At 35.3% G+C, this 144,179-nt stretch overlaps 4 protein-coding genes and 2 non-coding genes across 8 annotated transcripts; 2 read left to right on the top strand and 4 right to left on the bottom strand.

The window, feature by feature from the left end:
- Positions 1-12,947: 12,947 nt before the first annotated feature.
- LOC141663195 (small nucleolar RNA R71) lies at positions 12,948-13,054 on the bottom strand. The gene has a single exon (XR_012551277.1). It is a non-coding gene; the product is annotated as a small nucleolar RNA R71 (small nucleolar RNA).
- A 43,117-nt stretch (positions 13,055-56,171) lies between these two features.
- On the top strand, positions 56,172-58,043 carry LOC141659086 (uncharacterized). Of its 3 annotated transcripts, XM_074465820.1 has the most exons (6): positions 56,172-56,300; positions 56,417-56,827; positions 56,918-57,037; positions 57,222-57,314; positions 57,397-57,506; positions 57,662-58,043. In XM_074465820.1, the coding sequence occupies exons 2-6, from the start codon at positions 56,508-56,510 to the stop codon at positions 57,802-57,804; spliced, it is 786 nt and encodes a 261-aa protein (XP_074321921.1). In that variant the 5' UTR covers positions 56,172-56,300; positions 56,417-56,507; the 3' UTR covers positions 57,805-58,043. The 3 variants fall into 3 exon arrangements, with proteins under 3 accessions (XP_074321921.1, XP_074321922.1, XP_074321920.1); XM_074465821.1 differs by having other exon boundaries at positions 56,177-56,827; positions 57,688-58,043; XM_074465819.1 differs by having other exon boundaries at positions 56,179-56,827.
- Positions 58,044-58,410: 367 nt separating this feature from the next.
- On the bottom strand, positions 58,411-59,345 carry LOC141659087 (light-regulated protein, chloroplastic). The gene is made up of 3 exons (XM_074465822.1): positions 59,005-59,345; positions 58,735-58,896; positions 58,411-58,641 (listed from the first exon to the last, which is right to left on the bottom strand). The coding sequence occupies exons 1-3, from the start codon at positions 59,211-59,213 to the stop codon at positions 58,566-58,568; spliced, it is 447 nt and encodes a 148-aa protein (XP_074321923.1). The 5' UTR covers positions 59,214-59,345; the 3' UTR covers positions 58,411-58,565.
- Positions 59,346-65,256: 5,911 nt separating this feature from the next.
- Positions 65,257-68,744, bottom strand: LOC141659085 (inactive leucine-rich repeat receptor-like protein kinase CORYNE). Its single transcript, XM_074465817.1, has 3 exons — positions 68,559-68,744; positions 67,062-67,838; positions 65,257-66,006 (listed from the first exon to the last, which is right to left on the bottom strand). The coding sequence occupies exons 2-3, from the start codon at positions 67,799-67,801 to the stop codon at positions 65,694-65,696; spliced, it is 1,053 nt and encodes a 350-aa protein (XP_074321918.1). The 5' UTR covers positions 67,802-67,838; positions 68,559-68,744; the 3' UTR covers positions 65,257-65,693.
- Positions 68,745-76,852: 8,108 nt separating this feature from the next.
- LOC141660999 (uncharacterized) lies at positions 76,853-77,749 on the bottom strand. Its single transcript, XM_074467980.1, has one exon. It carries the CDS (start codon positions 77,747-77,749, stop codon positions 76,853-76,855), a length of 897 nt encoding a protein of 298 aa, XP_074324081.1.
- Positions 77,750-100,565: 22,816 nt separating this feature from the next.
- On the top strand, positions 100,566-100,672 carry LOC141663328 (small nucleolar RNA R71). The gene has a single exon (XR_012551407.1). It is a non-coding gene; the product is annotated as a small nucleolar RNA R71 (small nucleolar RNA).
- The last annotated feature ends 43,507 nt before the right edge of the window (positions 100,673-144,179 follow it).

Here is a 144,179-nt window from a genome sequence, read left to right as displayed (position 1 = left end):
GCAATTACTTATAACTTCACAGTGTTCTTCAAAGAAATCCACATGATAACCTCTGTCACAGATTTGACTTATACTCAACAGATTGTGTTTAAGTCCTGATAATAGAGCTACTGATTCAATGATGACATTCCCAAGATTGATATTCCCATATCCCAGAGCTTTTCAAATGTTGCCATCTCCATAAAAAACTCCTGGGCCAGCTTTCTCCACAAAGTTTGATAGCAGGGCTTTATTTCCAATCATATGTCCTGAACATCCACTATCCATAATTAGGATGTTCTTCATGTTGCCCTGCAATCACAAAGACCCCTAATGGTTAGTTTTAAGGACCCAGACTTTCTTGGATCCTTTGGCCTTATTAAGTTTGTTAACATTTGCAGCGGATTTAATATTAGAGTTTATGCTAACATTTTTCTTATCAGATTTTAAAGTATCAGACTTTGCATCATACTTTACACTAGAAGGAATTAAAGCAACTTTCTTCAAAGAAGGTTTTATCTGATAATAATCATGGTACAAACTATGATATTCCTTACAAGTATAAATGGAATGCCATATACTACCACAATGAAAACAAGGATTTTGTGGTTTAAACCTAACAGACTGACTCTTAACTCCTGACTTAGGAGGTAAAGAGTTTATATTCTTATTCTTCCTGCAAAAAGAAGCAAGATGGTTAGAGTTTCCACAGTTATAGCATTTCTTTCTAGGAGCATTAGGAACAGGCATATAATTGTTGCTTTTATTCACACCTTTCTTTCCATTCCTATTTTTCCTAGCTTCCTTTACCTTGTTCACACTGGTAATTTCTTTCAGCTTATGTTTAAGTTGCTTCTTTGTCATTAAGCCTATGTTAACTTCAGTTAGTTTATCATGTTCTAATTTGTCAGAAGTTGACTCTTCTATCACTTCTGTCTCAATATCTTTCGTCGTTTCAGAATCAGACTTTACAGTTTTAGCTACAAATTTAACAGGATTTACCTTTGGCTTAGTAGTCTGTATAACAATAATTGTCTTAACTTGTTCAGTTCCTTTTTCACTTTTATCATCTCCATAACCTAAGTATATCCTGAGTATATCCTGAGTTGTTCTACAAGAGTTAGTCCAAGTCCTGATAATCTCTCTCTCCTTTTCTAACTCAGTTTTTAGAGATTTATTCATTTTCAGCAATTCATCTCTAATATAAAAGGCATCATCTCTTTCTTTCTGAGTTTGATGGAACATGACTAACTCTTTTTCTAAATAATCATTCATCTTTTTAAAAGCAAGATTTTCAAAAGTTAATCTTTCACATGTTAAAGTTTGATCTTTGTTACTAATAAACATGGTTTTAAGATATAATCTCAACTCAGTAATATCATCAGTATGAAAGGCATAAGTTATTTGAGGTGCCTTTAACTCAGCAGCATCAGAACTGCAATCAGCATTTGCCATCAAGGCATAGTTCTCCTCATCTTCAGAATCTGAAGTTTCTGTCCAGCTTTTCTTTTTTTTTGAAAGAGCCTTACCTTTGCCACTCTTTCCTTTCTTGCAGTCAGGAGATATGTGGCCTTTCTCACCACAGTTGTAGCATTTGACATTTGAGTAATCTCCTCTGTTAGACTTTCCTCTTTTGCCTTCAGATTTTCTGAAGCCCTTCTTATCAGAACTTCTACCTTTCCTGGAAAACTTCTTTCCCCTTCTGAATTTCTTGTAGGCTATCTTTGTGATACCCTTCACCATAAGAGCACACAATTTCAGTTTCTACTTCAGAACTTGATCATCATCAGCATCTACTTCAGGTAGACTTTCAGTTTCTGAATCATCATCATCAGAACTTGATGATTCTGAATCAGATTTTATGATGAGAGCCTTTCCTTTGCCTTTTTTTAAGACAGCCACTTTGGGGGATTCCTCCTCGGCCTTAAGAGCAACTGTCCTTGACTTTCTCCCATGTCTCTTGCTTCTTTGATCCATCTCAAGTTCATAAGTCTTGAGCATACCATAAATTTCATCAAGAGTAGTTTCATCAAGAGCATAGTTTTCTCTTATAATAGTAGCTTTCAAATCCCAACTTTCAGGAAGAGATAAAAGGAATTTTAGATTTGAATCTTCAATATCATATTCCTTGTCCACCAGTGACAGATCATTCAAGAGTTTGACAAACCTGTCATATAAGTCAGTTAATGACTCATCACTTTTTGAGTCAAAGTGCTCATACTCTTGAGTAAGTATAGCCCTCTTGTTTTTCTTGATTGCATCAATTCCCTGACACCTTGTTTCCAAAGCATCCCATATCTCCTTTGCAGTCTTGCATTGAATTACCCTGTTTGACATGACATTATCAATGGCACTATGCAGCAAATGCCTTACCTTTGCATCCTTGGCAATAGATGAGATATCTTCAGTTGTGTATTCGCTTTTCTCCTTTGGTATGGTCTTTGCTGGATGATCTGCAACTACAACAAAGAGCTTGGTTGGCTTATGCGGTCCTTCATAAATTCTGTCAAGGTATTCTGGATCTGTAGCTTCCAGAAATATAGCCATCTTCACTTTCCATATGGGATACTCAGAAGGTCTCAGCATGGGAACCCTGATTGTCTCATATCAACTGTGGGTTTGAGTCTTTGGAGTTTCTTCAGTTTTGGAGGGATTGATGGGATTTTCTGCTTCTTCAGACATGATTGTTTTGGATCTTTACTGTATGTGTGTTAACAGATATCTCGGATACTTGTTAGGTCACACAACACTGTAGAAGGGGGTTAAATATAGTGTAGAATATAATCAAATCGATTAAAACACAAGTAACAAAAAACAGATATATTCGATATAATAAACTCTGTTACAATGGAACTGTTCTCTCTCAGTGATGAACAAATATCACGAAAGCTGCTAGGTTACAATGTATGATCTTCTCGATGATCGTAACACATATAGTGTAAACCTATGTCTGTGTTTATATAGACACACGGTTACAAGATAACTTCTAATTGATATGGAATATAATTCTGTCTCCTAAAATATATCAATCAGATATCTTATACAATTCTTCTAGTCCTCTAACTCTTTCCATGCATATCTTCTTCTGTATTAGTCTCGATCTTTTTTCCTGTAAATCAGCATCCTTCCTTAATTGTTAGTCCTCCAGTACCTAAGTTCTGATATCCATCTTCTGATATTATCTTCTGATAATCTAAGTCCTGATATCCTTAAGTCCTGACTTCCAGTAAGTCCTGATTCCAGTAAGAACTGATATTTCCTGTTTGTTAAGATCTGAAAACTAAACATGAAACATATTAGACATGACATCTTAAATATATTCAACATATTTGTAACCTCTACATGAAGTTATAATAATTACGACTTATATCTTATACCTATGTGATACTCTGGCCCACCTGAGACAAAGCTGTCAGGGATTCTCCCCATGACTGCAAGCGACTAAGTCCCACACTGACATACTGGTTATCTTTTGTGTTGTGGCATTTAAAAGAAAGCAAGAGTGAGCAATAATGCTCAGACATAATAGTCAACAATATGAAAAGACTGTTAAAGAAATTATAATAATCCGTATATGAATATGTATTTATTCAAAGTAGTTTTCTTGGTGATACACACCTCTTTTCAAAACAATTCTTTGATTGACTTATTAGTCTGCAAATACATTAATGGTAAACCCAACACCTAGGCTTGGGTTACGGTATTGCATCCCAATTCCAATTGGAAGAATAGGACATTCGCTGGAGCCACCGCATACGATGATCAGTCGTAATAGGAAAAATAGTAATATTTTCTACTAGTAGAAGGATGACACCTTCATATCCCGGTTATCACCCTTGTCGTATATGGGCTACGTGTCCCATTTTAGGTATACACATACTTCACAAGTTCCTGAGTACACAGAGTACCTTCGCCTGCAGTATCTTTGGTAGTCTCCCTAGTACACATAGTACTAGAGTCTACCCCTCCAAGTCCTTTGAAGAATCCTATCATATCTCGAGAACTCGAAGCACATCGAAGTTCCCCAAGCATTTTGTTTTTTGATAGAAACAACTCATCTCATATGTATATATATATATATGTACTTTCAAAAAATTTCGGAGCAAGTACTAAGGTAATGTGAGTTGACCATTGTCAACAGATAAATAAATAAGGGGGAGTTTCTTTTGAAACTATAGTCAAAATATATAAGGTATGTCGAGATAATATTCTTCGACGATCTGAAAGTATTAGTATGACTTTCTAGAAACTCGGAAAATATTTTAAAATAGGTTTTATGATTTTTAAATAATATTAAATCATTTAATAAATATTGAATAATTAAATAATAATTATTAAATAATTAAACCTCGAATAGTTCTTCTTTAAAAGAATATTTGAAATAATATTCCTCAACTAATTTATATTTAAGTAATTATATTAATCTTTAATATATATAATATAATTGGTTTTAAAATAAAATAAACGTTGGAGAATACTTCTCCCTTTTTTTAAATGAATATCTGAAATAATATTCATTGCTCGGGTAATTAAATAAAGTTAGGGAATACAATCATTAGAAATCATTTTTAAATAAAATTCAAGATACTTTAATATTTCGCAAGAGGACATCGAGTCCCTTGGCATAAAATAGCTACGGACTTTCAATCGTCCCAAAACATCTCCGGGATAATTCTGGAGTTTATACTTTATAAAAACTGACTGATACTCGGTCTTACAACATATACATTATGTTTTACTGTAGCGTTAATATTCTTAAATAAAACACCTCTGGAATACTCCCGAGTTTTCATCAAATTATACGGACTGATCCTCGGTCTAAAATATACACCTCATATGTACAACGCTACTCTCTAGCATTATTATTGAAATTCGGTAATATTCATATACCAAAATCATTAACATATCGTATGATATTAATAATCACAATTCGTAAAATATCATAATACAACATCATGTATATATAGCATTTATTTGAAAGTAAACATAACACACCAGTTTTAAAAGGTAGGGTTTGAAAACTTGACTGGAGTCCAAGATACGTTCTCCGACTTCCTCTCGTTCCAGGTTTTCTAATCAACAAATATAATAATCTTAATCAGTATTCCTAATCCCATCACCGACTTATATTTCTAATAAGTACAATAATTCATAATTTTCAATATCTGATCGACTCGAATTAAGAATCAATCCTTGGTCGAAACAGGCAGTCAAAGTGGTCTTCTAGAGTTGACTTTACCGAATATTACTATTATATGACTCGCACTCTAACATTTTTAATAAATCATAAAATTAATATTTTAATACGAAATCACCTCGAAGAGCTTCTTGAGTTCTTTTAATATTTATCATAAAAGTTTCATTTTGATAAAATGAATTTAATTAGGTGAAAAGTATTTCAAAAGTTCGGTCAACTACGGAGTTTTACTATTCAAACTGCTTTCACTAAAACGTTGATATCTCTCAAACCGTTAACTCAATTAATATACCGTTTTCGCGTGTGGAATCTAGACAAAATTTAGAACACATCATTTGAAAATGGTTTTCTGGTAACAGGGGTGAAAATCCCAAAGTGACAGTTTTCCAACAGTGGGTTGCGTTGGGTGTTTTTACTCCGCGCGACCTCGACTCCGACATATTTATAAAATTGAAAAATTAATATTTTTACTTGAAATTTTTATGGAAGTTAATAAAATCTACTTATTAATCTCTTTTAAAATTTCTTGATTTTTAAATATTTTTAAGTCAATCGTTTCTATTTATAAAATTCGTAATTTGTAGCAGTTTTTGTCGAGCAAATCATTTTTACTAGAACGGTCATAACTTTTGATCCGTAAATTGAAATCAAGCGATTCAAATTCCTAAACGATCCTCATAAAATTTTATATCATAATAAAGTTTACCTTTCAAGAAACTACAGTTTATACAGTCGAGAACATCTGCAGAAAACTTAAGTTGTGATTTGTTCATTTTAACGAGGTTACGATTACGATTCGAGTTTCATTTACGTCCTAAATCATTATGAAACCATCAACAACCACCATATCATCATCTCAAGAAAATAATTTTCTTGAGGCAACAAACATCAACCTTAATACTAATTAACTAAACATCAAGAAAATATTAAATTAATCATCAAAACCATACTTATATCCAAGATCCTTACTTTTCTTGAAACTTAAAACTTAAAAAAGTTTGGATGAATGTTTATACCTTCCTTGAAGCATGTTCATACTTAATAAAGTCCTAAGATCCTTGATGAAGCCTTGGTCTAGTTTAAGAGCCTTAAACTTTCATGAAAAATCAAGAAAACAAGTTAGTGATATTCGGAGTTACTATTCACCCTCAACTTCAAACATTTTTATAAATTTGGAAACACCATGGATGGGCTTGAAATTTTGTCTGTGACTTACCCATGATATGAAAGAGGTTTGGTAAAAATTTGGTGATTTTTGAATTAGTAGAACATGAGATATGAAATTTTCTTTCCATGATATTCTTGAAATCAGCATTGTGTTTTAAAGAGAGAGAGAGAGAGAGAGAGAGTTTTTGTGATTTTCTTGGATGCTTCTTGTGAAAGATTGTGATATATGATCTTGTATATATCCTAGTACTACTAAATCAATAGAAATATTTGCTAGCCATCCTAGTTTCCAAGCTATACTACTTAGTTTAGGTACTTGGTTACTATTTGCTAGCTTTTAGGTTATCATTCCTATTTAGCTAGGTTACTATTTGGGTACTTAACCATGGTTAGTTTCTCACTCTAGTTACCTTGTATAGTTAGCTTGGTTTGATACGTTTATTTATTCGTTTACGCTTTCGCGCGATCACTTATTCGTTTTCATAATAAACTCTCGTAAATGGTTCGCGGTGTAAATCCTTTCTTATACGTTCTTTACGTTTTGAATTATCGTATTTGGATTTGAATTTGTAGGATTTTAAATTTGTAATTATATTGTGTTTTTAGTAATCCTTGATGGTTCATAGATACGGTCGTTTTTCAAAGCTTATTTTCTTCGAAAACTAATAGCGTTTACATACACTCATTTAGTACGTATAATCACAATATCAACTCGGAATCTTAAATTAAAAACTCGTATATGGTGTGGTCATAAAAGTTTTTATTAAACCGTAAGGTTACTATTCATAAAGGTCTTTTATCGATGTCAAAAATTTGGATTCTTACAAACATACAGAGTGAAGATCATCAGAAGTGATAATGGAACTGAATTCAAGAATAGCTCTATGAAAGAGTTCTGCAAACTCAAGGAGATAAAACAAGAGTTTTTTGCTCCTGGAACTCCACAACAAAATGGAGTTGTTGAAAGAAAGAATAGAACTCTGATAGAAGCTGCAAGAACCATGTTGGAGGAAGCAAGATTGCCTACCTACTTCTGGGCTGAGGCTGTGCAAACTGCTTGTTTTACAAAAAATACAACATTGATCAACAAGCATGGAAAAAGACCATTTGAGATGGTGAAAGGAAAGAAGCCAAATTTGAAGTTCTTTCATATTTTTGGTTGTAAGTATTTTGTTCTCAAAACTCATCCGGAGCAGCTGACTAAGTTTGATCTGAAAGCTGATGAAGGAATATTTGTGGGTTATCCGTTGACTACAAAAGCCTTCAAAGTTTTCAATCTGAGCACAAGAACAGTCATGGAATATATACATGTATCTTTTGATGACAAGAAGATAACAGGTCTAGAAGATGCAGATGACCATGACAAATTGAGATTTGAAAATGAAGTACCTTATGCTGAACTTTTAGATCCTGACTCTGATATAGTAACACCTGATATCACTCAAAGCTCTGAGATTTCACAGGACAGTGGAAATTCTTCTGAAATTGAAGCATATGTTGATGGGGAGCAACATAACTCAAATCCAGAGACTACAACAAGTGATTTATCTCAAGAGACGTCAGTAGAAAGATCATCAGACTCATCTTCTTTAAATTCTGATGAGTCAAATATTGATAACAATGGGAACACTGATTCAGGGGGAGCATCAGGAAATAATAGTGGTACTAATGAAAGAAATAACAGAAAGTTCATGGATCAAGGGGGAGGTTCATCTTCAAAGAGTCAACTTCCATCTGCAAGAAAATGGTCAAAGTCACACACACCTGACTTAATCATTTGAAACCCTGACGGTGGTGTAAGAACAAGAAAATCCACTCAGAATGAATGTCTCTACCATTCTTTTCTATCTCAAACTGAACCTAAGAAGGTTGAAGAAGCTCTGCAAGATGCTGACTAGGACACAGCAATGGAAGAAGAGCTCAATGAATTTGAAAGGAACAAAGTCTGGACACTTGTGCCAAGACCAAAGAACAAATCTGTAGTTGGCACAAAGTGGGTGTTCAGAAACAAAACTGACAGTGAGGGAATAGTTTCAAGGAATAAAGCAAGACTAGATGCAAAGGGTTACTCACAAAAAGAAGGCATTGATTATGATGAGACATTTGCTCCAGTTGCAAGGCTAGAGGCAATAAGAATCTTTCTTGCCTATGCTGCTCACAAGAAGTTTAAGGTGTTCCAAATGGATGTGAACAGTGCATTCTTAAATGGAGAACTCGAAGAGGAAGTTAATGTTGAACAGCCTTCAGGGTTCATTGATCTAAAGTATTCAGATCATGTCTACTTACTGGATAAAGCACTCTATGGACTGAAGCAAGCTCCAAGGGCCTGATATGAAACACTAGCTCTATTTCTTATGCTAAATGTTGATGCCATGATAACATGCAAATTGTGCTAAATGATTTTATGTGAAAACTGCATGATGAACTACTGATTTTGCTTACATATTCTGTTATTAGTTAAACTTGCTCTAACTAATAGGTTCTGTCAGTAGTTGATAAGTCCTGATATTCGTAATTAAAATACTGATAATGATCAAAACTTGATTGATTGTTATACTTCATTGATTATTTTGAACTTTTTCGAAATAAATTATTAAGCAGTATTTTTAATTATACAGTGAGATAGTGGAATATCTTTTAATTTATTAAATGGGTTAGTTACTGATGCAAGTATCTTGTAATACTTGAGTATTTACATTGGGAATAGGGATCTGAAGAGAGAGGTTACTTTTTGTTTACCTAGATATGCATAATCGTGTATTTTCCTATATTTTTTTGGGTAAATGAGGTCTAAGCCTCGTAAATTATATAAAAAGAGAAAGAATGTATAAAGAGAAGACCTTTGAGTTTTAACTCTCGAAACAAGCTTCAAGAGAAAACAAAAAGGGAAAATAAAAAAACAACACTACAAGGCTAACAAGAGAACCCAGCAACAAGGCCCAAGAATTATGGTCAATAATTAGTTGGTTAATCAAAGAGTCTCTTCAGTTTCTGAACTTCTTTTCTATAAATATAAACTTCCACTCTCAAAACTTCTCACTGCCTTTTTCATACTCAACTCATCATCTTCTTAATACTCTATTCACAACCTTACTCGTCAAAAATGGCTCAATTCTAGTTTTACACACGCATCGGTGGATGTTATTTGCCGATCTTTAATCCTAGTGATAAAAATATGTACTTCGATCCATACGGATTTAAGGTTCGTAATAGTGGTGAAGTTTATCACCCAACTGAATTTCCAAATTCAGTCTATGATAATCTCTCTTAGGATGATCAGTTGGAACTACATTTCTTTACCGCAAAAGTTCTTCTTAAAGAAGAACTCGGTGCTGAACTGGCGGAATGTGCTCATCAAGCAGCTCTCGAACTGCAAGAGAATATCATCTCTTTTGCAGGCACAATGAGTAGAATTTATCACTGCCAAGCCATGAAGAAGCAAGAAGCTCTGAAGAAGTCTAAGATGGGATAGTTTCTAGGAATAGTTTCTAGCTTGTGTTAGGACTTTTTTATGATTCTGCTTTGTATTCATCCTCTTCATGTTTAATGAAAATCTTTAAGCTTCTTAGCTATCTTATTTGATTACTTTCTTGTTTGTGTGTGCTTAAATGCTTTTAAATGATATATCCAAATCTAATATTGCATGTTAAACTTCGAATGTTTTTAATAGTGCATGTGAATAAACTAATCTCTGTTTAAGTTCATATGATCGCTTCAATACGGATTGAGCATTCTGCAAGAGGTAACTGTTGTTAAAGAAGAAATTTATGGAAGATTTAATTCTTAGTCAATAAGGATTATTATCTTTGAGTGTTACATTCTATTCAAAATCTTTGAAACTTTTTTTTCTCATCAAGATAGTTATTCACACTCTTTTCTTAACACTAAATATCTTAAATTTTAAATTTCTTCTCACAATTAAAACACTTGAATTCTCTTCTCAAATGTTGCCAAAAATCAAGTGACATAATTTTTGAATTGTGTTCACCACTCAGAAACAACATTTAGTTGGTTAGAGAGTACAAGCTGAGGTAGATCTTAATGATACTAACAGAGACACAGTGGTTTCATCATTTTTTACTGAAGACTCTGTGATAGCTTTCAATAAACACATTCAAGTGTTAGTTCTTTGTAAGAAGAACAAGGTTTGAGATCATGGTACATGACAGTAACCTGATCAAATCCTCTCCAATTCAAATGGAGGTACTCATTATTGATGAACAATAACTGTCATAACCACAGTATCAACTGTGAGCTAAATTATGTATTCACAAGGTATAAATACTGTTATTACTTTATCAACATTTATTCTAAATTTTGATCTAGTTCTTTCAGCATTTATCACATTTTTATATATAAATCATGTTGGTATAATTACTCTTAGACCTTATTTAAGGACTACCTCTAGTTGTATGACCACAGATCACCCTTCTTTAGCCATCTCTTATTTCTGTAGGACAATCTTTTTTAGCCTAATTATGTGAGATGTTGTTAAGTGGCATTTATGACACTTATTTATGCTCTAATAAGCTTTGATTTGGTGTATTTGTACTCAAGTTATTTATGTTTTAACGCGTTTTCTAGTATTTTTGCATTCCAGGCTTTACTTCTTGAATCAGGTGAATTAGCATTGTTTTGATGCTAATATGGTGTTTAGGATGTGTTGGAATAAAAGCTTGAAAGTCTGGCTCGAAGCTGCAAGGAATAAAGAAAAGAAAAATAAAGTTTTTTGGCAGAAGGTCGGCGCGCCCGCGCTGCTGTTGCGCGCGGCCGCGCCAGGGAGCAGAATCTCAGCGCGCCCGCGCTGGTGAAGCGCGCGCCCGCGCTGGGTCGGGGATTAAAAATCCTGATTCTTTTATAATTCGATTTCTGGACTCATGGGAATGCATGGAATGCTATATATATTTATAACTTTAGGTCGTTTTTATAATGTAATCAAGATATCAAGGAAGGAGAAGAGGGCAAGAGACCTTTTGGCACAATTTAACAAAGGCGAAGATGATCTAGTTTATTCTTGTGAATCTTTATTTTGAGTTGTAATTTGGATGCGTGTTTGTTGTTTTGTTGAACCTATATTCTTGTGTGTACTTGGTTTTATTTATTCGTATAAATACTACGTTTGCTATATCATGTTTACATTGGAACCCATGTTGGCGATGAGTTCGATTATGGGCTAATCGTTATCGTGGGGTTCTAGCGGATTTATTTATGGATTTCTTTAGTTGATTTATTTAATGCCTTATTATGTGGTGATTGTTGATAACCTAGTTTTGGTTGTGCTTATTCGTCTTATGAGCGTCATGAACTTATAAGATAGCGTGTTAATTCTTAATGAAGCGAAAGTGAATTTAAGGATTTAGAACTTGCCATGCTAGCATAGGTTCATATATTGTTATGCATGATTAGTAGGTAATTTTAACCATCTTACTTGCCCTATGTAATCAAGATAGCTAAGTTGTGCTTAAACCGTTATGTTGTCAATATCTATAGACATATAGGGTCTCAATATAATTGGTGCCTATTTAGCTTCTATCTCTTTTATGGATGTCTAGTAAAATGGTATTCGCGCAACGAAAGTCAGCGTTTATCAGTTTCTGTTATCTGATTAGTGTCATCACCATTGCATGCTAAGGTTGAGAATAATCAGGCTATTGAATGAAGTACTTAATGAAGTTAGAATCCCATGTTTGTCATACATATATTAATCCAGTCTATTTTATTCTCGTAAGTTATAACTGTTAGCGTAATTCTTGGTTATAAACAATCTCAATTTGTTATAGTCTTAGCATTGAATAATAACCATACATTATTACTTAGGTGCATAATTTAGATAGTTAACCAATACAGTTTCTGTGGGATCGAATCTGATTTATATGTTATACTACTTGCGAACTCGTATACTTGCATGTAATATTAGCGCGTGTTTAGTGACTAACAAGTTTTTGGCGCCGCTACCGGGGACTGCAGTGTTAATTACTAGTTTATGTGCTTTCCATCAGTGGTCGTTAAAGTTCAGTGACTCGGATATTGTTACTTATTTGTTCCTTGTCTTGATCAGGTTATATAGCGAGGGTGTATGCATACGCGTTCGCGTACTCGTAAGAGAACACTGGATAAAGCCGAGGAAGAACTTGTGGTAATTCGCAGGGAAGTTTCGGAGGAAGAAAAGAAGGTAGAAGAAGAAGAGAAAGTTGAAGAGCCAATTGTAGTAGCTATGGGTGATCAAGCAGGAAATCTGAATGCTTTGATGGACTATTATAAGCCTAAGATTAATGACATTCAGTCCAGCATCATTCGACCAGCCATCGCGGCTAACACTTTCGAGATCAAGTCAAGCACGATCCAGATGATACAAAACTCAGTTCAGTTTGGTGGTTCTCCTACCGAAGATCCCAACATGCACATCAGGTATTTCATCGAGATATGTGATACTTTCAAGTTCAATGGTGTGACTGAAGATGCTATCAAGCTACGACTCTTTCCATTCGCTCTGAGGGACAAAGCTAAGTGCTAGTTACACCCTTTACCGGCAGGGTCTATCAAAACTTGGGAAGATCTTGCTCAAAAATTTATCACTAAATTCTTCCCCATAGCGAAGACAGTAGTAATCAGGAATGCTCTTACCCAGTTTGCACAGCAAACTGGAGAATCTCTGTGTGAGGCTTGGGACCGATATAAGGAAATGCTGAGGAAGTACCCACACCATGGCATGCCTGATTGGATGATTATCAATTGTTTCTACAATGGATTAAGTCCTACTTCTAGGCCCATGCTTGATGCAGCATCAGGAGGAGCCTTGTGGGCTAAGAGTTATAATGAAGCTTATAAACTTATTGAACAGATGGCTGCTAATAAGTACCAGAATCCTTCCCAGAGATTGACTAGGGGAAAAGTTACAGGAATTCGGGAGTTGGATGCAGCAACTGCTATCGTTGCCCAACTTAAGGCTTTGACAATGAAGGTGGACACTTTGGCTATTTATGGAGTTAATCAAATCACTAATGTCTGTGAGCTTTGTGCTGGTGCCCATGAGACTGATCAGCGCGCAATTTCTAATGAATCAGCTCAGTTCGTGAGCAACTTCCAGCGATCGCAGCAACCTATGCCAGCAACCTATCATTCAAACAATCACAACCATCCTAATATTAGTTGGAGCAATGCTCAGAACGTGGTTCAACAGCCTTATCATCAGTATTCAGCAAAGCAGTATAACCCCCCAGGTTTTCAGCAACTGCAGTATGCACCAAAACAACAACTCCAGCTGCAGTAAGCAAATGAAAAATCTGAATTGGAGGAGTTGAAGCTTATGTGCAAGAGACAAGTTGTTTCTATCAAGACCTTGGAAAATCAAATTGGGCAAATTTCCAATGCCTTGCTAAATCATCAACCTGGTACACTACCTAGTGACACTGAAGTTCCAAGGAAGAAGGAAGCTAAAGAGCAGGTAAAGGCAATCACTTTGAGGTCTGGGAAGGTTGCTAACCCCGAACAAACTCAAGAGTTGGCTGAAAAAGCTGGAGCTAAGAAAGAAGTAGAGCAGCAGGATGAAGAAGTGGAACCAAGGAAGACTACTATTGAACATACTCTGCCTGAGGGTAATACAGGGGAGAAACAGATCTATCCTCCACCGCCTTTTCCTAAGAGGCTGCAGAAAAAAAACCTAGACAAGCAATTCGAGAAGTTTCTGGAGGTGTTCAAGAAACTTCACATCAACATACCTTTCCCTGAGGCTCTCAAGCAGATGCCTAGTTATGCAAAGTTTATAAAAGGTATTCTCTCTCGAAAAGTGAAGTTAGATGATTTAGAGACTGTCGCTCTCACGGAGGAATGCAGTGATGTGTTACAACAGAAGTTGCCTCCAAAGCTTAAAGATCCAGGAAGCTTTACTATTCCATGTACTATTGGGAAAGTGTCTTTTGACAGATGCTTATGTGACTTGCGAGCTAGCATCAATCTGATGCCTTTGTCAATCTTCAAGCAATTGAACTTACCTGATCCTAAACCAACTTATATGACCTTGCAGTTGGCCGACCGTTCTATTACGTATCCGAGAGGTATTGTGGAAGATGTCTTGGTCAAGGTGGATGAACTCATGTTCCCTGCTGATTTTGTTATTCTTGATTTTGAGGAGGATAAGAAGATTCCCATTATCTTGGGGAGACCATTCTTGGCAACTGGCCGAACCTTGATTGATGTGTAGAAGGGTGAGCTTACAATGTTCGGCACATGAGAAAGGTTCAATCAATCAAGGTACACATTCTTTCGTACACATTGAAAGTCCCATCCTTCTACACATCAATCAAGGTGGTATCACTGTGGTAGCAAATAAGAAGAATGAGCTTATTCCTACAAGAACAGTTACGGGGTGGAGAGTTTGTATGGACTACAAGAAGCTAAACAAGGCCACTAGGAAGGATCACTTTCCATTTCCCTTCATTGATCAGATTGCTTGACAGGTTGGCTGGTCATGAGTACTATTGTCTTCTAGATGGTTATTCAGGTTATAATCAGATTTGTATTGCTCCAGAAGATCAAGAGAAAACTATCTTCACTTATTCATTCGGTACATTCGCCTTTAGACGAGTTTCTTTCGGTCTGTGTGGTGCACCAGCCACATTTCAGCGATGTATGATGGCCATTTTCTCTGACATGATTGGCCAAAATATGGAAGTGTTCATGGACGATTTCTCAGTCTTTGGCGATTCTTTTGATGAATGCTTGCAAAATCATGGACACGTCCTCAAGAGGTGCGTTGAGACCAATCTGGTTCTCAATTGGGAGAAATGTCACTTCATGGTGCGTCAAGGCATAATTCTCAGGCACAAGGTTTCTAATAAGGGTCTTGAAGTGGATAAAGCCAAGGTGGGGGTCATTGAGAATCTTCCACCTCCCATTTCTGTCAAGGGAATTCACAGTTTTCTTAGTCACGCGGGTTTCTATAGGCGTTTCATCAAAGACTTCTCAAAAATTTCAAAGCCATTGTGCAGTTTACTAGAGAAAGATGTCCCTTTCAAGTTTGATGACGAGTACCTTATAGAGTTTGAAATATTGAAGAAGAGTCTAATTACGGCACCGGTCATAATTACACCCGATTGGAATGAACTTTTTGAGATGATGTGTGATGTAAGTGATTATGCAGCTGGAGCAGTTCTTGGGCAGAGAAATAATAACATATTTCATGTGGTCTACTATGCTAGTAAGACCTTGAATGGCGCCCAACTGAATTATAATACTATGAAGAAAGAACTTTTGGCTATTGTTTACGATTTTAAGAAATTTTGATCTTATCTACTTGGAACTAAGGTGACAGTTTTCACTGATCACGCTGCAATTCGATATTTTGTCTCGAAGAAGGACTTGAAGCCTAGATTGATTCGACGGGTTCTTTTGCTCCAAGAATTTGAACTAGAGATCAAGGACAGAAAAGGAACTGAGAATCAAGTTGCTGATTATCTCTCACGATTAGAGAATCCTAATGCTACTTCATTGGATAAGACCTTGATAAATGAGTCTTTTCCCGACGAGCAGCTGTTTGGAGTGCACGAAGAAGAACCGTGGTTTGCAAACATTATGAACTACCTTGTGAGTAACATCATGCCTCCCGACTTATCTTATGCTCAAAGGAAGAATTTTCTATATGAAGTGAAGTGGTATATGTGGGATGAGTCATTTCTTTTTGCCAAAGAGCTGACCAAATCATCAGGAGATGTATTCTTTACAGCAAAACGGGGGGGATCTTGCGAGATTGCCACTCAATGGCTTATGGAGGACATTATGATGGAGAAAAGACAGCAGCTCATATTCTTCAAGCAGGTTTCTTTTGGCCGACATTGTTTAAAGATGCTCATCAGTTCGTTTTGAAATGTGACCGATGTCAACGTGTGGGTAATATGTCCAAGAGGGATGATATGCCTCTTAATGTGCTTCTCGAGGTTGAGGTCTTTGATGTTTGGGGAATTGACTTCATGGGGCCATTTGTGTCATCTTACAATAATCAGTATATCCTATTGGCAGTTGATTATGTGTCAAAATGGGTTGAAGTTAAGGCGCTGCCAACAAACGATGCGAAAGTGGTGCTTAATTTTCTTCACAAGCAGATATTCACAAGGTTTGGAACTCCAAGAGTCATAATCAGTGATGAGGGGTCGCATTTTTACAATTGCACGTTCACTACTATGATGAAAAGATACAATGTGAATCATCGCATTGCTACGGCTTATCATCCTCAGACGAATGGTCAAGCTGAGGTATCCAACAGAGAGATCAAGCGAATTTTAGAGAAAGTAGTGTGTCCATCAAGGAAAGATTGGTCTTTGAAACTTGATGAAGCTGTTTGGGCTTATAGAACAACATATAAGACTCCATTAGGAATATCGTCGTTTCAGTTGGTTTATGGTAAGGGGTGTCATTTTCCGGTAGAGCTCGAGCATAAAGCATATTGGGCTTTAAAGAAATTGAATTTGGACTTGAATGCAGCTAGAAAGAAAAGGATGCTTCAGTTGAATGAACTCGACGAATTTTGACTTCAAGCTTATGAGAATAACAAAATGTACAAGAAGAAAGTCAAGAGGTGGCAAGATCGGGGTCTAATGCTCAAGAAATTTGTATCGGGGTAACAAGTGCTTTTATTTAACTCGTGTCTCCGTCTTTTTCCAGGAAAGTTGAAGTCAAGATGGTCAGGTCCTTTCATAATCAAAACTGTGTTTCCACATGGAGTGGTGGAAATTTTTGAGAATGATCCGGGCTAAGCATTCAAGGTAAATGGTCAACGATTGAAGCATTATTATGGTAATATGGTAAACCGCGAGATGGTTAGTGTCGTTTTATTGTCCACTTGATTTCAAGGTTCTACGTCGAGCTAGCGACATAAAAGAAGCGCTTCTTGGGAGGCAACCCAAGTATCTTGTATATTAGTAGGTAGAGGAAGCAAGAAGAAAGGAGAAAAACACAGAAAAATTAGAAAAACAAAAAAATTCAGGGCCAAGTACAGAAGTTGGGCGCGCCCGCGCTGTTCTAGCGCGCGGCCGCGCCATTTTTCCAGTAGCAGAGCGCGCGGCCGCGCTGGTTTTCCAGAAGTAGAGCGCACCCGCGCTGTCTCAGCGCGTGTCCGCGCCGCGTCCCTATTCAGAAAAAATTAAGGCGGCAGTTTATAAGGTAAAATCGGGATTTTTATTCCAAAATCAATTCAAACCCGATTTTTACTCTTCCATACCCCATAATTGCCTCTCCTAATCAATTCCATTATTACCACGATTCCCATAATCAATCCCACTTCTATTTTTTATCAAATTCACACCCCTACACCTATAAATATATACACTTATACATAACTTCTCTCCACCAATTCTCAAACTCTCAAACACATATTCTCTCTAAACACTTAAGCTTTTATTCACTCTTTTTCAATCCGATGGCACCCAAAAGATAGAGAACTCAAGTTGGAAGTAGCACCACCGATTCATCATCTGTTGGTGGTGTGAGGCCTAGGTTTGCCACTCCTGAGGCTGAGGAGGAGTATACGAGGCTTCTCTCGAAGCCTATTACTAAGGAGAGAGGATTTCTGCCATCCGGGAAGGATGGTAAGCTGTTGGAGATGATTTTGGAGACGGGCTGGGTACCTTTTTGTGAGGCTCCCTATGTTGTGCCCATGAGTGTTGTGCGGGAGTTTTATGCCAATGCCAAGGCGGAGAAGAATGGTTTCACGATGGTGAGAGGGCTGACGGTTGAGTATAGTGCAGAGGCTATCAGGAGGGTGATTGAGCAGCCTGTGAGGAAGGTGGGTCAGGACACTTGAAACGATAAGACGCCGGAGGACTTTGATTTGGATCTGATCGTTGCTACTCTCTATGTACCTGAGACTCATTGGAAGTTCAAGAGGGGCACTACTGATTACTCCACGTTCCCTGCTTCATGCATGAACAGGTTTGCACGGGCATGGAACTCGTTTATTTATGTTAACATCATGCCATCTTCGCATGTGCATGAGATTACTATGGAGCGTGCTCATCTGCTTTGGAGTATACTGCAGGGCGATTACATTGATTTGGGGATGGTGATGTATCAGGGGATCTTGAGATTTTTGAGGGGGAGTACTACAGGTGATATTCTGTTTGTGTCCGTTGTGACAAAGTTGTGCGTGGCATTTGGTGTTCATTGGCCAGCACATGAGCAGCTGCAGCTTCCCAGTGCTCCTATTGACAGTTCTACGCTGCAAAGCATGGTTGAGTGGTATGGAGGGAAGCCCGATCATAAGGGGCTTGGTTACTCTTATGATCATCTGTCATGTGGTGTGCCTATGGAGGCAGCTACAACAGGAGGTTCTCAGCATACCCGGCGAGCAACTTGGAGGGCTCAGTATGGAGAGGAGGCTGGTTCATCGCAGCAGCAGCAGTGGCAGGATGAGGCAGCAGGAGTAGATAGAGGAGCAGATTTGAGTTCGATGCAGTATAGGCGTCTTGCAAGGAGGATGGATGCGATGCACGACATTCACAATCAGTTTGCACGCGATCTCACCCAGGCACTTCAGACTGCATTTAGAGCTACGGGAGTTAACATCCAGTGGCCAGTCTTTGGTGAGGATTCCGTGTATCCACCTCTGGACACACCTGACACTCCACCCGTTGAGGGTGAGGATTCTGATTCTGAGTAGGTATTCCTGATTCCTTACTATTACCTTCACAGAGGATAGTGAATATTTTAAGTTTGGGGGTGGTAGTTTAAGGAATATGTTCGTGTGAGTCTCATATAGTTTGCATGTTCAAGATAGTTTAATTCATATAGTTACATATATTTTGCCATGTAGTTTTTTTTATTAATTTTTTGTAGTTTTATGATGATTTATTCATGTAGTTTCATGCATTTGCATTATATTATGATTCCCTTAGATAATTTTTCCGATTAATTGGTGATATTGATGCTAGTGTAGTGATGTCATATTTAGTGATGTTGGGTATTATTGGATTGATTTGCATGCTAGAGACACTTGTATTTCACTAAGTCTTATAGGTTGCTAGAGTGCTAGATCATAATCATGATTTGTTGGTTTTTCGAGGTTTAATCGCTTGTTTATATTTAGAATTTAGGGTATTCTCTTAATAATAAAAGACATGGATATTTAAGAATTGGAGGAAATTGGATTTCATTGCTAATTGTGTGGCTAGGTGTCAATTGGCTAGTAGTCGGCTCATATGTTTATGAGTAGTCTAGGGTTGAATGAGATGGAGTGAAACGCACTCATTCAGAAATTGTTTTGAAAATAAAAAGAAAAAAAAGAAGTGTATTATGTATAATTGATCACGAATGGGCTCTTTAGTATTCGAGTTATTAAGTTCTTAGGAGATTTTGTGCCTAGTGACCTAAGGCTTTATAGTCTGGGATCCGCTAACCTAACGCTCGTTACATGGGTGTTATTTTATAAGTCTTTTGTGGACCTCACTCATTACACGATCAAATAAGCATATGCGTTTTGTTTGTTTGAATAAAAGCATGAATCCATGATTAACTCCGATATAAGAATTGAAGTGTTATAAGTTATTTTGAGTCTAGCTTTAATTCTGTTTATAAACTTGCGATTTTTTTGATAGGTAGTGAGTTATGGTTGTCGATCTAGTGGCAATAGTATATCTGTAAGCATTTGCACACACGCACGTCTCTGGTGTGTAGATTAATTGGTGAGATTTGATGGATTTTTATACGAATACTTGCATTTGCTAAGGTGTTGCTAGTTTATTGGCTTAGTTATTCTTTGGGGATCATTGCATTCATATTAGTTGCATTCATTCCTTTTTATTTCTTGTTCTTTGAGTCTGTTTATGCTTGAGGACAAGCATCGATTCAAGTTTGGGGGTGTGTTAAGTGGCATTTATGACACTTATTTATGCTCTAATAAGCTTTGAGTTGGTGTATTTGTACTCAAGTTATTTGTGTTTTAACGTGTTTTCTAGTGCTTTTGCATTTCAGGCTTTACTTCTTGAATCAGGCAAATTAGCATTGTTTTGATGCTAATATGGTGCTTAGGATGTGTTGGAATAAAAGCTTGAAAGTCTAGCTCGAAGCTGCAAGGAATAAAGAAAAGAAAAATAAAGTTTTTTGGCAGAAGGTCGGCGCGCCCGCGCTAATGTTGCCCGCGGCCGCGCCAGGGAGCAGAATGTCAGCACGCCTGCAATGGTGAAGCGTGCGGCCGCGCTGGGTCGGGAATTAAAAATCCTGATTCTTTTATAATTCGATTTCTGGACTCCTTCGAATGCATGGAATGCTATATATATATAACTTTAGGTCGTTTTTATAATGTAATCAAGATATAAAGGAAGGAGAAGACGACAAGAGACCTTTTGGCACAATTCAACAAAGGCAACGACGATCTAGTTTATTCTTGTGAATCTTTGTTTTGAGTTATAATTTGGATGCTTGTTTCTTATTTTTTTGAACCTATATTCTTGTGTGTACTTAGTTTTATTTATTCGTATAAAGACTACGTTTGCTATATCATATTTCATTGGAACCCACGTTGGCGATGAGTTCGATTATGGGCTAATCGTTATCGTGGGGTTCTAGCGGAATTATATATGGATTTCTTTAGTTGATTTATTTAATGCCTTATTGTGTGGTGATTCTTGTTAACCTAGTTTTGGTTGTGCTTATTCGTCTTATGAGCGTCGCGAACTTATAAGATAACGTGTTAATTCTTAATGAAGCGAAAGTGAATTTAAGGATTTAGAACTTGTCATGCTAGCATAGGTTCATATATTGTTATGCATGATTAGTAGATAATTTTAACCATCTTACTTGCCCTATGTAATCAAGATAGATAACTTGTGCTTAAACTGTTATGTTGTGAAATTCTATAGACATATAGGGTCTCAATATAATTGGTGCCTATTTAGCTTCTATCTCATTTGTGGATGTCTGGTAGAATGGTATTCGCGTAACGAAAGTTGGCGTTTATCAGTTTCGTGTTATCTGATTAGTGTCATCACCATTGCATGCTAAGGTTGAGAATAATGAGGCTATTGGATAAAGTACTTAATGAAGTTAGAATCCCATGTTTGTCATATATATATTAATCCAGTCTATTTTATTCTGATAACTTATAATTGTTAGCGTAATTCTTAGTTATAAACAATCTCAATTTGTTATAGTCTTAGCATTGAATAATAACCATACATTGTTACTTAGGTGCGTAATTTAGATAGTTAACCAATACAGTCTATGTGGGATCGAATCTGATTTATATCTTATACTACTTGCGAACTCGTATACTTGCGTGTAATATTAGCGTGTGTTTAGCGACTAACAGATGTGTGAAAAGATTGAAAGAAAAACAGAATTTAAGAGAGGCAGGATCCTTCCTGGAAAAAGGAGAGGTAGATGAGAGATAAGATTTAGTAATCCTTGTGAGGAAGCTCTGACTATTAAAAGTCATGAGATGTGTGGTGTGAGGAGTTGTGAGACTACTTTAAAAGAATAGAGAGATTAAGGTTTATTTGCTATATGTTTGCAGGTGCTCAGAGTCCTAAAGAAACAGATGTTGAACAGTAGTCTGTTGAACATCAAGAACACTCTGATACACCAAGGGCTATTAATCTCCCTGCAAGTCTAAGTACTGATACTTTCTTGCAGTCCATACATTTTTTCTATTCCACCACATAGTACAATCCCTATTTTTGTTGAAAAATAGTCCATTTACTTTACTTTACCATCACTTGAGGAAATCCCTGTTGTTGCTGAAGATGTAGTAGAACAACAGTTCATTCATAAAGTTTCATTCATTTCAGAATCACCACAGCATGTTACAGGAACTGAAGTTCTGGAAGTAAATCTCGAAGCTCCAATTCATTTATCTACAATACTTGAAGATGTGGAGTTAACTGCTGAAGATGTGGAAGCTTCTAAAGCTATTGGATCACATACTGCACAAATTTTTAATTCTATTCTATATGCTAAAGCTGATAATAAAGTTCAGCTATTAGTGTAAAATCTGGTTGCTGTTGAAGAATCTAATGATGGTAAAGAAGCTAATATTTCTAATTTTATTATAGATCCTGAGGATGATCTTTTCTTCCCTGAATATGTCTATGCATGTGAGACAACAGAAACCAAAAGTGTTAAATGCTACAAAAGAAAATGATTATTCTAATAATCTCTGGAATGCTCATTGGAAAGATAATACGTATTCTATTTCCAGAACATAAGTTGTTGTACATCTAGAAACACCAGAACAGAAGATTACAAATCATGATATGCTGAATCATCTGAAAGCATCAACTTTAGTTGTCAGATCCTTACACACAGGTCATGAAGCAACTACTACTCAAATCAATCAGATTAAAGAATCTTTGATTGTTTCAAAGCTGACTACTCATTAGGATATTCAGAAACAAATTTCACCAAAAGTTTCCAGAAAAACTACAATTGAAGCCAGTCAAGCGAGATTAGAAGCTAAACAAGATCAAATGTCTGCTCAACTTACAGAAGTACAGAATTCAATGGAGCTGATTCTTTCTCTACTGCTTGGTGATGATTCCAAAAAGGGTGAGAATATTATTAAATCTAAATGCAAACAGTTGTCATTGACAAGTACCGATGCTGAAAATTCTGATGGAGGTAATAAGGGGGACATAAGGATAGCAAAAGGAGAAAAATAAAAGAAGAGTTGAGGATTTGATTGTGACAACAAAATGCAAAAATCTTCTTAGCAAGTCACAACTATTGCTGATGAATACCAAGGTATTCTGGAGATAGAAGTTGGTGCTGAAGCAATTCAATTTCTTAAAACTCTGAAAGACAACTATGTTCTACAAGGATCCAAAGATTTAATTATTTGATTCTAAGGAGAGTAGAAGAATATGTGGAAAAGAAAATCCAAGAGTTGATCTTGAAGAGCTAAGGAAAATAGAGGAAGATTTCAAGAATTCCATGAAGATAGCAGATTCTGATATTGTTGTTATTTCTCAAGTACTTTATGAAGATGATCCTTCTAACAGACCAACCAGAGGTGTAGTTATAAGAGAAATTAGTCAAGCAGAAGATCTCAGATCACAATTTACAGTAATCGCTGACTTGAAGCTTAAAGGAAAAGAGAAGATAAGAGAGAAGTCAAAGTTTTCAAAGTCTAAAGCCAAAGATGCTGTTAAAAAGAAGATGGAAAAATTTCGAAGCATTCTGAGCTGAGGAAGTGGAATTAACCTCTGACATTGCTCAAGTTAAAGAAGAGGTTTAGGATGAAGAGTAAAGTCTGATATTCACTGAAGCAAGATTGAATATGCATACTTGATTCCTATATTTAGACAGTTTTGACATCATCAATTGGAACTTGTCCATATTTCCATTATGAACAAGTTGGGGGAGATTGTTAGAAGCAATTGATGATATCAAACAGAAACTATCAGAAGCATCGACGGATGATGACTACATCGACGGATGATAATGACATCGACGGATGATGACTACATCGATATATGATGATGACATTGACGGATAATGATATCAACGGATGATGATGTCAACGGATGATGAAATCAATACTTATCACATCGGTTGATCTTTGAGAAGGAAAAGGAAACAGGAACTCAAGGCGGTGAAGGATTTTTTGTCAGAAGTAATTGTATAGGTTTCCTTGTTATTAATAGAATAGGATTCCTTATACATTGGTAGTTGTGCTCTATATAAAGTACAGATTAGGTTCATGCTATAAGCATTGCGATATTGTTATATCTTTCGCATAACCTAGTAGCTCTCAAGGATATTTGTTCATCCTTTCGAGAGAGTGCGATTGTAATAAGTTTTTATCAGTCAATATAAAAACTGTTGATTATGTATTCACCCCCCCCCTATAGTTGATTAAGGGCCTAAGATATATAACAGACATCCGTTCCTGATTTGATATCTTCATGCTAACCACGTTATCTACATATCAATTCTTCTTTGCACGTAAATGTCCATCATTTATTGGCTTGCAATTATATTTGTACTCCACATGTAATTCCAGCTACTATACTGAATTATTTTATTTCGTTTAAAACCTTCAAAGAATAGACCTTACACAATAAGGGAATGTGTGTATATGATTCTGATTGAAAATCTTTTTAAGGAACAATAACAATCGGAAGGACTCATAAATTAATAAATTTATAGTTGGGAAGAAAGAATGAGTAATGATTTGGATATAACCGAGATAACCATATTTGTACTTAAGATGGCCAGTCTTTCGTACTATATGGCATACAACACATGATTAGGTGGCGTCCCACCATACTCTTTATCATTTCGACAAAACGTCACACCATAATACTGTTAGTCTCAATTAGAAGAAATATTTTGAAGAAAGAATAATTTGAAAAGGGATACAATAACCTCTTCTTCTTTGTTGCCTTATTGAACGGATTAATGAAAGAAATTTATACTTACTCAAGATTCAAGGAGAATATATGTTGTCGTCTTATAGAAAAGAATGATACTGTTGGTCACCATCCACGTTTCACTTATGTATACCTTCAGGGCTCATTCGAGTAACCAATTCCAAATCCAAGTCATATAATAACCTCGAAAAGCCCTCGAGAAATGCCTTCGTAAATTCTCCTAATATGCCAATTTCCTACTATTAAGTTTCGCATTTCTAGCATCGTGCCTCCACGTTCGATACTTTGACAATTCAAACATAATCACTTTCTTACGGGATTTACAATTATAATTTTTCGTTCACTCCACGCCACATAAGTCTATCATTAGACCCGCAAAATATCGGTTCCTTTGAACTTTAATAATTTCATTAATTGGATATATAATGTCCCCGCACGTTAACTCTGTTAGATATATTTGATAATGTCATATGTAATATGATTTGTGTTTAGTTTTCAGATCTTACTTAACAGGACAAATCAGTACTTAACTGGAAATCAGCATTTATACTGAAGACAGAGCTTAAGATATCAGAACTTAAGTTTACAGAACTTAAGTGATCAGAAGATATTTATCATGAGATAATATCAGGACTTAAGATGACTTTCAGATAAGATAGGCGGCTGATTGAAAGGAAAGAAGATCGAGACTAAGACAGAAAGAATTCTATGAAGAATAGAATACTTGGAAGAAAAAATAACTAGTTGATATATTTTAGGAAGCAGAATTATATTCCATATTAATTAGAATTTATCTTGTAACTGTGTAGTATATAAACAGAGGCATAGGGTTTACACTATAAGTGTTATCATTATCGAAGTTATTATTCCTTGTAACCCTAGCAGCTCTCGTGATAATTTGTTCATCACTGAGAGAGGATAGTTCCATATTGTAACAGAGTTTATTGTGTTGAATAAAATCTATTTTCTATTACTTGAGTTCTTATATTCAATTTGATTGTGCTAAATACTGTATTCAACCCCCTTCTGCAGTGTGTGTGACCTAATAAGTGGTATCGGAGCTATCTGTTAACACACAAATAGTTTAAGATCCAAAAATAATCATGTCTGAAGAAGAAACTCCAACGAAGCCCACCAAAACTGAAGAACCTCCAAAAACCATAACCCATAGTCGATATGAGACTATAAGAGTTCCCATATTGAAACCTTCTGAGTATTCCATATGGAAAGTGAAGATGGCTATGTTTTTGGAAGCTACAGATCCAGAATATCTCGACAGGATTTATGAAGGACCACATATGCCAACCAAACTCTCTGTGGAAGTTGTAGGTCAGCCAGCAAAGTCTGTACCAAAGGAGAAAAGTGATTACACTGCTGAAGATATCTCATCGATTGCAAAGGATGCAAAGGTAAGACACTTGCAGCATAGTGCCATTGATAATGTCATGTCAAACAGGGTAATTCAATGCAAGACTGCAAAAGAGATATGGGATGCTTTGGAAACAAGGTGTCAGGGAACTGATTCAATCAACAAGAACAGGAAGATTATACTCACTCAAGAATATGAGCACTTTGACTCAAAGCCTGATGAGTCATTAACTAATTTATATGACAGATTTGCCAAACTCTTGAATGATTTGTCACTAGTTGACAAAGAGTATGATATTGAAGATTCAAATCTTAAATTCCTGTTAGCACTTCTTGAAAGATGGGATTTGAAGGCCACAATAATAAGAGACAACTATAATCTTGATGAAACAACTCTTGATGAAATTTATGGGATGCTCAAGACTCATGAACTTGAGATGGAACAAAGAAGCAAGAGGAATGGAAGAAAGTCAAGGACAGTTGCTTTTGTGGCTGAGGAGGAAAGTCCCAAAGTTGCTGCCTCAAAGAAAAGCAAAGGAAAAGCTCTCATCACAAAGTCTGATGCTGAGTCATCAAGTTCTGATAGTGATGATGACTCAGAAACTGAAAGTATATCTGAGATAGACCCTGATGAAGAGATGATGAAGCTGTGTGCTCTTATGGTAAAAGGAATCACAAAGATTGCATACAGGAAATTCAGAAGAGGAAAGAAATTTTCCAAGAAAGGTGCAAGTTCTGAAAAGAAAGGTTTCAGAAAATCTGAAGGCAAAGGAGGAAAGTCTGACAGAGGAGATTACTCAAATGTTAAATGCTACAACTGTGGTGAGAAAGGCCACATATCTCCTGATTGCAGAAAAGGGAAGAGTGATAAAGGCAAGGCTCTTGTCACAAATAAGAAAAGTTGGTTAGATGCTTCAGATTCTGAGGATGAGGAAAACTATGCCTTGATGGCAAATGCTGATAGCAGTTCTGATACTGCTGACATAAAGGTACCTCAAACTACTTATGACTTTCATAATGATGATATTACTGAGTTGAGAAGATATCTTAAAACCATGTTCATTAGTTATAAAGATCACACTTTAACATGTGAAAGATTAACTTCTGAAAATCTTGCTTATAAAAAGAGGAATGATGTTATTCCCAAGGAACTAACAATGAGATTTACAGAAGGGGGGGTGAATGTAAATCTCAAAACTTTTTCAAGTTTTGAGCAGTTTTAAAAGCTAAGTGTATGATGAACAGATGTGTGTGAATTGCTTTGAGCAGGTGCAGACAGATGTATATTCAAGACACAAATGTAAAGAACACAAAGGCTTTTAAAAACTTTTCTGGTGGATTTGTTGTTCCACCAGAGATGTGTATTTCAGAAAATCTGTGATACAAAGAATTGATCACAGTTGCTTCCTAGTACAAACTAGATAATTTTCTCTCTATGTTTTTCTAAACAGCTCTGGAAAATTTACATCTAATTACTAGCTGCAACTTGGTTTATATATCACCAAGTTTACAAGTGAAGACAAAGATAAAATACAATTATAAAATAGTTCTTCACATGTTTCTTCTTCATTTCTCTATCCAAGGCAATCTAAGATAATCTGTGAATCTTTGAATACTTTCTTGTTTGCACCAGAATGGAAATGTTGCTTTTTCTTGATTCCTCCAAGAGGCTACCACATTCCAATTGTCTCTGTCAACCCATGTGCCTCTGTCAGCTTATGAATTGTCACTATCAAATGCTATGGAATTGAGCATCCGTTGAAGCTTTCATTCATTGATGCTTTAGTGACATCCGTTGATGCTTTAATAGTTGAAGCTTTATCCGTTGATGCACTCATCCATTGATGGATGTTATCCATTGAAGCTTTAGAGACATCCGTTGAAGCTTTGTTTCTCATCCGTTGAAGGCCTTTAATCTATCAGTTGATACTACTTCATTTACACAAAATTACAAGGCATGAAATATTTATAATTAGCCTCCTATTTGCATATCCACTAGTAGTCAACATGACTTATAATTTCCCACAACTTCTAAGAATTATAACTTAAATATTGAGACTGAAATGTGCTACAATACTAAACTTATTTCTAAGTAAAGCTACTCCATCAATGGATAGCCAAGATGGTCTTATCCGTTGAGGGTACAAACACTTTCTACTTAAGTGTTTTGTTTGACTTATCATCAAACTAATACATATATTCCTAACAAATGATTATTTAGAAAAAGAGTTAGTCATGTTCCATCAAACTCGGAAAGATAGAGATGATGCCTTTTATGGTAGGGATGAAGTGTTAAAAATGAATAAATCTCTAAAAACTGAGTTAGAAAAGGAAAGAGGATTATCAGGACTTGGACTAACTCTGGTAAAGCAACTCAAGATATTCTTAGTAGTGGAAACTGAAATGAGGGCTTAGGTTATGGAGATGATAAGAACAGTAAGAGAACTGTAGAAACTGAGCCTATAGTTGTTAAACAAACCAAAGTTAAATCCTGTTAAGTTTGTAACTGCAAAGTCTGATATTGAGAAATCAGAAGTTAAGGAGGAAGTAACTTCTGACAAACCTAAACAGGATAAGCTAACTAAAGTTAACATAGGCTTAATGACTAAGAAGCAGCTTAAACATAAGCTGAAAGATGTTAAGAATGTAAACAAGGTAAAACCACCTAGGAAAAATAGGAATGGAAAGGAAGGTGTGAACAAAAGTAACAATTATAAGCCTGTTCCTAATGCTCCCAGAAAAACATGTCATAACTGTGGAAACTCTAATCATCTGGCTTCTTTTTGCAGGAAGAATAAGAACATAAACTCCTTACCTTCAAAGTCAGGAGTTAAGAGTCAGTCTGTTAGATATAAGCCACAAAAACCTTGTTTTCATTGTGGTAGTTTATGGCATTCCATTTATACTTGTAAGGAATATCATAGTTTGTACTATGATTATTATCAAATAAAACCTTCTGTAAAGAAAGTTAGCATTATTCCTTCTAGTATAAGTTCTCCTGCAAAGTCTGATACTGCAAATTCTGATAAGAAAACTGTTAACATAAACTCTGATGTTAAATCCGCTGTAAATGTTAACAAACTCAAAAAGGCCAAAGGATCCAAGCAAGTATGGGTCCTTAAAACTAATCATTAGTGGTCTTTATGATTGCTGGGCAATAGGAATAACATCCTAGTTATGGACAGTGGATGTTCAGGACATATGACTGGAAATAAATCCCTGCTATCAGACTTTGTGGAGAAAGCTGGCCCAGGTGTTTCTTATGGAGATGGAAACATTGGAAAAACTCTAGGATATGGCAATATCAATCTTGGGAATGTCATCATTGAAAAAGTAGCTCTGGTCTCAGGACTTAAACACAATCTGCTGAGTGTGAGTCAAATCTATGACAGAGGTTATCATGTGGATTTCTTTGAAGAACACTGTGAAGTTGTAAGCAAATCTGCAGGAACATTTATGAAGCCAAGCTTCCAACAAGTACTGATGGTTCTGCAATCTGTCTGTTGAGTAGAGCATCAATTGAAGAAAGCTGGGATTGGCACAAGAAACTCTCTCATTTAAATTTTAACAATATAAATGAACTTGTCAAGAAAGATCTTGTGAGAGGATTGCCAAAATCAGTATTTGTTCCTGATGGCCTTTGTGATTCATGTCAGAAGGCAAAACAAAGAAAATTTTCATTCAAGAGCAAGACTGAATCATCAATTCTTGAGCCTTATCACCTACTACATGTTGATCTATTTGGTCCAGTGAATGTCATGTCTATTGCAAAGAAGAAATATGCTATGGTCATAGTGGATGAGTTCACCAGATACACATGGGTGTATTTCTTGCACACAAAAAGTAAAAATGCATCTATCTTGATTGATCATGTCAAACAACTGGATAAATTGGTCAAAGATTCTGTGAAGATCATAAGAAGTGATAATAGCACTGAGTTCAAGAACTTGATCATGGAAGAGTTCTGCAAAAACCATGGAATAAAGCAGGAATTTTCTGCTCCTGGAACTCCACAGCAAAATGGAGTTGTTGAAAGAAAGAATAGAACTCTTATTGAAGTTGCACGAACTATGCTTAATGAAGCAAAGTTGCCAACCTACTTTTGGGCTGAAGCTGTGCAGACTGCTTGTTTTACTCAGAATTCAACACTTATCAACAAGCATGGAAAAACACCATATGAGATGGTGAAGAAAAAGAAGCCAAATCTGAAGTATTTTCATGTATATGGATGCAAGTGTTTTGTTCTTAAGACTCATCCCGAACAGCTATCTAAATTTGATCTAAAAGCTGATGAAGGAATTTTTGTTGGATATCCACTTTCTACAAAAGCCTTCAGAGTCTACAATTTAAGAATAAGGGTTGTCATGGAATCTATCAATGTCTCTTTTGATGATAAGAAGATTACTGGACTTGAAGATTTCAATGATCATGATCAGCTGAGATTTAAAAATGAAGCTTTAAATTCTGATTCTGTAACTCTTGACAGTCTAAAACCTGATACTGCAAACTCTGATGGATGAAACTATGATATAACACCCCCAAATCCGGGGTCGGGGATCCGGGTTGTCACGAGTTCCATTTCCCTTAATAACACCCAATCTTAATAAACAATCAACTACTCTGTACTGTGACCCCACAATAAACACACACACCACAAGTTATAGTCTCAGAGATGAATATCCAAAAAATAACACAAGTCGTTTTATTGCACATAATAAGCCATTACACCTCAAGAAGGTTCTGAATAAATTTACATTTCTTTGCCATTATTACAATTCATATTATACATAAGTCTGATTCATCAATAGTTGAAAACCTAGCCTATTGATAGCTCCTACCTCAGCTACGGCGGCATCGACGCTTCCAGAAAACTGCGGAACATTTTCTAACCGCTTGCGAATTGGGAGCTTGGTCATGTTCATCTTTTCTATCTGTTGTTGTGTGATGAAAGAAGAAAGCAAGGGTGAGCTGCAAGCCCACCAAAATAATATGTATAATGATTAACAATATATGAGCCTTCTCATAGTACTCATGAAAGTCTTCGTCAAAAGAAATGGACCAAGTTTGATATCTTAATGCGATGAAGTCGCAAAATATTCAGTATATATACATATATACTTTTCAAAATCTTGGAAGTCCTCTTCCATGCATAATATACACAGAGTCCCAGTTTATAACTGTATAAAAATATCGTTGCAAGGTGATCTCATATATCTAACCTCAACGTTTTTATGACAATCTTTGTCATGCATAAGATGATCATTAACCAGATATAAGTTGAAAAGATGAAGTTACAAGATACTCCAATATACTTATATCTTTTCCGAATACTACTTGAACTACCACCGTTCAAGTTATAATTAGTTTCAAAAGTTCATCACATAGATGAGACTACAAGACAAGATTTGAATAGATTCAATCTTTGAATATCATTATAAATAATGAAGTTACGAGATACTTCATTAAGTCCCGATATATATACACCTATATATATATATACATTTCATACACTCCTTGAAAACCTCTGTTATGAAAATTATAAACAGAGTTGCAATATCCAATGAATTTTGGAGAGAAAAGAATTTTGGCATAAACCTGATATCTTGCTGATCAGGCAAAGATACCAATAAGTAACCTTTTCTACTAGTAGATGGATGAATCCCCCACTGGTCATCACCCTGGCCACATAAGGACCTTGTGCTGGACCGCCACCCGGCCTCTTACGCGTTGATGGACTGCCACCCAGCCACTTACACTTTGATAGACCGTACCCCGGCCTGTCGCTATGCCGACTCAATTAGATGGACTTACTTCCCGAACGTTGGGCAAGTAATCAAATTGTTTTCTCAAAACAGCAACCACGTTGCGAATGTAAAATACACCATAGAGCCGGATCCCCCAGGTTTTGAGCGAGTATTTAAATCCCCTTTTGAAAGGAAGATCTTAAATATAAAAATGAGTTTTGGGGTCCACTCTAACTTTAAAAATCATTTTGAAGACTCGAAAACATTTTTAAGAATGTTTGGAGTACTGCTGATTTATTAAAATAAATCAGTCCCGATATATTAGAAATATCTGAATATTATTATTTAAATAATATTCTCATAAAGATAATCCTTGTAAAAATATTCGAAGTAGAAGTTTTAAAACTCATACTTGAAATGGATATTAAATAACCAAAGATATACTTATATGAAAGTACTATCTTTATTTGAATAATCGAAAATAAGTTTAATTATCGAAACATTATTCTTTAATAAAATAAAGAATATTATTAAATAATAAGCGGAGTCATAATACCTCGAATGAATATTATAAATAATATTCATTAAATAAAATAAAGTGAGTCATACATCCTCAAATGAATATCCAATTAATAATCATTAAATAGAATAAACAGAGTCATAAGTCCTCGAATGAATATTCAAATAATATTCATTAAATAAAATAAAGTTATCGAATAAACCTTATTCGATCAATAGTTTTGAAAACTATATCCATATATATATAAATAAATATATATATAATATACTCGGGAACATCGACTCCCGGTTTAGAAATATGTTCACCTTTGGGTCCCCTATACTAAGGGTATACGCCACTACTGCTTATCTCTAGCATAGGTATTATGCAACTAATAAGCATTTGAACCAACAGATATATAAATCAAGAATACGAAATAGGCATGCATATATACCATATCACATGCTCCAATATATCGCAAGAATTTGCTAATAACAAATATGCATTTATCACAAGATCATGCATATACACATATACATCACAACAACAATTTATACGGGTAGAAAACTTGCCTGAGCGACTGGGGGTTATAAATGGCTTGGGACGAGTCTGGTAACCTATAAACAACATATAAGTTGGAATTAAACAAAAGTCACTTGTAAATCTATACTTTAACCAATTTAGACTCTAACGCTCGCTTTGCGCTTAATGATTCTCTTAAGTCGCTCGAGTACCCTCGGCTCCACCATTTTTAATAAATTAACCATTAAGAGTTTTAAGTCGATTCTTTCGCGAGTACCTTACTAACTGCCTAATACACTTATCATATTTGTTTCATACTCCAATTAGCCCTTTAGGTCTTTAACATATGTTTCAAAGTAAGGCGAGGGGTAATGGTTCGTTCGCGAAACGTTGTTACTTAAAACGGCCGTTTCTCCTAAACCGTACATCGGAATCAAACGAACTACATATCAAAACGAAGCTCGTAACATGAACTATCTAAACATGGCGACGGTCAAAACGTAACAGTGAGTTCAAGGGTTCTGATGTTAAGAACAAAAACAGTCTACGGTAAATCGGGCATTACGACGGCTATGTTTACGCGATTTCCCAAAATTTTACCAAACCAATTCAACACCAAACTATCACCAATCAATCCCAATACAACCATATGACAATATCACTCATCAACCACTTTAAACCATTTAAACCAAGCCTAAATCACACCATGAATCATCAAGAACAACTAGTGCTAATCTTAACTCCCAAAATCAACAAAAACACTTAACAACTAAGATCTCAACATGACAAAACAACTACTACACTTAATCTCTCATTCCATCATCATAATCATTTATACCAAACAACTAAATACTAAGATAATGAGGAGTTATACCTTCCTTGAAGCTTTTAATCCATGAAAGATCCTTGGAATGCCCATGGAAGCCTTATACTAACCTCCTACAAGCTTGATCTTTCAAAGAAATCAAGAATACAAAAATTAATTTCAAGAAAGTACTATTCACCATCTTCTTGAATGATTTATAGGAAATGCTAGGAAAGGATTTTGAAGCTAAGATTCCTAGGAAGTATGTAACTTAACTAGGAGAAGCTAGGATAATTACCTTGTAAATTAGCAAGTGGAGGAGCTTGGACTTCCCTTTTTCTAAGAAAGAAGCCGAGAGCTTCAATGGAGAAAAAGAGGTGAAGTTGTGTTTTTTTGTGAAATGAATGGTTGGTTGGTTGTTTTTGGTATTTTTGTTTTGTTTTATTACTTTTTACCATAGTAAAGAATGAATGGTTCACAATCAACCAATCAATCCCTCCTTTTTGTCATGCTTAAGTCACCATACTTATGTCATCTTCCACACTTACCTTCTTCTTGTTGGTTTGATGACATCATCCTCACTAACCTCTTTAATTAGCTTCTAATTACTTGGCTAATGACCGCTGATCTGTTATACGGTTCGCTTAACTTTCGTTTTCGTTTATCGTTTGAGGGATCATACCCGGGATCTTATTACTTGGGTTTCCTTAACCTTTCTCAATACATTATATTCCTTTTATGATCCTCTCTTATAATCCTTGAATTTAAATCTTTTTTATCCTGTTACCTTATACTCAATTTTTTCCATATCTAGTGGATTTCTGGGAAAAATCAAAGTGTTCGGAATTGGATTCTGACGATCTTTACATACACTTATATACCATATAGAGTACTAATAAAATCTCAGAATATCAATAACAGAACCCCTACATAGTGTGGCATGAAAAGTTTTCTCATTCAGCATAATCTGCAAAATCACTATTCATAAGGGTTTCAAAAAAATTCCAAAAATTGGGGTTATTACATATGATGTCATTGAAACTGTGGTGACTACGCCAAAAGAAGATGCACCTGTGCAGGGGGAGTATACTGAAGATACAACCATATCTCAAGAAGCATCAAAACCCACAACAGGCTCTTCAAGTTCTGATTCGTCAAGTTCTGATGGGCCAACATCTGATAATTCTGGAAACTCATGTTCTGATAATTCTGGAAACTCAAATTCTGAAGGATCCAACTCAGAGAGCATAATTTCAGGGGGAGCATCAGAAAATGTTGATGGAGACAGCATGGATCATGGGGGAGCATCCAGTTCTAGAAAAAACCTTCCATCTGCAAGGAAATGAACTAAAGCAAATACACTTGACTTAATTTTTGGAAATCCTGATGCAGGTGTCAGAACTAGAACATCTACATCAAATGAATGCCACTATCATTCTTTTCTTTCTCATACTGAACCAAAGAAAGTGGAAGAAGCTCTTCAAGATGTTGATAGGGTGCAGGCAATGCAAGAAGAGTTAAATGAATTTGAAAGAAATAAAGTCTGGACCCTAGTGCCAAGACCAAAGAACAGGTCTGTTGTTGGTACAAAGTGGGTGTTCAGAAACAAAACTGACAGTTATGGCATAATTACAAGGAACAAAGCAAGGCTGGTTGCAAAAGTATACTCTCAACAGGAGGGAATTGATTATGATGAAACATTTGCACCAGTTGCTAGATTATAAGCCATAAAAATATTTTTGGCTTATGCTGCTCACAAGAAGTTTAAAGTGTTTCAAATGGATGTAAAAAGTGCTTTTCTCAATGGAGAATTGGAAGAAGAGGTATATGTTGAACAACCTTCAGGCTTTGTAGATCCAAATTTCCCTACAGGCTTGATAAAGCACTTTATGGCCTTAAGCAAGCTCCAAGAGCATGGTATGAGACATTAGCTCAGTTTCTTCTGGAAAGTGGATTTAACAGAGGGACTATTGACAAAACATTGTTCTACCTCAACCATGGAAAGGACTTACTTTTGGTGCAAATGTATGTTGATGATATCATTTTTGGTTCTACAAATGACAGACTTTGTAAGAAGTTTGCCAAGCTGATGCAGTCAAGATATCAAATGAGTATGATGGGAGAACTTAACTATTTTCTGGGCCTTCAAGTCAAGCAGAATGAAGAAGGAACTTTTATTTGTCAATATAAGTACACCAGAAATTTGTTGAAGAAATTTGGAATGCAGGATTGTTCAAGTGCATCCACTCCTATGGCCACTGCAACTAAGTTGGATAAGGATACTGGTAAATCAGTAGATATTACTGATTACAGAGGTATGATTGGCTCACTACTCTATCTAACTACAAGTAGACCTGATATCATGTATGCTACCTGTCTTTGTGCAAGATTTCAAGCAGATCCAAGAGAACCTCACTTAATAGCTGTGAAAAGAATTTTCAAGTACCTTAAGGGTATAGCTGATCTAAGATTGTGGTATTCTAGAGAATCAGACTTTAAGCTAATAGGTTACTCATATGCAGATTTTGCAGGATGCAAAATTGACAGGAAAAGCACAAGTGGAAGCTGCCAATTTCTTGGAGGCAGATTGGTTTCTTGGTTTAGCAAGAAACAGAAGTCAATTTCCACATCAACTGTAGAAGCAGAATACATTGCTGCAGGAAGCTGTTGTGCACAAATTCTTTGGATGAAGAATCAGTTACTGGATTAGGGGTTAGAATTTTCTGAAATCCCTATTTACTGTGATAATCAAAGTGCTATTGTTATGACAGGTAATCCATTTCAACACTCAATGATAAAGCACATCAGCATTAGGTACCACTTCATAAGGGAACATTTGGATGAAGGTACAGTGGAATTGCATTTTGTTCCCACAGATCAATAACTAGCAGATATCTTCACAAAACCACTGTGTGAAGCTACTTTTACAAGATTGGTAAATGAACTTGGAATGGTTTCAGGTTCTTTCTCTAAATCTGCTTAGTTTATGTTCTGATACATCAGACTTTATGATCAGTATTTACAGATATTACTATCTTTGTGTATTCTGTGCTTAAATTGAAAAATTGCTTAAGTGCTGATTGTTGTCTAATGTGAATTTCTAAACTTTGATAGTGATATGAATGTTTCTGTGACTATTCAATCCACTGAGGATAATTGTGCTAGATGCTGAACTAGTAGTCTTTAATATACTAAAGATCTCATGTTTAAAGTAATTATTTATGTGGAAAACTTTTAACACAAGAAAATTCTGATAGTGAGCTTAGTTAAGTTTACTTTGTGTATCTTATTACTAAGTCAAAAAATAGAATAATGCTTCTTATCTGTTAATTTCTGATGTTAGTAAATGTGGTGGATGTACTAAGTGCTGATAATCCTCACTTATGAAAAGAAAAAGAAAAGAAATAAAAATCAGGTACTCCTTTGAGATCTAAAGTAAAAATGTGGAAGGGAAGACCCAAGTGCATTGCTGGTATTAATTAATATGCATTAGAAAAGCAAAATAAAATTTTCTTGGTGACTTTTCACACTCTATGATTACTGGAGAAATACTCTGATAGCAGCATAAATTCTGATAAGCAGTCGTGACTCACTTACACTGAGAAGCCACTGTAAAATGGAATTTTAAAAGATGCATAAAATGAGCACAAAACAGTTGAGGTGGACTCATGCATGAACTCATTCTAAAGTAGACTTCGGAATAATGATAGATTTTGAGTAAAGTTCTTAGTTATGCCTTATTTCTAAGATGTACTGAAGTGAATCAGACTTTACTCTTTGCCTGATATTTAGCTTAATGCACACACTTACAATCCATATGAATGATGAAAATTACTGTGGTGTTAAATGTTGTTTTAGATGAATAGTTTATGTGTCAGATTGCATAAATTCTAAGGACAAGTTCTGATGGAAGTTCTGATGATTAAGTTCTGATGAAACCATATCAGTATTTGTGTGAAGAATTACAGGAATACACATTCACTTTTCGAGTTAAGGAGCCATATTCTGATGACTTTTAAATCCTGATAATAATCAAGTTCTGATGCTGATGTGACAGTATTTATTTACTTGGTTTATTTTTGGTCATTACTTGAACGATAATATTTTTACAGAATATTGGTTAATGTGAGATAAAACAGTCATAATCATTATGGGTTAGTGGTTAACGTGTATGTCCTGAAAAACTGCATGGCACAGTAATTATTGCTTATTTTACGTGCCCACTAACTCTTTTTCTAACCGTTTATTGACTGTTCACATGGTGCCAGGTGTAAAGTGTATCTCATGCTTCAAAAATACAACTGTTGGGTGGAGAGCGTATATATATATGAGAGATAAAAGATTTTCTAATCTTTTACTTACTTCTTTATTCTAAATCTCTTTTTCTCTCTCTCTTTCTCTCTCTTTTATTTTCTGAAGTTGTTTTTCTCTCAGGACTTTTTACAAACACTTTGCAAACATTCTCTTATTCACTTAATTTATTACAGAGATGGCACCAAAAGACGTAATTTTTGATGGAGCTAAGTTTGTTCCTAATAACTTCTCCGCTATTCTTAGCAAGTCAGAAGCCCCATCAAAACTTCACTTCATTCAGGACTTTCTTTCTAGTTCTGATATTGGGTACACTCTGACTGAACCTGATGCAGTCTCTGGTACTCAAGTACTGGAGTTCTGGAGAAGCGGAGTATATGATGATGGTGGTGCTCAAGGGTCCCCAAGTATTATTTTTTCATCAGGGGAGGATGAGCATGTCGTGACATTGGCTATGGTTCGACAAGCACTGCAGCTGCCTGAGAACTGTGTTTATTCTAATGTTGAAGAACCAGTTATTCAAAACATGATGGCCAGTCTGGGGTATGAGAGGACATTGGCCAAGATGGGTCAGTTGAAGAGATCCTACATAAGGAGGGAATGGAGTTTCTTCTTTGACTACATAACCAAGGCTTTTGCAAACAAATGTTCTAATTTCGATGCAATTCCCATATTCAGCCAACAAATTGGGTATGCTCGCATAAATCAAACTGATTTTGATTATGCAAGTGTTGTCTTAGGTTTTATTGGGGATAGAATGACAGAAGATAGAAATACTGTTTATTTTGCTAGATTCTGTCAGCTTATCTATAGTTATTTTTGTGATGATAAGCCCCAATCAGCTAGTGAATTAATTTCATCATTCAGACTAGCTAAAAGAGCTTTTAATGACTTATTATCTACTAATTATAAGAAGGATGTGTTAAGACCCATTCTAGTTCCTTTATCTGTCAAACAAGCCTTAATAACCTATGATCCAGTTAAATACACTGAACTATATCCTGATGTTCAACCATCCGAACCTCATCCATCAACACCTACCACCTCTACACAAACACCTCAAACTTCTCAACCTCAACCTTCAGATCCTACAGTGCAGCCTTCATCTTCCAAACCCAGAAGGACTAAGAAAGTACCTCAGACTCAACAGAAGAGAAGGAGAATTATTCTGCGAGATGAAACAACTGAGGAACAGGTTCCCATATCAGAACCTGTTGTTGTAGAAGCTGAGAAGGTTACTTTTCAGAAAGATACTGTAACTGGGAGTTCTAGGCCCCTTAAAAGGCTTAGAAAGTTAAAATCTGATGATAAAACTCCTACAGTGTCTCCACCTTTGAAAAATTTGAAGAAACAGAGAGCTCATAGGGACATAGTTGAGTCAGTTTCAGATGTAGTGGAAGCAGCTAAGGAAGGGGATCAGGAATCTCTGCTCTCAACAGAACCAATTGTTATCGAATCACTTCCTTCTGCACGATATGAAACTTCTCAAGACAAAATTCCTATACCTCATATGTCATCTATAGTTGATCCTGTACATACTGAAGAACCAGGTACAAGTGCTAAAATTGATATTCATAACTTGATTGTGCCTGAAGTTTTGTACTTGGAAGCTCCACCAATTCAACTCACTCCAACAACATCAATTTTAGATGTTGATCAGAACCTGGCTGCAGATCAGAATTTAGAGGATGATGATGAAGCCTCTATAGCCTCTCATACTGTTGTTTTATCTGAGGATGCTGATACTGCAGGCACTACAAGTTCTGATATTGCTAATAAAGTAATTACTGGTGAAGCTGCTGCTAATTTAGATGCTGATACAGTTGGTCCATCAGGACATGCACCTCAACAAACAATTTCTAAAGCTGATTTAGTTAAGAAGTTTGTTATAGGGGAAGCACCAGTACCTTGGAGTGAAACTCCTAGAGGAAAGGAGTGGACTAAGGAATGGAACACAGTTAGTTTTCTTCCATCTGAAAAGATTCTTGCTGAGCATCTGGCAAAAGCTGATGAAATGCTGATAAATGATGATTTCAAGGCACAGCTGAGAGTTACTGCATTGAGTACTAGGCACCTTCAGGGTCAACACTCAACAACTCATGCCAAGGTAAATAAAATTCAAGAAACTTTGATCCAGCAAGATATGATTGTGAAACTTGAAAAGAACAGATTTTTCAAGCCAGCCTTTGACAGAATTGCGTACATTAAGAAAACTCAGGAGAAGCAACAAACTCAAATTGAAGAAATTCTGAAGAATCAAGCTTCTCACCAAAATCAACTCAATGAGATCCAATCCTCGGTGGAATTGTTTGTCTCTCTTCTTTTACCTATTGATGCCAAAAAGGGGGAGAAAGTGATTAAGTCCAAATACAAATCTATTCAGACACTGAAAGGAAAGGATGATGGAAATGATGACCATGGAAACTCTAACAAGGGTAGAGGTCTTGTCAAGGCAAAGGATTTTCATCAAGTAAAGCTAGAATTACAAGTCAAGGAACAAGTTCCGATACTGGGAGAAAAATAAGTTCTGATACTGGTAAAAGGATAAGTTCTGGTGAACATCTGGAACTTGATGACGAAATTTTAAAACAGTTATTTCTTAAAGAAAATCCAGGAATGGACTTTGAGAGTCTAAAGGAAGAAGAATCTAGACTCAAAGCAGAAGGTGTCAAGATAAAATCTAAAACTTCTGTTGTTGAAAAGAAATTTCCAAAGCCTAAGGGTATTGTGATAAAGGAAAGAACAAGTTCTGAGGCAACCAAAGGCAAATCACAAGTGGAAATTGATCCAAGGTCCAAGGGCAAAGAAAAAGTTGATGAGCCTGTAAAGGTTTATATGCCAGTCATGGATGAAGAAATAATTGATGATGAAGAAGATGCTAATCTTACTCTGATGCAAAAGAAGATTTTTCAAACAACCTCTGACATGGCTCATGTTGTTCAGAGTCAAGATATAGTAAGTTCTGATATGACAGTGAAGCAAGCAACCTCTGACATAGCTCAAGTTGGCTTGATATCAGAAGATAAGGAAAAGGAAACCTCTGACATTGCTCATGTTAAACCTTCAAAGATACTTCTACCAGGATTCACCAAAGCTAAACAGACTCAACCTTTGAAGACTGCAACAAGTGGTTGTGAAGCAAGAGTTGTTACAGGAAAGGAAGCAAGAGATAAATCTGGGTTGGGTAGTTCTGATGAAAGAAGAGTACATAACACTACCAATAATCCTACTTCCTTAAGTGAACTAGGTGTTGGAGCAACTCCTGAAAGATTGAATCGACTTGAATTTGTACAAATGGTTTACCATACCTTTTTGAAAGAACATATCTTGTTATATTTTATGAAAGATGGAAGGGTATACCAGATTAAGCAGAATGTTATACCACTGAAGTATTTTGACGAACTGGAACATGTTATATTCCTGCTTCAAGTGAAAGACAGATTAACAGATAGTGATGCAGGGTATTTAAAGTCTCAAATTCAAAGATAGAAGAAGCTTTATTATGTAAAGTCTGACAGCACATACTGTCCCAAGTACAGAGATCACAAAGGTGATATTGCCGAAATGAAGCCTAACTCTGCTAAGGTGATAGTGATGTTGGGTCTTATTGGATTGATTTGCATGCTAGAGACACTTGTATTTCACTAAGTCTTATAGGTTGCTAGAGTGCTAGATCATAATCATGATTTCTTGGTTTGTCGAGGTTTAATCGCTTGTTTATATTTAGAATTTAGGGTATTCTCTTAATAATAAAAGACATGGATATTTAAAAATTGGAGGAAATTGGATTTCATTGCTAGTTGTGTGGCTAGGTGTCAATTGGCTAGTAGTAGGCTCATATTTTTATGAGTAGTCTAGGGTTGAATGAGATGGAGTGAAACGCACTCATTCAGAAATTGTTTTGAAAATAAAAAGAAAAAAGAAAAAAGAAGAAGTGTGTTATGTATAATTGATCACGAATGGGCTCTTTAGTATTCGAGTTATTAAGTTCTTAAGGGACTTTAAGCCTAGTGACCTAAGGCTTTATAGTCTGCGATCCGCTAACCTAACGCTCATTACATGGGTGCTATTGTATTAGGCTTTAGTGGATCTCACTCGTTGCACGATCAATTAAGCATATGTGTTTTGTTTGTTTGAATAAAAGCATGAATCCATGATTAACTCCGATATAAGAATTGAAGTGTTATAAGTTATTTTGAGTCTAGCTTTAATTCTGTTTATAAACTTGTGATTGTTTTGATAGGTAGTGAGTTATGGTTGTCGATCTAGTGGCAATAGTATATCTGTAAGCATTTGCACACACGCACGTCTCTGGTGTGTAGATTAATTGGTGAGATTTGATGGATTTTTATGAGAATAATTGCATTTGCTAAGGTGTTGCTAGTTTATTGGCTTAGTTATTCTTTGGGGATCATTGCATTCATATTAGTTGCATTCAAGCATTTTTATTTCTTGTTCTTTGAGTCTGTTTATGCTTGAGGACAAGCATCGATTCAAGTTTGGGGGTATGTTAAGTAGCATTTATGACACTTATTTATGCTCAAATAAGCTTTGAGTTGGTGTATTTGTACTCAAGTTATTTGTGTTTTAACGTGTTTTCTAGTGCTTTTGCATTTCAGGCTTTACTTCTTGAATCAGGCGAATTAGCATTGTTTTGATGCTAATATGGTGCTTAGGATGTGTTGGAATAAAAGCTTGAAAGTCTGGCTCGAAGCTGCAAGGAATAAAGAAAAGAAAATTAAAGTTTTTTGGCAGAAGGTCGGCGCGCCCGCGCTAATGTTGTCCGCGGCCGCGCCAGGGAGCAGAATGTCAGCACGCCCGCGCTAGTGAAGCGCGCGGCCGCGCTGGTGAAGCGCGCGGCCGCGCTGGTGAAGCGCACGGCCGCGCTGGGTCGGGAATTAAAAATCCTGATTCTTTTATAATTCGATTTCTGGACTCCTGCGAATGCATGGACTGCTATATATATAACTTTAGGTCATTTTTATAATGTAATCAAGATATCAAGGAAGGAGAAGACGACAAGAGACCTTTTGGCACAATTCAACAAAGGCGAAGACGATCTAGTTTATTCTTGTGAATCTTTGTTTTGAGTGGTAATTTGGATGCTTGTTTCTTGTTTTCTTGAACCTATATTCTTGTGTGTACTTGGTTTTATTTATTCGTATAAAGACTGCGTTTGCTATATCATGTTTTCATTAGAACCCACGTTGGCGATGAGTTCGATTATGGGCTAATCGTTATCGTGGGGTTCTAGCGGATTTATTTATGGATTTCTTTAGTTGATTTATTTAATGCCTTATTGTGTGGTGATTGTTGATAACCTAGTTTTGGTTGTGATTATTCGTCTTATGAGCGTCGCGAACTTATAAGATAGCGTGTTAATTCTTAATGAAGCGAAAGTGAATTTAAGGATTTAGAACTTGCCATGCTAGCATAGGTTCATATATTGTTATGCATGATTAGTAGATAATTTTCACCATCTAACTTGCCCTATGTAATCAAGATAGATAACTTGTGCTTAAACCGTTATGTTGTCAAATTCTATAGACATATAGGGTCTCAATATAATTGGTGTCTATTTAGCTTCTATCTCTTTTGTGGATGTCTGGTAGAATGGTATTCGCGCAACAAAAGTTGACGTTTATCAGTTTTGTGTTATCTGATTAGTGTCATCACCATTGCATGCTAAGGTTGAGAATAATGAGGCTATTGGATGAAGTACTTAATGAAGTTAGAATCCCATATTTGTCATATATGTATTAATCCAGTCTATTTTATTCTCGTAACTTATAATTGTTAGCGTAATTCTTAGTTATAAACAATCTCAATTTGTTATAGTCTTAGCATTGAATAATAACCATACATTGTTGATTAGGTGCGTAATTTAGATAGTTAACCAATACAGTCTATGTGGGATCGAATCTGGTTTATTTCTTATACTACTTGCGAACTCGTATACTTGCATGTAATATTAGCGCGTGTTTAGAGACTAACAGATGTGTGAAAAGATTGAAAGAAAAACAGAATTTAAGAGAGGCAGGATCCTTCCTGGAAAAAGGAGAGGTAGATGAGAGATAAGATTTAGTAATCCTTGTGAGGAAGCTCTGACTATTAAAAGTCATGAGATGTGTGGTGTGAGGAGTTGTGAGACTACTTTAAAAGAATAGAGAGATTAAGGTTTATTTGCTATATGTTTGCAGGTGCTCAAAGTCCTAAAGAAACAAATGTTGAGCAGTAGTCTGTTGAACGTCAAGAACACTCTGATACACCAAGGGCTATTAATCTCCCTGCAAGTCTAAGTACTGATACTTTCTTGCAGTCCATACATTTTTCTATTCCACCACATAGTACAATCCCTATTTTTGTTGAAAAATAGTCCATTTACTCTACTTTACCATCACTTGAGGAAATCCATGTTGTTGCTGAAGATGTAGTAGTACAACAGTTCATTCATAAAGTTTTATTCATTTCAGAATCACCACAGCATGTTACAGGAACTGAAGTTCTGGAAGTAAATCTCGAAGCTCCAATTCATTTATCTACAATACTTGAAGATGTGGAGTTAACTGCTGAAGGTTTGGAAGCTTCTAAAGCTATTGGATCACATACTGCACAAATTTTTAATTCTATTATACATGCTGAAGCTGATGATGAAGTTCAGTTATTAGTGCAAAATCTGGTTGCTGTTGAAGAATCCAATGACGGTGAAGAAGCTAATGTTTCTAATTCTATTATAGATCCTGAGGATGTTCTTTTCTTCCCTGAATATGTCTATGCATGTGAGACAACAGAAACCGAACGTGTTAGATGCTACAAAAGAAAAGGATTATTCTAATAATCTCTGGAATGCTCATTGGAAAGATAATACATATTCTATTTCCAGAACACAAGCTGTTGTACATCTAGAAACAGCAGAACATAAGATTACAAATCCTGATATGCTAAATCATCTGAAAGCATCAACTTTAGTTGTCAGATCCTTACACACAGCTCATGAAGCAACTACTACTCAAATCAATCACATTAAAGAATCTTTGATTGTTTCAAAGCTGACTACTAATCAGGATATTCAGAAACAAATTTCACCAATAGTTTCCAGAAAAACTACAATTGAATCCAGTCAAGCGAGATTGGAAGCTAAACAAGATCAAATGTCTGCTCAACTTACAGAAGTACAGAATTCAATGGAGCTGATTCTTTCTCTACTGCTTGGTGATGATGCCAAAAAGGGTGAGAATATTATTAAATCTAAATACAAACAGTTGTCATTGACAAGTACTGATGCTGAAAATTATGATGGAGGTAATAAGGGGGACATAAGGATAGCAAAAGGAGAAAATAAAAGAAGAGTTGAGGATTTGATTGTGACAACAAAATGCAAAAATCTTCTTAGCAAGTCACAACTATTGCTAATGAATACCAAGGTATTCTGGAGATAGAGGCTGGTGCTGAAGCAATTCAATTTCTTAAAACTCTGAAAGACAACTATGTTCTACAAGGATCCAAAGATTTAATTATTTGATTCTAAGGAGAGTAGAAGAATATGTGGAAAAGAAAATCCAAGAGTTGATCTTGAAGAGCTAAGGAAAATAGAGGAAGACTTCAAGAATTCCATGAAGACGGCAGATTCTGATATTGTTGTTATTTCTCAAGTACTTTATGAAGATGATCCTTCTAACAGACCAACCAGATGTGTTGTTATAAGAGAAATTAGTCAAGCAGAAGATCTCAGATCACAATTTACAGTAATCGCTGACTTGAAGCTTAAAGGAAAAGAGAAGATAAGAGAGAAGTCAAAGTTTTCAAAGTCTATAGCCAAAGATGCTGATAAAAAGAAGATGGAAGAATTTCGAAGCATTCTGAGCTGAGGAAGTGGAATTAACCTCTGACATTGCTCAAGTTAAAGAAGCGGTTTAGGATGAAGAGTAAAGTCTGATATTCACTGAAGCAAGATTGAATATGCATACTTGATTCCTACATTTAGACAGTTTTGACATCATCAATTGGAACTTGTCCATATTTCCATTATGAACAAGTTGGGGGAGATTGTTAGAAGCAATTGATGATATCAAACAGAAACTATCAGAAGCATCGACGGATGATGACTACATCGACGGATGATAATGACATCGACGGATGATGACTACATCGATATATGATGATGACATTGACGGATAATGATATCAACGGATGATGATGTCAACAAATGATGAAATCAGTACTTATCACATCGGTTGATCTTTGAGAAGGAAAAGGAAACAAGAACTCAAGGCGGTGAAGGATTTTTTGTCAGAAGTAATTGTAAAGGTTTCCTTGTTATTAATAGAATATGATTCCTTATACATTGGTAGTTGTGCTCTATATAAAGTACAGATTAGGTTCATGCTATAAGCATTGCGATATTGTTATATCTTTCGCATAACCTAGCAGCTCTCAAGGATATTTGTTCATCCTTTCGAGAGAGTACGATTGTAATAAGTTTTTATCAGTCAATATAAAAACTGTTGATTCTGCTAAAGCTTTGTCGAATTGATTTTATTAACTGTATTCACCCCCCTATAGTTAATTAAGGGCCTAACATATATAACAGACATCTGTTCCTGATTTGATATCTTCGTGTTAACCACGTTGTCTGCATATCGATACTTCTTTGCACGTAAATGTCCATCGTTTATTGGCTTGCAATCATATCTGTACTCCACATGTAATTCCAGCTACTATACTGAATTATTTTATTTCTTTTAAAACCTTCAAAGAATAGACCTTACACAATAAGGGAATGTGTGTATATGATTCTGATTGAAAAGCTTTTTAAGGAACAACAGTGCAACAAAACAATCGGAAAGACTCATAAATCAATAAATTTATAGTTGGGAAGAAAGAATGAGTAATGATTTGGATATAACCGAGACAACCATATGTGTACTTAAGATGGCCAGTCTTTCGTACTATATGGCATGCAACACATGATTAGGTGGCGTCCCACCATACTCTTTGCCATTTCGACAAAATGTCACACCATAATACTGTTAGTCTCAATTAGAAGAAATATTTTGAAGAAAGAATAATTTGAAAAGGGATACAATAACTTCTTCTTCTTTGTTGCCTCATTGAACGGATTAATGAAAGAAATTTATACTTATTCAAGATTCAAGGAGAATATATGTTGTCGTGTTATAGAAAAGAATGATACTATTGGTCATCATCCACGTTTCACTTATGTATACCTTCAGGGCTCATTCGAGAAACCAATTCCAAATCCAAGTCATATAATAACTTTGAAAAGTTCTCGGGAAATGCCTTCATAAATTCTCCTACTATGCCAATTTCCTACTAATAAGTTTCGCATTTCTAGCACCGTGCCTCCACGTTCGATACTTTGACAATTCGAACATAATCACTTTCTTACGGGATTTACAATCATAACTTCTCGTTCACTCCACGCCACATAAGTCTATCATTAGACCCGCAAAATATCGGTTCCTTTGAACTTTAATAATTTCATTAATTGGATATATAATGTCCCCGCACGTTGACTCTGTTAGATATATTTGATAATGTCATGTGTAATATGATTTGTGTTTAGTTTTCAGATCTTACTTAACAGAACAAATCAGTACTTAACTGGAAATCAACACTTATACTGGAGAAAGAGCTTAAGATATCAGAACTTAAGTTATCAGAAGATATTTATCAGGAGATAATATCAGGACTTAAGATGACTTTCAGATAAGACAGGCGGCTGATTGAAAGGAAAGAAAATCGAGACTAAGACAGAAAGAATTATGCATGAAGAAAGAATTCTATGAAGATAGAATACTTGGAAGAAAAGATAACTAGTTGATATATTTTAGGAAGCAAAATTATATTCCATATCAATTAGAATTTATCTTGTAACTGTGTAGTATATAAACACAGGCATAGGGTTTACACTATAAGTGTTATCATTATCGAAGTTATTATTCTTTGTAACCCTAGCAGCTCTCGTGATAATTTGTTCATCACTGAGAGAAGACAGTTCCATATTGTAACAGAGTTTATTGTGTTGAATAAAATCTGTTTTCTGTTACTTGAGTTCTTATATTCGATTTGATTGTGCTAAACACTGTATTGAACCCCCTTCTACAGTGTGTGTGACCTAACAGACTCTATCGTCGCTACTATTAAACAAGATTTAAAATCTTCCGTCGGGAAAATTTTTAAGCTCCTTCATAATAACGGGTCCACTTGACCCTCTGAATTTGACAATACTGGGTCCAGATCAAGTATTCTTCCGGGTAATATAATGCTTATAACAATAAGAACTCAAGTAGTAATTTGATAAACAAATTTTAAAAACTCATTCTGTTTCAAGAATTTTTAGAAATTTTGTTAAGAAAATCTTTTTCGGAAACTTGTTTAAAATTTCAAAAATTGCACACATGGTCGTCATTACTAAATGAGTTGTTTGTTATTCTCATAATCCACTTATAAGGTACCTAATTAAAGAAACGACCACATAAGGGTCCATCCACTTTGATATATCTTCTACCCCTCCTTGGGTTCATTTCGTATTCATTAGTCGATGAAAACTTCATTTACCGTTGCATACTATATTATTCGTAACCCTAACTCCAATGCTGACATCTGGTACTATCTTTGATATTCTCATCGTCGTCCTTGATGGCATAATTATAACCAATTAATGCATTTCGACGTTTTATCCATTGATAAGGTCGTATCTTCCTGTTAATCTTAAGTATACCTAATAAAGTATATGTGTCATTCCTTGCGCAGTGCCCGGGAAATGGTTGATAATAACAAGAAAAATATCATAAGTATCTAGGGTCAACCTTTAAGAGTGCCTCTAAAATTTGCAGCTCTAACTCTCCATTTAACTTCCTTAGCTATAGGCTGATAACTACATTCCACTACACGATCCTAAACCAAATCATACCAAAACTCATTTGTCTCTTTTTTTACCAATTCTTGAAAAATCAATCCCACATCCATTTTAAACCAGGGTAGTTTCAGCCTCCAATGGCATTCTTTCATTTGATAGTCATGAGGTTGAAAACCCATAACTTCTATCCCAGAATGTAAAGACAAACACAGAAACAAAACCAACCAACATTCTCTTACCCCTAAAATGAAGTATGAATGAGCGTGAGGGAGAAAGTGCCTTAGTGCACCACATAAGGAAGGTTCTGACGTCAACCCAGCAGCTCTGTCTCCTACAAAGATGAGTAGTATTTAAAACAAGACAACTGCTAGCTCCCATACATCTTCTCAAAAAGATGTAATGGCTGAAAAGGCACTAAAACAGTTACTAGATCCATCCTCTCAACAGGTGCGTCTATTGAAATTCCCTTATCGGCCAGGGTATCTGATGTAGTGTCTGAAAGGCATATGTCATAGCCTATTTGTTTATTCGGGATTTAACTCAACTCAAATAAGGATGTAACAAGTAAATAGTGGTTCTATCGTCAGAGAGATCTCTCAAAGTAAATTAGTAACATTGTTCGTCTACAGACTTGAGAACTTAATTCACTGGAAGAAGCTCAAGAAATTGATCAAGCCTCAGTGATATAAATCAAGATTGTGGATTTAATCAAGTGACAGAGATCTCGTCAGGGTATCAATTAATTACAAGGATTTAGTCTGAAGAAAATCAAGAGTATCAAAGTCAAGGCATGAAGAAACATCACGGAAGTTAGTCACTCATGAACCAGACAGTACATCGAGTGTCAACATTGAAGTGGTGGAATTGATTCATAATTGACAGTGATTTTCAGAAGATTTTCAGAAGAATGGTTGCTGCTCAAGATTAGTATTAATTCTCTATTAATTAATTAAGTCATATAATTTAATTAAGAGAATAAATTAAATCTGCAAAGATTAATTTATTGATTAATTGAATTAATTGATTAATTAATTCAGAATTATTATTTGATTAAAATCTGTTTTAATCCAGCAAGACTATCTTTTGTATTAGCAAGACAATCGGTATGACACTCAATAGTCATACCGAAAGTCATGCTAGTTCATTTAGATTGTCTTGCCGAAAGTTCTATCAGTTCAATGGATAGTCCTACCGAAAGTCCTACCAGTTAAAAGGATTGTCATGCTAAGCAGAAAGGATTGTCTTGCCAGTTAAATCAAGGATTGATTTAATATAAAAGAACTGAAGCTGATTTTAAAAGAGAAGAAGTGCATTGAATATCAAACACAGCAGAACACAGAACAAAAGAAAACTGCAGAGAACTTATTGCGAATTCTCAGATCATTTATTTCTAGTATTTATTGTTAAATCTAATCCACTAGAAATCCTTTTCTTGTTCTTGTGTAACTATCTAGCAGGTCAAAATCCCTAGAACTTAATCTCAAATTGTATTTAGCATTTGATCCTTTTTATTACAAAAATAGAAAAAGTTCATGTCAAATTTATTCTAGATTTGGAATAATTTATTTGAGATTAATCCCTTGTAAACGATACCGTTGTTGTAACACCTTTCAAGTTTAATAATAGTTTTATTTAACTTGAATTTTGTTTCACTTTTTTATTCCGCATTTTATTCGATTAAACGGTATTGTTTGTATTCAACCCCCCTTCTACAAACATATTGAGACCTAACAATGTCACCACCTCAAACATAAACAATTCTTGATGTACAAGGAAATGTTACACACACAAATGATGAGTTGACGGAAACAAGAGTTTCGACCATTTTACGGTCAGATTCAATTGTTCAGGGTTCTTTAATGGACCAATTACCTTTACAGGTGTTAGGAGAGGATATTGATCCAATAGCCATATGTCAGTGGTCAGTGTCTACATCCCCAGGACTAATAAACCTGGATGCATCTGCGGATAGTGGATCTGACATAGGTGAAGATCGACAACTTGTCGAAAATGATTCAGATATTACCTGATGAGTCACAAGGAAATGTCTTCACAGACATTAGAAGGAAACTTTGATCTTTATGCTAAATTCTTTGGATCATTGTTTACCTTCCCAGAGTTCAAATTTGGAACCCTAAAAGGGAAACTGGCAACTTGTAGATTATGACTCAGATTCATCTGACGAGTTCAACAAGGATGAGGATTTGCGAACTCCCATTGCACCACCTGTGACCTCCTTAAGGATGGCTAAGGTGATTTTCCTTGCAGGTACAGCTGGATTTTGGAGTTATGAGAGGAGTGATACACTTGTGAGAATGAGTGTAAACATGAGTGGAGGGAAGAGTGAAATACTTATGAGGTACATGAAACAGAATCACACACTCACAGTGAGGAAGAAAGACAGAAACACCATATCCCGTTCCTAATCCCTAAACATGGTTCTTGATATTTCGGGTCTCGATTCTGTTTATGATTGGAACTTAGCTCTTAGGAACCTAACATTTAAAAATTGGATTAGAATACTTGGGACCTTTGGGAGCTAACAATTGGTAACAATTGGTGATCTCACATTTGGGAGGTATAAGGAGTTGAGAAGATTGGTGAACATGATGATCAACAGTGAAGTCATTCTTGCAGCATTTAAAAGGACATGGTTGATTAGACTCTGACTTGTTATTTCTTTTCCAACCAAGTAACATACGAGAACTCCTTCAGACAACAGCATACATTCCTTCTCTAAGGGGGAGATAAAAGCTTATATAATAGTTTGGAGGATTCCTCAACTAAGGGGGAGAAATAGCAAGGAGGAGGAAAAAGGTAAAGCACATGTACATCACACAACATCAGAAGAAGTGGTTTGGTTTATCACTATTCTTCATAAGGGAAGAAGTTGTTTTCCAAAATGGGAGTACCATTAGTTCTTATCTACGGATCCTATTGTACGGGAGAGGTGGTAGACGAAGGTGATCTCCTTTAAGCAGTTAATTCTCATAGGGGAGAAGCAAGAGAGATATGCGCTTCTCAACAGGAAATGTGGTTGTACAAAAGAAGATGCTGATGATTACTTCATGACTGAGAAGTGTTATCTGGCAGAGAGTTGAAGAACCAAGGAAATGAAGATGAAGCTACTTGAAGATCAGTTCAGTGCTAGAGGAACAAGCATCTTTCATTTCAATTACTCAAGCAATCTGGAAATATAGTATTTGATCCAGAAAACCAGTAGCATTATTTACAAGTCCTGTTACATTACTTTTTCTAGTTGTTAGTTGAGTTATCCTCTCTATTTAATTTGTTTGTTAAGTTTAACAATCAAATAGGGGGAGATTGTTGGTGAGACTGCATAGCTGTATGAATAGTTATGTGATAACTCAACACAATAACAACACTAGAACATGACAGGTTAATAATACTACGTCTACACAAGAAATCAGGAAGAATGAAGACAAGGCAAATACAAGAATCAGAAGATTAGAAGAATACATGAAGTCTGTCTACAAGTCACTGAAAGAAGTTCATTAATATGATTATGCCTCAGTGAAGAACAAAGGTTAAAGACTTTCAGGGTTTCAAAAATGTTGAAGATTCAGTATACAAGTGCCACCGGAAGATTTCAGTGTATTGGCATTGATTGAAGATCGACAGTGTTCGAATCATAGGAATCTGAAGAATTGAAGACAAGGTATAAACATAGGTACCAGAAAGGATTCCAGTGAAAGTACTGTTGTTTATTGACAGTCAGTGTCTGAAGCAATAAAGTTGAGGCAAGTTTAACAATGTAATCAAGGCTATAATACGAAGACCTGAATCGGGGTTACTCGTCTGTGAACCAGACCAGTTGTACTAGGCGTCAACAGCACGTGAAAGGAATCTGGGTATTATTTATAGAAGGATTGTTAAGTTGAGGAACGTACTTGGATTGAACGTTTATCTGTTAAAGTACGAGAAGAGGTGCGCGGGGTATACAGCTAAACAGCTCAGGGGACTGGCGAAGCTCAAAGTTTAATTGTTAAATTAAATAAATTATTTAATGGACTTTAATATAATTTATTTAATAAACTTAAAATAATTTATCTTATAAACTTTAAATAAGTTTATTTTATAAATCTAAATTAGTTTATTTATATAAGTTATATTTAAGTTTATTTTATAAATTAATTTAATTACAATTTAAACTAAAAGAAAAGAAAACGATAAAAAAGAAAAAGAAAATAGAAAAAGGAAAAAGAAAACAAATGAAAAAGAAATCAAAAAGAAAACAAAAAAAAAAGAAATCAAAAAGAAAAACAAAAAAAAAGAAAAACAAAAGAAAAAAAAACAAAAAGAAATAAAAAGGGAATAAAGAATAAACAAAAAAAAGGAACGTGTACATTTTTGTTTAAGTACAAGAACATGTACTTGGTGCACAATCAAACTTGTCGCCACATCTTGTTTTAGTTTACTAAGTATATATATGTACTAGTAGTATCCTTGTCGCCACAGAGCGTCCTTGTCACCACAGAAATGATCTTGTCGCCACAGAGAAAAGCTGTTGCCACACAAAGTACTCAATTCTCAGCTACACAATTTTATTGTGTATAAAGTCTACACTTTGCAGTAAAAGATAAGAAGCCATTCATTTTAATTTTTCTGTTCATCTTCTCTCCCAAGAGAGTAATGAAAATGGCAGCGGAGATTTACAGAGGAGTTCAAGCTACTTGAATATCCGTTTAACTTCTCACCGGAGTAACGTTATAATGCCCGATTTAATCCTAGTACAAACAAAAGCTAGATTCTTGTATAGGATTTAATTTGTATATCTTTGTAGTAGCTAGGAACCTTGTTGTTCTTAGATTGTAGCCGGTTAATTTATTTACCGGAGTGTAGCAACATCCTCGAGGATTTATATACGAATATATATATATTTCCCCGAATATCTTGTGTTCCTCATTTTTATCGTTCCAAACACTATTCCTCTCAAGAACACGAAACCACTAACCGAGCACTAAATATTTTATCCGCTAAAGATTCGAAATAATTTTTAATTTAGTGATTATCGTATTCAACCCCCCCTTCTACGATAATTCGGGACCTAACACAGATGAAAATGATGCAAAATAGCCAATATCTCTCACTCTTCCTTAAGGGGAGCAAAACAGAACCAAAAACCAAAAAACCGAACCGAACATTAAAATTTCGGTTCGGTTTGGTTTGAGTTTTTTCAAAAATTTCTGTTATTTCGGTTTTTCGGTTTAAACCGAAATAAAATCGGTTCAGATCTGATTCTGAAAATATTATTTCGGTTTTGACCGAATTAATCGAATTATACACATATATTTTTAATTATATTTTATATATAATATAATATATTCTGAGTACTCCAGGTCTCACTACATGGCAATGGCAGATAATAGGCAAAGATTTATACCACTGCCAGATGTCAGATTACGGCACAGAGGGGTTGCCTATCCAGAAGCAGTCCTCTTAGTTGATCCAATGATGAGTTTCGTATTGGGGGACCTGTTAAACTGAACCTTATTTCTCATGTTGATCCTACAACACTTGCCGTAGTCCACATCTTATGTCCTCAAATCCTTTTAATATCAAGAACGAATACATAAGTCTCATTATTCTGAGTACTACATGTTTTCACTTGAACGGAGATTATGCTATTAATAGACTTATACGTGCATTTGTGAGAAATAATGAACATATGATTTTATATATTATTTCGGTGTTTAATTGTAATTATAATTTGCATATTTAACTTCTCAAATTATTTTTCTCCTTTTTATTAAATTGTGTTAATGGTCTTTAGTTTATTTTGATTTTTTTCTAATTTTGTTGTAGGACACAACCTTGTTTGTGTGTGTAGAATTAATATTTTTAAATTTTTCGGTTTTTATAAACCGGACCGAATAAACCGAAATAATTCGGTTCGGTTTATAAGAAAGTTCGGTTCGACTCGGTTATAAAAAAATCAGTTATTCGGTTTTCGGTTAGTTCGATTCGGTGCGGTCAGAAACCGAACCGACCGAATGCTCAACCCTAATCTTCCTTCTCCAACCGACCATTCCCCTTGTCTAAAGATTTGTCATTCACTCTTGGTTGGCTATATATAGCCAAACACTACAAATATGTAACATGGTCCACATCAGCTCTCATTTGTTCACTCCTCTGCTTTTCTCCTCTCATATTGTTTCTGAAAACAAAATGTCCCTTTTTTAAAATTTATTCTTAAATAAATTCAGGTGTATAAATGTTAATTAGGATCCATATTTTTGTAATTTAGAAAATATTAATTTAGTGTTAAATCCATTTTTCATATACAACTATATTTATCTATAACAATTTATTAAAATTTTAAATTACGACACTTAATATATGACTACATGTTTAGATTAATTAGTATTAATATCAATTTATTTAAATCTAATTTCTAATAAAAAATACTATTCAAAATAATAAAAAGACAATTTTTAGCCAATCATTATTGCCAACTCTATTGGACCAAAAGACATTACAAATTAAGCAAATTTTAGCCAACCATTATTTTATATTATTTCAGCTACAACGGTGCTAAAAAAAAAGTTAAAGGGTTAAATACACGTTTTATGTAACTTCCGAATAGAGATGCACAAAAAGCCCATCGGATCGGGTTTTATCCTGCCTTTAAAAAACCCGGTTTTTTTGAAAACGGATCGAGCTGAGATTTTTTAAAAATCGGGTCGGGCCGAGCCGGGTTTTGTAAGAAATATAAGGCTCGTTTTAGGGCCGTGGGGCGGGCCGGATCGGGTCGTACCGCGCTTTATCCGGACTTTTTATTTATATATTAAAAATATATTTTAATATTTTATAACTCGAACTATGAGTAGTTTAAATACCGGAGAAATTAATATCTTGATATTTCAGATAGAGTAGTTTAGACACCGAAATAAATGATTATTTTTTAATATAATATATAAATAATCATATATACCTTAATTGCTTCTAATATTATAATATAATATTTTAAAAATCATAAAAAGTATTGTATATTTTCAAATTTTACATAAAAAAATTCGTTTTTTTAATCGGGCTTTTCAAAAAACCCGGGCTTTTATCCGGGTCGAACCGGACTTTTATCCGTGCTTTTTTCGATCCGGTCTTTTATCCCGATTTTTTTAAATCCAGGCTTTTATCCGGGCTTTCCGGCTTTCGGGTCGGGCCGGATTTTCGAGAAAAAAAGGAGGCTCATTTAAGGTCCGCGGGCCGGACCAAACCGGGTCGGGTTTTTTTTCGGATGGAACTTTTCGTGCTTTTTCGGATCGGATCAGAATTCGGGATTCTGATTTTTTGAACTATCATAAGCTGCTACATATGTTGCATTTTACACTAAAAAAGCGAAATGTAGATTGTAGTTAGGGAAGTTGAATAAAAGAGGACACGGTGGGAGAGGGGAACGGGAACATGGGCAATCGGAAAATGGAATCATCTCCAGCGTCCCTAATAACAGTGAGTATTTATTAGTGTGTGAACCTCCTGGTGGTGAATGTAGACAATTGTGGAAAAGAGCAAAAGGGCTTTCCTCATATCTCCTGAAGCTAAAACTCGCGTTTCTTCTTTTACAGGCATTACGTCAAACACCTACTGTGTGACATAACTTATTTAAAAAGTGAGTGGGTGTGACATAACTTATTTAAAAAGTGAGTGGGTGAGGAGATGGATGAAGAAATAGGGAAATTCTTCTTGTTGACAAGTAGCAGCAGCAGCAGCAGCAGCAGCAGTGAAACACAAGGAAGATCTCACCCTATCATTGTTTTATCAGGCCCTGCTAATTCAGGCAAAACTTCATTGTTATTCCAATACGCATTTAACTCGGCAAAACCAGCTTCTACTGCTAATGTTACTCATTCACAAACACTACACTCGTCTCCGCGAGTAGTGTTCATCTGTAAACGCTCCAAATTACAAATTAACCCTCCTTTTCTTTCCCAGGGAATTGATCCTGCTTCTCATGTTTTTCAGCTCATTCACATCAAGTAAACTACTAAACAATTTAACCCTCTTTTTGTGTCCCCCCCTACTTTCGCTTAGTTACTTACTGCTTCTTCTTGTTCATGTAACTGTAGGTATGTGGAAGATATGGAGGGACTCATCAACTATTTTGCTGCCTTCCACCTGTATTATGAATTTCCTGTCACAGTTATTGTTGATGATTTTGGACTTTATTTTCACGATGACCACGATAGGTAGCTGCTCCTTCCTTCTTTGCTCTGCACTACACTTTCAACATTAATCCTCTCACTTGACGAAAGAAGCTACATTTTTAACCTTCAATTTTTTTCATCATGTTATTGTCTGTGTGGAGGGAGGAGAGCATCTTTTGAGTTTTCTACACGTTTTCTCATTCTTTCTTGTGTTTATTTGTTGTAGCTGCGTTCAGGACAGATACAATAACCCCCGTGGTAGAGACTTCGCCATGGTGAAAACTTTAGCACTATGTTGCAATGCCATTATCCATGCCAAGTAAGCAACTAACCCTACTAATAGAGTGTCCTCTGCATGATGCCACAACTTTTGATGACTATTAATAGTATACCGACATCAGTGAAACAGGCCACCCATGTAAGCTTCTTCTATCTGATACACACCAAGGTGATATGCCAAAGTTGCTATACATTTATAGGAGATGGGTCTCATCCATTTATAACATTAAAGGTTAGCCACCGGAATTTGTAGGTCCTTCATTAGCCACACAATAATATAATTATGTGCATATAAACTAACAGTTTATAAGAAAGGGTAAGGTTACTGTGTTTTGTATATGTTTGAATCATATTTAGTTATGATATGCGGAGGATTTGATTGGGTAGGTGACTCTGGAACATTTCTTCTCCAGAGGATTCCCTCTCAAAGCCCTGCCAAGATGGATTTGCAGAAGATGAGAATTGCTAAATACTCCATTGCTCTTCAACAACTAGTCCTGGAAGGATTTCCGGAAGATAAGGATCAGTGACATCTTAGGCGTAGCTACCTATAACTCTAACCTTTCAAGATATTTTAGTATATTGTACACAAAAATGTTTCTCTTGTTTTCTACAGTTCACTTAACTCTTTTCCAATGCTCATGTATGTTCTTGTATTGGTAGAAGAAGGAATGGATATGAAACAACTAATCAAGTTGTAGTAATTGATTCCTGATGAGTTTATCTCGTAAAAAATGTTGGATGTGTGATTTATTATTGTTCTTACTGAGGCAGCATGTCTGATCAACTGATCATCATATGTTCTCTTATGTATTCTTTCAAATTCCCTTGCTACTAGCATCTCTAAGCCATCCGAGATCTTATGCTTTTTTTCTTCTTTTATCGGAAGTAGCCAAATTTGAGATGTGCAGGGGAATAAGTCTTGGATAAAAAAGAAAAGAGGTGAATTCTTTACAGTCCATCGACATGTGATTAAGAATTCTATATATGTAATGTGTGTATTGGAGCATCAAGTTCACCTGTGGTGTGTTCTCAAGGTCCTAGCCCAATTAACTTGATCATAAGTGGGTGCTGTATTATTAGAGCACTTGAAGGAGGAAATCAAACATGATGTTATTCTTTGAAATCTTCTTAACTCATTTAAAGCAGCCATATTAGCATTAGAATATTAGATACATGTTTGATGCCTTTACATACATATACTTTCAACCCATAGTACACAAAGTTTAGAGTCTGAGTAACGGGAAACTAATACTTAAAAAGACTAGCTTTTAGCTGCTGATACTCCTAGCTAGTAGACTCCAGCCTGATATTCAGGCTCACAGAACTCTCCTCCTAGGTCGTCACAAGCCTCCCCTGGGAATACCCTGTTAGATTTTCCAAGAAAATATCAGATGTTAAAAAATTTAAAAGGTTTTACTATCTGGAGTTGGATTGAGAAAAAGGAAAGGTGGTTTTACGTCTTGGGAGTGTTGTAATCAAGGTACTCTCTGTCGACTGTCTCCTCTGAAACAATCCGTGTTTGACTGCTCTTGAAATCCGGTATAAGTTTGGCTTCTGGATATATTTCAACATCGCAAGCTTCTCCTCCAATGGTCTCACAAGCTTCTGCGGGGAAAACACTGATACATACACTATTTAGCAAACATGATTCTAGTTTGTATCTTATCATAGGGTGCATGAAGTATGGACTTTTTCAGTGTAGCGTTATACTGGATTGATTTACTTACGATGTCTTGGAGTTGTAATCAACGATTGAATTGTTATCCTGTGGTGAAGCAGACACAGAAGACGTCTTGAGTTTATTATTCTTGGAAGATGGTTTTACAGGAGTGAAGATGGAGCTCGCAGCTGATCGTTGATAAGTTATTATGGACTTTTGGCATCTGAAGCTAAAGAAGGGTGATGGCAAAAGGTACGTAGCTGCTGCCGGATGCATTTTTATGTCTTTGTGATTCTTCCGTCTGGTTTTCAGAATTATAATGTGTTATCTGTATTGGCATGGGGCATAGTTGAGATGAATTTATTAGCAACTTGATGGGTTTGTTTCTATTGCATTTTTTACACCTGTGATTGTGAATGTATGGATGTGGTATCAATATTGATAAGATTGGCAGATATTTTTGAACTTAATAGATAAGGTGCAGCATTTAGCTCTTAGTATTTTAAAAGCAACCATATCATCACAGGTACACATTCTAATTTTTGGAAATCTACTTCATAATCTTACTTGCATCTTTTAAGTTTAACCAAAGGTTAAAGTAGATTTTTGGAAAACTTATGGGTCTTTTGGAGACCCATTTTACTGCATCTATGTACTTTAAAGAAATTAAAATTTGACTTTCAAAATTAGCTAACAATTATCATATCTCTAGTATTAAATTAGTAAGGGAGCTGTTGTGATTTGATCGTCGGGGTTTATATTTGTCATATCCTAAATAGTTTAACGGATGTTTTATTACGTACTCATGTCATGGGCACATGATATACGAGAATCAATTTGTTTGGTTCATTTTTTGTAATAGTGATAGACCCCACTGCATTCATATTAACTCAACCAATTAAATGAGTCTAAAATTATAAATTTCAGTGTTTATCGGGTACTAATGAACACACAATAGAAAAACCAATAATCTAATTAAATGAAGTAGTTTTAGGTTCAATTGTTTGCCCTTAAAGTAGGGAGTTATTGTGTTTTAAGAGACATGTCATATTTGGCATTTCATGAATAGTATAATTACAGAAAGGAGTTTAAGGTATTTCATGAATAGTATAATTACAGAAAGGAGTTTAAGGTTCAACTAGCTTTATAGCCCGTGTAATGCACGGGCATGCTCTAGATTGGACGAATCAATATTATTTTAGTTATATTTTATGATAATATTTCATGTTATCCCCTCCGAATGTTGATGGATTTATTTGCGTATATGAGTAGATTTTTATTGTGATGGCATTGGTGCAATAGTGTTTATCTACAATTGACGTAGAGACCAGTGGCATTTCTTGTTTTCCACCGTTAAGGACGATCTATGGAAGTTTTTTAGAAATTTTAGTAATTGTCTAAACTACTGCACGATATAGTTGTTTGTTTACATAAAATTTTATTTTATAATTGTTAATTGAATTTTAGTATTCTTCAATTTTAATTTCTGACCTTAGTAACTATTTTCCCTCTCTCGAAAAATATTAATAAATTCACATCTCTCGACATACTAGGCGTTTTTTGGTTGTATTTCATATGTAAACTTTACCAAGATTATTTATTTTAGTTAATATTATTCGTTCACGCCATGATGACGCCGTAAAATACCTATGTAAACCAACATAATCATATATTTTATGAATTATGAAGACCATAAGTTAAAGGTTTTTTTTGCATAAATTAACACATATATATATATATATAACGGGCCAATCAGGAGCCAACGTGGGTTGTAGACACATGATCCGTTACCTTAACAAGAAACAAAAGACGATGATACAGCCAGATCTTGTCACAATGAGGTGGACAATAAACGGAAACAAAGTTGCGGGACCTCTACCGTGTACCCCTCGGATGCTTGGTAATGTTGTAGAATCTCAAACAACAAGATATAGTGGATTGTGTAAAGTTTTCCAAGGTTTATCCGTTGTTGGTAGTTGCTCCGTTCCGCGGTACAATTATTTGCTGAGCGTGATTGAGAGAGAAAATGAGTATGTGATTAAGTCTTTTCCGGGAGAAGAGAGAGAGAAAAAAAAATAAATGAGGATTATGAAAGTGATGATGAAGAAGATGATCCGTTATTAGATCCCCAAGGTCAAAAACAAAAGGATGTCCCAAAGCGGGTAGATTCAAAAGTGGTATCGAGACGTCAAGTTCAAATAAACAATTTCGAAAGTGCAGTTTTTTGTGGGGCGAGGGAAGAAGGCCATGATAGAAGAAATTATCCCTCGAGATTATTAGGAAAAAAATGATTGTAATTTCTTATCATGTACTTTGAAATATTAATGAATTTTAATTAAATATTTTCAATGTTGTTAATGTTAGTACTTGTTGGCATTATTAATAATCCCAAAAAACGAAGTGACTCCAAAATATTTTTTTAAAAAAAAGTTATTTTTGAATTTTTTTTTCAAAGTTGGGCAGAAAGTTTTCTGTAAAACAGAAATAGTATTATATAAAAAATAAATCATTTGCAAGGGCAGTGACCAATTTGCAAAATTATGTTACCTCCACAATGTTTCATTGCGGGGGTAAACAGAGTTTTGCAGAATTTTGTTATTTTTTATTTGTTATTTGATATAATATTTAATATTATTAATATTTTCAAATATTCAAATATTTTCATTTATTATTAAAAATATTGAATAATTAAAATAAGTAAATATCAAAATATTTTCATTTATTATTATAATATTTATTATTAAATATTTGAATATATTATTTTCATTTTAATGTTTCAATACTTTTAAAATATTAAATATAATATTTAATAATACTATAAAAATATTTTATAGTATTTTTTAATATACAGTCTTTAATCAGAAATATTAAGAATAATTTCTTATTAAATTAATATTTATGTAGATAAAAAAGTATTGATAAATGAATTAATACAGAAAAAGGGCAAAAAAGGAAATGGAGATGTGGGTCACAGTCGCAATGTTTCATTGCGACTATCGCAATGAAACATTGCGGCTGTAGCGGATCTCAGCCTTCCGTTTACATCTTCAATTTGTTGGTTGTAAGGGGTCCCTATCCAACTATGGTTGTGGATAGGGACCCATATATATATATATACATATATATGTGTGTGTATATATATATATATATATATATATATATGAAAGTCCTGAATTTAATTTTTTGTGTGAATATAATAATATTATTTATATATATGTATATATATAATATATACATATATATGTGTGTGTCTATATATATATATATATATGAAAGTGCTGAATTTAATTTTTTTGTGTAAATATATGAGAATATATATATATTATATATATATATATAAATGTGTGTGTATATATATATATGAAAGTCCTGAATTTTATTTTATTTTGTAATATAAGAATATAACACTTAAAGTATGACATGATTATATATATGAAAGTACTGTATTTATGATTAAATTTGCTCAGCGAACCCCGTTACTGTATTAGATATATAATAGATTGCTTACCGTTAAAGGAAATTAACTATATTTTTCTCTATAATTAGTTTAGGGGAGTTAATATGGTTTGATTGGTATTATTCATCCTATGCAGGGTTGATAGTTAGTAGTAGTAGTAGTAGTACTAATAATAATAATAATAATAATAATAATAATAATAATAATAATAATAATAATAATAATAATAATAATAATATAATAATAATAATAATAATAATAATAATAATAATAATAATAATAATAATATAATAATAATAATAATAATAATAATAATAATAATAATAATATAATAATAATAATAATAATAATAATAATAATAATAATATAATAATAATAATAATAATAATAATAATAATAATAATAATAATAATAATAATAATAATAATAATAATAATAATAATAATAATAATAATAATAATAATAATAATAATAATAATAATAATAATAATAATAATAATAATAATAATAATAATAATAATAATAATAATAATAATAATAATAATAATAATAATAATAATATAATAATAATAATAATAATAATAATAATAATAATAATAATAATAATAATAATAATAATAATAATAATAATAATAATAATAATAATAATAATAATAATAATAATAATAATAATAATAATAATATAATAATAATAATAATAATAATAATAATAATAATAATAATAATAATAATAATAATAATAATAATAATAATAATATAATAATAATAATAATAATAATAATAATAATAATAATAATAATAATAATAATAATAATAATAATAATAATAATAATAATAATAATAATAATAATAATAATAATAATAATAATAATAATAATAATAATAATAATAATAATAATAATAATAATAATAATAATAATAATAATAATAATAATAATAATAATAATAATAATAATAATAATAATAATAATAATAATAATAATAATAATAATAATAATAATAATAATAATAATAATAATAATAATAATAATAATAATAATAATAATAATAATAATAATAATAATAATAATAATAATAATAATAATAATAATAATAATAATAATAATAATAATAATAATAATAATAATAATAATAATAATAATAATAATAATAATAATAATAATAATAATAATAATAATAATAATAATTATTATTATTATTATTATTATTATTATTATTATATTATTATAATAATAATTATAATCAAATCTTTTGAAATAGCGATTATGCATATAATTTTTTTGTTGGCTCTTCTGATTTCTCACAAGTATGAAACCTGTCGGCGTCTCTTATTTTTAGGGTGTGTTTCAAAGGACCAAATCGTCCTGATAGTTTCCGGGGGACAATGAGAAGTAGAGTAGTAGTAGAAGGAGTATTATATAATTCCTTCGTCCCTTTCAATTCTTTACATTACATTTTTTAGAGAGTGTTCGACATTAATGAGAATTACATGAGTAGTAGAAGGAGTATTATATACTCTCTTCGTCCCTTTCAATTGTTTACATTTTTTAAAGAGTGTTCGACACGCATTTTAAGGTGCATATAAATTATAATTCTGTAAATTTTTTTTACAATTTTATTTTTCTAAATAAAAATTAAAATATTCAACTTTTATTCCGAAAAAGAAAATTGTAAAAATAAGTTATATAACTATACTTTTTATGCACCTTAAAATGCGTGTCGGACACTTTCTCATAAACGTAAACTATTCAAAAAAAACTGAGGAGTATTAAATTGTGAAGTTGACGACTTGGTGAACAAAAGAATTTGGAGGGGGCATGACAAAGAATCCTTGTTGTAATGCCTTAATCTCAATTCCCATTTTGTATGACATTTCTGGGGCGGACCATAACTAAAAATTAAAATTATCTGTTGGAAAATGATCACTCCTAGTCCTTCCTTTAAATAACTTTACCCACCGGAAAAGCATCAACAAAGAAAAGAGGAGTAATATATGTATCGATAGAAGTTGTAGGGAGATCACATTTTTATTGAAAATCTAGGAAATCATCTATGTTCAATAATTAAAACACCATGAAATATATTATTTTGTGAAGTATGTTCTACAAATTTCACTAATTCATTAAAATTTGTTGAAAATTATTTAAGTTTAATAAGTATAATGTGCATGTTCTTCAATTTGAACAAATGTTCTGCAAATTAAAAATGTTTCGTAAAATAAAACATTTTGTAATGATTTACATGCAATACATACATGATATTTAAGATTTTGAATAAAATAATGATATTTGTAGAACATACTCCCTCAGTCCCTTCCAATTGTTTACAATTTTGAGTAAGTGTCCGGCACGCATTTTAAGATGCATAAAAAATATAGTTATTTAACTTATTTTTACAATTTTCTTTTTCTGAATAAAAGTTGAATGTTTTAATTTTTATTCAGAAAAACAAAATTGTAAAAAAAAATTGCAGAACTATACTTTATATGCACCTTAAAATGCGTGTCGGACACTCTCTGAAAAATGTAAACAATTCAAAGGGACCGAGGGAGTAATTCACAAAATAATACCTTTTGTAATATTTTTATATAAGATTTTAGTTGCAGAACATAAATGATATTCAGTCTCACAAAAAGATGGCCGACATGAAACTTGACTCTATATATATTACCCCTGGTTTAGTTCTGCAACGGAGTACAAATCTCACTGCATTTTCTTCTCTTCCACATCCACCGCCCCCCAACCCCATATGGTACAACAAAATGACTCGTTCGTTTCGTTTTTTTATTATATTAACACAAAAGGGACTGCTTTTAAAGTACAATAATACACAAACCCCACCCATCATGACAACAAACAAAGCTTTCTTTTCCCATGGCCCTTGATATGCTTTTCAAGTTTACAGAAAACACAAAATTTTTAATTAAAAATGTTCTCCATCTACACTCCTATAACCACTTTCCACATAACATTCATCATCAGACACATTAGATTAGAAATACATATAAGAAATTGCTGACTATTAAAATGACTACCACAAACAGGGCCACGAACTTGTAGCAATTAAAACCATCACTTATTCTTACATCAGCATCCGGAAATGTACGCTGCTCCCTGTTGAACTGCCGAACCATTTTCGGTTGCTTCCACGGCAAACCCAAGCAGGTTTTTATACAACTGCATATGGGAGCCACGAGAACAACCGAAACCTTTGGCCACCACCTTTGCAAAATATGAAGGATGATTAACTCATTGTTTTTTTTACATTTTCTGGTCAGTTGAAGGAATAGCCTAACTTTGTCAGAAACTGTGCAGTTGGGTAAGCATTGGAACAAGCTCATCACTAGAAGGACGATCTGCAGGCAAATCAGATTGGCAGACAACGGCAATTCTTAGTGCCATTAGCATCTCATCTTCCTCTACCTCTTCCCCAATTATACTTTTATCTAGTGCTTCCCGAGCTTCCCCGGCTTCTTGAACTTGATGAAGCCACCTTCCCAGATTTCCTCCAGTTGATATTTCCTCAAAGGAAGGATCCAACGGATCTCTACCTGTTAGAAGAACGCCTAATATAACCCCGAAGCTAAAGATATCACTCTTATCACTGTACCTACTGCAAACGAAATGATAAGAAATATATTGTCAAGAACCCTTAATTTAGTAAAATAAAAGCATGTCAAATGACAACAAAGTAGAAAATCTTGCAGAGAACTTTAGAAAATCAAGAGCAAACAAAAACAGATTAATCTATCAGATACATACAATACAAGCATCTCTATCCCACCCTTTTGTGTGACACTTGCTTCTCAAGGTGTCCTAATGTGCTCGGTATCCCAAACTTATAATAGGAAAATAAGCTAAGCCAAGTAAGTGAGGCTTTGATGACTACACAAAAATTGTGCATTGCATAGGCCTTTATGCACACCAATCATATAAGTAGCACAAATTATATCTCCAATCAGTGCAGAAAGTAAACCAATGAAACTTAGGTCACGGTTTGGTTCTATCAATTCATGATAATTTGCTTGAAATCATAAAACATGTCGACCAATAAACAATAGTTTATGACATAAATGAAAGGGTAACTAGATACTAGAACAAGAGAAGATAGAAGTAATATCAAAGGTAGTTAGGAAAGCCTTGCACATTTACATACTCCAATGAGCATATGGTACTTGTCATTTTTCCTTCATATGATGACACATGCAGCAGCATCTCACCTCCACCAGCTAATTGCAGTTCTATTATAATGAGAAAATCTCAATCTTATGCTCCCATGCCACAACTCATTTGTAACAAAATTTTGTTCAAAGAGAGTCCATTGCAGCATCTCACCACCACCAACTAACTGCAGCTCTATTAGAATAGTAAAACCTCAATCCTATCATCCGATTCCACTAAAGAGTCATTTGGAGCAAGTTTTTGTTCAAAGGGAGCCCACAATAACATGCCATTAATTCTATTAAAAAATTTGCATATATAAAGGCTGAAGAGGAGCAAATATACATGCTTCAAACAATATATTTTTGGCACATCAACTTCAAGACAAGGCATACATCCCTCCCCTGTTTTTTTTTAAAAAACAATTTCATATCAAGATCTCACTATACCAGTTGAAAGTTTTATTGCACAAGGTCTTTAAACCATCTAAATTTTGAGAGTGAGTACCTGCAGTTCTGCAAACATTCAGGAGCATTATATGGTGATGCAACTCCATCTGTATTAGGCATGAGTTTGGCCAGTCCACAATCTGCCATTCTCGGTTCAAACTCCGCATTTAACATCACATTTGAAGGCTTCAAGTTGTAGTGCATAATCTTAGGAATACAAGTAAAATGAAGATACTGAAGCCCCTTAACAATCCCAACAGCAATTCGAAGACGGGCATCCCAGTTGAGGTTCAACTGATTTTCCCTCACCTTGTTCATGGCATCCCTAAGGCTCCCAGTGGGCACATAATCATAAACAAGAGAAAATCTATTATCAGATTCACGAACATAAGCACGTAGGCTCATCAAATTGCGATGCCTTAGGGTAGCAAGTAGTTGAAGCTCCTGCTGTATCTTTCTCTTGGTGTGAACATCCTTAAAAGGAGGGCCATTACAATTAGTGTGAGCATTAGAAAAGGGCTGAAGCCTCTTGACGGCAATGTTGAGGCCATTGTCAAGAACAGTTCTGTAGTAGCTGCCATTGGGACTGGAGCCAAGCAAGTGATTTTCATTAGCCAAGGCAGATTGTAGACTCTTGGGAGTGATTTTAGGGGAAAACACAACTGGGCCTTTTAGAATTGGTGTCCTATTGATATATCGAATAAAGCAACGGAGCAAGCAAGCAAAAAGAATGGCGCAAACAAATCCTGTTATGACCCCAAACAGAATGCTGAGGATTATCCTTTGACGCCTGTCCATGGCGGATAATAATGCTCCCCCGCCCTTGCACACGAGTCTTGAATAAGCAAATACAAAGAGTGAACAACAAAAAGACAGGGTACAACTACAAGGAAGGTAAATCAAGATATGTAGAGCAGATAGCTCAAATTATAGACATCACTTAATAACTTAAGGTAGAAATGAAGCAGTTTAGTAGGCATTACATAAAGGCAGCTGAGCTGATGAGACCAACACAAAAACAAGTTGTAATATGTTGAAAAGAATCCATAAAACACTCTACCAATGAACTAAAAAGAGAGGAGGATAAATTTACATATAAACAAGTTACAAGTGTTAAAGAGTTGAAAAGGACAGAAAATACACTAGAGTTTTTTTTTTTAAAGTGAATTAGAGGAGATTGCTACACTACTAGCTTATGGCAAACAAGGGGGGTTTGGGGTTTTAGAAGCAAAATGGGATGAATAATAATAGTATCTACTTGATAGACTTACATACATACATGTGCACACACATGACATAACAACAGACAAACAGAAAGAGATAGAGAACCCAGTTAGGGCTTTGTATGTTGTGATTTAATAAATGAGAAACTAAAATAAATGTAAAAAAAGAAGAAGTATAAATGAGTTTATATAAAGCTATTTATAGTCTAATACTCATTCTTGGGAATGTTAATGTAGTACAAAACATATATTGCGTCATTTCCACTTGCTATATTCAAGACTATACATGTATACTACATGAAGGGGGGAGAGAGAGAAAGAGAGATAGAGACCTTTGTATTGTACTGTGCCCCTGGAATTTGCTTTAACACCTCTCCATCTCTGTGTGTTTAGAAACTCAATGAAGCGTAGTAGGAAGTAGAGAAACGGGAAAATGAAAAGAAATGAGAAAACTAAAAGAGTTTTGTCAATTGGTAAGTATGTAGGGTGTGTACGTATGACTGACTCTACGTGTACATATAATGTAATGTCGTGGGGGTAGAGATTAGACTATTGCTTTCCCCTTTGCTTTCCTTTTGGGTTCGACCTCCCGCCTTTGTGCAGACACTGTGGGGTCCACAATCTGACACTTCTCCTCGCCCTTCACCTCTGTCCTCACCCTTTTCTACCCATTTCCAAGAGTGGTTTAGGACATCTTCAACGGAGATAACTAAAATGTTTAGTTAAAATAATATAAATTAATGGTTATCTTGTATCCCAACCGTGTTAGTTATAATGGTTAGCTATACTTTAAAAATAATATTTTATTATTATTATGAAAAGAAAATGAAGAAATGATGAGTTTGGATGTGTTTTAGAAGATATCTATATTTCATCCATGTTTCAACAAATTTGGAAGACCAAACATGATAGTTATAATTATAGCTAACAAGACTTGATGGTTGGAGCGACATTTTTCTATTGGATAGCTATATTTTCCCGCCATGTAGGCAATATAGGGTTGGAGATGTTGTTATTGGCCTAAAATTGGACCGATTTCGGTCCAAATCTACTCAACAATGGTTCAGATTTAGGTCGGTGAATAATACACTATTCACCGGCCTAAATCTTTTTAATAATAAAATATTATCTTTTATGTTTTATATATTCGTTAGTTTGTTGATTGAATGTTATTATATACTCGCTATGTCCCGTTCATTTTTATACACTTTACTTTTCGGGATGTCACATTCAATTGTAAACATTTCAAACATACCAAAAATAGTAAAAAAATTATAATATAAAATTAACTACACCACTTACCTCCACTACTTTCTTCCACTATACTAATTTTATATATTAAATATTGATTGACCCCACCACTTTACCCATTTTTCTTACTTTTTCTCTCAACATTCCACTTTTTCTTAACTTCTGTGCCCAGATCAAATGTATAGTTCTCAATGGTACGGAAGGAGTATATATTAAGTAATTTTTAATTATATTTTTTAATTTTCACTTATATATAATAATTATTTAACAAAAATATATTAAACAAGTTTTTTTTTCATTTTCCTCGTTTAAGTGTAATATTTTTTTAATTTAATAAATTTATTAATTTTGAAATTAATATAATTTTATTCATTTCGCGTCCAATTGAATTAATATGTATGTGAATTAGTATAAACACATTAAAATAATAATATATAAATATTTGAAAAAATAATACAACTGTAACTTTAATGGACACGGCCTGAGGGGTGTGCGAAATTTTATAGGGCACAATTTTTAGATGTATGCATGTATTTATATGTGTATTATTTCTAAAAAATTGAAAAAAAAATTAGCAAAAGTTTACCCGGGAAAAAAATGTGTAAAAGGTTCAAATTTGTAAATACTTATAAATTATTATCTTGAGCAAGACTAAAAAGAATTTACATCTATTATATATATAATAGAGCAAGTGGGGGTTTCAATGAGACAATTTAATCAAGTAAAATGACTTTTATACCCCCTAAGATGTAAAAAGACATTTTAACCCCATCCTATTTATTCCGTATTAACACCTCCATTATTATAAGATATTTAATTCTCTACGTATTAATAACTATTTTTTATTAAAACATACTTAATAGCTAATTAATCTATTAACTACTATATATGTTTATATAATACAACAACAAGCGAGTTTGTTGAGTAAATTAATTTATATGACTATTATGCCCCTACTTAATATCTATATAAAATTTATTTTATATTTATTCTCACAATTAATATTTATTAGTTGACTATTAATACTTATATAATATTTGTTGCTCATAATTAATATATATTAATTGACGCATCATTAATATCCTTCACTATTGTGTACTTTATATATACATTAACGTAAATGCAAAATTTATTTAACTAAATAATCATTTGTTAAAATTTATTAATTTTACATGATTAGTATACACATATACATATTCATATATACATAGAGATACACACACACACATGTATATGTACTTATTCGAATCAGACTAGCATTTTAAAAGCGAATACTCGAATTGAATACTCGATCGAGCTTCTAATTTTTACTCATCAATCACATTTTTGACACAAAAAATAATATAACTGCAATTATAATATAAACATATAAAATAATCTAAAAAAATCAACGAATTATACATATTTTCATGTCCGTTCATAATTTAATGATATTTATTTCACATTTATTCTTTTAATTAATGCACCATTAATATTTATATTTTTAAATATCACCGAAATATATATCAAAAACTACTTATTTTGATTTAGATTTATGTTTGAGTAATAAGTCCATATATACATATATTTTGTCAATAATATTATTCATAATAATATATCATCCAATACTTATACGTGAGAAACATATCAAACATAAACCTAATTCAAATTAATTACTTTTTGATATTTCAGTGATATTTAAAATTCTAAATATTAACATTTATAATTCACGTATTCATATTATAAATTTGATAATTAATAACATATGAGTTAGATGTCAACTGAAAAACTACATATCGAGCATACATATGTGCATTGAACTATTTATGCATCTAATTAGATAAATTATATATATTATTGTCAATTTAACTATTATATTTTTATGGTACAAATAAATTCGAATTTAGACAAAGATTAAGGAACTTTCATGTGTATATATATATATAATTACAATTCAAACTTGTATTGACACTAAGTGTTGTATCACTAATCAATCTCATTTTTAACACATCAAATACATAAAATATTTTTATTCACATTTAACATACAAACAAATTGAATAATTATGAACAAATCAATATTTTATACATATTCAGAGAATGTCCGTGCATCACACCGGCTAAAGATTGTGTTATGTATAAGTAATCGACCTCCAAGTTATCTTGTTCTTATTTTCTTTAATCGTCCAAAGTGAGTTATATTCCATTCTATTTCTCATGTGTTATTTTCTTTGAAATGTATGGTAGAAAATGAATACAGACACACATATAATTTTTGGCTTATAGCCTTCATTAAACATATGATCGTGTTGGTTTATATTGATGTTTAATTGCGACTTTACACATCACAACTTGAAAGAATGACAACGACTAAAGCAGATAATTTTAGTAATGTTTTTGTATCAAATGAAACCAGAAGAAGCCTAACATGTTCAGAACTATGTATTTGTTAATATTGAATAAGAGATGTGAAAAGTTATTGAGGTCAAGAATAAATATTCAAATAACAATCAAAAATAAAATTATAAATGTACAAACTACTACATTTTGCAGTATTCTCAAATAAGCACAAACACTTTTACAGAAACCCCCATGGATCATCTTTAGCAGTGGACAACTAGAAATACCACAAACATTTTTAAAACAACCCACATGGATTGCCATCAGCAGTGGACAACAAGAAATACCACTTCTGACCTATATTATTTCAGTCAAATTTTCAAGAATACGTTCAACCCAAATATCACCACATCCAAAAAATAACTCATATATATTCAAACAAATACGTACTCAATCCACCGGGCAACGACATGCATATACTGTTAATAATTGTAATTAAAACAAATAATCGCAACAACATTGTAATCATACCACAAATACTCATGCTCATATACACAAATAAATATATCATTTATCCATCGGAAAATAACATAAATATACCGTTAACAATTACAATTATCGGACTATCCAATTCAAGAGATAACCCCGTTTTTAAATTTCAATAACTACCAAGATAACTACCTTCGTGATACATCATACTTCACATAATTTTAAAATTTTAATTCATTGTTTTTCTAACCATACATACAAATCAGTATGTCCTTAATCATTTTTTCTCAATCATGAAAATCACTATTATTACGTTTATGATGAAGAGAAAAGTATGTAAAACTATGTATTATGATGAAAAAATGAAGAAGACATGATAGAGGAATTAATCTAGAATAGATATGAATATATTGAAAAACTTAATCATGAAGCAACTATGTTACAAGGGTATTTATACTAATCTGCTAAAACATTACATACAAGATGTTATATCTAATTCTTCTAACTAACAACTGTAACAACTGTCATTCTGAATATAAGCTATTTATATCCTATCATGAGCTTATGTGGCAATTCTCTCTTAATAGAAGCCATATGTATTGATTCTATATTATCATCAGCCCTTCCTTTCGATGATACTGAGATATCCCCTCCACAGATTGGAGACAGAGAGGAACAAAGTCCCAATTTGGACAAGAAAAACCAATGCAGCATCTTGCCAAGTTCTTTTGTTAAGATATCAGCAACATTGTCTTTAGTATGAACTTTATGCACCGTAATCAATCCATAATGAATCTTCTCACAGATAAAATGATAATCAAGCTCAACATGTTTAGTTTGAGCATGATATACAGGATTTGCAGTTAGATCTATTGCTGCTTTGTTATCACAGTAAATAGGCAAAGGTCCTGAAGGTACCAAAAGAAATTCCTTTAGCAAATTAAAAATCCAAAGTACTTCACATGAAGCATCTGCAAGGGCTCTGTACTCTGCTTCTGCTGAGCTCCTTGAAGTAACATGTTATTATTGCTGCTTTGTTATCACAGTAAATAGGCAAAGGTCCTGAAGGTACCAAAAGAAATTCCTTTAGCAAATTAAAAATCTAAAGTACTTCACATGAAGCATCTGCAAGGGCTCTGTACTCCGCTTCTGCTGAGCTCCTTGAAGTAACATGTTGTTTTTTTGATCGCCATGAAACAACAACAGGTCCTAAGAACAAACAGTATCCACCAACAGATCTCCTATCATTAGGATTTCCTCCCCAATCACTGTCACTAAACATTTTCAATTCTAAAGAATTATCTTATGGAAACAGTAAACCATGCCCCCATAGTATATTTGAGGTATCTAAGAACTCTGATGGCTGCTTGCACATGTTTAACTCTAGGAGCATGCATAAACTGACTCAACAAATGCACTGAAAAGGATATGTCAGGTCTGCAAAAAATGAGATAAAGTAATTTACCAACCCAAGCTCTATAACTGGTGGGATCATCAATTAATTCCCCAGATTTGTTATCATCATATAGTTTTAAATGTGGATCTAAGGGCACTGATAGGGGTTTACAATCCATAACATCGGCTGCTTTAAGAAGATCAACAATAAACTTTTGATGAGTAACCAAGATCCCCTGATCATTTCTAGATACTTCAAGACCTAGATAGTATTTAATTCCCCCTAGATTTTTAATACCAAACTTGTTGTCCAGAAGTGCTTTCAAAGCATCAATATGTACAAGACTACTTCCTGTGATCAATATGTCATCTACATAAATGACTACAACAATGAAAACAGAATCTTTATTGTAAGTAAAAAGAGAATAATCAGAAAGAGACTGTTTATATCCAGCATCTATCAAATAAACAATCAATTTATAAAACCATTCTCTAGATGCTTGTTTCAACCCATAAATTGACTTGATAAGCTTACACACCAAAGTTTTAGTAGTAACATTACTGAAATATCCCAAAGGAAATTGCATATAAACCTCTTCTTTAAATTCTCAATGCAAAAAAGCATTATTCACATCCAGTTGTTCAACTACCTAATTTCGAGCTGCAGTAATAGCCAACAAACATCTCACAATAACCATCTTAACTACAGGTGAGAAAGTATCATGATAATCAATTCCTGCTGTTTGAGTCTACCCTTTAGCCACAAGTCTGGCTTTATACCTCTCTATTTGCCCATTAGCATGATATTTGATTTTATATACCCATCTACATCCAATAGCCTTTTTTCTAGCTGATAAAGGTGTACAAACCCATGTATTATTCAGTTCTAGAGCTGACAATTCTTTTTGCATTGCCTCAATCCATTTAGGATCATGAATTTCCTGATAAAAGTGTTTTAGTTCATAAACAGATTGAACAATGGCTGTAAAGACTTGAGGGTATAAAAAAAGAAGTTGAATGTTTATAGGGAACTAAAGTTTGGTTAACAGAAGATGAGGTATTAGGATTTTGAGAAACATGGGTAACTACATAATCTTTCCACCAACCAGGTCTATTTATTTGTCTAGAAGATTGTCTAGGTGGTAAAGGTGGTACAACAACATTGTCAGTAATATTACTATGAGATGTGGAATCAGGAGAAACACCAATATGAGAAGTATCTTCTAAAGAAAGATCAAAAGGAATACCTGAAGTTGTAGATGGTGAAGATGAAGCAATATATAAGTGATTTCGTGAAGTAACAGGAGAATGGTTGGGTGAAACAGATGAATCAGAAGGAATAACAGAGATCCAATCAAGAAAAGAATAAGGGTCTGGTTTTGCTTTAGAAGAAGAAACAGTCATGGATTTCTGAAAATAAGGGAAAATATTTTCATGAAAGACCACATGTCTGCTAACAAAAAAGGAATGATTATTAAGATTGAACAACTTATAACCTTTCTGAGCATGAGGATAACCAACAAAAATAGATTTAACAGCTCTAGGAGCAAGCTTATCTGTGTCATGAATTGATGCATTGAACAGACATCCAAAAGCCTTAAGGAAATTATAATCAGGTTCGGATTTATATAAAACTTCAAAAGGAGTTTTATAAGAAAGAACTGGATTTGAAAACCTATTTATAAGGTAAATAGCTGTAAAACACACTCACCCCAGTAAGTTGGTGATAAACCAGATTGAAACCTCAAGCCCCTAGCTATTTCAAGTATGTGTTTGTGTTTCCTTTCAACTCTAGAGTTTTGCTGAGGAGTGTAAGGACAAGAAGATTGATGAGTGATTCCCAAATCAGAGAGAAAAGTGGAAAATTGAGAGTTAAAAAACTATGTCCCATTATCAGTTCTGATGGACTGAATATCAGTATTAAAATGGTTTTTAACATGAGCAACAAATGTTCTAAAAATCTGAAACATATGTTGTTTAGTTGGCATCAGAAAACCCCAAGTAGTCCTTGAATGGTCATCTACTAAGGTTAAAAAATATCTGCAACCAGTAGTAGTTTGAACATGATAAGGACCCCAAAGATCCATATGTACTAAGGAAAACGCAGTAGTAGCATGAGAATGACTAAATTTAAAAAATGGAAGCCTGCATTGTTTAGATAGAGGACAAACATGACAATCTGCAGTACAAGTAATATCATACTTTATATCAGGAATATGTTTTATAACATGAGGAGAAGCATGTCCCAGCCTTAAATGCCATAACTTATATATTGGCATGACAGAAGTATTGCTTACAAAAACTGAAGGTAAAACAGTATTTGATTAACAAACGGGTGATACACTTGGAACTGAAGAAGAAGTGTCCACAGATTGAAAGTAATAGAGACCATTCTGTTCTCTACCAGTAGCTAGAGTAATCTGATGGCTCTAGTCCTGAAATAGACATTGAGATTGAGAGAAAAACACAACACAAGCAGGAAAATCTTGTGTTAGTTTAGAAATTGACAACATGTTGCAAGAAAATTCAGGAACAAAAAGCACATCAGTCAATGTAATGTGTGAATTAATAACAACATTTCCAGTATATTTTACCAAAATTAATTATTTATTTGGTAAAGCAACATGGAAAAATGATTGAAGAAGTGTGATATTAGAGAAAAGATTTTTATTACAGAACATATGGCTGGAAGCACCAGTATCTATGATCCACATACTATTTGTATCAGGAGAAATGGAGGCAGTGAAACAATAAACCATACCTGCCATAGTCACATTCTTATCATCAGAATTTGAAGAAGAAACAGTGGGATACTGAGATTTATTTGCCATCATCTGTTGCATCATAAGATTCATGTTAGCCATTTGTTGTTGTAATTGCTCAAAAGATGAATTCTGAGAAGCATTGAAAGTCTGATCTCTCATAGGCTGCACACCAGCTTGCATAGCTCCTTGTATAACACCTTGTGTACCTCCTTGTGTAACAGGAAATGGTCTAAAACTAATATGTGGAGAAGGTTGAAAAGCTTGATTCTGAGCATTAGATACAAATCTTCCCCTTCCTCTATTCTTTGGATAACCAATCAACTTGAAACACTGCTCCCTGAGATGACCTTCCTTATTACAGTAGGAACATTTGAGTCCTGATTTAGGATTATAAGGCCTATTGAAAGTTTATCCATTGTCAGGAGGACCTAAAGCTGGTTTGGACTGATTTGGTTGATCAGACTTAACAGAAGCACTGAATGAAGGTGGAGGCATATATCCTTGTTTCTGCTTCTCATCTTGCTTGATAAGAGAAAAAGCTCGAGTCACAGATGGAAGAGGATCCATCATAAGAATCTGACCTCTTGCTGCTGCATAAGACTCATGTAGCCCCATAAGGAACTGAATCAGCCTTTTTCTCTGCTCCCTATCTTCCTGAAATTTATGTGCTCCACAAGTGCACTTACATTTACAAGCAACAATAGGTTCCAAGGCAATGTATTCATCCCGAAGGTTCTTCAACTTATGATAATACAACTCAACAGATTTGTTACCTTGATCAAAAGTATGAATGTCCTTTAAGACTTGATAAACTCGATGTCCATTGACACTAGAAAATTGTTCATGTAACTCTTCCCAAACTTCTTGAGCAGAATTAACAAAATCCATGCCATTACTAATCTCATCAGAAATTGTATTTAGAATCCAACTGATTACCATGTCATTTACCCTATCCCAGTGAGCCTTAAGAGGAGAATCATCATCTGGCTTAGAAACGGTACCAGTAACAATACCTAATTTGTTCTTAGCTGATAAAGCAATAGAAATTAATCTTTTACAGGGACCAAAATTCTCTGTGCCAGTCAACTTTTTTGATATCAAAATTAAGCCAGGATGATCTATGTTTTGTAAAAATAATGGATGAAGATTAGACTCAATTGAGATTTCACCAGAAGTAGTATGTTTAGGTGGAGTAGAAGTAATAGAAGTATCAGCTTGATCAGTAGAGGTTTGGCCATGAGTATTAGTACTATTCGTCAATATATTTGCGTAACTAATCTTTTTAGTATGATGTGTAGATCTCATTCTCACGAATTTTGACCTAATTGAAGATTTTACAACTCCAAAAACACACAATCCGTACACAAAAACATGATGAATATGAGAAAAAGAAGATTAAACCTGATTTGTAGCTAAAAAAGATGTGAAAACAACAAGAACATCTCGATTCTGCAATTCGTGCTTTGAATCTCTATGCTCTGATACCATATTACGTTTATGATAAACATAAAAGTATGTAAAACTATGTATTATGATGAAGAAATGAAGAAGACATGATAGAGGAACTAAACTAGAATAGATCTGAATATATTGAAAAACTTAATCATGAAGCAAGTATGTTACAAGGGTATTTATACTAATCTGCTAAAACATTACATACAAGATGCTATATCTAATTCTTCTAACTAACATCTGTAACAGCTGTCATTCTGAATATAAGCTATTTATATTTTTTCCAGATCATTTGATTGATATATTGTTTTAGACCAACTGATTTATTAACAATTTTCGCGTTTCTGCAATAGTTCCGGTTCATCTTCCTACTCCTTCTTCCACCCCAAACTAGTATGTCCTTGATCAGTTCTATAATTCTGATACAGCATAATAGGTATACCATATTTATAATGTGGTTTTTAGATTTAAAAAAAGGCAAGGTGAACCAAAATAGCATATTGGTCGGAGACAATAAATGAACACAGACAACTCTAGAAGCCCTCTATTTTTCAACGATATCGCCCTTTGGTTGCCAACGAGAACGAAAATCGCAATCTTTCATGCTCATCACATTTTGGTTTGCTAATTACACAAACTTATTTTTGTTACATGTTTTTGGATCTTATGCAATTTAAATTAATTATTTTTATAATTCCCCATATGTTTGTTAATAACTACACGAAGAACAATTTTTAAAATTTAATTCAGTTTGTGATTTAAAGAATTATATATGTGTTGTCAGTTATAGTTGTGAAGTTTATAATAAAATTGTTTGAAATGGTATTGGTTTGGTTTTTCCTAATCAATTAAGACTTTTGAAAGATGTGTGGCATTGATCATACGTGATGTTATATAAATTTGGTAAAAAAGAGACATACCTCTCATAATTTGACCCTTATTGTGTTTGAATTTTTAGAGTGTACCGTGTCGCCAACAAGTATTCCCACTCCATCTCAACCAACTGGAATATCCCAACTTTAAAATTCTGTAGCATTTCAAAATTATTGTTAGGACGAAAACACGCGCTAATATTCACGCAAGTATACGCGATCGCAAGTAATATAGAATTATTTCTAGTTCATTCCCACAGAGACTGGTTTAGGTTAAATTCAATCAAGGCACTTATGCAACAATGGTATGGTTATTATTCAATGCTAAGATGAATAACAAATTGAGATTGTTTGTAACTACGATTAACTAAGAGATTATACTAAAGAACATTAACTAAGAGATTGAAAGGGGTGATTAACTATATGACACAAATATGGGATTTTAACTTCATTACTACTTCATTCAATAGCCTTTTTTTCTCAACCTTAGCCTGCAATGGTGATGATACTAATCAGATAACACGAAACTAGTGAACGCCAACTTTCGTTGTACGAATACCCTACTACCAGACATCCACAAAAGAGATAGAATTTGAATAGACACCAATTATATTGAGACCCTTTATGTCTATAGAATTTGACAACATAACGGTTTAAAGCACAAGTTATCTATCCTGATTACATAGGGCAAGTAAGATGGTTAAAATTACCTATGAATCATGTATAACAAATACATGAACCTATGCTAGCATGGCCAGTTCTAAACCTCTAAATTTACTGTCGCTTCAATAGAGATTAACACGATATCTTATAAGTTCGCAACGCTCATAAGATGAATAAGCACAACCAATACTAGGTTATCATACAATCACCACACACTAAGGTATCGAAACAAGATTAACTAAAGAAATCCATAAGTAAATCCGCTGAACCCCACGATAACGATTAGCCCATAATCGGACTCATCATCAACGTGGGTTCCGATTAAAGCATGGTATAATACACATAGTCTTTATACTGAATAAATTAATAAACCAAGTACGTAACCAGAGTAAAGGTTCAACAAACAAGAAACGAGCATCCAAGATTACAACTTAGAATAAAGAATCACAAGAATAAACTAGGTCTTCTTCGCCTTCGTTGAATTATGTTACAGGTCTTCTCGTCGATATCTTCTTAAGCTCTGTTATGTCTCCTTGTTGAAAAACGACCTTAAATTATCATTATATAGCAGCCCATGCAGATTAGAATCCCAGAAATCAGAATTGTAGTAGAAACAGGATTCCCGGAAATTGACCTGGCACGGCCGCGTGCTTCATCAGCGCGGGCGCGCTGCAATTCTGCATCTTCGGCGCGGCTGCGAACTTCCACAGCGCGGGCGCGCTGATCTTCTAGAAAATCTTTATTTTCTTATTTTCTTGGCTGGTTTGAGTTGGCAATCTTCAGGAAATCTTCCTGAGCACCATCCTAACACCAATTTAGCACCAAAACAGTGTTATATCTCCTGATTCTTTTATATATTCCTGAAATGCAAAAACACTACAAAAACACATCAAATACACAAATAACTCGAGTACAAAACATTAATTCAAGCCTTTATAGAGCATTCTAAGTGGACATAAATGCCACTTAACACACCCCCAGAAAAGCCTTAGGTCACTAGGCACAAAGTCCCCTAAAAACTTAATAACTCGAGTTAAAGAGCCCACTCGTGATCAATTATGCATAACACATTTTTTTCTCTTTTTTTTTTCAACAATTTCTGAACAAGTGCGTTTCACTCCATCTCGTTCAACCCTAGACTACACATATAAAATGAGCCGGCTACTAGCCATTTGACACCTATCCACAATAACTAGCAATGAAATCCAAAAAAAAATTTCTCCAATTTTTAAATATCTATGTTATTTTATCATTAAGAGAATATCCTAAATTCTAAATATAAACATGAAATTAAACCTCAACAAATAACAAAACATGATCATGATCTAGCACTCAAGCAACCTATAAGACTTAGTGAACTTTATTGCTTCTAGAATGCAAATTAACTCAATAAGACTTAACACTCCTAAATACGACATCACCACACTAACATCAATATCATAAATTAATCGGAAAAATCATCTAAGGGAGCATGTTATAATGCAAATGCATGAACTATATGCAACAAACTATAAAAATAAAAAAACTGCTACATGGAAAATATGCAACTATATGAACTAAACTATCATGAATATGAAAATTATATGCGACTCACACATAACATATAATCCTTAACTACTGTTAGTCGCTAACACGCGCTAAAATTCATGCAAGTATACGTGTTCGCAAATAATATAGAATTATTCTAGTTCATTCCTACAGGGTCTGTTTTAGATTAACCTTGTGATTTATGCACTTATGCAACAATGATATGGCTATTATTCAATGCTAAGACGAATAACAAATTGAGTTTTTATTATACTATGATTAACTAATGAGAATTATACTAAAGAACATTAACTAAATAGAGTAAAGATAGTTGAATAATATATAACACAAACATGTGATTCTAACTTCATTAAGTATTTCATTCAATAGCCTTTTCGTTCTTAACCTTAGCATGTAATGGCGATGACACTAATCAGATAACACGAAACTGATAAACGCCAACTTTCGTTGTACGAGTACCACAATACCAGATATCCATAAAAGAGACAGAAGATGAATAGACACCAATTATATTGAGACCCTATATGTCTATAAAATTTGACAACATAACGGTTTAGTGCAGAAGTTATCTATCATGATTACATAGGGCAAGTAAGATGATTAAAATTACCTACGAATCATGCATAACAATAACACATGAACCTATGCTAACATGGCAAGTTCTAAATCCTTAAATTCACTTTCACTTCATTAAGAATTAACACACTATCTTATAAGTTCGCAACGCTCATAAGATGAATAAGCACAACCAATACTAGGTTATCATACAATCACCACACACTAAGGCATCGAAAAAAATTAACTAAAGAAATCCATAAATAAATCCGCTAGAACCCCACGGTAGCGATTAGCCCGTAATCGGCCTCATTATCAACGTGGGTTCCGACGAAAGCATGGTATAATAAATGTAGTCTTTATACTTAATAAAACCAAGTACGAAATACAAGTAAAGGTTCAAGAATAAGAAAACTAGCATCCAACGTTACAACTTAAACAAAGAATCACAAGAATAAACTAGATCTTCTTTGCCTTGTTTGAATTGTGCTCTCAGGTCTTTTTTACTCCTTTTCCTTAGCTTTGCACGTCTCTCCTTATGCAAAACGTCTTTATTTATGTATATATATGCTGTAGAATTGACTAGGGCTTCAAACTCTCAAAATCCTAATAGAAACCCAATTCTGCTACCCCGATCTGGCGCGGCCGCGCGCTTGACCAGCGCGGGTGCGCCGTCCTCCTGAATAAAATTCTGAATTCTTTTCTTCTTCTTGCTGATTTGAGCCGGTCTTTTCATGAGCCTTTATTCCAACACCATCCAAACACTAAATTAGCACTACAACCATGCTAATTTACCTGATTACCTGGAAAATGCCTGCAATACAAAAATACTACAAAAACACGTAAAAACACCAACAACTTGAGTATAAATACACCAATTCAAAGCTTTACGGAGCGTAATAAAGTGTCATAAATGCCACTCAACATGCCCCCAAACTTGAATCAATGCTTGTCCTCAAGCATAAATAGACTCAAAGAACAAGAAATAAAAATACATGAATGCAACTAAATGAATGCAGCGATCTCCAATAGAATAACTAAACCAATCAATAAGCAACATCTCAACAAATGCAGTTATTCGCATAAAAATCAATCAAACCTCACAAATCAACCTAGAAACCAGAGACGTGCGTGTGTAAAACTACTTACAGATATACTAGCACAACTAGATCAATAATCATGACTTACTACGCATCAAAACAATCGCAAGGTTATAAATAGAATAAAAGCTAGACTCAAAATAACTTATAACACTTCAATTCTTATTTTAAAGTTTTATATGAATTCATGCTTTTATTCTCAACAAAACAGCAAGTATGCTTACTTGACAGTGCAATGAGTGTGGTCCACAAAAGACTTATACAATAGTACCCATGTAACGAGCATTAGGTTAGCAAATCCCAGACTATGAAAGCCTTAGGTCACTAGGCACAAAATCCCCTAAGAACTTAATAACTCGAGTACTAAAGAGCCCACTCGTGATCAATTATACATAACATTTATTATTATTTTTTTCTTTTCTCTTTTTTTCCCTTTTTCTCTTTTTCTTTTTTTTTCATAATTTTCTGAATGAGTGCGTTTCGCTCCATCTCGCTAAACCCTAGACTACTCATATAAATATGAGTCGGCTACTAGCCATTTGACACCGAGCCACAAAAACTAGCAATGAAATCCAATTTTCTCCAAATTTAAAAATCCATTTTAATTTATCATTAAGAGAATATCCTAAATTCTAAATATAAACCAGCGATTAAATCTCGATAAATAAACAAACCATGGCCATGATCTAGCATTCAAGCAACCTATAAGACTTAGTGAAATACAATTGTCTCTAGCATGCAAATCAATTCGACAAGACTTAACATCACTAAATACGACATCACCACACTCTCATCAATATCACAAGTCGGTCGGAAAAATCATCTAAGGGATCATGTTATAATGCAAATGCATGAAACTATATTAACAAACTATAAAATAAAATAAAATAAAACTACATGGAAAAATATGCAACTATATGCACTAAACTATCATGAACATGCAAACTATATGTGACTCACACAAAACATATTCCTTCAACTACTACCCCAAACTTAAAAGATTCGCTGTCCTCAGTGAAGGTAATAGTAAGGAATCAGGCATATCTACTCCGAATCGGGATCATCACCCTCAATGGGTGGAGTGTCAGGCGTGTCTGGAGGTGGATACATGGAATCCTCACCAAATACTGGCTTCTGGATGTCAACATATGTGGCTCTGAATGCAGTCCTAGTGCATGGGTGAGATCACGTGCAAACCGACTATGAATGTCATGCATCGCATCCATCCTCCTCGCTAGACGCCTATTAGGAATATGTTGTGTACTTGATGATAAGCCAAAAAAACACCTTAGTAAGTTTAACTTAGTGACTTTGTAGCACCCGATGGATGATCAATTATAGTCCCGACGGATGATTCAATATAGTCCCGACGGATGACTAATTGATATCCACCGGGTGAGTAGCTTATATAACAATAAGTACTGTAGCACATTTCTGCAAACAACTTGTATAGATTCTGTATTAGCTTATGAATCATGTAGACTGCTAGTAGAATAGAATGATTAAATGTAAATATAAGATGTCTTGTAATTTTGCACAAATGAAATGGAGTCAAGTGATAAATGGCTACTCGACGGATGATCAACAAAGCTACCCGACGGATGATCAACAAGGCTACCCGACGGATAATAAGCATGTACCCGACGGAAGTTCAATTCAAATATCTGTTGACAGTGACAACACAGTCACATGCGTCGAGTGTTTGTAAAAGGAATGTGGCAACCTGTTTAGAAGGGTTTTGAGAACAAAGAAGCATTACCATTTCCATGCTATTATGAAGATATTCAAAGATGCTGGAATAGAGTAGTGAAGCAGCATGGAGTTAGACTTGATAGGTTTTGTTTTATTATCTTTTCTTATTATTATGTAAACTTGGTGATATATAAACCAAGTGTAGCAAGTAGAACAACTAACAAGACTAAGCAAATACATTCTTAGAGAAACATTTGTAAGCTGAATCCTGTAGCATTTCTCTGTAAGTTTAGTTGTTCATATTTGTAAGCAACTGTGAGCTATTCAAGCTTCACAGGGTTCTCACTCGATATATATATCTCTGGTTGATACATTCAAATCCACCAGAAAGTTTTAAAGACCTGAGTTTTTATTACTTTGTGTTTGATTTACTTAACTCTTTATTCCACACTTTGCAAATCAAACAGTTGGATATAAATTGAGTTAGAACCATTTTTCATAAATCTCAAAAAGAAGCCAGAATTACATTCAACCCCCCTTCTGTAATTCTTGTTGTATTGTTAGGGAATAATAATTGGTATCAGAGCAAGCTCTTGAAGTAAAAAGAGTTTAAAGATCACAACAAATAACAAGATGAACAAGAAGGATGTTGGAGTTAAGATTCCATTTCTGGACAAAGACAATTATCACCACTGGAAGGTGAAGATGCACCTACATCTCCTTTCTCAAGATGAGGCCTATATGGATTGCATAGAGAGAGGTCCTCATGTACCAATGAGAGCTGCAACAGGGAATGAACCATCTGTTCCCAAGCCTGGGCATGAATGGTCAGATCCTGATATTGAGCAAGTCAGGAAAGACAAGAAGGCCATGAATATATTGTTCAATGGAGTTGATGGTGATATGTTTGATAACATCATTAACTGCAAAACAGCCAAGGAGGTTTGGGACACAATTCAGATTATATGTGATGGTACTGAGCAAGTAAGGGAGAATAAAATACAGCTGCTAATTCAGCAATATGAGCACTTTCATTGTGAAGATAGTGAGTCTCTCACTGACATTTTTAGTAGGTTTCAAAAACTACTAAATGCTCTGAAGTTGAATGGAAGAGTCTATCAGACAAAAGACTCCAATCTCAAGTTCCATAGATCTCTTCCAAAGGAATGGAAACCAATGACAGTCTCATTGAGAAACTCTCAAGATTACAAGGAGTTTACTTTGGAGAGACTGCATGGCATCCTGAAAACTTATGAGCTTGAAATAGAGCAAGATGAGAGGATGGAGAAAGGAAGGAAGAAAGGAGGGTCCATAGCACTGGTTGCTGAATTAGAGAAAGAGATGAAGGTAGAAGCTGTTGAATCTACTTCAAAGGCCTGTGAGAATAAGGGTAAAGGACTGGTAGCTGAAAATGAAGACAATTTGAGCCAAGATGACATGGATGATATTGATGAGCATTTAGCATTCCTTTCCAGAAGATTTTCCAAGATCAAGTTCAAAAAAAACTTTGGAGCAGCCAATCCAAATAGAAACATGGTGGATAAATCCAAATTCAAGTGTTTCAAATGTGGCTTGGCAGGGCATTTTTCCCGTGAGTGTAGGAAGTTAGATTCCAGTAAAAAGAAGTTTGAGCGTGTTGATTATAAACAGAAGTATTTTGAGTTGCTCAAGAAAAAGGAAAGGGCTTTCATTACATAAGAAAATGACTTGGCAGCTGATGGTTTGGATGAAGATGAAGATGTCAGCTATGTCAATCTAGCCTTAATGGCCAAGTCTGATGAAATAGAAACAAATTCTTCAAGTAATCAGGTAATCACCACTAACCTAGCATATTTATCTAAAGCTGAGTGTAATGATGCAATTAATGACATGTATACAGAATTATATCATTTGCGTGTTACACTTAAATCCCTCACTAAGGAAAATGCTAAAATCAAAGAAAACAATCTGTTTTTAAGTGAGAGGAATAATGTGCTAGAGTCTCAGTTTATTGAATTTGAAAAATTGAGAATTGAATGTAAGATTGCTAAGGATGAATTAAATGAGTCCTTGAAGAAAGAGGAGATTTTGAAGAAGCAGCTTGAACGAGAACATGAAGTGATTAAAGCATGGAAATCATCTAGAGATGTCCATGCACAAATCACTAAAGTTCAAGGTATTGAGTCCTTTTGTGATGCAACCTGGAAAAAGAGTAAGGAGAAGCTGGAATCCAATTTGGTTGAAGGATTGCTAACAGATGCAGACTCGACGGATGATGAGAGTCATCTGTCGGATAATCAAAAGGATTATCCATCGAGTGACATAAATCCTCATCCGTCGGCTGTGAGCAAACCTGTGAGCAAAGCCAAACTTGCCAAGTTAAATGAAAAATATGGACCAGTTTCCAAAAACTTTGTTCTAGGATAATCAAGTCAAGTGAAGAAGGAGAAGAAAGTGAATGTTGGTCATCTGTCCATCAAGCAATTAAATGACAAATTAGAAAAGATTGAGGTTAAAATAGAAACTAAAAAGAAAAATAATAGAAATGGGAAAGTAGGGATTAACAAACATAACAACGACACACCTGATAAGTATGTTCCAAGAAAAATCCGTGTTAAGTGTGGTAGTATTAATCATTTATCTGTTTATTGCAAACTTGCCATGCCTACTCCTATATCTGTACCATCTTCTTTTCCCAACATGAATGCCATGCATTCTATGCCTATGAATGCTATGTCTGCTCAGAATATGAATGCACAATTTGCTAATATGCCATTTGCACCTAATCCTTATTATGCTGCATTTAGTATGCCTCAAATGCCATTTAGCATGCATTACTGGAATAACATATTTGCAAATAGCATGCCTTTTCCTGTTAATCAAAATGTGCATGATAATTCTGTTTTAATAACTGATTTCAAAGGTCCAACTCAGATGACTAAGGATGAATCAGATATCCCCAAGTCAAATGAGATCAAACCTAAGAAATAAAAGAAGAAAGCTAACAAGGCAGGACCCAAGGAAACTTAGGTACCAAAATCAAATTGATTTGGTTTTGATGTGTGCAGGGAAACAGAAAGAATCTTTGGTACCTGTATAGTGGTTGTTCAAGGAGAGAGCTGACCTAAGTATTACTTTTGGAGATGACAGCAAGGGTTATACTGTGGGATATGGCTTGATTTCAAAAGACAATATCATCATTGAGGAGGTTGCCCTAGTGGTTGGTCTCAAGCATAATTTGCTGAGTATCAGCCAACTTTGTGATTAGGGCAATTCAGTAACCTTCAACTCAGAAGCCTGTGTTGTGACTAACAAAAGAAGCAACAAAGTGGTTCTTACTGGTGTGAGAAGAGGAAATGTGTATCTAGTTGACTTCAACTTATCAAATGTATAATCTGTTACTTGCCTTCTCAGTAAAGCAAGTCAAGATGAAAGTTGGTTGTGGCACAAAAAGCTATCCTATCTAAACTTCAAGACCATGAATGAGCTTGTCAAGAAAGAACTGGTTAGAGGCATTCCTCAAGTGGAGTTTTCTAAGGATGGACTGTGTGATGCCTGCCAAAAGGGAAAGCAAATTAAAGCATCATTCAGAAAGAGGCTTGATTCAATAATTGAAGAACCTTTGCAATTGCTACACATGGATTTATTTGGACCAGTCAATGTGTTTTCCATCTCTAGGAAATGATTTTGCCTAGTAATTGTAGATGATTTCTCAAAGTTCTCTTGGACATATTTCCTAAAGTCTAAAGATGAGGCTAGTGAAATCATCATCAATCACATAAGGCAAGTCAACAATCATCCTGATTTCAAAGTAAGAAGAATCAGGAGTGACAATGGAACTGAGTTCAAGAATTCTGTGATAAGATCATTTTGTGAAGAAAATTGGATAATGCATGAGTTTTCTGCAGCAAGAACTCTACAACAAAATGGAGTGGTAGAAAGGAAAAACAGATCTCTTATTGAAGCTGCAAGGACAATGCTTGAAGAATCAAAATTACCAACATATTTCTGGGCTGAAGCTATAAATACTGCCTGCTACACTCAGAATATTTCTTTGGTGAATCAAGCAAAGTGCATGACACCATATCAATTGTTCAAGAATAAGAAACCAACTCTAAATTTTCTTCATGTATTTGGCTGCAAATGTTATATCTTGAGAAATCAGACTGATCAAAATGGGAAGTATGATGCTAAAGAAGATGAAGGAATTTTTGTTGGATATGCTGTGGGAAAAGCATATAGAGTCTACAATCTAAGAACCAACATTGTTATGGAATCAATACATTTTGTGTTTGATGATAAAAAGATTGAAGGACTACAAGATCAAGATTCTTATGAGAGTCTCAAATTTGATAATGTGGAGATGGTTAGTGATGACAGTGATGATGAAAGTGATCAGGAAACAATGGCAAAGGGTAATGAAGAAAAATATACTACTAATGAAGCACAAAATTCAACATCTGTCGAGTTGCAAAATGCTTCATCCGTCGGGAGACAATCTGCTTTATCCGTCAGGAGACAATCAGCCTCATCCGTCGGAACACAAAGTGCACCATCCGTCGGGTCTTCAAAAGAAGCTAAAAGTCAGAATAGATCACTTATAAAAAATTCTCCTTTCTCAAATCAAAGATTCACAAACTCAGGGGGGAGTTTCTAATAATCAAAACTCAGTCACACATCAAGACAACAATGAGGCCTCTTCATCTAGAGCCAATCTACCTCAACAAAGGAAATGGATAAAAGTTCACCCCTTTGAGCTCATCATTGGTGATGTGTCTTCTAGAGTTCAAACAAGGAGAGCAACTCAAGAAGAATGTCTATATAGCAGCTTCCTATCTAAGAAAGAACTAAAGAAGGTAGAAGAAGCTTTGTTGGATCCTGATTGGATTTTAGCTATGCAGGAGGAGCTAAACCAATTTGAAAGAAATAAAGTATGGAAGCTTGTACCCAAGCCTAAAGGAAAGAATCCAATTGACACCAAATGGGTATTCAGAAATAAGATGGATGAAAATGGCATAGTGGTCAGGAACAAAGCTAGATTGGTTACTAAGGGCTATTGTCAACAAGAGGGAATAGATTTTGATGAAACTTTTGCTCCTGTTGCAAGACTTGAAGCCATCAGAATTTTCTTAGCCTATGCAGCTCATGCCAATTTCAAGGTCTATCAAATGGATGTCAAAAGTGCATTTCTGAATGGATATTTGGAGGAGGAAGTCTATGTTAGTCAGCCTCCTGGTTTTGAAGATCTAAATTTCCCAAATTATGTTTATTATCTTTTGAAAGAACTTTATGGACTGAAGCAAGCACCTAGAGCCTGGTATGACACTTTACCAAAGTTTATTTTGGAAAATCACTTCACAAGAGGTACTGTTGATAAAACCTTATTCTTTAGAAATGTTAATGGCTCTAGTATACTTGTTCAAATTTATGTAGATGATATTATATTTGGCTCTACAGATGAAATTTTTTGTAAAAAGTTTGCCAAATTGATGCAAATTAAGTATGAAATGAGCATGATGAGAGAACTAACTTACTTTCTTGGGTTGCAAGTGAAGCAAGTTAGTGATGAAATATTCATTAGTCAAACTAAATACATTCATGATCTTTTAAAGAAGTTTGATCTAATGGATTGCACATCTGTAAAAACTCCCATGGCCCCTGCAACTAAGCTTGAATTAAACACTACTAAAAAGCCCGAGGATATTTCAAGTTATAGGGGCATGGTTGGTTCACTTCTGTACTTAACAGCTAGTAGACCAGATATAATGTTTGCTACTTGTCTTTGTGCTAGATTTCAAGCTTATCCTAGAGAATCTCATTTAGTAGCTATTAAGAGAATTTTCAGATATCTCAAGGGAACATCAAAACTTATTTTGGCACCCTAGAGATTATAATTTTGATCTAACTGGTTATTCAGATGCAGATTATGCAGGTTGTAAAATAGACAGAAAAAGTACAACAGGAACCTGTCAATTTCTAGGAAACAAGCTTGTGTCCTGGTTTAGTAAAAAGCAAAATTCAGTTTCTACTTCTACAGCTGAAGCTGAATATATTGCTGCTGGTAGTTGTTGGGCACATATTTTGTGGATGAAAAACCAATTGTTGGACTATGGTCTACAAGTGGATAGGATTCCTATTTTCTGTGATAACACAAGTGCAATTGCCATCACTGAAAATCCAATACAACATTCAAGAACAAAGCACATAGCCATCAAGTACCACTTCATAAGAGAACATATGATGAATGGTACCGTGGAACTGAATTTTGTTCCAAGTGAAAAGAAGCTTGCAGATATATTTACTATGCCACTTAATGAATTCACCTGTTCAAGGTTGGTAAGTGAATTAGGTATGCTCAATTTTTCTTGAATCATTTCAGATATTTTGCAAGTTGTTAATGCAGCCAGAAATTTAATTGATTTTTCTGTTTTGGATGAAATTTTGGCTAAAAGTCAAAATTTACATCTCGATGGATGATCATTATCCATCGAGTTTGCTCATCCGTTGAAATACAATTTGTCTATAAAAAATCAATTATTTTTTTGGAATATTTTATAACTCGACGGATAACTGATTTATCCTCATCCGTCGAATTGTCTCAATCCTAGTCGTTAATTCTATGATCATTATCCATCGAGTATTGATAAGTGGATTTTATATCCACTTAGAACGTTTTATTACAAGCTTAAATTGGTGTTTTGGACTCAAGTTGTTGGTATTTTGATGTGTTTTTGTGTTATTGCATTTCAGGTATTAGTTAAATGAAGAAAGGAGCTTTTAAAGGAAATATGATAAAAAGTGATCAGAATTGGAAGCCTAGGACATTGCCAAGTTGTATAAAATCTCGTTAGCTTCGCGTGGACAGTTGAATCGCCTAATTCTGATGAGTAGAACTCAAGTTATGGGCAAAATAAGATTCATTAGAATTTTTCCAGAAAGGCTGCAGGCGCCCGCCTGCTGGTGCAGGCGCCCGCCTGCTGATGCGCGGCTGATTTCGCTGAAAAAGCCTTTTTTGAGTGGAATTTGACGATTTTAAGGGTCCAGGTCCAATATGGGCTTATATATACTTAAAAAAGGGTTTTCATCATCCGAGAATATTGGGAGATCAAGGAGAAGATCTAGAAGCACAAAACAACTCCGAAAAAGAAGATCTTGTTTTCAACTTGTGATTCTTTGAAAATAGTTGTAACTTTGGGTGCTCATTTTCATTCTTGTTGAACCTAGATTTTTTTTATTCATACTTTGATTATTATTCAGTTTATTAAGACCTTGTTTTATACCATGCTTTCATTGGAACCAATGATGACGATGAGTTCAATTATGGGCTAATCGTTATCATGGGATTCTAGCGGATTTACTTATGGATTTCAATAGTTAATTATTTTGATATCTTGGTGTGTGGTGATTGATTGATATCCTAGTATTGGTTTTGCTTATTCGTCTTATGTGCGTAGCTAACATATAAGATATCGTGTTAATCTCTATTGAAGCGACAGTGAATATAGAGGTTTAGAACTTGCCATGCTAGCATAGGTTCATGTATTTGTTATGCATGATTCGTAGGTAATTTTAACCATCTTACTTGCCCTATGTAATCACGATAGATAACTTACGCATTAAATCGTTATGTTTTCAATTCTAATAGACATATAAGGACTAAGCATAATTGGTGTATATTCAACTTCTATCACTTTTGTGGATGCTTGGTTGTAGGGTATTCGTACAAGGAAATTTGGCGTTTACTAGTTTCGTGTTATCTGATTAGTGTCATCACCATTACATGCTAAGGTTAAGACCAATAAGGCTATTGAATGAAGTATTTAATGAAGTTAGAATCCCATGTTTGTCATATATATTGATTCAACCATTCTTGTTCTCTTAGTTATAATTGTTAGTTTAATCTCTTAGTTTAATAAAAACCCAATTTGTTATTTGTCTTAGCATTGAGCGATAACCATACATTGTTACATAGGTGCATAAATTGAACTTAACCTAAACCAGTCTCTGTGGGAACGAATCTGATTTATATCTTATACTACTTGCGAACGCGTATACTTGCGTGAATTTTAGCGCGTGTTTTCACCCTAAGTGGATATAAAATCCACTTATCACACCCCCAAACTTGATCGATGCTTATCCTCAAGCATAAACAGACTCAAAAATACAAAACAAACCTAATGCATGAATGCAACTACGTGAATGCAACTAAATGATAATGCAATCGATCCCCTCAGAATAACCATAACCAAATGAATAAGCCAATGCCTCTAAGAATGCAATGACTTAAAACAGAGTTCGAATAAATCCCACAAACCAACTCACAAACCAGAAACGTGCGTGTGTGGATGCTTAAGAGATATATTCTCGATACTAGATCAATAACCATAACTTATCTATCATGAAAACAATCACAAGTTTATAAAAAGAATAGACGTTAAACACATAATGACTCACAACACCTCCTTCCTACTAAAGTTATACAAGGATTCATGCTATTATTGAACACATAACAAATATGCTAATTTGACCGTGCAATGAATGAGGTCCCAAAAGACTTATGCAATAATACCCATGTAGCGAGCGTTAGGTTAGCAGATCCCAGACTATAAAAGCCTTAGATCACTAGGAACAAAGTCCCCTTGAACTTAATAACTCGAGTATTAAAGAGCTCACTCTTGATCAATTATGCATAAACACATACTTTGTTTTTTCTTTATTTTTCTCTCTTTTTTTTCAATAATTTCTGAATGAGTGTGTTTCGCTCCATCTCATTCAACCCTAGACTACTCATAAAAATATGGGCCAACTACTAGCCATTTGACGCCTAGCCTTACAACAACTAGCAATGAAATCCAAGTTTTTCTCCAAATAAGAAAATCAGCGTTTTTACATCATTACGAGAATATCACAAATTCTAAATATAACCAAGTGATTAAATCTCAACAATAAACAAGTATGATCATGATCTAGATCAAAAGAAATCCTATAAGACTTTGGGAAAATATTTGTTTCTGGCATGCAAATCAATTCATTAGGACTTAAATATCCCTCTATTCGTCATCACCACACTCAAATCAACATCAACTTATCAAATATCATAGTTCATCTTAAGGGATCATGCTAAATATGCATGCAAATGCAACTATATGAAATCACATAAAAACAAACAAATATGTCCTAAATGAACAATCATGCAAAAATATGAATGAACTATAACTAAACATGCAATATGAATCTATATGAATCTATATGGACACACACACTACTAATCCTTACATTATCACCCCCAAACTTAAAATTTTCAATGTTCTTATTGAAGGTAATAATAAGGATTTCAGGCATACCTAATTAGCGGAAGAGTCACCCTCGTCAGGTGGAGGATCAGGTGGCCAATCAACCTCACCACCAGTGTCTCGAACAACAGTACCGAAAGCGTGTGTCAAATCTTCAGCAAAATATCGGTGGATGACATGCATGGCCTTCATACGCCTAATCAATCTTCTATACTGTGCATCATCAATACCAGTCCTATCAACTACCTGTTGCACATGAGAAGAACCCTCTATAGGCAGGGAATATCCATCCAGCCACTCTCTACATCATCAAAAATATATCCCAACCCCTTATCATGGGGTGCACCTAAGAATGAATAACTCAAGTGATCTGGCATTCGGTTGAGCTTAAGTGTGGGAGCTTCTTGAATAAATGGTTCAAAATGCTCCTGAGAAATTTTCAGCTCTGCTAACCCAAGAGAATCGAATGGCATATCCAAATTTCTCATCCACGGAGGTGCATTCAAATCCTGCAATTGCCCTGCTCCTTCTTTATCTTCAATAATTGATTCCCCTATTAAGGATCTCTCTAAGGTATCTGACTTTGGCAATTGCTCAGGCTCTGAATTTACTACAGAGTCGACCCACTCTACTTTAAAGCACTCCTCTTTAGTTGTGGATAACTTTATTTCCTTGAACATATTAAAAGTAACCTTTTGATCGTAAACCTTCATCGAAAGCTCTCCTTTTTGCACATCGATCATAGTTCGGCCTGTAGCCAAGAATGGTCTTCCCAAGATAATGGGAATCTTCTTATCTTCCTCGAAATCAAGAATTATAAAGTCAGCAGGGAAGATGAGTTTATCCACCTTGACCAAGACATCCTCCACTATACCTCGTGGATAAGCGATGGAATGGTCAGCTAGTTTCAATGACATGTATGTTGGTTTCGGATCAGGCAGACCAAGCTTCTTGAAGATAGATAAGGGCATCAGATTGATGCTAGCTCCTAAATCACATAAACACTTGTCGAATGACAAGTTTCTGATGGTGCAAGGAATAGTGAAGCTTCCAGGATCTTTAAGCTTCGGAGGCAACTTCTGTTGCAGCACAACACTGCATTCCTCTGTTAGAGCAATGGTCTCTAAGTCATCGAGCTTCACTTTCCGAGAAAGAATACCTTTCATAAACCTCGCATAGCTAGGAATCTGTTCAAGAGTTTCAGCGAAATGTATGTTGATATGAAGTTTCTTGAACACCTCCAAAAAGTTCTCAAACTGCTTATCCAGCTTTTTCTTCTGCAGCCTCTTAGGAAAAGGAGGTGGAGGATAGACCTGTTTCTCCCCTGTATTACCCTCAGGAGGAGTGTGTTCCACAATAGTCTTCCTTGGTTCCACCTCTGCTTCCTTCTGCACTTCTTCTTCAGCCACAACTGCATTTTCTGAAACTTGAGATTTTTCAGGCTCTTCGTCTTGCTGAATTTGGGGGCTTGCGACCTTTCCAGACCTTAAGGTCATGGCGTTCACCTGTTCTTCAACTTCCCTCTTGCCTGGATTTGTTTCTATATCACTAGGAAGCGTTACTGGAGGTCGATTCAATAAGGCATTAGCAATTTGCCCTATTTGGTTCTCCAGAGTCTTGATAGAAACAACCTGGCTTTGGCATATAAGAGCCTGTTTTTTGCACATAAGCCGCAACTCCTCCAATTCAGATTTTTCATTCGAAGATAGACATGCACCAAAAGTTTGTTGTTTTGGTGTAATTTGTTGCTGAAAACCAGGAGGGTTGAATAGCTTATTTCCAAACTGCTGGAACGGCTGTTGCATCGCATTCTGATTGTTGCTCCAGCTGAAGTTGGGATGATTCCAGTTGTTAGGATGATAAGTGTTTGGAACTGGTTGCTGCGATCTCTGAAAGTTGCTTACAAACTGAGCTGAGTCACTAGATATAGCGCATTGCTCTATCACATGCGGACCTGCACACAGCTTATGTGATATCCCGTAAATTTTTAGGATTTAATATAATTAATATCTGGATGATTTTATATGATTATTTCAATTGGGAAAGAATAAAATTGTGGATATTTTATTTCTCTTTGATGAATTCGTGTCTTTAAATGATTTATGTATTAATTGATAATTATGGTATCGATCTCTGTCATTGTTGTGAGAGTATTTAATTACTTTTACTGTTTTCAAAAATATATTTAGTTTTATCTAGATTCTCCCTCGTAGGGGGTGAATTGTGAAAATATTAAAAAAAAGAATTGTATATAAATACTATTCTTTATGTGTTAAGTGAATAATATTATATGAGTATTTTGAATTTTATGATATATATATGAATTAGTGAGTAAATGCTTAAAAATAAATTATTCCAGTTTGGCGATTTAGTATAAGGTTTAAAGTGTAATCAGTGATTACACAAAAGGAATTATAAATAAAGGATTAAATAGAAAATTGGTAAGTATGAGATTTTATTAATTCATAGATGTGATTATGTGTTATTTAATTCATATGTGAGTGATATTGTGGTCAAAATGTTTTTTAAGATATTTTCATGATTTATTCTGTGAAAAATGGGGTTTAGTGGATCTTTAAATATTTTTATTAAATTATCGGTATATGATTGAAACGTGAAACTTGTCTTATTATCTCTAGAATACCCCTAGAGGCATTTTAAAAATAATAGTTGAATTTATATTGAGATTGAAGTATTTTAAAATAATTTTATGAGATTTATTTCTATTTTTGAGCATTATCTTGTAAAATTCGTATAAAATGAACCGTATGTTCAAAAATTATTTTAAAAAATATGGGAAGAAAGGTAATTTTAAATTCTATATTTTAAAAATAAGATTTGAACTATTACGAAATATTTCAGAGCAGGTTTATTTTTTTCAAGTTCATTTTCAGGATTTTCAGCATTTAAAGTGTATAAGTAAAAATTCAATTTTTAATTACTAAAAGACAAAAATGCCCCTGGGCTTTATAATCAGAAGCAAGCAGGCCCTGTTCTTCTTTAATTCACAATCGATCTCTCGGACCGTCTTTGTCTCTCTCGGGTTCTCTCTCAATCTCTCTCTCGTGATTCTCTTGTCCTCCCATGTTATCTTCCCTCACCCTCCTCCCCGTTTCTTCCTTTTTTCTCTGAGTTCTTTCCGCCGTTGTGTTTTTTTTTCCCGGTGAGCCACTGTTGTGTCTCAGGTACCGCCGTCTTGTTCGATTCTTGATTTCTCAATCGTGTATACATATATGTGTGTATGTGTGTATATATCAGTCGGGTGTTGTGTGTGATGTTGGTGTTGTACTGTTGCCGCCTTGTATTTTCCGGTTCCGCCTTGTTTTTACTGCGTGATTATACGTGTGTGTGTATAGTTGTGATATTGTGACTGTTGCTGTATTACTGATTAGTTCGATAATTACTTTGGAATTTGTTTGTATTAGTTTAATAAATTTGTAAAAATTTCGAATGAATTTCCTGTGATTATTTCAGATTAATTGATTATATGGGTTGCATGTTAAGTGTTTGATGATTTGATTAATAGAGATTATGGGTTTAATTAATTGCTAAGAGTCGATTAAAGTTGTTAATAAAGTTTAGGTGCAGAAAATTTAGTATTTGCAAAGAAACTGTCATATTTTGGATGGCTGTTTTGAGACATTTAGAGACCTGATTTCTTGATGGTTAAAACATAAGAATTATAGGTTTATATATGAATTATATGTTTGAAAAATTTGGTTACTACCAAACTTTTACAAGACGAGATACAATTTATTTAGTGCAAGGTGCGCAGAATTTCTGGACAGGATCTGTTGGCCTTAGTGACGACTATGTTCAGGGGCTCTAAACACCTTGCTTTCATCTGAAATTTTTATGGTAGTTAGATATGTGAGTCATTTAAGTCTCCACCAAATTTCACTACAACAGACCTATTTATGAATTTATTAAAAATCCAGAGGCAAACTTAGTTTCTGTGAAATCGAGCAGCCAAGATACTTGTTATGTGTTTTTATATGTTTAATTGTTTACAAAGCTTTTGTTTCCACTTGATGTTAAATGAGAATATATAGTGATGTATTTTATGGAAATACATGTTAGTATATGCCTATTTGAGATTGAGTTTCGTTGCTAATTATTAGAGTGTGATTTGAATATGTGTATAGTTACTAGTCTATGTAATATATGTGCAAGGTAATTTATTTAAGTGTTTACTCAAGTTGAATTGGTGATGCTAAATTATATAACTGGAAGTTCAAATATTATAAATTATTAAGTATACTTAATTGTTTAGGTGCCGCAAATCTGGGCGGGTAATTTTCCTTAATTATTTAGGTGCCGCAAGTCTGGGCGGGTACTTTTCTTACTTGTTTACTTTTATGTTGCTGCAAGTTGAAGCAACTTTATTTTTGTTTGGTTATAAGATTAAATTGTGGAATTGAAAAACAGGTGGATAGTCCTAATTACGAATACTTCATGCCAAATTTTTCTAAAATTCCCCCGTATCTAAATCTATTTGACTTATTTGATTTCAATGATTTGAAAGCATGTTATGATTGTTAGTCGTAACACGTATATGATATGTCTGGGTAAGAACATTGAAATGACTTGTGGGTTGTATTTGTAGTGTGGTTATTCGGGGTATTCTCTATATTACGAATAGGTCATGCCGAATTTTTCGTAGAAATATTATCATAAGTTACGTGTTCTCGTGTTAAATAATATTTTGAGTTAGTAGTAAGTTTTAAACTATAATGTGTGCTACTTGATATGTGCTATACAATGTGCCATATGTATGTATATATATATATATATCACGAAAGGGTAGAAATAAGGTAATCGTTTCAGAAGGATACTAAAATAGTATCTTTTTGCTTATGATAGGATCGGTCATTAAGGGCGTGAGACCAAGCAAAAGTAAAGAAAAAGGGAGAGTTGTATAGTGGTTCAGTAGTTACGGATGGTTCGAGACGAACAGAACCAGACGTTGGGGATCAAGACTGAAGTTGGATAAGATTTCGTATCAGACCGCAGTAACTGCATTAGCGACATATCAAAGAATTAAGAATAGGAAATTGTGACGTCTTGAGAAAGCATCATGAGATATTTGTGTTATTACGAGTGTGTATGATTGCTAAGGACCAAAGGCAAGTATCCCTATCATCACTTATTGTTCAAGTGATATTTATTTTAAATCTTCTTATGCAAGTATTGTTTTCCCTATTCTCAGTTCCGAATAGATAAATGTTTTACATATCGCTGAAATAAATGATTCTGTTTATACAAATACTCTTCTGCTATTCTATGTTCAGAATAGCTAAGTGATTTTACTTATCAAAGGAATGGATTTATAAATGTTTTGGATTTTGAGCAAGATAACGTTGTTTTGGTTTTTCTGCCCAAGTAATGGGCGAATAAAAGTTTATAAGGGTGTCGAGTATTATGACCCCTTTCAATAAAATGTTTTAAGATTGGATGGTCGCGTAAGAGGCCGTGGCGGCGGTCCAGCGGAGATTTAGGTATTATACATGATATAATACCTTTAGGCCGATATGTGCCTTGGGTGCCCCATTTGTTTAGTTGGATATTCTTCGGCATACCGGTGTTGCTCTGCGGCTGATCACCGGCGGCAACACACCGTCGTTCGAGGATTCCATTCTAAATTATTATATTGTTTTGATAATCTTATAAGGAATATTTTATCAACTGTTTTGGTTTTGAATAAAGGTGGAATACAGTTTTGATTCGGTTGCTGATTGATGTTGATATTTAAGTTGTTGTTAAATATCAAATGTGGTATTAATGCAGATGATTGATGTTGACTTCCATATTTTAGCGCGGGTAGGTTGTGAGAATCAAAGTTCGTATTGATATCTAATTTGATATAACATCAAAATGAATATTAATATCAAGAGTTGAGTTTTGAATAAAGTTTATGATTTAATTCATAATCATTGTTTCTTGTTATTGTTGTTTATGATATTTCCGTAAACACTGTTTTACGAGTTTTATTCTCGTAAAGATTCAAAGTATTGCTGAAGCATTTCGCTCAAAAGTATCAAAATGGTTTTGAATACAATTAAGGAATCAATTCTGGGGTTCCTCAACTAAAATTTTATGATTCAACAATTATGATTTTAAATGTTCAGCTCTAATGCAGATGTCGGTTTTATATCAAAATGACCCTATATTCGCTATAATGATCTTGCTGAGCATTTCTTTCGCTCATACTTGCCTATTTTCAAATTTAACCTCCGGTGAGGATTAGCGTGCACTGTTTAACTGCGTAATTCAAGGAAGCAAAGAAGAAGCTTTTGGAAGGTGGTTGGTCCAGGGTTTGTGAACTAGTGCAAGTTCTTTTGGGTAAATTTGTTTATATTATATTATATTATAATTATGTTATTTTATAGTTGGGCCTAGTATACTTCATTTTGAAGTTATACTAGTGGGTTTAGTTTTGAGTTGGAATTTATTGAAAAGAGTTTTAAAAGAAAGTGAAAAATTTATTTGTGGAATTTGGATATCTTGTTTCTAGAACGGTAACCTTCAAAGATCTTGGATTAGTTTGGGGTCATAAATGATAAATATCTTCTGCTGGCATTTATTTATTGATTAAACAGGTTAATTTGGATTGAGATTTTATATTGATGACTAAATCCCTTGACTCCGAATTTGGGGGCGTTACAGCTTACAAACACTAATTATCTGCTTAACACCACAGTTAGCCAGAGAATCGATCTTCATAGACAACGCCTTTAGTTGAGCAGTGATAGTCGTAGCTGTATCCACTTCAAGAACTCCTGCTACATTGCCCTGTGGACATTTCTGGGTTGGATACTGATATTCATTAGCAGCCATCAGTTTAATTAGATCATAAGCTTCCTCATAGCTCTTTGCCCATAATGCTCCGCCTGATGCTGCATCGAGCATGGGTCTGGACTGTGCTCCCAACCCATTGTAAAAACAATTGATGATCATCCAATCAGGCATTCCATGATGAGGACACTTCCTAAGCATCTCCTTGTAGCGCTCCCAAGCTTCACATAGCGATTCTCCCGTTTGCTGCGCAAATTGAGTAATAGCATTCCTGAGTGCAGCTGTCTTCGCCATAGGGAAGAATTTAGTAAGAAACTTCTGAGCAAGATCTTCCCAAGTAGTAATCGAACCATCTGGTAGAGAGTGTAACCAGCTCTTAGCCTTGTCCCTCAGAGAGAATGGAAACAGTCTCAGCTTCACAGCATCTTCAAAAATACCGTTGAACTGGAAGGTGTCGCAGATCTCAATAAAATCCCTAATGTGCATATTGGGATCTTCAGTTGGAGAACCCCCAAACTGGATTGAATTCTGCACCCATTGAATTATGCCAGGCTTGATCTCAAAGGTATTAGCTGTGATAGCTGGCCGGACAATGCTAGATTGAATGTCATTGATCTTGGGTTGAGAAAAATTTATCAAGGCTTTTGTTCGTGCTGCTGGATCTCCCATTATAATGAGTACCTGAAACACAAACAAATAAACCGTGAAAGTAAAAGAATCCAAGTCAGTGAACTTTAACGACCACTGATGACAAGCACATAAACTAAAAATTAACACCGAGTCCCCGACAGCGGCGCCAAAAACTTGATAGGGTGAAAACACGCTCTAAAAATCACGCAAGTATACGCGTTCGCAAGTAGTATAAAATATAAATCAGATTCGTTCCCACAGAGACTGGTTTAGGTTAAGTTCAATTTATGCATCTATGCAACAATGTATGGTTATCACTCAATGCTAAGAAAAATAACAAATTGGGTTTTTATTAAACTAAGAGATTAAACTAACAATTATAACTAAGAGAACAAGAATGGTTGAATTAATATATATGACACACATGAGATTCTAACTTCATTAAATACTTCATTCAATAGCCTTATTGTTCTTAACCTTAGCATGTAATGGTGATGACACTAATCAGATAACACGAAACTAGTAAACGCCAACTTTCGTTGTACGAATACCCTACTACCAAGCATCCACAAAAGCGATAGAAGTTGAATAGACACCATTTATGCTTAGTCCTTATATGTCTATAAGAATTGAAAACATAACGATTTAATGTGCAAGTTATATATCGTGATTACATAGGGCAAGTAAGATGGTTAAAATTACCTACGAATCATGCATAAAAAATACATGAACCTATGCTAGCATGGCAAGTTCTAAACCTCTATATTCACTGTTGCTTCAATAGAGATTAACATGCTATCTTATATGTTAACGCACATAAGACGAATAAGCACATCTAATACTAGGATATCAATCAATCACCACACACCAAGATATCAAAACAATTAACTATTGAAATCTATAAGTAAATCCGCTAGAATCCCATGATAACGATTAGCCCATAATTGAACTCATCGTCATCATGGGTTCCAATGAAAGCATGGTATAAAACAAGGTCTTAATAAACTGAATAATAATCAAAGTACGAATAAAAAAAAATCTAGGTTCAACAAGAATGAAAACGAGCATCTAAAGTTATAACTATTTTCAAAGAATCACAAGTTGAAAATAAGATCTTCTTTTTCGGAGTTGTTTTGTGCTTCTAGGTCTTCTCCTTGATCTCCCAATCTTCCCGGATGATGAAAACCCTTTTTTTAAGTATATCTAAGCCCATATTGGACCTGGACCCTTAAAATCGTCAAATTCCACTCAAAAAATGCCTTTTCAGCGAAATCAGTGAAATCAGCCGCGCAACAGCTGGCGGGCGCCTGCATCAGTAGGCGGGCGCCTGCAGCCTTTCTGGAAAAATTCTAATGAATCTTATTTTGCCCATACCTTGAGCTCTACTCGTCAGAATTAGGCGATTCAACTGTCCACGCGAAGCTAACGAGATTCTCTACAACTTGACAATGGCCTAGGCTTCCAATTCTGATCACTTTTTATCATATTTCCTTTAAAAGCTCCTTTCTTCATTTAACTGATACCTGAAATGCAATAACACAAAAACACATCAAAATACCAACTTAAGTCCAAAACACCAATTTAAGCTTGTAATAAAGCGTTCCAAGTGGATATAAAATCCACTTATCAAGTATACTTATAGTCTGTACCCATGACACGACGGATAAGTGATGGAATTTTTACAGTTATTTATTTTTAAACGGCTATTTTGGGAAATTTTTATTGGTCTTTTATTTCTCTTTATTATTTTTGTCAGTTTATCTCTGAGATAGTATAAAAGCTAAATTATTTTTCATTCTTTTCTTTTATCATTCTCAAGATTCAATTGATCTAACTTCTTTCTTCTCAAAAGCAAATTCTCTCTCTGCAAATTTTCAAATCTTTAGCAATGGTACCTGTTGTGAAAATTATGTCTCAAACCGGTTACATCTATAAGAAAAACAACTTCTCTGCTCTAGTAAACAAAGAGATTCAACAGTCTGGTGACTATCACAAAATGATGGAGTTTGTGAAGAGCTGCAAACTCAACTATGCCATGTTGGAATTACCCACCATTTTTTGTGAGGTTGTAGAGGAGATGTGGACAACTGCAGTGTACAACTCAACAGACAAGACCATTAGTTTCACTCTAAAAGGTAAGCAGTTTTGCATAAACAGTGATATTATCAAAGCATGCTTTAGGATTCCTGATAATACTATAACTGCTCTACACACAGACACTGACATTGTTAACATGCTTATTTCTATAGGCTATGCACTCACTACCTATAAGTTAATTGAAATTAGAAGGTTGGGTCTTAGGAAAGAATGGAGTTATCTGTGTGATGTGGTAACTAAAGTGTTTTCTGGTAAGATTAGCAACTTTGATTCTATCAATATATCCATGCTCAGCATGCTTTACATGCTAGTTACTGATAAGTATTTCAATTTCAGTGACTTGGTTTTGTTTGAGTTAGGCTTTAAGTTAGGAGAACTTAATAATAGAGGTAAAAGTGCCAGTTATGCTAGATTCGTTATGATGCTTGCTAACCATCTTATTGAGGATATTGAGATTGAGAACCCAACCAACAAGCTGAATTATTGGATTCAAGAAAGAAGGATTATTGCAGATTTAAATAGAGCAAATCATCACAAAAAGGTGCCCTTGTACTATTTTCAGTAATGGAGGGACCTCAGGTAAGTGAAGTAATTTCTACTATCTCTACTCTTCCAATCTCACACATTTCTTTGCATTCTAGTGTAGCTATGGCATCTGTGTCAATGACCCAACAGATGCCTACCCAAGCTATTAAATCAACAAAAGTTTCTAGATCCAAAGCTAAGAAAGCCCCCTCTGATTTCTTTCAAAAGAAATCAGTTGTAAAATCTACTAAACCTAAAGAGGGGAGTGTGAAGGAGGGTAACAAATGTGAGGGACAGGGTGAAAATCAAAGAAGTCCTAAGGATAAGGCTGGTGAGAAGAGTGTACCCAAACTTAGCCACACCACAGTTTCCCAACAAACTGTGGTTGTTAATAAGGAATTAGCTCATTACTGGTTTCATCCTCCCAAAAGGATGTTACCATTGAAACAAGCTCCGAACCAGGAGCACAGGCCAAGAAGGGTAGGGACACCAGCTCACCACAAACTTATGCTAGAAAGAAAAGATCAAAAACCCTTGGGGATGCACAGGGCTCACATACTGTGCAAACTGGTGCTAAAGACACAGTCACTGAACCTTTTCAAAGTCAGGTTGATGTGGCTCCAGTAAATGTGGAGTCACAGCCAAAATCTCTCATAATTGAAGCCCCTGATACACCAAATTCTCCCACACAGTCACTGGATGTTGACATGATTAATACATCACTTCCAAATTCTCCATCTTTAACTCTCTTGGAGAAGCCAAAAATCCAAGTAAGTGAGCATCATCTTTTAGATGATTTGTTGGCTCATTTACCATTTCTTTCTAAGACTGTTGAGACATCTGTGCCAAAATTCTCATCAATCTGCACAAAGTCTACAATAGTCTCCACTCTAAACTCTTTTATTTCTACTATCCCGATGGATATTCATCATCCTTCGAGTAGTGATTATATCCCGACGGATAAGCCTAACATCAGTCATCCATCGAATAGCCATACTACTAACCCGATGGATATTCCTCATCTGTCGGGTGTCCCTGCACAACTTCAAATTTCTTCAATTCTTACAAGTGCAGAAGACTTAGTAGTAGTGCAATCACTCTTAGGACTGAGGGAAGGGAGTGATTTGAGTGAGAGTCTGGGTTACTCCCAGGAAAATGGAGAGAAAAAGAGTGAACAACTGCAGTCCATTTCTTTAGTACTGGAAAAAGTGAGTGAGAAGAGTCTCACCTTAGATGGTGAAGGTGAGGGTGTGAGGGAGGGGAGCCAAGGGGAGCCTTTGATGTAAAAAGAGAGAGAAAATGAGAGAAAGGCAGGTACAGGAGAAATAAGGATGGATATCATTGCTAGTGAGTCAATGAATGCCAATGATGCAGACATTGAGAAACTACCTCAGCATAATCAAGCTGTTATAGGTTCCATCTCTTTGGATGCTGAGGCATTTACTCATCATGTTCCAGCATATCAAATTTTGGCTGGACAGGGCAATGAGGATGCAGAAAGGATGATGAACTTGGTGCACACCACCCAGTCAATGGAAAGAGCTAAGGATACCATCACAGCTATGCCACCTAGAGCTGATGATGATGTTGACTATGGGACTGGGGAATCTGCTGATTTCTTTGCTGATGCTAGTGAAGAGGGGTCACTGGACATAGGGGAGAAGTAGGCCCTAGTTCCAGATCTGGTATGCCATCTTGGGCAGCAGTGTGATGACCACTATTTTAAGACCACCCTCATTCAACTTATAAGTCAGACACACTCCGCTCTTCAATCCATAACAAATGCTTGCACCAAGAAGCTCCTACAAGAACACCTTGCTTCTCTTCAATTACAACAAATCCAAGGTTTTCAACATAATCAGGATGTCACTTCTACCAAAGGTGAAATTGATCAAATGAAAAGGGACATTTCTGAAAGGTTGGATTCTAAACTTCCAGAAGCTTCAATACTTAATATTAAGAGACAACTCAGGAAGAATTCTGATCTTGCCACAAAGATAGATTCCTTGGATACCAGAATGACTGCAATGGAAGCTTCTTTAACATCTATACATCTACATCAAGCTCAACAAACTCAACTGCTACAATAATTAGTGGCTGCACAATCTTCATCCTCCACTCTACCTTATGATAACAAAAAGGGGGAGAAAAGCTCAAGTAAGGGTGAGGGGGAGAAAGGCTCTAGTAAGGGGGAGCTTCAGCTAAACATACAAGTCAGCAAAGTGATTGTGCCAACAATTGCTTTCACAAAGCCACCAATATTGGATAACATTGATCTAATCCAAAGAGCAGCTGAAAAGCTTGATTCAAAATCAAATCTTAAGATGCTTGATGTTACAGCTTTAGAGAAGGAAATAAAAGAAAAATGGAGAAAGATAGATGCAGATTTTCAATAAAAGTTTGGGCCAATTTAGTAACCAGATAAAGTCTTCAATCATCATTCTCAAGTCATGAAAATCTCTGTGAATGACATAAGTATGAACTATCTGGAAAGGGGTCAAACTTCCTACATCAAATCTCCAAAGAAAGATCTCATTATGAAGGCTAAAAGGAACTACTCTAAGTTTTCAGACAAGAATCCTATGGATACAGTGTTTGAAACACCTAGGCCAGATGAGAAGAAGCTGTTGGCTAGGTCTATTGCATTCTACAAGGATCCAACCGATTCAGTGCTTAAAAGGAGAATTGCTAAAATTTACAGAAATGGTAAGGAGATTTGTGTGGTGGTTGGACACCCACTGTTTGTGGAAGCTAAGAAGGAAGAGAGAGAAAGAATCAGGCTAGAAATGAAGCAAGCTGCCTTGGATGCTAAGAAGCACAGACAAAATATGTAATAACTCGAATTTTTGAGACCTTGTAAAACGTTTAATGAATAGTAACCCTGACAGACGGGGAAAAACTTTTTGGCCCACACTATGTAGTGCATGAAAAAATGAGTTTCGTAGATGATATTATGATATTACGTACTAAATGAGTGTATGTAAACGCTATTAGTTTTCGAAGAAAACGAACTTTAAAAAATGATCATATTTACGAATCATCGAGTATTACGGGAATCACAATATAATTACGAATTTAAAACCCTACGGATTTATATCCAAGTATGGTAATTCAAAACATAAGAAATAAATACGAAAGGAATTACGTCGCGAACCATTTACGAGGAAGTATTACGAAAACGTTTAAGCGACCGAGCGAATGCGTAAATGATAAAATAAACGTAACGCACTAACTAACCATGGTAAGAAAGTAACCATTGTTACTTTATCAAATAGTGATCTAGAGATAGGATGATCAACCAAGTCCAAGCAAATAGTGAGCTAAAGGGGCTAAGCAAGTGGCTTAGCTTGTAATCTACCACAAGCTAACTAGATTTGTCTCCAAGATTGGCAACATAAATCAAATACTAGGATATAACTAGAGAATAAAAATCAATATAAGATATCACAAGCTATCACTTGCATCATTCCAAGAAGCAACCAAGAAACAAACACAAAAACTCTCTCCCCACTTCTTCATTAAGCCCCATTCGGCTTTTCTTCTTCAAGCCAAGAAACCAAAATCTAATCTTCAAGCTCTAGCCATGGATAAATCCTCCCATTAATTCTCAAGCTTCCTAACAACCAAACTAAGGTAAGATAAATCTTTGAGCTCTTTTTATCAAGGTTTGATGGGTGAAATAAAATCAAGAAAATTGAGAATGAATAGTATGAATAGTAACTCTTCTTTGGTTTCTTGATTTCAATGGTTGTTTTAGGTTCCAAAAACCATACTAAGCACTCCCAAGACTTCACCATCATCAAGAACACATCTCAAGCTCTCAAGAAATGTAAAAATCTTTGACCCAACTTTATTTAAGATTTCAGTTCAAGATCCTTTTAGTATGTAGTTGTAAATCTAGTTTTAGTAGTGGTACTGTTGAAATCTTGATGTTTAGCTAAGTAGATTTAAGGTTGATTGTTGTTGCCTCAAGAACATGATGTTCTTGAGAGGAATTAGTGTGTTGATGATGATATGTTGTTTATTGGTGGTAGTATAAAGATCTAAGGCATAAACGGAACTCCGATCGTAAACATAATCTCACTAAAATGAATAAAACGTAACTTTAAGTTTCTGCAGAAAGTTCCGAGGATGTAAATTGTAGTTTATTAAAAATTAACCATTTATTATGATAGAAAATGTTATAAGGATCGTTTAGGCGCTTGAATCACTTGATTCTGATTTACGGATCAAAAGTTATGGCCGTTTTACTAAAAGTGATTTACGCGACAAAAACTACTACGAATTACGAACTTTGAAAATATAAAGGATCGAGTTAAGAATGTTCATAAATCATGAAAATTTTACAGAGAGTAGTATATTGAGTTTCCTAACTTCCATAAAAATTTCAAGTGGAAATAATGATTTTTAAATTTTATAAAAATATCGGAGCCGAGACCGCGTGATTAGAAACCGTAGAATTCGTAAGCGGAGCCGACGGCGAAAATGAAAATGGACTTAAGATACTTTGAAAAAGGAAGCGACCATAATGTGAATAAGGACTTAAAGGAATAATAAGGGTAATATAAGTTTAGTGGGTGCGTAATAAGTAGCGCATGAGTGCGAGTCGCCGTAAATTAGAATGAGACCTAACGAAATGAATTGTGTTATGATTATAGATTTCCGAGCGGAACCTAGAACATCCTCCACCTCGAGATACCCAGGCATGTTTGTGAACCCAACTCCATTTACTGTTATGTTATGAAAGGATTGTTTATTATCATTGCATAAATACCATGCTTTCCATGATACGTAGTTATTGAATTTTCGCATAATTGTAGCGATGTTGTACGATAAGTATATATCGTGTAATGTTTTATTCCGCTATAAGCATGACGTATTATAATAAGACCGAGAGTCGGTCGGTATTTGAAGATAAAAACCCGGGAATCATTCCGGTGATATTATAGGACGATTATAAGCCCATAGTAGTACGTTTTAAAGGGATCCAACGTCCACTTACAAAATATTAAACACCTCGAACTTTTATTAAAACGATTTCCAAGGATCATATTCCCTCAACTATACTTTACCATTTGGACAAGAAATATTTATCTACTATTCATTTATTTTGGAGAAGTATTCTCCAGTAAATATTTACTTCGAACTCGAGTAAATATTAAAAGTTCATTAAATTATTGAACATAAATTAGTTGAGGAATATTATTTTCTTTTAAAAAGTAAACTCCTTCGAGGTTTAATTATTTATCAATTATCATTTAATTATTTTTTATTTATAAAAAGGGTTTATTAATGATTTAAAAATTATAGAACTTGATTTAAAATACTCTCGGATATTCGGGAATTATTCGAATAAATTCAAATCGTCGGAGAATATTATCTCGACTTATTTTAATATTTTGAATATAGTTTCAAGGAGAAACGCCCCCCCTTATTTAATTATCTGTTGACAACGGTCAACTCACATCCTTAGTAATTCCCCCGAAAATTTCGGAAGTACGTATATATATATATATATACCCTAATGAGATAAGTTGTTTCTATCAACAAGCAAAACGCTTGGGGAACTTCAATGTGGTTGGAGTTCTTGAGATATGATAGAATTTTTTTAAAAGGACAAGGGAGGGGTAGACTCTGGTACTATGTGTGCTAGATGGAATACCAAAGGTACTGCAGGTGAAGTTACTCGGTGTACTCAGGAACTTGTGAAGTATGTGTATACCCAAAATGGGACACGTAGCCCGAATGGGGCTAGGGTGATAACCGGGATATGAAGGTGTCGTCCTTCTACTAGTAGAAAAGGTTAATATTATCGTATTACGACTGATCATCGTATGCGGTGGCTCCAACGAGTGTCCTATTCTTCCAATTGGAATTGTGATGCAATACCGTAACCCAAGCCTAGGTGCTGGGTTTACTATTAAGATATTCGCAGGTTAATAAAATCCACCAAAGGATTGTTTTCGTAAAAGGTGTGTATCACCAAGGGAAACTATTTTCGAATAAAACGTAATTATCATATATGATGTTTTACGTAAGTTTATCATACAGTCATTTTCATACTGTACATTATTATGCTGGGCATTATAGCTCACACTTATTTTCTTAAATTGACACAACACAACAGTGAATCAAGATGCCTACCATGAGAACCACAGCCAGAAAATGGGTAGGAAATGGCCAGTTGTTTCGTAGATTGTTTGGTGTTGTACTGCAGGTAGTCCGAATAAGCTGGATTGGTTTTTAATTGTTTTTAGTTCGGCTTATTTATAAGTATGACTTATGTAAGGTAATAAATAAGAAACATATATTTGGCCTACGGACTAGCCTTACTTAAAGGTTATTCCCCGGTAAGACTTAATTACTTTTGAGTTGTAATAATTATCACTTTGTGGTTTGATCTACTCTAGTAATGAATGGTTCATTTCCAAGACAATAACCTGTAAGTGTGTGTGTGATAAGTGTGGGGTCGTAAATTGTGAGTATTTAAATATTGTGATGTGTGGTATGTGGTTTATAGTGGTTTAGATGGCGTGGCCTCCGAGATTCCTGACCCCGGATTTTGGGGCGCCACAGAAATGGTATCAGGGCCTTAGGTTATCAAAACTTGGAAATGGTAGGATATAAAATACGTAGACATAAGGATAATAAATAATCAATTAGAGCTCAAGTCGAGTTCGTCGTCAGGCTACACGGGTAGTCTTGACAGTTTTAACCCTTAAGGGAATTCCGACTCTAAGTTAGTAACACCTTGCCTATTGTGTCAGGTACCCGTGGAGCCTATGAGGGAGGTTGACCCTATTGATGATGTTATGGTTCCTGAGCGTGACCCTACTCTGGAGCTGGAGGACCCACCCATTGATGACTCAGGCGATGACCCTACTGAGGATGTCCCGGAGGAGGAGACTGACCTTCCTGTCCCCATAGCTGATGACGTAGAGATGCCCAGGGGCATGACTTAGGATGGAGGGATGTAGAGATGTACCCTCTCCCGACTATTCGCTCTCCTACACCACACCCAGGGATGCAGAGCCCTTTGCCCTATACAGATGATGATGAGGAGGACGGGATATATGCACAGGTCTACGAGGCTTATGACATATCCTCTAGTGACCCAGACTCACCTCTACTACCCCCGACGATCATACATGTAGCTGTACACGACTGGATGGTGGCTCAGCTTAACGCTGAGATCACCGCGGCATCTGCCCGCATTGTGGAGTTACGCCAGGAACTGACAGCTGAGAGAGCCATCAGACTAGGATACCTAGGGGACTTCAGAGCTGCTTCCCCAACCATAGCCCGCAGGGAGATTGATGGGATCGAGCTCCGTACCCGGGTTCAGATGAGGATGATGGCGATTGGAAGATACATCCCGGTAGTTGATGCAGAGCTGATGTTGTCAGGAGCGATGAGGAGTGTGTGTGACCTCACGCGCAGTGACAGTGACTGAGGGACTAGTGACTAATTATGGACCTTGAAGGAGGCTGGGTTACTTATCACCAATTTTGATAGGATAGCTAGTAGTAGATAGCATTCCTAGCCCTTCAGGGTGCTCGGCATATGTATTTATATTTCAGCATTCAGGACAAGTGATGATGTATTATAATCAGGCTATGTATTAACTCGGTTAGTTGTTTTATCCCCAAGATATAATTGGGAGACCCTATGGTATATATATCTAGCAGTTATTTAGAAATGGATTTCCACATTATTGCACCTAATAAAAACATGCTAGATATTAGATGACATGCGTACTTATGAATAAATTAATCCAACTATAATAATTGCAACTATATTGATAAATTTTCATTATCAGAACAATGCCACCCCATAGAAGAGGAATCAGGGCACAACTTGCAGAACCTGTTAACCAACAACGGAATGAACCTGACCCTGTAGTGAATGGAGAAAGTGAAGAGGACCTAGACTATAATGAATACGATGAGGAAGAGTATATAGAAGAAGAGGATGAGGATACCCATCAGGAAGGGAACCCCATGAATGAGTTTATGGAACTATTAAGAGCAAATCTAAACCAACAGCCTATTCCATCACAGCCGCATGCTGCCCAACAGACTGCAGCCACTGCCTTCAGGGATTTCAAATCTTTCAAACCCCCAGAGTTTCTAGGATCCGCCGACCCCGTTGAAGCACGGGCCTGGCTCAAAGAGATAGAAAAGTCCTTCGAGATACTAGGTATAGAGGAACTACACAAGACTATTTTCACTTCTTACATGCTGAAAGGAGAAGCTAATTACTGGTGGGAGTCCAAACGAAACCTAGAGACTGATGCTGTGATTCCATGGGATAGATTCACCCGACTGTTCTTAGAAAAGTGTTTCCCTAGGTTTATGGAAACCCAGATGGAGATTAAGTTTCTAGAGTTGAAATAGGATAAGATGACTGTGGCAGAGTATGAGGCCAAGTTTACTGAGCTATCACGATTTGTGCCTGAGTTCGTGAATATCGAAGAGAAGAAGACGCAAAGGTTTTAGCTTGGTCTGAAATAGTGGATTCAGAATTGAGTGGCAGTACTAGAGCTGACAGATTATGCCACCTTAGTACAGAAAGCCTCGATTGTTGAAGCTGGCAGTGAGCAGAGTATGAAGGAAAAAGAAAATAGGAAGATGAAGATAGGAAGCCAAGCCGGAGGAGTAGTAGGAACCGGGAATAAGAGCCTTCCAAGCAGGTTCGTCAGGGGAGTGGTGTCCCAACCTGCACGAGGCCCCAGATTCAGATCAGCCCCAAGTGAGAGTGTTGGTCAGGGCAGCGGACAATTTAGGGCAACATTTCATAGCCAACCCCGTGCCCCAATACCCGAATGTCAAACATGTGGAAAGAGACACCTTGGAGTGTACACCCAGGCGAGAGCCCCTCTAAATGTTACAGGTGCGACCAACCCGGACACCTTGCCAACAACTGCACCCGACCCAATGTGACGTGTTTCCAATATGGGAAGGTAGGACACATGAGAAAGGATTGCCCAACATTAAAGCCCCCAGCCTCAGGGATGAGCAGAGCTGCATCTAACCGACCCCCAGCTGCTAGGACCTTCAACATGACCGTTCAGGATGCTGTCCGAAACACTGACGTGATAGAAGGTACCCTTCTATTAAATTCTGAACATGCAAATGTCCTATTTGATTATGGAGCAACCAAGTCATTTATATCTCAAGATTTTTCTAAAAAGTTAAAACTTAACGCCATACCCTTACGTGAGGTATTACAAATGGAAATAGCAAATAAAGAAATAATTCCTGTAAATCAAGTACACCCTAAATGAAATTGAAATTAGAAGGAAGAGTCTTCAAAGTTGACCTAATCCCATTTGCGTTAGGAGAATTTGACGTAATCCTAGGAATGGATTGGTTATCCAGTAATAGAGCGCAAATAGATTGTGAATGGAAGAGGGTAAAGATAAGAGCGCAAAATGAAAAAAAAGTAGTGTTTAGAGGTCAACGACAGATTCAGAAATTTCTGACCATGTTACAGTCAAAAAGATTGTTAAAGAAAGGTAACGAGGCCTATTTGGCTTATGTGGTAGATACCAAGAAGGAAGTTCCTAATATACAAGACATACCCATAGTGAACGAATTCGAGGATGTACTTCCAGAGAACTTACCAGGGTTGCCACCCGACAGAGAAATATAATTCGCTATAGAATTAGCACCAGGAACGACACTAGTGTCCAAGGCCCCATATAGGCTAGCCCCAGTTGAGATGAAGGAACTAGCTTCTCAACTGAAAGAATTATTAGATAATGGAATGATAAGACCCAGTGTGTCGCCATGGGGAGCGCCAGTACAGTTCGTAAAGAAAAAGGACGGCAGTATGAGATTATGCATAGATTATCGAGAATTGAATAAGCTGGCTATTAAGAATATGTACCCTCTCCCTAGGATTGATGATATATTCGATCAACTCAAGGGAGCTGTGCATTTTTACAAAATAGATTTGAGGATAGGATATCACTAGTTAAATATCAAACCTGAGGATATACCGAAGACTGTTTTTCGCACTAGGTATGGACACTATGAGTTCTTAGTCATGTCATTTGGGCTAACCAATGCACCCGCAACCTTTATGGATTTGAAGAACAAAGTGTTCAAAAGGTACCTAGATATATGTGTGATAGTTTTTATGGATGATATTCTAATCTACTCAAAGACATAGCAAGAACATGCAGAACAATTGAGGATAGTCTTAGAAATCTTGAGGAACAAGAAATTATATGCCAAGTTCTCGAAGTGAGAGTTTTGGTTAAGGGAAGTTCAGTTCTTAGGACATATGGTGAGTAACAAAGGAGTTTTAGTTGACCCCGCCAAGACGGAAGACAGAAAAGTTTGTATGGATAGAGAAATGTGAGAAAAGCTTTCAGGAACTAAAAAGGAGACTGGTGTCAGCACCAGTGCTCGCTCTTCCCGATGGAAGGGAGAGTTTGTGATATACAGCGATGCATCACTTAAAGGATTATGATGTGTACTGATGCAGCACGACAAAGTTATAGCGTATGCCTCTCGGCAATTGAAGGAGTATGAGAGAAGATACCCGACGTATGATCTAGAATTAGCGGCCATAGTGTTTACTCTGAATATTTGGAGACACTACCTATATGGTGAGAAATACGAGATTTACACAGACCATAAGAGCCTTAAATATATTTTTACTCAGAAGGAACTCAACATGAGACAGAGGAGATGGTTAGAGTTGATTAAAGACTACGACTGTGAAATTTTATATCACCCGGGTAAAGCCAATGTGGTGGCTGACGCCTTTAGTAGGAAGGAAAGATTCAAAATGATAATGACATCTAAGGAATTAATTAAAGAATTTGAGAAGATGGAAATTGACGTGAGGACGACCGGTAAAGGAACAGAAGGATTATTTGAGATTAAGCTAGTGCCGGAACTGACTGAAAAGATACGAGTATGTCAGGAAAAGAAGATAAGTGAAGAAAGAGGATCATTGATCGGTGAGGAAGTGAGATGCGAGAAGGACGAGAGGGGGATCATGAGGTATGCATCCTGAATTTGGATTCCAATTGTGCAAGAGTTAAAGGACAAGCTGCTGCACGAAGGGCACAACTCCAGATATTCAATCCACCCAGGAAGTATGAAGATGTACCGTGACCTTAAGGAATATTATTGGTGGCCTAACATAAAAAGAGAAGTAGCAGAGTGGGTCAGCAAATGCTTGACATGCCAGAGAGTGAAGGCTGAACATCAGTGACCTAGTGGACTATTACGGCCCCTGGAAATTCCGGAATGGGAATGGGAGCATATAGCCATGGATTTTATGATAGGCCTACCAAGGACAAAGACCAATCACGACGCCATATGGGTTATCGTAGATAGATTGACCAAGTCCGCACACTTCCTACCAATCAACGAAAGATACGCCGTAGACAAGCTGGTGGATATTTACTTGTAAGAAATTGTAGTGAGACACAACGTTCCTGTAGCCATATTGTCAGATAGAGACCCAAGGTTTAATTCCCAATTTTGGAGAAGCTTACAGGAATGTGTAGGTACCAGACTAAACATGTGTACCGCTTACCACCCCCAGACTGATGGACAAAGCGAAAGGACTATTCAGACCCTATAAGATATGCTACGAATATGTGCCATTGATTTTAAAGGAAATTGGAATGATCACTTACCCCTGATCAAATTTGCTTACAACAATAGCTATCACACTAGCTTAGGAGTGCCTCCGTATGAAGCTCTTTATGGAAGGAGATGTCGCTCTCCTCTATGTTGGGATGAAGTTGGAGAACGCAAGATAATAGGACCAGAGTTAGTCCAACAGACCAGGGAAATGATAGGACTCATCAGGAAAAGACTGGTAGTAGCTCAGGATAGACAAAAGAAGTACGCCGACCAGACCAGAAAGGATAGGGAATATGAGGTAGGAGATTTAGTGCTATTGAAGGTAACTCGGTGGAAAGAAGTGATGAGATTTGGGAAGAAAGGAAGCCGAGTCCCAGATTCATAGGACCCTTTGAAATTTTGAGGAGAATAGGACCTCTAGCTTACGAGCTCGCCTTGTCCCTTAATTTGCAACAAGTGCACAACGTGTTCCACATGTCCATGTTAAGGAAGTACCATGCAGATGCACGACACGTAATAGAATACGAGCAGGTAGGTTTACAACCAGACCTGACCTACATCGAGCAGCCAGTAAGGATAATGGACCAAAAAGAATAAGTGCTGAGGAACAAGACTGTGAAGCTGGTTAAAATCTTATGGAGGAATCAAAATGTTGAGGAATCAACTTGGGAACTTGAAGACGCAATGAGGAATAGATACCCCCACTTATTTTATAATTGATTCCGGGACAGAATCCTTGTTAGAGGGGAAGACTGTAATAACTCGAATTTTTGAGACCTTGTAAAATGTTTAATGAATAGTAACCCTGACGGACGGGGAAAAACTTTTTAGCCCACACTATATAGTGCATGAGAAAATGAGTTTCGGAGATGATATTATGATATTACGTACTAAATGAGTGTATGTAAACGCTATTAGTTTTCGAAGAAAACGAACTTTGAAAAATGACCATATTTACGAATCATCGAGGATTACGGGAATCACAATATAATTATGAATTTAAAACCCTACGGATTTATATTCAAGTATGGTAATTCAAAACATAAGAAATGAATAAGAAAGGAATTACGTTGCGAACCATTTACGAGGAAGTATTACGAAAACGTTTAAGAGACCGAGCGAATGCGTAAATGATTAAATAAATGTAACACACTAACTAACCATGGTTACTTTATCAAATAGTGAGCTAGAGATAGGATGATCAACCAAGGCTAAGCAAATAGTGAGCTAAAGGGGCTAAGCAAGTGGCTTAGCTTTTAATCTACCACAAGCTAGCTAGATTTGTCTACAAGATTGGCAACATAAATCAAATACTAGGATATAACTAGAGAATAAAAATCAATATAAGATATAACAAGCTATCACTTGCATCATTCCAAGAAGCAACCAAGAAACAAACACAAAAACTCTCTCCCCACTTTTTCATTAAGCCCCATTCGACTTTTCTTCTTCAAGCCAAGAAATCAAAATCAAATCTTCAAGCTCTAGCCATGGATAAATCCTCCCATTAATTCTCAAGCTTCCTAACAACCAAACTAAGGTAAGATAAATCTTTGAGCTCTTTTTATCAAGGTTTATGGGTGAAATAAAATCAAGAAAGTTGAGAATGAATAGTATGAATAGTAACTCTTCTTTGGTTTCTTGATTTCAATGGTTGTTTTAGGTTCCAAAAACCATACTAAGCACTCCCAAGACTTCACCATCATCAATAACACATCTCAAGCTCTCAATAAAGGTAAAAAACTTTGACCCAAATTTATTTAAGATTTAAGTTCAAGATCCTTTTAGTATGTAGTTGTAAACCTAGTTTTAGTAGTGGTATTGTTGAAATCTTGATGTTTAGCTAAGTAGATTTAGGGTTGATTGTTGTTGCCTCAAGAACATGATGTTTCTGAGAGGAGTTAGTGTGTTGATGATGATATGTTGATTGTTGGTGGTATTATAAAGATCTAAGGTGTAAACGAACCTCCGATCATAAACAAAATCTCACTAAAACGAACAAAACATAACTTCAAGTGTCTGCAGAAAGTCCCGAGGATGTAAACTGTATTTTATTGAAACTTAACCCCTTATTATGATAGACAATGTTATAAGGATCGTTTAGGCGCTTAAATTGCTTGATTCTGATTTACGGATCAAAAGTTATGGCCATTTTACTAAAAGTGATTTACGCGACAAAAACTGCTACGAATTACGAACTTTGAAAATATAAAGGATCAACTTAAGAATGTTCATAAATCATGAAAATTTTACAGAGTAGTATATTGAGTTTCCTAACTGCCATAAAAATTTCAAGTGGAAATAATGATTTTTCAATTTTATAAAAATATCGGAGCCGAGACCGTGCGATTAGAAACCGTAGAATCCGTAAGCGGAGCCGACGACGAAAATGAAAATGGACTTAAGATACATTGAAAAAGGAAGCGACTATAATGTGAATAAGTAATTAAAGGAATAATAAGGGTAATATAAGTTGAGAGGGTGCGTAACAAGTAGCGCATGAGTGCGAGTCGCCGTAAATTAGAACGGGACCTAACAAAATGATATGTGTTATGATTATAGATTTCCGAGCGGAACCTAGAGCATCCTCCACCTCGAGATACCTAGGCAAGTTTTCGAACCCAACTCCATTTATTGTTGTGTTGTGAAAGGATTGTTTATTATCATTGCATAAATACCATGCTTGTCATGATACGTAGTTATTGAATTTTCGCATAATTGTAGCGATGTTGTACGATAAGTATATATCGAGAAATGTTTTATTCCGCTATAAGCATGACGTATTATAATAAGACCGAGAGTCGGTCGGTATTTCAAGATAAAAACCCGGGAATCACTCCGGTGATATTATAGGACAATTACAAGTCCATAGTAGTACGTTTAAAAGGGATCCAACGTCCACTTACAAAATATTAAACACCTCGAACTTTTATTAAAACGATTTCCAAAGATCGTATTCCCTCAACCATACTTTACCATTTGGACAAGAAATATTTATCTACTATTCATTTATTATGGAGAAGTATTCTCCAGTAAATATTTACTTCAGACTCGAGTAAATATTAAAAGTTCATTAAATTATTAAACATAAATTAGTTGAGGAATATTATTTTCTTTTAAAAAGTAAACTCCTTCGAGGTTTAATTATTTATCAATTATCATTTAATTATTTCTTATTTATAAAAAGGGTTTATTTATGATTTAAAAATCATAGAACCTGATTTAAAATACTCTCGGATATTCGGGAATCATTCGAATAAATTCAGATCGTCGGAGAATATTATCTCGACTTATTTTAATATTTTGAATATAGTTTCAAGGAGAAACTCCCCCCTTATTTAACTATCTGTTGACAATGGTCAACTCACATCCTTAGTACTTCCCCCGAAAATTTCGGAAGTACGTATATGTATATATATATATATATATACCCTAATGAGATAAGTTGATTCTATCAACAAGCAAAACGCTTGGGGAACTTCGATGTGGTTCGAGTTCTTGAGATATGATAGAATTCTTTTAAAAGGATAAGGGAGGGGTAAACTCTGGTACTATGTGTGCTAGATGGACTACCAAAGGTACCGCAGGCGAAGGTACTCGGTGTACTCGGGAACTTGTGAAGTATGTGTATACCCAAAATGGGACACGTAGCCCGAATGCGGCCAGGGTGATAACCGGGATACGAAGGTGTCGTCCTTCTACTAGTAGAAAAGGTTAATATTATCGTATTACGATTGATCATCGTATGCGGTGGCTCCAACGAGTGTCCTATTCTTCCAATTGGAATTATGATGCAATACCGTAACCCAAGCCTAGGTGCTGGATTTATTATTAAGGTATTCGCAGGTTAATAAAATTCACCAAATGATTGTTTTCGTAAATGGTATGTATCACCAAGGGAAACTATTTTCAAATAAAATGTAATTATCATATATGATGTTTTACGTAAGTTTATCATACATTCATTTTCATACTGTACATTATTATGCTGGGCATTATAGCTCACACTTGTTTTCTTAAATTGACACAACACAACTGTGAATCAAGATGCCTACCATGAGAACCATAGCCAGGAAACGGGTAGGAAATGGCCAGCTGTTCCATAGATTATTTGGTGATGTACCGTAGGTAGTCCGAATAAGCTGGATTGGTTTTCAGTTGTTTTTAGTTCGGCTTATTTATAAGTATGACTTATGTAAGGTAATAAATAAGAAACATATATTTAGCAGACGGACTAGACTTACTTAAAGGTTATTCCCCGGTAAGATTTAATTACTTTTGGGTTGTAATAATTATCACTTTGTGGTTTGATCTACTCTAGTAATGAATGGTTTGTTTCCAAGACAATAACCTGTAAGTGTGTGTGTGTGATAAGTGTGGGGTCGTAAAGTGTCAGTATTTAAATATTGTGATGTGAGGTATGTGGTTTATAGTGGTTTAGATGGCGTGGCCTCTGAGATTCCTGACCCCGGATTTTGGGGTGCCACAAAAGAAGGAGCAAGCTGCTATCTTGGCCAAGCTTCAAGCTGTAAAAACCACAACAGAAACTTTTGCACAACCATCTGTAATTGCTGAATCTCAAGATCTAAAGGTGCAAGCTAAAGCACAACCGAAAAGAACTTTCAGATACAAGGAAAGGGCCAAACGAGCCAAAATGAAATTAAACTTTAATGATGAGAAAAAGAAAAACTCTATCTCTAAGAAGCCTACAACTACAACTCAAACATCGAAACCCCATGTGGTATTTGAAGAATTCAAAGTGGTTGATCCAACAAGGAATATTAATGGTGAGCCAAATGTTCCTAAGGATGAGCCAGTAGACTGGGATAGTTTGCCAATTTTTGAGCTAAATTTACCCATTTTCAAGACAAAGAAGACAAAGACAAGAGCTAGCAAGAAAGTGAATCCAGTGATTCTCAGATCCAAGACACCAATTAAAACTAAATCTACAGTCAACAAGGGAGACATGTTATACATCTGTGACATCAAGGAGTTTTCTGACATAAACCTTTACTTAGATGAATTGGAAGAAGTTAGAGGAATTGATGCTCACAGACATCTCCCTGAAAGGCTGGTATTCAAATACAAGGGAGGAAGAAAGATCATATGTGTAATATCCGGGATATATCATGTAATTATTTTGCTATTAAATAATTATTATATGTGTTCAGTATCTATTCTGTGAATTAATTGTTAAGTGTTATCTATATTTGGATATTCAAAAATAATATTAATTGAGTATTTTAATTTTTATATGTCCAAAATAAAATATAGATAATTGTCTTATCTTCCTAATTATTTTTATGTTGATTTATGAATTTATAAGAATCATATGAAATTTATAAAATCTTTTTCCGGGTATTTAAAATCTATTTTAATAAAACGGGAACCAACCGACGTCATCCGTTGTTACGTTTTTGAAACCCGAAACCCTTTCGAGAACTCCTTCCTAACCTAATTGTAATATTCCGAGCATATTCCATGTTTCGACTTTTTCGATCCGGCATACGGTTTGTTCTGCGCGGGTCCCGGCGCAACATTTTCGATACAATATTCATTTCGGTAAATCAATAAAACCCGTATTTTCGATAAACGAGAGCTTTTTATTAAACTATCACAATTATCACCTCGTAATACGTGTAACCAGGCGCTGAGACCAAGACCGCAGTAAAGTTGTATTGATTTGGATAATTATCCAGAAAACCGATACCGATTGGATCAGTTTTTATAAATAAATGTACCGTTTTATATCTGGAATGATCCAACGGGATACTAATTTTCCGTAATTATAAATAGCCTTTTCCCGTATTTTATTTCGTATCAAAATCATTTGCAGACAGATAATTATATAATTTTCAGAGAAAAACCCTAATTTCATAAACTGTTCTAAGAATCAAACAGCAAAACGAAGGCGTTACCGATCTCTGTTTTCAAAGCTCGAGTACTCAATCCAAAGGATTTGAAGTGTTCTATCAGATTCTGAGCTTCGTTTTACTGCAGAAATCAAGGTTTATTTTCTATATTTTTATTTATTTTCAAATTAATTTTATTAAAAATATGAATTTTGTTCGGATGATTGTTTATATGATTTGATGATTGCATGTTGTAGAGCTTGTTTTCCTGATAATTTTGATATATTATACGTCTGATTTGGAGTTCAATAACATGTTCAAAATTGAGTTTAATTTTCGAATTTCAAAATTAGGGTTTATAACCCGTATGAATGTTCTTAATTAAAATTTGGGGGTTTCTTATTCTGTAATAGATAGATGTTGTGGTATAGTGGATTGTGTTCTCTGTGAAATTTGCAATCCAGTCGTATAAGTTTCATGAATCAACGAGGTCTGTAGAGAAGGGAGTTGTGTTTTGAATATTTTCGAAGTTCGCCGGAAACTGGCAAACTTCACGACCAAATTCCGGCCAACTCAGGGATTGTTAGGTTGTTTTGATTGCATGGTTGTGTTCCTGGTAGTTTGTAGATGTGATTTGGAGCTTGTCGTAAGGTGAGGAGGCCGGAATCGTGTTCTCCGGCAACCCCTGCATTTTCCGGCGACAGGGGTGTAAAATTGCAGTTTGATACCTAAACTTTTGGGGACGATGCAGTTTGATCCCTGAAGTTTCCAGACTTTGCAAATTTAGGATTCCTGTTTTAAAAATGTTTAAAAATCATATTTCCTATTTATTTTTATTATAAAAATTCGTTTTTAATTTCTGAAAATTCTAAAAATTATTATTTTAATTCCAAAAATTATTTTTAATTCGAAAATAAATCTGAATTAATTAGTTAATTAATTTTAGTTAATTTTAATTGATTAATTGGTCAATTAATTCGAAAATTAATTAATTAATTAAATTATTTAATTAATTATTAATTGATTTTAATTAATTATTTAATTAGATTTAATTATTTAAAAATGATTTAAAAATTTCCGAAAAATAGTTTCGAGCTTTAAAATATTATTCTAAATTATTTCCAAGGCTCGATAATTATTATAAAATTGTTTCGAAGCCAGAATTGGCCAACCGAACCCTGTTTATTGCCCCGAAATTGATCCAACAACCCGTTTTAATTCTGAAAAATGTTTTAAAAATCATTTTAAATACCAGAAAGCGTATTTATGACCCGAAACTTCTTTATAAATGATATATCATTGATTATGTGATGTATTATGTGTTATATGTGACTTGTTGGTTGACTGTCGGTCTATATATTCGATGTTTACTTGTTCATTAGATAACTTTCAATCCGTTAATCAGATTTGGGTGAAACGAAGGGTAGATAGAAGTATGTGTTGAATAGAATCATATGAGTTGAATATTGATAGATGTTTTAATATGTGAGCAGAAGAGGCAAGACGTAGGAAAGGGAAACAGGTAGTTGAGGAGTGAGACGGTTGAGATTGGTAGCGAGTATAGTGTAGTAAGCTCACACCAGGCAAGTGTTCTGAACTTTCTCGAGATATTGTAGTACTTAGTAGTCCTGTTGATATTGCAAGTGCTTTGAAGCACTGAAACCCAAACCCTGATTCCAGTTATTGCTCTTGAGCCGTAAACCCTATTCTTTCTAAGCCATTGATTATTGCATACCCAAATACGAACCTCAAGTATACGATACTACTCCACAAATACATACAAACTAAATACCGAACACTGAATCGAATTACCCATACACTCCAACCATTGTATCCTATGCTTTGAAAGGCAAAATCCTTGAAACCTTGAAACACTGATTCCTTTGTTATCCTATTCTTTCATTACCCAACAGCTAAGCTTTGAAAATGCCATATTGATCCTCATGAACTCTGAAACCATTTCATTATGAAACATCCAATGTTGTTAATAATTCTGTTTATTGTTTATTATTTCTTATTCTGTTATTATGCTAGAATTGGATTTTTTTATAAAATTGTGGACCAGATTCGTGGTCAGACCATATAATGGTCAAGTTAGGCCAATGTGTGCCTTGGATCCAATAGTTAGAGCAATGCTGTGTGCTTTGCTCGGGGTTAGTGTGTGACTGATCAGCAGCCTAACCTTGGTTTTTAAAATAAAAGTATAATATCCAATTCTAAATCATAATCCATTGTTCACTTGATATCATAACCATATTTACCTGATGATCATTATTCTCAGTTTTGTCATGGTGACTTGATGAGCTAGTTAGCTCATTTGTGCGATATTGTTTATATTCTTTCCAGTTAAAAAGGAACAAGTTGGTAGCGAGGATCCCCAGTCCAGCGCGAGAGCTAGGGGTTCAGGTTGATCAAGTTAAGCTAGCAGGCTTCTTTTGGAATAATTTAAGTTTGTAAAAATTTGTAATAATGCTTAATACTCAGTTTGAGTTTGAATGGTTGGGATTTGAACGGTTTGTAATATAAGTAGATGTGTTTGGCTTGTGTGCATACTTAAACCTGTTGCGATCCTTGGTAGTTGGTAAGTAGGGTCACTGCATATTATTATTATCTTTACTATTGTTATAAGAAGGTTATAATTAAGGCGTGTGAGTAGACCCCAAACTTCTGACCCGGGTTTGGAGGGCGCTACAATATGGCCACTTCACATGATTCTTCTAGAAAGCCAGTCTGTGCTAATAAAGGTGTACTCTTCATTCAAAAAGAACTTTGGTTATAATGTGACAGCAAGAAGATTAGTTCTAAAGAATATTGAGGAGCTGAGGAGTAATAGAGCCAAAGATGCACTACCAAAGACTTTGTCAATTTCCTTTACAGGAAATAGAGTGCATCTGAGGCCCTATTGGCTGATGGAATTCATGGATGAAAAAGGAGTTAGAAGATTCTTCAGATTGGAGGACCAATTGAGTATCTCTAGCAATGAGACTCTTTTGGAAATACAAGAAATGCTAAATTTCTCAGAAGCTGATGAACTTGAATTCCACAGACAACTCTAGAATCAAATTGAAGAAAACAACAGAAGGCTTGGGAAAAAATCCAGACAATCAAGAAAGTAAATTTATCTGCTCAGACTAGAGGAGCACCTTGATAACAATTGTGAGCAATTTCTTTGTGTACTTTGCATTGTTCAATTTTCAGCAACTTGTAGCACTTATCAGTTTATCTATTATTTTTCAATCTGTATTCTTAGGATGTTTTGTTATCATCAAGTTTCTCTAAATTTATGTCTACAATTCCAGTAGACATAAATTGGGAGAGATTTTTAGGAATATGTTATGTACTTGATGATAAGCTAAACAAAACACCTTAGTAGATTTAACTTAGTGAATTTGTAGCACCCGACGGATGATCATTATAGTCCCGACGGATGATTCAATATAGTCCCGATGGATGACTAATTGATATCCACCGGGTGAGTAGCTTATGTAACAATAAGTACTGTAGCACATTTCTGCAAACAACTTTGTATAAATTCTGTAGTAGCTTATGAATCATGTAGACTGCTAGTAGATATGAAGAATAGGTTGATTAAATGCAAATATAAGATGTCTTGTAATTCTGCACAAATGAAATGGAGTCCAGTGATAAATGGCTACCCGACGGATGATCAACAAAGCTACCCGATAGATGATCAACAAGGCTACCCGATGGATAACAAGCATGTACCCGACGGATGATCAATTCAAATATCTGTTGACAGTGACAACACAGTCACATGCGTCGACTGTTTGTAAAAGGAATGTGGCAACCTGTTTAGCAGGGTTTTGAGAACAAAGAAGCATTACCATTTCCATGCTATTATGAAGATATTCAAATATGCTGGAATAGAGTAGTGAAGCAGCATGGAGTTAGACTTGATAGGTTTTATTTTATTATCTTGTCTTATTACTATGTAAACTTGGTGATATATAAACCAAGTGTAGCAACTAGAACACCTAACAAGACTAAGCAAATACATTCTTAGAGAAACATTTGTAAGCTGAATCCTGTAGCATTTCTTTGTAAGTTTAGTTGTTCATATTTGTAAGCAATTGTGAGCTATTCAAGCTTCACAGGGTTCTCACTCGATATATATATTTATATATCTCTGGTGGATACATTCAAATCCACCAGAAAGTTTTAAAGACCTCAGTTTTTTTTACTTTGTGTTTGATTTACTTAACTCTTTATTCCGCACTTTGCAAATCAAACAGTTAGATATAAATTGAGTTAGAACTAATTTTCATAAATCTCAAAAAGAAGCCAGAATTACATTCAACCCCCCTTCTGTAATTCTTGTTGTATTGTTAGGGAATAACAGTCTATCCTCCTCGCTAGACGCCTATACTGCGTCGTGCTCAAACCAGCTCCAACATAAGCTCCTGCTTCCTCCTTCTCCTACTGCTGCTGCGATCCCGAAGGACCAGCCTCCTCGCCCAACTGAACTATCAATGCTGCTCAACGAGCCTGCGAAGTCCCACCGGCAAATGTCTGATCCGCTGGCCTTCCACATGGCAGATGGTCATGTGTTTAAGAATTGTGTTTAAGAATTCGTGAAGTGGTGGAGAAGTTTGTGTATAAGTGTATGTATATATAGGAGGTGAGAAGAGAATTAGATATGGAATAGAAGTGGGTTTTGATTATGGGAATAGTGGGAATAATGGATTAAATTTTGGAGAGGGAAATTTGGGATGTGGAAGAGTAAAATTCCGGTGGAAATTGATTTTGTAGTAAAATCCCGATTTTCTCTTCACAAACTGCTGTTTTTTTTCGAAAAGAGGACCCCGGCGCGACCGCGCGCTAGACCAGCGCGGGCGCGCTCACCTTCTGCCAAATTGGCGTGGTCACGTGCTAGATCAGCGCGGGCGCGCTTGGTTTCCGGAAAAATAGCGCGGCCGCGCATTAGATCAGTACGGGCGCACTCAGCTTTTGAAGTTGGCCCTGAAATTTTCTGTTTTCTGATTTTTTTTGTGTTTTTCTCTTTCTTCTTGCTTCCTCTACCTACTAATGTACAACAAACTTGGGTTGCCTCTCAAGAAGCGCTTGTTTTACGTCGTTAGCTCGACGTAGAAACTTGAGATCAAACAGACAATAAAACGGCACTAACCACCTCGCGGTTTGCCGTGTCACCATAGTAATGCTTCAACCTCTGATCATTTACCTTGAATGGTTGGCCCGAATCATTCTCAAAAATCTCCAACGCTCCATATGGAGACACAATTTTGACAACAAACGACCCTGACCATCTTGACTTCAACTTTCCTGGAAAAAGACGGAGACGAGAGTTAAACAAAAGAACTTGTTGCCCCGGAATAAATGATTTGAGCACTAGTCCCCTATCGTGCCACCTCTTGACTTTTTCCTTATACATTTTGTTGTTCTCATAAGCTTGAAGTCGAAACTCGTCGAGTTCATTCAATTGAAGCATCCTCTTCTTTCCAGCTACATCCAAGTCCAGATTCAACTTCTTCAAAGCCCAATACGCTTTATGTTGTAGCTCCACCGGCAAATGACACCCTTTACCATAAACCAACTGAAACGACGACATTCCCAATGGAGTCATGTATGCTGTTCTATATGCCCAAATAGCTTCGTCAAGCTTCAAAGACCAATCTTTCCATGATGGACACACAACCTTCTCTAAAATGCGCTTGATCTCTCTGTTAGATACCTCAGCTTAACCATTTATCTGAGGATGATAAGTCGTAGCAATGCGATGATTCACATTATACCTTTGCATCATAGAAGTGAACTTGCGATTGCAAAAATGCGACCCCTCATTGTAATATCTGGGAAATATAATGTAATTATTTTTATCAATAAAAAACTATTATGTGATTTTTATGTGAATTATTTGTTGATTGATATTAATATTTGGGTGTTCATTTCTGATAAAATTAGGATATTTTAATCCTTAATTATCCATAATAAAATATAGATAGTTTTGGTATTTTTCTTGTAATTCTTGGATTATTATATGATTTTATAAGAATTTATAGAATTATTAATGATTATTTTTACGTAATTATAAAATTTCATTTTAGATACAGAAATCGTCCCACTTTAACCGTTTTTGCATTTTTACAACCCGAAACTCTTCCGAAAGTTCTTTCCTAACCTAATCTGATAATTCTGAACACTTTTCGTGTTTTGACTTTTTCGATCCGGGATACGGTTTGACCCGTATGAGTCCCGGCATAAAATTCTCGATACGCAAATCATTTTATATATTGATAAAAATTCGTATTCTCAAAAGGCGAGAAATTATTATCTTATTTTCGTATGAAGTATTTATAGGAAGCTCTGTTTTGATAATTGTCCAAATTTGATATAAAAATCGTATCGTCTTTTTAGTTACTTAGAGGCTAAGTAACCTCTTTTCGGATCTGACATGTAAATGTAATAATCGAATTATTAAATAAATAAAATATGTGATGGGTCTGTTAGCTGTGTGTTACCTTATTGTTAATTTTGGGTAATTGTTGGATACGAACCTTAATTGTATAATTAATTATTGAGTTGTATGATATTATTTTGTTTTTAAAATGATTTTATTGAATATTTATTCCTATAAATGTTAAAAATATTTCAAAAATTATTTTTGTTTCTTTATAATTTTATTTATTATTTTTAGGAATTTATAAAATTTAGAAATCAACATTTTAATGATTATTTATCTTTAAATGATTTTCTGATTTCATTTAATCGTAAAATCCGTATTTAATTCCAGAATTCTTCAAAAATTAAGAAAATCATATATATTTAAGTTTGGAATATTCTGAGAATTTTAAAATTATTTTGGAATTTTTTGGGATTAATTTCACCCGCGCGTTGATTCGTTTAATTGTTAAAAACGGGTCTAATTGACACTTCGAAAATTATTTTAAAACTTTGAAATTTATGTTTCTATAAACTTTGAGATATTTAGAAAATTTTTAGACTTATTTTGGTTTTATATCGATTAATAATTATTCGTATTGTGATACGTTAAAATATTAAAACGTTCGGAATTGGGCATGCAGTTCAGAGAACAAGACACGTGTCCAACGTTCAGAATTGGGCTTGCAGTTCAGAGAACGAGACACGTGTCCAATTAATTGGACACGTGGCGCTGTAGTCGGCAAAAACAGAGAGTGCTACCCTTGTATTGTTTACAAAACATCAATTTATTTATTTATTCTTCTTTCTACCCTTTTCTTCATCAAAGGGCAGATACATACATATACGTATAGTCTCCTCCCTCCTGTAGCTCCTCGATTCTTTGTCTCTCGATGTTGAATTGCCGGTGGTTGGTTCTTTTTCCGGTGCTACGCCGCCGTCCCTGGTTATTTCGGTGACTGGTGGTCGTTTCCTCCCTTCCCCTGTGCGCGTTCATTCGCGGGTGTGTGTTATATGTATTTTTGTGTGTATCTTGATGTTGTGCTGCGATTTTTCTTAATTCTCCATCGCCGCCCCTCCCCGTTTCTGGTGGGGGAGGTGGCGCGATGTGCGTCCTACTCTGTGTTGGTTCCTGTTTACGTTATAGTGATTCTGTGACTCCGATTACAATTTATTTTATTTTATCTGTTTATTCTCTGCAGAAAATATTTGAGTATTATTTATGAAATGAATTAATATTTCGTGAGGGAATTGTTAATAATTAATCGGTGGAATCTGTGATTGGAAACCCAACTCGGGTAGCTCCGGGTTTTACCGCCGTCAGCGATGAATTTCGACGAGCTAACGGTGGACTGTGATGATTGTTCTGAGTCCTAAAATTTTAAAATAATTAATTAATTTCTTTTTAAGTTATATCTTTAATTGAATTGGTTATGGTTATTGCATTGTATTGGTGATTGGGAATCTTGGAATGGTGATTTATTGTAGTTGTTGTTGCGAAATCTGTGATTTTGACGTCGAATTAATTCGACGAGTAGGCCGATAAATAAAGGAAACGCTGCCCGATTTTCGGGAAATTAATTCCGAAAATACGGGGACGTCGAACAATAATATATAACTATATTATACGAAACCTAAGTACGTGGGGTGACCAAATATTTTGTGAATAATCGATTACCCTGTTTTTCAAGATGAAGAATATATGTACTTTTCGAAAATAAATACCGAACCGAATTTTAAAGATGTGAACCATAAATGCTATGTGTATTTCAATAATACCTATAAATGTGAGACGGGTTATGAAATCGTATGGGTAGAAGTGATAGTGATATTATGCTAAGCGAGACAATTATCTGAATTAGGGTATTTCAACCCTGTAGGTCCTAGTCGGAAGACCCGAAGAGTGATGTCGGACTAAGAATGATATAGTGATTAGACGTCGAGATCAACGAGCTTCCAATCGAAGGACCTAAGTGTTCAAGGAAATTTAAAGATCAACCAATAATAGTGGTTAAAGCTTATCGAGGCAAGTATTCCTGAACTTTCTTTTAAAATACTGCAATTATTTCTTCATATCTATTCTAAGTTCAGAATAGTTAAAATGTTTTACATTTCGCTGCAATTACTTTTATTATGCATGTTCTTTTCATTATTGTTCCTATAATTCGATTGCTCTCTTGAGCAAATACCCATTCTTTCGGGCTATTTGCGAATCCTGAATTGGGATGTTTTGAAATCAAAATAATTTGACATCAAAATACTCTACGGGTTGGACAAAAGTTTATGATTCCAAAACCAGACAAAACCCTGATTCATGAGATGAATCAGGGAATCACTTGTTAGTTTTGGATTTATAATTAAAGGCTGGTGACAGCCAACGTTTACTCGCTCAACTCACTCAAATAAATAGAATTATTTAAAAAAATTTAAAGATTTTGTCCGGAAATTTTCCTTTGATATTAATGCTTGAAACTTAAATTATATACTTGCTGGGCATTTTTGGCTCACTCTTGCTTTGTAAATTCTCATTTATTTCAAAAGAAGATAAGGATAGAAGTGAATAGCTTTTGTTAGACAACCGAAGTTAGAGAAATCTCCGCTGCGAAAGGACAAAGATGTTAGAAAATATGACAAGGACGTTAGCATAAAGGTACTTACACTCGTATTATAGTTGTTGTGAAATATAGAAGATTAGATTCTTGTTTCATACCATAACCTGTAAATGATCCGGATTGAAGGGGTTAATTGAATATTCTTTTATTCAATGTAAAGATTGTTTAGTGACACCAAATCTCGACCCCGGATTTGGGTTGTTACACTCATCACTGATTATGACTCTTGGAGTTCCAAACCATGTGAATATCTGCTTGTGAAAAAATTAAGCACTACTTTTGTAATGACTCGTATTTATGTATTATTAAGAGTGTAATTATTGAATAATTAATTAAATAAAAATGAGTATTGGTTGAGTCAGTTATGTGTGGTTTTACTAATTATCTGTGATTTTACTTCAGTTTTATTTTCATAAATATTCGGATTGTCCCTAAAATTGTTTTAAAATTTCGAAAGTTAAGTTTTTTTACTTCGGGATATTTATAACATTTTAAGATAATTTTCAAGATTTTATGAATTTGTTTTAAGTGCAGCTCGGTTCGTTAGTTGTGAATTACGGGAATGAGTTGCATTTCAAAAATGATTTAAAAATTTTGAAACTTTTATTTTATTAACTCTTAAATTTTTTGATAATTGTGGTATTAAAATTTTATTTTATTTTATAAGTTTTAGTGCACAGCAGGTTCGTTATTTTTAAAAGAAAACGAACTAGAAATTACAAAACAGAAGCGAGACACGTGTTGATTTCAGGTTATACGCAATGCTGAGTGTTTTGTTTTGTTAATATACGCGACAGACTCTACTCTTAATCTCTCTAAGCTCTAGTCTCTTTCAATTCTCTCTCTCTCTCTAATATCTATTCTCCATCAACTCTTTTAATATCTCTATATCTCCCTCTCTCTTCCTTCTCTTCTTATTTCCCGATCTGTTCTCTGCTCCGGTGAGTTTACCACCGTCTTTTTCTGGCTAGTTGTGCTCGATTGTCTGTTCCTGAATTATTTGTGCGTGTATGCGTATATATAAATATATATGTTAGTGTGTATATATGTGTGTGTGCACAGTTGGTGTGTGAGGGTGGTGCCGGCGTTTTTCCGCCGGTTGCTCCCTGGTTTCCGTTGTTGTTGGCTGTTCTGTTTCATTCTTTCTGTTTCTGCGCATGTGGGCGCATGTACCTGTTGGTTTTCCTTTTTAATATTATTTTATCATTTTTTCTGCAGGAAATTTACTCGAGTAATATTCGTGATATAAAACATATTTTTGTGCGGTAAATAATTGAATTAATTCGGTGAGATTTGCTTTGAAAATCCGAAATTAATCGGGTACCCGCGAATTTTGCCTCTGTTGGCGATGAGCCTTGGTGAGCCGACGGTGGGCGGTAATGAGTTATTTCTGAGTCCTAATATAAATAAATAATAAACGTATAAATTTTATTTATAAGCTCGAAGTGAAATAATAGTTAAATATTATTCGAGATTATTGTGATTATAATTGTTGATTGGTATTGTTGTGATTAGGACGTCGAATTACTTCGACGGGTAGTTCGATAAACAAAGGAGACGCTGCCCGATTTCCGGGAAATCGAAATACGGAAATACGGGAGCGTATCCGGTGATTATCGGGACGTCAAGCAACTATATAAATACATATATATTTTATACGAAACTTGATTGTACGATGTGATGAAATATTTTGCCAAATTTAATAACCCTAATTTCATAAAATGACGATTATAAGTATTCTCTGAAAATGAACACCGAACCGATTTCGAGAACGTGAACCCTAATTGTTACGTATGTTATTATAATCAGTATAATTACGAGTCGGGATTGGATATCGAATGGGTAGATTTGTTAGCGAGGATATGTCAAGCATAACTGGGTGTCTAACATAGAGTAGTTCGACTCTGTAGGTGCTAGTCGAAGGATTCGAGAATTGGCGTTAGACTAAAGCTAGCCTAGTGATTAGTCGACAAACTTAGCAAGGTTCCAAGTGAAGGACCTGAGCGTTAAGCTCAGATCCAGGATAGTCTAATAGTTAGGCATTAAAGCCAAGTATCCAAATCCGTTCAAGGTCAATCAAAAATAGTTGTAAAGCTCTGCAAGACAAGTACCCCTGACCATGCTCTTATGGTTCAGTATATATGAATTAAATGTTGTTTTATTTTTGAACAGGAACATAAACGTTTTAAGTTACGTATCCCCTGTGTTTGAAAATGTTGTTAAATATAGGTTTTGGGGAAAAGTAACTTCTGAATGTACTTATCTCTAAAATGTGATTAAAATAAAAGGAAGCTTTGAATAGTGTGTTGTGATAAAATTGGTTTGAAAAGAGATAGGTAAAAGTGGATTTGAAAACTGGATAAAATAAATCAGATATTGGATAACGTTGCGTAAGTGGCTAATTCAGTTGTGCGCGTTACTTAACCGATTAGTCCAGCATAGTTAATCAGAGACCTAGCTAGTCTCTGCGGATCCGGTTATTTTATGTGAAATCCCGATCAGCTTTCCTAGATATTTTGTGTGATAGCCCAGTGAACTATCCTAGATAATTTGTGTGGAGGCCTGATCAGCCGTCCCTAGATAACATCCAATACATATCTGATTGTGGTTTTGTGGTTCCAGTAACATAACAAGTGATTATGGTTCCAGTAACGGAACAAGTGATTGAGGTTCCAGTAACGGAATAAATGATTGAGGTTACAGTAACAGAACAAGTGATTGAGGTTCCAGTAACAGAACAAATGGTTTTGTGGTCCCCGTAACGGGACATATGGTTTTGTGGTTCCTGTAAGGGAATAAATGGTTTGAAAATGGCATGCTAAAATTGAAATCTGGTATTTATGCACAACACACGACTGTTGATTTTATTTTATAGAGCATGCTAGTTTTATCCAGTTATACATGTTTTACTTGTTTTCTAACAAGTTATGAATTATGTTCCTATAATTACTTTACTTTAAGTTGTTTTACTTGTTATTCATATAGTGGTACTGCTGAGCAATTGATTGCTCACCCTTGCAGAATATTTTGTATATATGTATTGCAGATGCTTAGAAGATTCTTTCGTCATAGTTAGGGCAGAGTTCCAGTTCCATCCATACTAGGCTCCTCCGAGGTAGTTGTGTTGGACCAAGGACGGTCTGTTGAGTTTCTGTATTAAGATAGTTGTGTCAGGATGGTTTGTTGTAAGTCGGTTTTGTAATAGTTGTAACCTAAATCATACTTAAACCTGGAAAAGGTCTTGGTAAAGGGGTCGTGGTTATGTATTGTTAATGATTTGGATTATATTATGTTCATTATTATTGTTATTGGTGATGTCAACTCCTGACCCCAGGGTTGGGGCCGTCACAAATTTCGCATCGTTCGTTGGTAATGCCTTAACTTCAACCCATTTTGACACATAATCAACTGCCAACAAGATATACTGATTATTACAAGATGAGACAAATGGCCTCATGAAGTCAATTCCCCGAACATCGAAGACTTCAACCTCGAGAAGCACATTAAGAGGAATCTCATCCCTCTTGGACATATTACCCACACGTTGACATCGGTCACATTTCAAAATGAACTGATGAGCATCTTTAAACAAAGTCGGCCAAAAAAAACCTGCTTGAAGAATACGAGCTGCTGTCTTTTCTCCACCATAATGTCCTCAATAAGACGTTGAGTGAAAATCTCACAAGATCCCCCCCGTTTCGCTATAAGGAATACATCTCATGAGGATTTGGTCAGCTCCTTGTCGAAAAAGAAATGGCTTATCCCATTATACCACTTCACTTCATGCAGAAACTTATTCCGTTGAGCGTATGATAAGTCGGGAGGCATTATATTACTCACAAGTTAATTCACAATGTCTGCAAACCACGGTTCTTCCTCTTGCACTCCAAACAGCTGCTCATCGGGAAATGACTCGTTGATTAATGTCTTATCTAGTGAAGTTGCACTTGGATCTTCTAAATACGAGAGATGATCAATGACTTGATTTTTAGTCCCTTTTCTATCCTTGATCTCTAATTCAAATTCTTGAAGCAAAAGAACCCATCTAATCAATCTAGGCTTCGAGTCTTTCTTCGAGACGAGATATCGAATTGCAGCATGATCAATGAAAACTGTCACCTTTGTCCCAAGCAGATAAGATCGAAATTTCTCAAAACCATAGACAATAACCAAAAGTTCTTTCTCCGTAGTAGTGTAGTTCAGTTGAGCACCATTAAGAGTCTTACCAGTATAGTGGACTACATGAAATATGTTGTTCTTTCTCTGCCCAAGAATGGCTCCAACTGCATAATCACTTGCATCACACATCATCTCAAAAGGTTCACTCCAATCAGGTGCAGTTATGACAGGTACCGTGATTAAACTCTTCTTTAAGAACTCAAAAGCAGCCACACACTCATCATCAAACTTAAACGGGACATCCTTCTCCAAAAGATTGGACAAATATTTAGAAATTTTTGAGAAGTCCCTTGATGAAACGCCTGTAGAAGGCCGCATGACCAAGAAAACTGCGAACTCCCTTAATAGAAATTGGTGGGGGAATATTTTCGATGACCCCCACCTTGGCTTTGTCCACCTCCAGATCCTTACTAGAGACCTTATGCCCAAGAATAATGTCCTGTCGCACCATAAAATGACATTTCTCTCAATTGAGAACCAAATTGGTCTCAACACACCTCTTGAGAACGTCGCCTAAATTCTGCAAGCACTCATCAAATGAATCACCAAACACAGAGAAATTTTCCATGAACACCTCCACATTCTGACCAATCATATCAGAGAAGATAGCCATCATGCATCTCTGAAATGTGGCTGGTGCTCCACATAGTCCAAAAGAAACTCTCCGAAAGGCAAAAGTACCAAACGGACAAGTAAAAGTAGTCTTCTCCTGATCTTCTGGAGCAATGCAAATTTGATTATAACCATACTAACCATCCAAAAGACAGTAGTACTCATGCCCAACCAATCTGTCAAGCAACTGATCAATAAATGGCAGAGGGAAGTGATCCTTTCTTGTGGCCTTGTTCAGCTTCATGTAATCCATGCAAACTCTCCACCCCGTGACTGTTCGTGTAGGAATAAGCTCATTCTTCTCATTTGCAACGACTTTGATACCTCCTTTCTTAGGCACACATTGAACTGGGCTCACCCATGAACTGTCAGAAATAGGATATATGATCCTTGCATCCAGCCACTTAAAAATTTCATTCTTCACAACCTCCTTCATGATTGGATTTAGCCTTCTCTGTTGCTCAACAGTAGGCTTGCTTCCTTCCTCTATCAAAATTTTGTGCATGCAATACGAAGGGCTAATTCCCTTGATATCTTCTATAGTCCAACCAATTGCCGATTTGAATTCTCTAAGTATTCTCAAAAGCTTCTCCTCGTCGCTGCCTGAAAGGTTAGACGCAATAATAATAGGCAAAGTAGATGCATCACCTAAAAATGCATACCTCAAATGTTCAGGTAAAGGCTTAAGCTCAAGAGTAAAAGCTTCCTCAATAGATGGCTTGAAGCGCTTAGGAGCTTTGTTCAACTCCTCCATTCCCAGAGATTCAAAAGGCATATCAATCTTCCCCTTTCCAGGGAGAAGCATTCAGAAATTGCAACTGTTCATCCCCTTCATCATCTTCACTATCGGAATTTCCCAACAAGGCCTTCTCTAAGGCATCAGACCTTAAAAATTGATCAAGTTCTGAAGTAACCACAGAATCAACTAACTCCACTTTTAAGCACTCCTCATTTTCCGTAGGAAACTTCATGACATTGAACACATTAAAAGTTACATCCTGATCCATCACTCGCATGGTGAGCTCATGTAATAACTCAAATTTTTGAGACCTTGTAAAATGTTCAATGAATAGTAACCCTGATGGGCGGGAAAAACTTTTGAGCCCACACTATGTAGTACATGAGAAAATGAGTTTCGGAGTTGATATTACAGTTATACGTACCAAATGAGTGTATGTAAACACTATTAGTTTTCGAAGAAAATGAACTTTGAAAAACGGCCATATTTACGACTCATCAAGGATTACGGAAATCCCAATATAAATACAAGATTAAAACCCTACGGATTTATATCCAAGTATGATAATTCAAAACATAAGGAATAAATGCGAAAGGAATTACATCGCGAACCATTTACGAGGAAGTATTACGAAAATGTTTAAGCGACCGAGCGAACGCGTAAACGATTAAATAAACGTAAAACACTAACTAACCATGGTAAGAAAGTAACCACGGTTACTTTATCAAATAGTGAGCTAGATATAGGATGATCAACCAAGGCTAATCAAATAGTGTGCTAAGGAAGCTAAAACAAGTAGCTTAGCTTGTAAACTAGGAAGCTACTTAGATTTGTCCATGGATTTGGCAACAAGAATAAACCTAGGATTCTATACTAGCAGAATATCAAATCAATATAAAGATATCACCAACATAATTTCCAAGAAGCAACCTAGGAGCAAGCATAAAAACTCTCTCCCCCTTCTTCATTTCTTCCATTGGGCTATTTTCATCAAGGCAAGGAAATCAAATTCAATTCTTTAAGTACTAGCCATGGATAAATCCTACCATTAATTCTCAGCTTCCTAACAAACAAACTAAGGTAAGATAATTCTTTGATCTCTTTTTATCAAGGTTTGATGGGTGTAATAAAATCAAGAAAATTGAGAATGAATAGTATGAATAGTAACTCTTCTTTGATTTCTTGATTTCAAGGGTGGTTTTAGGTTCCAAAAACCATACTAAGCACTTCCAAGACTCCACCATCCTTAAGACACATCTCAAGCTTTCAAGAAAGGTAAAAATCTTTGACCCAACTTTATTTAAGATTCAATTTCAAGATCCTTTTAGTATGTAGTTATAAACCTAGTTTTAGTGGTGATATTGATGAGATCTTGGTGTTTAGTTAAGTAGATTTAAGGTTGATTGTTTTTGCCTCAATAACATGATGTTCTTGAGAGGAGTTAGTATGTTGATGATGATATGATTATTGTTGGTGGTAGTATAAAGATTTAAGGCATAAACGAAACTCCGATCGTAAACATAATCTCGCTAAAATGAACAAAATTTAACTTTAAGTTTCTGCAGAAAGTCCCGAAGATATAAACTGTAGTTTCTTGAAAAATAACCCTTGGTTATGATATAAAATGTTATAAGGATCGTTTAGGCACTTGAATCGCTTGATTCCGATTTACGGATCAAAAGTTATGGCCGCTTGACTAAAAGTGATTTATGCGACAAAAACTGCTACGAATTACGAATTTTGAAAATATAAAGGATCGACTTAAGAATGTTCATAAATCATGAAAGTTTTACAGAGAGTAGTATTTTGAGTTTCCTAACCGCCATAAAAATTTCAAGTTAAAATAATGATTTTTCAATTTTATAAAAATATCGGAGCTGAGACCGCGGGATTCGAAACCGTAGAATCCATAAGCGGAGCCGACGGCGAATATGAAAATGAACCTAAGATACTTAGAAAAATGAAGCAACCATGATGTGAATAAGGACGTAAAGGAATAATAAGGTTAATATAAGTTGAGTAGGTGTATAATAAGTAGCGCATGAGTGCGAGTCGCCGTAAATTAGAACGGGACCTAACAAAACGAATTGTGTTTATGATTATAGATTTCCAAGCGGAACCTAGAGCATCCTCCACCTCGAGATACCCAGGCAAGTTTACGAACCCAACTCCATTTACTGTTGTGTTGTGAAAGGATTTTTTTATTATCATTGCATAAATAACATGTTTGCCATGATACGTAGTTATTGAATTTTTGCATGATATAGCGATGTTGTACGATAAGTATATATTGTGAAATGTTTAATTCCGCTATAAGCGTAACGTATTATAATAAGACCGAGAGTCGGTCAGGATTTCAAGATAAAAACCCGGGAATCATTCCGGTGATATTATAGGACGATTACAAGTCCATAGTAGTACGTTTTAAAGGGACTCGACGTCCACTAACTAATATTAAACACCTCGAGCTTTTATTAAAATGATTTCCAAAGATCGTATTCCCTCAACTATACTTTATCATTTGGACAAGAAATATTTACTTACTATTCATTTATTAAGGAGAAGTATTCTCCAGTAAATATCTACTTCAATCTCGATTAAATATTAAAGTTATTAATGTATTAAACATAAATTAGTTGAGGAATATTATTTTATTCTTTTAAAAGTAAACTCCTTCGAGGTTTAATTATTTATTGATTATCATTTAACTATTTACTATTTATTAAAGGGTTTATTTATGATTTAAAAATCGTAGAACCAGATTTAAATTACTTTCAGATTTTCGAAAATCATTCGAATAATTCAAATCGTCGGATAATATAATCCCGACTTATTTAATCTTTTGAATATAGTTTCAAGGAGAAACTTTTCCCCCTTATTTAATTATTTGTTGACAACGGTCAACTCCCATCCTTAGTACTTCCTCCGAAAATTTTGAAAGTATGTATATATATATATACATTTATATCTTAGTAAGATAAATTATTTCTATCAACAAGCAAAATGCTTGGGGAACTTTGATGTGGTTCGAGTTCTCGAGATATGATAGAATTCTTTTTAAAAGGACAAGGGAGGGGTAGACTCTGGTACTATGTGTGGTAGATGGACCACCAAAGGTACCGCAGGCGAAGGTACTCTGTGTACTCAGGAACTTGTGAAGTATGTGTATACCCAAAAATGGGACACGTAGCCCGAGTGCGGGTGATAATTGGGATATGAAGGTGTCTTCCTTCTACTAGTAGAAAAAGTTACTATTATCGTATTACAACTGATCATCGTATGCGGTGGCTCCAACGGGTGTCCTAATTCTTCCAATTGGAATTGTGATACAATACCGTAACCCAAGCCTAGGTGCTGGGTTTACTATTAAGGTATTCGCAGGATAATAAAATCCCCTAAAGAATTGTTTCATAAGAAGGTGTGTATCACGAAGGGAAAACTAATTTCGAATAAAACATAATTATCATATATGATGTTTTATGTAAGTTATCATATAGTCATTTTCATACTGTACATTATTATGCTGGGCATTATAGCTCACACTTGTTTTCTTAAATTGACACAACTCAACAATGAATCAAGATGCCTACCATGAGAACCACAGCCAGGAAACAGGTAGGAAATGGCCAGCTGTTCCGTAGATTGTTTGGTGCCGTACCACATGTAGTCCGAATAAGATGGATTGGTTTTCAGTTATTTTTAGTTCGGCTTATTTATAAGTATGACTTATGTAAGGTAATAAACAAGAAACGTATATTTGATCGACGGACTAGCCTTACTTAAAGGTTACTCCCCGGTAAGATTTAATTACTTTTGGGTTGTAATAATTATCACTTTATGGTTGAATTACTCTAGCTATGAATGGTTCGTTTCCAAGACAATAACCTGTAAGTGTGTGTGTGAGATAAGTGTGGGGTCATAAAGTGTGAGTATTTATATATTGTAGTGTGAGGTATGTGGTTTGTAGTAGTTTAGATGGCGTGGCCTCCGAGATTCCTGACCCCGGATTTTGGGACGCCACAAAAATGGTATCAGAGCCTTAGGTTATCAAATCTTGGAAACGATAGGATATAAAATAAGTAGACATAGGAATAATAAAATAATCAATTTGAGCTCAGTCGAGTTCGTCGTCGGGCTACACGGGTAGTCTTGACAGTTTTTACCCTCAAGGGAATTCCGACTCTAAGTTAGTAACACCTTGCCTATTGTGTCAGGTACCAGTGGAGCCTATGAGGGAGGTTGACCCTGTTGATGATGTTATGGTTCTTGAGCGTGACCTTACTCCCAAGCCAGAAGACCCACCCATTGATGACTCAGATGATGACCCTACTGAGGATGTTCCGGAGGAGGAGACCGACCTTCCTATCCCCATAGCTGATGATGTTGAGATGACCCAGGGAGATGGCGTAGGCTGGAGGGATGTAGAGATGTACCCTCCCCCGACCATTCGCTCTCCTACCCCACCCCCAGAGATTCAAAGCCCTATGCCCTATACTGATGATGATGACGAGGATGGGATATATGCACAGGTCTATGAGGCTTACGACATATCCTCTAGCGACCCAGACTCACCTCTACCACCCCCGGCGACCATACATGTAGCTGTACACGACTGGATGGTGGCTCAGCTTAACGCTGAGATCACTGCGGCATCTGCCCGCATTTTGGAGTTATGCCAGGCATTGATAACTGAGAGAGCGATCAGACTAGGATACCCAGGGGATTTCAGAGCTGCTTCCCTAGCCATAGCCCGTAGAGAGATTGATGAGATCGATCTCCGTACCCGGGTTCAGATGAGGATGACAACGATTTGAGGGTACATCCCTGTAGTTGATACGGAGCTGATGTTGGTAGGAGCGATGAGGAGGGTGCGTGACCTCACGCGCAGTGACAGTGACTGAGGGACTAGTGACTAGATATGGACCTTGAAGAAGGCTGGGTGACTTGTCACCAATTTTGATAGGATAGCTAGTAGTAGATAGTGTTCCTAGCCCTTCAGGGTACACGGCTTATGTATTTGCATTTCAGTATTCAGGACAAGTAGTGATGTATTATAATCAAGGCATGTATGAACTCGGTTAGTTGTTTTGTCCCCAAGATATAATTGGGAGAGCCTATGGTATAAATATCTAGCAGTTATTAAGAAATTGACTTCCATATTATTGCACTTTATAAAAACATGCTAGATAATAAATGACATGCTTAAACCTGAATAATTAATCCAATTATAAAATATTGCAACTATATTGACAAATTTTCATTATCAGAACAATGCCACCCTGTAGAAGAGGAACCAGGGCACAGCCCACAGAATCTGTTAACCAACAACGGAATGAACCTGACCCTGTAGTGAATGAAGACAGTGATGAGGACCTAGACTATAATGAATATGATGAAGAAGAATATGTAGAAGAAGAGGCTGAGGATACCCATCAGGGAGAGAACCCCTTGAATGAATTTATGGAACTGTTAAGAGCAAATCTGAACCAACACCCTATTCCACCACAGCCACATGCTTTCCAACAGACTGCAGCCACTGCCTTTAGGGCCTTCAAATCTCTCAAACCCCCAGAGTTTCTAGGATCTGCGGACCCCTTTGAAGCACGGGACTGGCTCAAAGAGATAGAAAAGTCCTTTGAGATACTAGGTGTAGAGGAACGACACAAGACCATTTTCACTGCTTACATGCTGAAAGGAGAAGCTAACTACTGGTGGGAGTCCGAACGAAACCTAGAGACTGATGCTGTGATCCCATGGGATAGATTTACCTGACTGTTCTTAGACAAGTATTTCCCTAGGTTTATGGAGACCTAGATGGAGATTAAATTTCTAGAGTTGAAACAGGATAAGATGATAGTGGCAGATTATGAGGCCAAGTTTACTGAGTTGTCAAGATTTGTGCCTGAGTTTGTCAATACCGAAGAAAAGAAAGCGCGAAGGTTTCAGCTTGGTCTGAAATAGTGGATCCAAAACCGATTGGCGATGTTAAAACTGACAGACTATGCCACCTTAGTGTAGAAAGCCTCAATTGTTGAAGCTGGCAGCGAGCAAAGTGTGAAGGAAAAGGAAAATAGGAAGAGGAAGATAGGAAGCCAAGGCGGAGGAGGAGTAGGAATTGGGAACAGGAGCCTTCCAAGCAGGTTCGTCAGGGGAGCGGTGTCCCAACCTGTACGAGGTCCCGGATTTAGAAAGGCCCCGAGTGAGAGTGTTGGCCAGGGCGGCGGACAATCTAGGGCAACGTTCCATAGCCAACCCCATGCCCTAATACCCGAATGTCAGACATGTGGGAGAAGACACCTTGGAGTGTGTACCCAGGAGAGAGCCCCTCTGAAATGTTACTGGTGTGACCAAATCGGACACCTTGCCAACAACTGCACCCGACTTAATGTGACGTGTTTCCAATGTGGGAAGGTAGGACACATGAGAAAGGATTGCCCTACATTGAAGCCCCCAGCCTCAGGGATGAGCAGAGCAGCATCCAACCGACCCCCAGCTGCTAAGACCTTCAACATGACCGTTCATGATGATGTCCGAAACACTGACGTGATAGCAGGTACCCTTTTGTTAAATTCCGAACATGCAAATGTTCTATTTGATTCTGGAGCAACCAAGTCATTTATATCTCAAGATTTTGATAAAAAGTTAAAACTTAACACCGTACCCTTACGCGAGGTATTACAAGTGGAAATAGCAAACAAAGAAATAATTCCTGTGAATCAAGTACACCCTAAGTGCAAGTTGAAATTAGAAGGGAAGGTCTTCGAGGTTGACCTAATCCCATTTGCGTTAGGAGAATTTGATGTAATCTTAGGAATGGATTGGTTATCCAGTAATGGAGCACAAATAGATTGTGAACAGAAGAGGGTAAAGATAAGAGTGAAAAATGGGAAAGAAGTTGTGTTTAGAGGTCAACGACAGAACCATAAATTTCTGACCATGCTACAGGAAAAAAGGTTATTAAGGAAAGGTAGCGAGGCCTATTTGGCTTATATGGTAGATACCAAGAAGGGAGTCCCTAATATACAGGACATACCCGTAGTGAACGAATTCGAGGATGTGTTTCTAGAGAACTTACCAGGGTTGCCACCTGATAGGGAAATAGAATTTGCTATAGAATTAGCACCAGGAACGACACCAGTATCCAAGGCCCCATATAGGCTAGCCCCAATTGATATGAAGGAACTAGCTTCTCAACTGTAAGAGTTATTAGATAATGGAATGATAAGACCCAGTGTATCGCCATGGGGAGCGCCAGTACTGTTCGTAAAGAAAAAGGACGGCAGTATGAGATTATGCATAGACTATCGAGAATTGAATAAGCTAACTATTAAGAATAGATACCCTCTCCCCAGGATTGATGACCTATTCAACCAATTCAAGGGAGCTGTACATTTTTCCAAAATAGATTTGAGAACAGGATATCAGCAATTAAAAATCAAACCCAAGGATATACCGAAGACTGCTTTTCGCACTAGGTATGGGCACTATGAGTTCTTATTCATGTCATTTGGGCTAACCAATGCACCCGCAACCTTTATGGATTTGATGAACAGATTGTTCAAAAAGTACCTAGATATATGTGTGGTAGTTTTTATAGATGATATTTTGATCTACTCAAAGACAGAGCAAGAACATGCATAACATTTGAATAGTCTTAGAAATCTTGAGGAATGAGAAATTGTATGCCAGGTTCTCGAAGTGCGAGTTTTGGTTAAGAGAAGTTCGGTTTTAGGACATGTGGTGAGTAACAAAGGAGTTTTAGTTGACCATGCCAAAATAGAGGCGGTATCCAATTGGGAAAGACCAACTACCCCAACAGAGGTTAGGAGTTTTGTGGGTTTAGCAGGATATTACCGAAGATTCGTGCAAGATTTTGCTAAGATTGCCGATCCACTGACTAGACTTACCCGGAAGACAGAGAAGTTCGTATGGACAGAGAAATGTGAGGAAAGCTTTCAGGAACTGAAAAGGAGGATGCTGTCAGCACCAGTGCTTGCTCTTCCCGATGGAAAGGGAGAGTTTGTGATATAAAGTGACGCATCGCTTAAAGGATTAGGATGTGTACTGATGCAGCACGACAAAGTTATAGCGTATGCCTCTCGACAATTGAAGGAGTATGAGAGCAGATACCCGACTCATGATCTAGAACTAGCAGCCATAGTGTTTGCCCTGAAAATTTGGAGACACTACCTATACGGTGAGAAATGCGAGATCTACACAGACCATGAAAGCCTCAAATATATTTTCACTCAGAAGGAACTGAACATGAGACATAGGAGATGGTTAGAGTTGATAAAGGACTACGACTGTGAAATTTTGTATCACCTGGGTAAAGCCAATGTGGTGGCTGACGCCCTTAGCAGGAAGGAAAGACTCAAAATGATAATGACATCAGAGGAGTTAATTAAAGAATTTGAGAAAATGAAAATTGACGTGAGAATGACCGGTAAGGGAACAGAAGGATTATTTGAAATTAAACTAGTGCCGAAACTGACTGAAAAGATACGAGTG

Source organism: Apium graveolens, chromosome 5 (assembly GCF_009905375.1).
Source record: "Apium graveolens cultivar Ventura chromosome 5, ASM990537v1, whole genome shotgun sequence".
NCBI lineage: Eukaryota > Viridiplantae > Streptophyta > Magnoliopsida > Apiales > Apiaceae > Apium > Apium graveolens.
Note: the sequence above shows the minus strand (reverse complement) of the source record. Positions and strands in the feature narration are given on the sequence as shown.

Excerpts from the sequence above, each read along its gene's own strand:
- LOC141659087 (XM_074465822.1), bottom strand. The coding sequence starts at position 59,213 with ATGCATCCGGCAGCAGCTACGTACCTTTTGCCATCACCCTTCTTTAGC. Across the intron at positions 58,897-59,004 it reads GATTACAACTCCAAGACATC|TGTTTTCCCCGCAGAAGCTT; the intron begins GTAAGTAAATCA and ends TGTATGTATCAG. Across the intron at positions 58,642-58,734 it reads GATTACAACACTCCCAAGAC|GGTATTCCCAGGGGAGGCTT; the intron begins GTAAAACCACCT and ends AAAATCTAACAG.
- LOC141660999 (XM_074467980.1), bottom strand. The coding sequence starts at position 77,749 with ATGAGATCTACACATCATACTAAAAAGATTAGTTACGCAAATATATTG.
- LOC141659086 (XM_074465820.1), top strand. The coding sequence starts at position 56,508 with ATGGATGAAGAAATAGGGAAATTCTTCTTGTTGACAAGTAGCAGCAGC. Across the intron at positions 57,038-57,221 it reads TTTCACGATGACCACGATAG|CTGCGTTCAGGACAGATACA; the intron begins GTAGCTGCTCCT and ends TATTTGTTGTAG. Across the intron at positions 57,315-57,396 it reads AATGCCATTATCCATGCCAA|TGAAACAGGCCACCCATGTA; the intron begins GTAAGCAACTAA and ends TACCGACATCAG.
- LOC141659085 (XM_074465817.1), bottom strand. The coding sequence starts at position 67,801 with ATGGACAGGCGTCAAAGGATAATCCTCAGCATTCTGTTTGGGGTCATA. Across the intron at positions 66,007-67,061 it reads GAATGTTTGCAGAACTGCAG|TAGGTACAGTGATAAGAGTG; the intron begins GTACTCACTCTC and ends TTTCGTTTGCAG.